Source organism: Medicago sativa, chromosome 5 (assembly GCF_051527215.1).
Source record: "Medicago sativa cultivar Bolivia chromosome 5, Bolivia_mono, whole genome shotgun sequence".
NCBI classification, from domain to species: domain Eukaryota; kingdom Viridiplantae; phylum Streptophyta; class Magnoliopsida; order Fabales; family Fabaceae; genus Medicago; species Medicago sativa.
Window position 1 is genome coordinate 58,887,229 of NC_140753.1, and position 142,467 is coordinate 59,029,695.

Genomic DNA, 142,467 nt, shown 5'->3' on the forward strand with positions numbered 1-142,467 from the left:
GTAACGCCTAATTTTTTGGCTGGAAAACAAGATTAAGTCAATATGTAAAAAAGATCTAAGGCCCAGTTAAACATAGTCAAATACGTTATATATTGTGTGATTTTCTTTTTGTACCTTCCATTCTTCTTGAACTCTCCCCACTTTCCCCATAACTGATAACACCAAGATTTTTGCCAATAAATCACATTTCATAATCCTATTGTTTATTTGTCTGACAAGCATCTGAATATAAATTAACATTTCAGTTTATATAATCTAAATTGTGTCAAACTCTCATGACACTAAATTTTAACAACATTGGACTCATTATATTTGACATTTTGGATTATATAAACTTAATGTATAAAATATATGTTTGGCACAAAGAGTAGACAATGTAAACAAAACATAATTGTAGGCATAATTGTACAACACAAGATCTCCTACGTCCTTCGTGACCAACACATGATCAAGAAAAATTTCATAAGCCTCAGACATCTGATGTCGAGTTACCAAAGGTGAAGTATAGATGGATGTATGCCTAGAAATGGTCCGAAAAAATTCGAACTACCGCAAGATGCACTTTTGGAGATATCAAACCATGCAAGGTCCATATCTAATCTAGCCATAGTAGAGGCTAATGTTCTCGAACGTGTATGATTGGTGATGAGTGATGTAGGCATAAATGACATAATCATAGGGTAGCAGTTGATCTAGGTACTCGTGGTAATGGTATGTGAAAGTGTGATCCTTAAGCGGTGTAAACATCATAACACAAGGGTGTCGATCCTCCATGTACCCTTACTCAAAATTCTTGGTCCCAACACACTGGAAATGCTGGATATCCATATTTGCATCAATATATATATATATATTAATTGGTAAACAACATAGAATAAAACATTTTTAACAATTACATAAATAACAATGTGCTTGTTTTACCTTAAGGGGTGTAAGGTAACCAGCCAGCTGTTTCATCTTATAAAGGGAGGCGACATTAAGCTCTCTCTATGAGTGGATCAGGGAATTCGTCCCCCAGGCAAAGTCATGAATCATCTCCAGATCACAAAAATACTCTAAGGGTGTGTTTGGGAAGAGGGTTTAGGAGGGGAATGGAGGGGAGGGCTTACATTCCTTTTTTAATTTAAAGACATTATAAAATGATTTTTAAAAAATTGAATTAACAACATGATAAATGATCATATAATACTTCAAAAACACTTAATTTATATTAAAAAGACATTTTACATTGTTCGTAATTTTAAAAATAAAAGTGAGCCCTCCCCTCCTTTCCCCTCCTAAACCCTCTTCCCAAACACACCCTAAGTATCTCACATCAACATAAGTGGTGGTTATGTTAGTGAAGAGAGTGGTATTTCACCAGTATAAGTATATGTACACCATTAAACTCAAGAAAATGCTCAGACTATGGTACTTGAGACGATTCAACTTTGACACGTTTCTCCTTCCTCACACGCTTCTGCCAAGCTAAGGCAATCATAACTATTTCTACGATGTTTAAATGGTATTAATGATTTATGTGTTTTGTGATTTATATAAAGAACCAGAGGGAGACATAATGAAAAAAATGTTAAAAGCTGAACTATGCGATTTTTTCTTCTTCAAATGAATGTATAAAAACCAAGCTAAGACTATCGATAAAGTGAGGGTCTTGCTCTTTAAGACTTGATATCTAACAAATACCCACGTTGTGGAGCCAAAAAATGAGTACATATTGGAGAGGTGCTTTGTAAAGCACTCTTTCTTTTGGTTGGATTCACATTTTTTTTATATTAGAATATTAAAATTTGATGATATAGAGTTTATTTTATGGATTGATTAATGTGTCTCCCGATTAAAAAATTTGATCGAGGTGTTGGATTGGAGAAATTGAATGTTTATTATGTATTATTATTAAAATATTATAAATGAATGCACATAAAATCCATTTACATACCCAAATATAGATATATTTGTGGACTGTTGAGTATCCTCTAAAAGTTCACTGACATTTACCAGAACACTATTGATCGAAGAATATTAGGGACAAGTAAGTACATTTACAAAATCATCTCAAAACCATTACTTCAAGTTCAAAGCTTTATACATCGGACAAGCACAAAACAACAACATTATTCACCTACCCAATTGCAGGCTAATAAGACATTTTAATAACATTCCCACATTTCGAATTATTAAAATGCATTACACAAAGTAAAGAAAAACAAATTAAAAGGGTATTAGTGTGAAGACTAATTAAAATGATCTTGGCTTAGCAACAATGGTTGAATGTTTGAGTATATGCAGACTAAACTGTCCTCCTTTCTCAGAAGTGTCAATCTTTGATTGTCCGGGTGGAGGCAAAAGCTCGAAATTCTGAACCAGACGCCCAATAGTGATACCAAGGATAGGTAAGGCAAGAATGATTCCGGGGCAACTTCTTCTACCAACACCGAAAGGAAGGTACCTAAAATCATTTCCATTAGCTTCAACATGAGACTCTTCCTCCAAGAACCGTTCGGGCCTGAATTCCTCCGGCTTTTTCCAGTGAGCCGGGTTGTTTGCAAGCCACCATGCATTGACCAATATCTTGCTCTCGGCTGGGATATCGAAACCATTGAGCTTTGCATCATGAAGGTTCATGTGTGGGACGAGGAGTGGGATCGCCATTCGTAGACGAAGTGTCTCTTTGATCACAGCTTGTAGGTAAGGTAGCTTGTGGAGATCTGGCTCAGTTACTTGGTGTCCTGGTCCAAGAACTCTGTCCATTTCTTCCCTTACTTTGTTTTGGATGTCTTGGTGGTTCACTAGCTCAGCAATTCCCCATTCAATTGACCATAGTGTTGTTTCAATTGCTGTTTAAGAAACATATTATTAGAATAGAAAATGGCATAAGAACTATAGGTATAATATAAAGAGCAATTTAGTTATGTTTTATTATTATTAAAGTTTAGGTTTTCAACGATATTCTTAAATATTTCATGCTTATCATTTAGGTACTATAGCACGACTATACGAAAAAGTTCAATATCCACATGATTTCTTTTCTTCTCGTAACTTCTATTCTAATCTAATCTAAACCAAAAGTCCAAAACAATCAAGTAATCAACATGTAACTTTATAGGGAGGCAGTTGCACCAACCAAATTTGGTGACCACCATTTTATTGGAAGGTAGTAGGTGCACCAATAAAATTTGGTGGCCACGATATATTTTAGAGTCATCACTTCATCAACTTGATTATTGTTTTCTCTTGAAAGGTTCATCAACTTGATTTTAAATAGAATTAGTTTGACTATAATGGGTTTGATCGAAATAATTCATATTTTTATAAATTATATATTTAATTGTTTTTACTCTAAAAACAAATCTCATGACTGCTATAAATTTTTCAATTCGACACAAATGTTATATTTTATCACTTTTAGTCAAAGTGATATTTAAAAGTAAAACCAATTTGACTTCATCAAAAACACCAATATTTTTTACTAAAATATATATTTTAAAGTTTTTTTTAAGGAATGTATTTTAAAGTTATTTCGCAAAAATAAAAAAATAGCTTAGATCAATAAATAATTTCAAACATTCTTTTACCTTTCAAAAAAATGTGAAGAATAGTTAATGAAATTTTAGAATTTGAAAATGACTTATAAATTGCAGAAAAAAAATCAAAAAAATGACAAATAAAAATGAACATAAGGATAAGATTTTACTTATAGGAAAAAAAAAAGGTAAAAATGCACTTTTATTTATATTTATATAAAAGTATTCAAAACAAGAAAACGAATTTCCCTTTTGCTCACAAGCTTATAAAAGACACAAAATGCTTAAAATTTGACCAAACTAAGTACACACGGCACGCACATACAAGTATACAACAAAAGAAATGATGGTTAGATCGAGTCCCAATATAGATCCAACCAGTACCTCAAAACTGAAGGAGTCAACATCAAAATACTATTGCAAGTTGTTAGTAAGAAGAATGAGTCCTATGGCCCCATGGCCATACTGTTTTGTTTGAGAACCAGAATGGGCTGAAATGTTATTTATCATTCACCTATTCCTCTCTCTTTATTAATGATTAATGTCTCATTGCAAAATCTACGTGTTCATTTTTCCTCCTTTAATAGTATCTACAACCTAGTATTTCCAAAACATTGTTAAAATAAGTTATGACATTCGAATGTGAGAGACTCCTTAATTTCTCTATACTTATGTAAGCCTCAATTTTATAAGTTTTTTAATCTCTCAATATTACTAGCCTCTTTATCATTTCACTTCTTAACTTTGTCGACACAACCACCAAAACAATTTACTTACATGTGAAGGGGTTCAATTTCGTGTATAAACCTAACATTCCTTTTCTTTTCTTTAATGGAAGCTGTCATTCAAATTGTTGGTGGAAAGGAAGGTCGGCGGCTATGATCACATTAAATAATGATTTAAGAAAAATGACAATTATGCCCATGACTACATTCTGACAATACATCCACCTTCTTGTCAGATTAATTATTATAATCATTATTTTAGTTCAATATATTTGACTAAAATCCGATTCTAATACCCTTTTAATTATTATTTGAAATATTAATAGAAGAAAAAGTAAACTAAAGCATAAATCATGTAACACTACCTTAAGCAAAAATAAATCATGCATAGCACTACATTTCTTTTTGTAAAGGGGTAACAAAATAAAAAACATATCTTACCAGCAACATTGATGTTCTCAACAATGTAAAGAACGTTGTCATCATTGATTTCACCCTTCTTTTGAGCATCCAAAATGTGATCAATAGCACATTTTAGTCCATCATTGCTCGTGGTACTCTTGGTGCTTTCAAGCTTCCTGGTAACATAATAATTTCCATTTAATTTAATTTATTAGCTATACTAACAATCATCCCAAGTAAGTGCTAAGTGGGTGTTTCAAATAATTATTCAGAATTTGACTCTTTCATCCACCCCTTTAAATGTTATTAAAATAATCAACGTCCTACTAATGTAAAGTCAAATGGTGAATGAACTTCACACAAGAAGAACAAATCGTTCAAAAGAATTAGAATTTCAGAATGACACACGGATTTAGATAAAAATTAAATGAAGAATTCACAATCAATCCTAATATGGATTAAATGAATTTGTATCCAAAACAAAAGATGTAAAAGAAAATTCAATTTTGTCCAAAAAAAAAAAACTTGTCATGTTAGGAATGAGACATGTGGTTGGGCACACGGCACAAACCAAAAATGCAAAAGGATAAAGTAACAAAAGATGAAGAAAAAAGATGGTATATTCACAAAAGGTAAATAATCAAAAAATTCAAAAGAAGAAAAAACTTACTTTCTTTCATCAACAAAATAGTCTTTGAAAAGCTGCAACCTACGATCTTTAACCTCTTTACAAACCTTCAAATAGCCTTTCAAAAAAGGTCTCAAAATAGGAATAAAATCACCATAATTATACTCAAAACTTTGAGCCAAACGACTCCTTTCACCATTCAAAGCTTTCAACTTCACAAATAAAGGATCTTCTTCACTCTCAAATCTTCTATCAAACATAATCCTATACATTATATTATACATCATCAACTGTAACCTCTTCCTTATAACAATCCCACCAACACTCGCTTCGGCGTTGTTCTTAACATCGTTAACAACACTCTCAGCTTCAGATTCCCACCCGTAACGATACTGTTGAACAACCTTGTTTGTGAAGAACGGAACGGTCATGATTCTGCGCATTTTACGCCAATGTTCGCCGTAGACAGTGAACACCATGTCTTGTCCTTTACCTGTGAAAATATCGAATACTACGTTACGTGTACGTGATCCGAATTCAACACCTTGTGTGTGGAGGACTTCTTTGGCGAGTTCTGGGGAAGAAACTACGACTAGGTTACGTTGTCCCATACGTAGGAGGAAGATTTCGCCGAAGCGTTTGGCGTAATCGGTGAGGTTACGGTGGTTGAGATCATCTCCGACTTGAAGCCAGTTACCGAAGATAGGGACTGGGATTGGACCTGGTGGGAGTTTGAAGCGTTTGCCACGGAGTTTTGAGATTGTGACGGCGATTGTGGCGGCAATGAAGAGGGCTAAAAGGGTCTTTTCAAGGAGGAGAAGATCCATTGTTGAGTGTGTTTTTGTGTTTTTTTTCTCTTGTTTGTGTTTTGGGGTAATTGAAATGTTAGGAGTGGTTGTTGGGTTTTTATAGAGAGGTTTTGATGATGATGATGTGTATGGGTTTTTGGTTAGGTGGAATTACTGTAGAGGGTTAGGTGGGGTTTGTGGCCTTGGTGTGTGTTGTCTTTTTTTGTGTGTAGATTAAACTAAAAATTGCATTCTCTTTTGTCATCGAGTTAATGTGGTTCATTTCATGGTTGGATGGTCTTTGTAAGAAAGTAATTAATTAATTATTGTGTTATGTTTGGCTATTTTTAAGTATAACTTTATCAGCAAAAAAAAAATGTAATTGTGAATATTCATTCAACATCTAATTTTATCTCTTTTTATTATGTTAGTGTGATCTATCACATTTTTTTGGGAAGGATTAAGTAGTCCAACTGATTTGAATGAATAGAAAAGAGTTAAATGTTTTGAATTCAAAACTCAAACAAACTAACAATTAACATTTGTCATTCAAAAATTAATAATAATAATAATAAATGGGTGGTCGTATGATTCTCGTGAAGTTTGTCATGTCCTCTCTCGCGGTCTACATTCATTCCTTCTTCATGGCTCATACATATAATCTCCTCTACTTGAAAAAGGAGTACAAAGGTTTGGGGGTCAGGAAGATGTGGGATTTTAATATTGCATTGCTAGAAAAATGATGTTGGCGAATGTTGGTGGATATGGACGAGTTGTTGTATAAAGTGTTGGTGGCGAGGTACGGTGATGAGGGAGGGAGGTTGATGGGGGAGATAGGAATGAGTCTGAGTGGTGGAATTATATGATGAAGGTAAGGGATATAATTGGTTTAGGGGTTGGAAGTTGGTTCGATGTTAATGTTTGATGGGAGATAGGTGATAGTGTCAATACATTTTTTTGACAGAGTCGCTGTTAGGTGTGGTATCTTTTAGGGACGGTTTAGACGGTTGTTTGATTTGGCCGATGTTCCTTGGATAATGGTGGCAAACATATTTTCTTTAGGTTGGGGTGATGCGGGAGAGGCTTGAAATTGACAGATGAGGTTGTTTGCTTGGGAGGAATAGTAGGTAGGGGAGCGTCGTGGTCTTCATCTCAATGTTTCTTTGCAGGTTGACGCATAAGACCAGTGGAAATGGTGGTTGGACTTGGTAACATGCTATTTAGTTAGAGAAGCTTATCAGTTTTTGACAAATATTGAACATCGTGATCGTTCTACTCTTTTGGACTTAATTTGGCATAAGAAAGTTCCTTTGAGGGTGCCCTTATTTGTTTGACGTCTTCTTCATGATCGACTTCCTGCAAATGACAACTTTTTCAAAAGGGGCATCATTCATCATTATTCCTAGCTTTGTGTGTCCAGTTGCGTTGTTATTGAATCGGTTCATCATCTGTTTCTTTTTGTTGTTGTAATTTTTCGGCACTATATAACATCATGTACGTTAATATTCAAGCATCTGATCATTATATTCAATTTGGCCAATCAGTAGATATCTCTAAATCTCAGCGTTCATTTTTTGCAGCTAATTTGATTCTTTGTTGTGTGACAATTTGAAAAGAAAGGAATAATAGACTTTTTAATAATAAGGAAGACTCGATTTATAAAAGTTTTCTTAAAAAATCCAATATAAAAGTTGTCTACATTATTAGTCCATCATAACCATTAAATTATTAAAAATTTGACTTTAATCAAATTGATTTGAAACATTACGCATCCATAATTAGTTGACGATATAAAAAAAATTATTATAATTTTGCAGCAAAATTAATTAATTTTTATTTAAAATATATTTCAATTGTTTAACTTTTGTCTTTGCACGTATTATTTTAATTACAAAGTGTATAAAATTGAAGAGCATTTCATTGAAAACTTACAAATCATTAGATACAAAATTATTTAATAATTATTCCTCATATATTTCATGCCTTTAGAAGTTTAAGATATTTGTCCTCGTGAGCTTAAAATATGCAAGGTTCGGGGTTCAAACTCCGGCCACTACCAAAAAGAAGTTTAAGATATTCGTACATAGATTTTTTTTTGGTGGTGGCTGGGGTTCGAACCCCGGACCTTGCATATTTTATGCATTGTCCATACCACCTGAGCAAAGCTCACAAGGACATATTCGTACATAGATTAAGAAAATAGCTAACACATTTTGTACTATAATTAAGAAATCATTTAATTATCATATATTTGTAGAAAAAAAAAATCTTACTTTTTCTAATAAAGTAGAACTATTTTTTGACAAGTAATAAATAAAAACTATTAAGTAAAATGTTAAATAATTTAGAGATTTAGTTTTTTAATGTAAAGAGCATAAATACAATAAGGGTATTGATAAAAAATAAAAATAATCATGTTGAAATTCATTATTTATTTATATATATATATATATATTGAATTTAGTCATTTAATGGTCAAACAAGTAGTACAATTAACTTTTTATTTTTTTTAGAGAAACTTTTTGGTTATTTTATCATGAGATTACGTAAATTTTGAGAATCCACACATGATAATTGTTTAACGTTGACGGTGAAAATTACTTTACACCGACAATGTATCAAAATTAACCTAATTATATACTCTTTACACTTATGGCCCTAGTTTTTTCTCTCTAGGCTTTCTCTTCCAGTTTCTTTATTGAGAGGTGGTTTTAGCTCAATTTTTGACCTGAAATCACCCCCCCCCCCCCCCCCCCTTCATCTTTTTCTCTCTATTTTAATCTAAATAAGTGATTTTTCACATAGATCTAGGTTTTTTCTTCGTGATTTCGTCATCCAAGTGTGGTGGTGTGTTGTTAGTCGTCTTGTATGGCGCTGTTTGATTTTCCGTCTTGTTGCGGTGTTCATTTGATTCATATTGAAAGATCGATTATTCAATCGAAGATTTGAGCGTCAACGTTGCAGATCCGAAGACATGAGGTATTCCGGTTACTTTAATTTTATCATATATTTTTGTAGGCATTATGCCGTTATATGCTATTAACTTGGATGTTGTGAGATTGTTCGCAGATTCATCTTTTACGTTTTTAGCGGTACTGAATGATGTTCTCTATCGATTTGAATGAATGAATGTCGTTTGTTTTTGTCAAAAAATACTCTATACACTTACTATGTAACTAAATCAATATTTTTAATGCTTATGAGATTACCTAGACATAAAAATGTCAAAATTAATTTAAGAAAACTAACTTAAAAGGAATAAAATCTAAAATTTTAAATTAAATAAATAAAGTAGATTATTGAAATAATTTTGTCCAACTAATTAAAGATGTGAGAACGTGGAGTTTGTGGTAGGAATAGTGACGGGTTAGATGACGTTGACTTTTTGGTGGAGAAGTGGTAATGGTAAGAGCAAAAATGAAATGAAATACAGAGAAAGGTTGTCATTTAAAAAAAAAAATGTGTTCGTGCGACGGTCCACGTTGTCCTTTTGCATGTAGTAGGTGAGAGGGGTTGGTGGCTGGCATAGCAAAATTAAAAAATGTGGCATATATTATACAGAAATGATATTTTGACAACCATTTTTTGACAACTTTCTCTCTCATACTCACATGATGTGGTTATCCTCTCTCTTTCTTTTTCTCTCTCCATTGTTTTTGACCTATAAGAAGTGAGAAAAACAGGGTTGTCAAGAAAGTTGTCATCAAATAGATGTCAAAATATCATTACTCTATATTATAAGTTCTTTTTTTTGTTTGACAGAATGTCTGTATATACTACTTACGCAAAATTAATCAATATTATAAGCTACTAGGACTGTAATGATTATTTTAAAAATTATGGTTTTAAATGTCAACATTTTACATCATCAAAGTAATATTTATAATATTTAGTCTAATGTACCCTTAAAAAAAAAATTAGTCTAATGAAGTTGTAATGCGCTGTACGTATCAAGTGGTACTCCTTGGGTTATATTTTTTTATTTTAATTTTTATAAATTTTCTTTATATATTATTGTTAACTTTTTTTTTTTGGTGTATAACAAAGAAGTGAGACATCAAATGATTGGATTCAAATGCTTAATAAGTTTTATTAAAGAATATATCGTTCAATAAAATTTGAATTTGATTCTTGAGTTAAACAATTACTAACCATCAATGAGGTTGTATATTTAGTTTTTTTGTCATTTGTTTTGAAGGAATGTTTAATTTTTTTTTTTATCATTGTTATTGTCAACATCATTGTCATCAGATCAAATATATTGTGTGGTCATTTAAGTTAAATGTTTATAACAAGTTAGTTATTTACGTTTTTTTTTTTAATGAGTTGTCCTTTAATACTTTTTTGTTAAACTTTGGTCACTTAAGTCGAAAAATATTTACACACTTGACCAATATTTCTTCCAACTTCATTAAAAAATGTTTATAGACCATTTAACATTGAGATGATTATTGGATGAGGGAGGAGGGTGAAGCTAGGAAGTGGAGGCGTAGGTTATTAGCTTGAAAGGAGGAGCATGTTAGGGAGTGTTGTGAGTTATTATCTGATATTGTTTTTCAGCCTAATATTCATGATAAGTGGTGTTGACATTTACATGCTTCGAACAAATACAATGTTAAAAGTGCTTATAATTACTTATTGTTGTCGGTTAACATTACGACAAAATGCTGAAAGTGCTTAAAATTACTTATTGTCGTCAGTTAACATTACAACAGCTGGTCACACAAATACAGTTTGAAACAAAGAGATCCCTTTAAAGGTTAGTCTTTTTGCCTGGTGTCTGCTTCGCAATCACATACCTACAACGAATTATCTAATTAGGAGACACATTCTTCATCCTAATGCTCATGCCTTAGCTTTGTACGTATGAGCGGGTGTGACACTATGGAGGATATTGATAATTTCTTTCTTTCTTGCGATTTCTTTGGGAAAGTTTGGCTAGGTATCTCTAATTGGCTTGGTTTCATTACGGTGCACTCTAAACATGAGGCAAATTATTTTCTTCAATTTGAAAATTTAGCGGGTTTCCAAAAAGCATTCACGTAACTTTTCAACTCATTTGGTTATCATGTGTGTGGGTGATTTGGTGTGAAAGAAATGCTCAAATTTTCATCAAAAAGAGGAATCTTTACAACAACTTCTCGACAAAATTAAGCTACAATTTTACTGGTGACTGAAAGCGAAACACGTTAAATTTCCTTTTAACTATCATCTATGGAGGCTTGATCCTTTAACTTTCTTGGGAATCACCTTGTAATGAGGTTGCTTTGACCTCTTTTTTTCCCTTGTTTTTATTTGACTTTGTCGTATATTGTTGTAATTTGACTTTTTCATCCTGGTTTTTTCGGCACCCCTTGTGCTTAAACTACCAGGACCTCAGTTAATATAATCAATTTTAGCCTCTTCAAAAGATTTTTTTTTTTTTTGAGATGATTATCAAACATGATTTCTTACTCACATTTTCTTCTTCTTGTGTTTTAATTCAAGAATAATTTAACAGATAAATATTTCAGTAACAATATTATAAATCAAGCAATCAATCAATTTTGTTTCAAATCAAGACAGAATAACACACCTTTGAACCCTAGTTTTGAGAATGGAGAATTTGAACATGTCTACTTAACATTAAACGTCTGCATAATCACTTTTTAATTGAATTTGATGAAAATAGGATCATGGTGTAGATATTTTATGAATTAAAGAACTAATTTGTATAAAAACTCAAAAGACTACATTGTTATAAACATATAACTTAAGAAGACCGCATATAGTGTTTGGTCTCATTATCGTCGTCATCATAATATCATTGATTAATACTAGTCCTGGTGCTCAAACCCCTCAATGTACTACACCGATCTACGTGGCTTTGGCCTCTTGCATGCCTCTCTCTTTTTTGTACAATACAATGGTATTTCTTTCGGTCTTGAATATAAGAAAATATTTATTTTTCAGGTTTATTGAAAGAATCTTAAAAAATAATATTTTATTTTATTACATTCGAAACTGGAGGGAGTATAACTCTTTAAAAACCCGTGTATAATTTACACAAACCCCTCAACTTGACCGAACATAATGGCTTAATATATGTTCTATTTTGACAACCCACATTACTTGATCCGATAGTGTAGATTTAGCGCTTTGAAGTGTGTTCTCTCCATCAAAGATTTCATAAAAAATATGTGCTATTTTGACTTTGTTATAACTTTTAACAAATTGTCTTAAGAAAATGTATGTTGAGATGATATGGTTAGGTGTGCATACACGTCATGGTAGATCGGGTTTCAATGAATATATACACTTAATATGATCAAATATTACATGTTATTTTTTTCTTTTTGTATGTAACCCTATTCAACTTAACCTAACCAAAATAGGAACGAGTTGGATGGGTTGAGTAATTGAGTATGGCCTGAAAACTCGTTTGTGTAGCATAAGATATAAAAAAAAATGAAGAAAATATACAAGAAAGGGGTTCAAACTTGTAATGATTTTGAATCCATCTTCATGATACCTTTTTTTTTTTTTTTTTTTTGCTGGTAAACCTTAAGAGCAAATTTAATATCAAGAAACAATTCTCGCAATTTTTTTTTTTTGCTTTTAGTAGTAGAAGTTCGAGAAATCAAATTGACGTAGAAAACTTTAAAGAATTCCGTCAAAAAAAGAAGAAGAAGAATTCCTTCTACAAATTTTAAACAATGCCACCATAACAATAAAAAGAAGAGACGTGCTATTTCTTGCGAGAGAAAATTCACGACATCATCACGAATGCTCACAGACCTGCAAATTCAACACATGCTAAAGCTAATAAACCACACCCACCAGCTATATATACCATTAACCACATTTACATGCACTCAACTCAATGTTTCTACAACCATATGTACCCATACAGCTTTACATCTCTATACGTGGCTCAATTACACTGAGAAAAGCCTCTTCAATAATTTAGAGTATATTATTATTTATTAAGAATTATAGTAGGTTTTATTCAAATGCCAATTGTGTTGATGTATAAAAAAGAGAAAGAGTAATCACTTACATGGCCAATTTATACAAAATGTGTATTCTTGATATTTTCATGATGTTTTTTTTCGCTAAATATAGCATTTTTCTAAAAAGAAAGGCCCAAATCATTGCATTCATTCATCTATATTGATTATGTAAGCATATATCATCAGGACTGCATGGGACCTGAATTTATTACGATTAGGAACAGGTCTAAGCATGTCCTCCAAAATGATTTGAGTTGCAATATTATGGGTTCTTATCGGGGAAAGTGTATTTATGAGAGAAAAATCATATTGATGTATCATTTGCTATCGTTAAATTCAAGTAGAGACTCCAAACATAATTGCCCAATTCCACTGATCCACGAGGTGTGGTTCCATTCTAACAATTGATGCAATATATATATATATATATATATATATATATATATATATATATATATATATATATATATATATATATATATATATATATATATATATATATATATATATATATATATATATATATGAGATTTGCTAGAACACATCAACTAGTTTTTATGTGGAAGTGTTTTAGCAAGCTACACATTAAGGTGTACTTAACTATTTTTTAGTTATCATTTGCTAAAATACTCATTCTAAAATATAAGTGGGTGTATTATAGCAAATGCCTATAGAAGTTGTTAACATACGCCCACTTATTTTTTAGGTGTGTTATAGCAACATACACCTTAAGGTGTATTTATCAACCTTTTAGTTATAACTTGCTAAAACACTCTCATATAAAAACTAGTGGGTGTGTTGTGGCAAACCCATATATATATATATACACACACACACACACACACACAAAGGAGCGAATAGACCTTCGCCTCGGGTGTGATACTAGGACCCTAATGCATTTGGTTCTTTCTACAAAAAAGTATTGCATGACCAAATAATTCAAGTAGGGGAGCACTGCAGGGAGGATCCTTTTAAATAGATGACTCATCGGGCCGTCGGAGCGGGGGAAAAATAACTTAAAAAACTTATTTTGATTTTGGTTTTCGTATCATGGATCTTGGTTCGCGCTTTGTGGCATTTCAACTATAAAAAAAAACCCAATCCCGCAAAGGATTATATATATATATATATATATATATATATATATATATATATATATATATATATATATATATATATATATATATATATATATATATATATATTATTTCTTGCAATTTTCGTGACTATACAGCGATCTTGTGTCAATCTCTCTCTTGTATTACTCCCTCTTATCCTATCTATCATTTCTGTTTCATTTTTTTCCCTGTCAAAAAACACACAAAATTAGATTAAAGACATTTTCCTTCCTTAAAGTTAAGGAATCCTAATCTCAGGGGTGGAAACAGGTCAGGTCGTCCGACAGGGGCCTATGACCTAGCTTATTTAAAGTGTAGCTTGGCCCAGCTCATTTAATAAAAGGACCAGATTCAAACTTTGTCAAGCCAGCCTATTAAACTTTTTATATATAATATATCTTCCATTATTGATATTGTTGAAGTTTTTTTTATAAACTCACGCTTTTATATGATTTGTGTAACGCCCCATTTTTATTCTATTATTTTTAGTAGATGTGTGAATATTTTTATATGACTTGATTGGTTATATATATGATTTTATGTGAAATATATGACTTTTGGGTGTGATGTGTTTTATTTAAATATATGTTGTTTTGTTATTTAATAAAATAGAAATAATATAGAAATATATTTATTTTGGTTAATGGGGATTAAGTAGTAATTATGTGAGTTTAGTGGGAGTTAAGTGAGAAAAGGAGAGGTTATAGTTTTGAGTAAAAGAAAGAACGTCAGACAAAAACTGTTTTCACGTACAATTGAGAAAAAGGTGAGTTTTTGAGAGAAGGAGGAGAAGAACCAAGAGAGCTAGGAAGGAATCAATTGTTGTAGCTTTTCGTTTCGTTTTGCTGAATTAAGGTAAGGGTGGGATTCCTTTCACTAATAATATGTATAATTCTGAAATTTGATGAATTGTTGTGTTCTTGGTTTTAGGTTAATTGAGGAAAATATGATGAATTGTGTTGTTTGATGCATGTTTCTATGTGGTTTTGGTTGTTATGTTGTATATAGAACCTGTAAACATTGTTCTAATTCATTTTGGGTGATTGGGGGATCAAAAATTGGGTTTTTGGAGTGAAAACTGGTCTTTCCCGTAAGCTGTGAATGTCCAAAATCGGGCCCCGAACTGCCGAAATCGGGCCCCAAATTCTGAGCTGATTTTTCAACTTTGGTTCGACAAAAATCGGGCCCCGAACTGCCGAAATCGGGCCCCGATTTCCTGCAGTCAAAACTGGAAAACACTCACTTTTTCGCCCGTTTCTGTTTTGAATTAGCTTTCGGTGTAAACATGAAAGTTGCAGATAATTGAGTTAGCTTTCTAATGGCTTTGAAGTGACTAGATAATTATTTGTAGATTTTGAGTTATGATGGAAATAGTCCAAGTGGGTCTTCAGAAAACTTTAAGAAAACTTAGCATAACTAATCCCAAGTTAGTCCAAAAACTTATGGTTGGTTTCCCAACTTCAAACTTAAGTGTTAGGGATTTAGTTGAGGTGTTTCATGGGTATTTGACTTATGTCCTATTGATCCAAACTTAATTGCTTTTGAAGGATGTTTTGGACTTTGAGATGAATGTAATTGATTTATATATATGCTATGTTGTTGATTTCCGTTGTTGACGTTGATGTATCGTCTAATGTCGAAGTTGGGGAGTGTGTCATAATTGTTGTAGGCACATATGTTGTTGGTATAGTCGTTGTTGAAGTTGTATGTTGATATACACAAATCGAGTCCATATGCATACTCATGTTCTGTTGGGGGCTTATGCCCTGGAATGTTTATCATTCACCTGTTGGGGGCTTATGCCCTGGGATGCTTTAACCATCCAAATTGTTGGGGGCTTATGTCCTGGAATGCTTAGCATTCAACGCGCGTAGATTGGTACCACATGCATGATGCATTAGTTGTTGTCGTTATTGCATTGTCGAGTTGTTGTTGTCGTTGTCGCATTGGCGAGTTGTCGGTGTCGTTGTTGGTCACAAAGTTGTTGCTGTTGTTGTTCATTGTTGTTGAAGATGATTATGTTGTGTTGTATGTATACGTTTATATACATTCTTAATGATGCCTGCTATGAGATGTTGTTGTTTCATTAATTTGATAAATTATATATTATTATTATTGAATGTGTTTCTCACCCCTTCTGCTTGAAAATGTTGCCCTTCGTATGGGTAACTTGCAGGTAATGATGGCTTGTAGGTTGGTTGGCTCAAGTGTCTAGGGCTCTGATACATATTAGGATGGGGATCGTCGCGAATGTTTTCTTCATTTCTTTTATGTATCATGTTTTGAAAAGACCTTGTTGATGGAGTTTATCATTGTTGAGAATAATGTTTATTATCTTGAGGCCTTTGTGCCAAGAATTACATTGATGTTGAATTTATAATTTCTAAAAGAATTATTCCGCTGCAGTTTTTAAGATATTTTAAATGTTGGTTTAAAGAAATAGTTATTTTCTATTTATGAAATTTTGAAAAGCAGTGTGGCACTCCGTTGTATGATTTACTCTGATTATTATAATTAATATTACGTTGTTGGGAGAACGGGGTGTTACAATTTGATTATTTAGTAGCAGATATGTTGATATGATTAGACTTCATAAGATTTCGTTATTCGGTAACAAACATATTTGTGTACTTTAGGTCTTCATAAGTTTTGGCATATTTAGTAGTAGGCCTATACGTGTTGTTAGGCCTTAGTGTAAAATAGACTTTTAATAGGCTTTCAAACTTGTCCTTATGGGTGTTTATCGCAGAGATGTCTTTGTTAGTGTTTGTTTTCGGGTGTTCCGCCTATATACGGTGCCTTTAGTTTGTACTTTCCGTGACACCAGTCTCTGTTTGTCTTGTGCAGAGATCGGGTTTTTAATAAAATTTTGCATATTAAAAAAAAAAAAGGCTTTCAGGCTTCATCACGGGTCAGGCCTTAAAAATGAATCTATAACGGATAATAGGTCAGGCTCAGACCTATAATTTTTGAAGGAGACTAGGCTTAGGTCTTACAAAGCCCGACTCCGCTTAGCCCATTTTCACCCCTACTAATCCCAAGTATTAGCACAAATTCTTCAAATATGTTTAACCAGCCTAATTTCATACAAAAGCTCTAAGACTTTTAAAACTCATCCCAGTTTCATTCTTTAAGCATTTCCTTTGGTCCAATGAATTTTCCTATCTGCTTTTTTACTTTTCCACTAAAAATAACGAATAAGACTCTCGACTTTCTCACAAATGCCTTAAAGAAGTATGAACCATCTCATTACATATTTCGGAAGGGCTTAGACCACAACCTTGATCGGAATGATTCTTCCTCTAGATGAAATACCTTTTTATTTACACCCCTTAATCTTGTCCAAAATTTTGGTTGTTGTGAAATTGAAATTCTGATTTCTCGATCTCCCAACATAAGGTTGGGAGACCTAGATGCTTAGAAGTTCTGATAGTAATGCTGATAGGAATTTTAGGTTTTAAATATCTCCTTGTTGATTTTAGCAGTGTTCTTGCTCCACAATATTTAATACATATCCAAGTTAATTTTTTTGACTTAGAGGCAACTTATTATTCTCTAAAGATACTAATAAGTTTCTTTGCTTCCTCTTGATCAAAACTTCAAATTAAAAGGAATACTATCATCAACAAAAAGTATGAGTGATATAGGGATGATTAATTTCTATCAATGGTGAGGCTATGGATCTTTCCTTGGTTATAACCGATAAAGGATCACCTTGTCTCCCTTATTTTAACAGTTGTGACACCGCTCAAACCATACTTAGTAACCAAAACCTCTTTCGACACACACACACACACCCCTAAACCCTCCCAAAAAAAATTATCTCTAAAGTTTCACCACCTCCCTCCAAACCTCAGCCAATTTCTTCATAAATGAAAGATAGAAAATTGAGATTGCACTTAAAACAACGTTTAACAACAAAATTCTTCCGTCAAGATTGACATAATTATTCCCCCAAAAGGCTAATATCCTCGAGAGAACATCGAACTTCGATTTTCAAATAGAAAACTTTCATAAATTTCCTCCCACAAGAAACCCTAAATACTTGAAAGAGGTTGATACAATCCTACAATTAAGGAAACAAGACGCCATAACTAGGAACTAATCCGGTAACCCCCACCAAAGTAACTTTTCATAAATTGACTTTCAAGCCTAAACCCATTTCAAGTTTCCTAAATGTCCCCTTGAGCAGCCACAAATTCTTCGATTTCCCCAGCACAATCAGCCCACTATTACTCTTATAATATTGCTATATGATTTGATGATAAAAAGTTAAAATTAAATACCTCTTAATTTAAGGGAATATTGAGTCGAAAAACTATAAGGAAATATTTTAGAAACATTCGTATACAAAATGGACATATTAAATTACATTGGTTACTCCTATCAGAATAGATCATAAGATTATTTATCCTGATGAATCAATAAAGTTATCTTTTTAATTATTCAAATATATTTCTTCTTGCAATTCTTATTGCAAAAGATTCATTCATAATAAAGATTTTAAAAAAATATGTTTTTTAAGGAAATTAAATAAAACGAGTTAAACACACACACACACACACACACACACACACACACACACACACACACACACACACATATATATAAAGGATGTATATTATGAGAATGACTATCTTATATGAGAATGGTCATCAACCATTAAATAAAAAATAAATGGTTGAGATTAAAAAATCACATATATACTTTACCTTACTATATCAATTCTCATAAACTCATTTCTCTTTTCATCTTGTGGAGAAGAAGATGAAAAGGGAAATGAGTTTATGAGAATTGATGTAGTAAGGTAAAGTACGTATGTGACTTTTTAATCTCAATCATTCATTTTTGATCTAATGGTTGATGACCATTCTCATCATTCTCATATAAGATAGTCATTCTCATAATATACATCCTCTATATATATATATAATATATATATATATATATATATATATATATATATAATCCCGACTATATATGGATTGAAGAGACTCCACCTTGTATTTCCGTAGTCTTGGCTTTTGACTCATTGCCAGAGTTTTGCTAATGAAATTTTATTTATCGTCAAAAAAAATATATATAGGGTTTTGCTAGAAGCCACTCATGAAGGTGTCTTTTAGCCACTCACACCTTAAGGTGTGAAAAATGTAAACCGTCGTCCCTCTCATTCATACTCTGGACCATCCCCCTGGCTCGATGTCTGTGAAAAATGTAAACCGAATTAAAGGGCTGGCGCTGCCGGCACACTTTACAATAGCCGCCAGTAGGATTTACGACTAAACAAATTATTTTGATACTTCCCCTCTGGGGGTTGGCAGGTGGCACCGACCGGAAACTATAGTCAAAGCATAGTAGTTGAATATTTGACTTTTTTATACGACTAAATGGCCCTTCCAAATATTCAACCTAGTTTCTCACTACTGCCATGCCAACTTCCATTTATAATTAGTCAACCAAGTTTGATTACTTTTCGTATTCTATTCCTACATGTTTCTTATAGAGGCTACTCCTACATGTTAAACAACGTGGTTGAATTATTACCAATACTGTTTAACTAATTTGATATTTAAATTCATATGCATAGTCGGTCTATCTTTCATGTAATAATGGAATGAAGAGAAATTCTAAACAAATTTCAAAAAATGTAGTTTAACTAAATCGACAAATTATTACCAAATTGTTTAACGAAATGGCCCTTCAAAATATTCAAATGTAGTTTCTCACTACTGCCAACTCCTAAGAATAATCAGTCAACCAATTTAAAAGTTTGATTCTTTTTTAATATTATATGCCTGGTTATATGTTAAACAACATATGGTTTAATATACAAAGAATCTTTATTTTATTTTTTGAATAAAAATAATCTTTATTTTAGTCCCTACATGATATATATAAATTCATAAATTATTACCAATATTGTTTAGTTTGGTCTTTAGAGATTCCTATGCATAGAACAAGTCAGTGTGTCTGCAATGGAATGAAGAGAAATTATAAACAAATTAAATTCCAAAAAAAAAACTATATTGATTCCCATAAAAAAATATAGTAATTTGGATCTATGTTTTGGTCATTTCATCAACTGAATTTTTTAATTTTAAAATTTATTTGAAATTTTATATAGTTGACATTGAAAAAGAGTTGATTGCATGATTATATTCACTAATAGAAAATATCTAATCACTTCTATATGAGTTTAACTCAATTGATAATACTTCTATAATGTCAATATTAATCACTACTGTTGGGATTCTGGTTCTAATTTATAGTGATAGTTACATGTCTCATGATCAAGGCTAACATTGCATAAAATATACAGGAGTTAGAGTTCAAACTCCAAACATCACATTTATTTACTTTAAGAGATGAATTTATAAAATTGAGGATACAATTTATAAAATTCCAATGAAACTTAGTCACTAAAGCAATAACAATAATCTATACCAATATACACCCTTTAAAAAATGTATAACCATGATTTTTCTTTAATCAGGTAAATATGACCTAAGAATAAAAAAAAAGGAGTCCAAATTTAAGACCTTGATCCAAAAAGGAGTCTGAGGCAGCAAGTTGTAACTTCTGACCTTTGATGCTGGCTCACCTACTTCCACAGAAAGAGACACAAAAACAAACCTTTTTGTTTTTAATTTTTTTACACAACACAACAAAGTGACAAACCTAACTCAAACTAAAACACCATACGGAAGTCACCCATTACTATTCATCATATGATGCCATCATTTCTCGTCACGCTTTATGTCATCAGCAGCTCAATTTATTCAATAATGGGAGACAAACTACATTGTTTGATCACATTTGTAAACAATTTTTTTTTAAGTTTATTAAATACATAATGTATTTGGTTATATATAGACCAAATATATTAGGCTTTGAATGAATCTAGAAAATATTTTTTTGCTTATAAACATGATCTAAGAGAGTATCTAATAAAACGGTGCAGAAGCCGGTGCAAAGTTGGGTGAAAATGGGAAATGGATCCGCTCAATATTTTTCTTGTCATGTTTTTTCAATTTTTCAATCTCAACCGTTAATCAACTTTTCACATTATTCCCTCGTGTTTTTTATGTATATTAGGTAGGGGTTAACTATTTTTACACTATTCCCTCGTTTTTTTTGGTCAACATGAGAGAAACTTGATGAGTGAAAATACAACTATAAAAGTTTAATAAATAACAATATATTTTAAATTCAATTGAACATCAATTTGCTTCAATAGAAATATCCCATACAAATAACATGATACGAAAATTAAAGTATTATGTTTGACATTAGCAAAACAAATATAAAATTCATTGTTATGAAAGTAAAGATAAAATTATAGTATCATGTTTAGGTATAGAGAAAATTCAGTTGAGAGAGAACTCATTTTGTATTTTCAACAAGAATTAACTACACTTGATGACAATGAAAATTATGGACCACGAAAAAAATGGTAATATTAATAACTAATTTTTTATATCAAATCTTTTAAAAAATAAATGCAAGTTGCATCAATTAGAAATACCTTTAAAATGTTCTCGTGAGCTTAGCTCAGTTGGTAGGGACATTGCATAATTTATGCAGGGGCAGGGGTTCGAACCCCTGACACCCCACTTCTCCACATTTAAAATTGTTAAAATGTGTGAGCTCTAGCCACTAGGCTACTTGACCAAAAAGAAAAGAAATACCTTTAAAATACTTTTTTTTTACAAAACCAAAAAGAAAAGAAATACCATGTGTGAGCTCTAGCCACTAGGCTACTTGACCAAAAAGAAAAGAAATACCTTTAAAATACTTTTTTTTTACAAAACCAAAAAGAAAAGAAATACCTTTAAAATACCTTTTTTTTTACAAAACCTTTAAAATACATTCTTGTTTTCTAGTTTGTTTTATAATCATAAATTCAGCAATTATAGCCTAAGGTAAGCAATATATCAAGCACCATGCCCCTAGCTCATGAACTCTTTCTGGAGTGCAATATAAGTAAAAATGGTAGTTGAAAAGTCATTATACGTGGTTAAAAATTTTGTTCACATACATCGAGTATTCATTAAAGCGAAATGTATATAGTAATGTTTAAGAAGAATTTATATTACATAGACTTGTCGCGAGCATCAATCTGCAAATACTTTAAGGACATCATTATTCATGCCAAATAATGGTGTGTTCCCTTATAGGTAAGAATTAAATCACTGTAATGTCATTTGCCTCGCATAATTCTCCAAGTTACTTCAACAACTTGTTTAAAATGGATTGATTAATGAACTAAACCGGTAACAAAAGTACATGTGATAATGCAACTAATAACCACTTGTCTCAAAGGTAATCCCGTTGTTCTAATGAATAATGGGACCCCTGTGATTGTCTCTTGAGGTAGCGTGTTTGTCCGGTTGCCCCTCGGATATTTGTGCTTCTACAGCAGATGTTTTGTCAGTGTCGACGTGCCGATTATCAGTGTCTGTGCTTCACAGTAATGAATAGCAAAGTATATTGTACAATGTTTTGTGTTAAGAAGCTGGGAAGGAAGGAGTAATTACGGTTGCTGTAAGCAAATTTATCGATTTTATTGAACTAATTTTAATGAAGTTTCAATGATTTAAGTTCAATTTTTATATTTTCTTATTCACAGTGAAATGGAATGATAACATTGAACACAAACTAACCGAAGAAGATATAATCCCATATGTTGGCATGGAGTCTGATACCGAAGATCACGCATATAGATTTTATAATATATATGTTGGCTTTGTTGGTTTTAGCATTAGAAAAGATTGGAGAAACAAAAACAAGTTAGATAATGAAACTGTGATGTCTCGAAAATTCGTGTGTTTTAAAGAAGGCCTTAAGAGGATCAAAGATGATGATGAAAAAGTGTCTCGCAAAGATATCAGAACTGGATGTTTAGCACATGTTGTCATCAGTCGGGAATCAAGTGGCAAATATGTTGTTACATCTTTCAAAAAAGATCATAATCACGAGCTTGCATCCCCCAGAAGTAAGCATAAATTACCATCACAAAAGAGGGTTTCTGCCGCTCAAGCAGCATGGCAAACTGATCTGGTATACGCCAAAAAATTGATTTTTGAGTTTATAAGTCAACACGTCCGAGGGAAGGAGAATGCTGGATGCACTTCTAAAGATATTAGCAATCATTTAACCGCCAAAAGGATGAAGGAAATGAAGGAAGGTGAAGCATATACTCTACTTCATTATTTTAAATCAAAGCAGAGAGAGAATCAATCATTCTTTTATGATATTCAATTTGATGTTGATAATCAAATAACAAACATTTTCTGGCAGATGCTAAAATAGTTTTAGATTATGTTTATTTTGGAGATGTAGTATGCTTTGATACCACATACCGCACTAATAAGAATTTACGACCATTTTCTCCTTTCGTTGGATTCAACCATCATAGAGAAAGTGTGTTATTTGGTGCAGCATTGTTATATGATGAAACTGCTGCATCATTTGAGTGGTTGTTCAAGACTTTTCTTAAGGCAATGTGTGGAAAAAAGCCAAAGACAATTTTCACAGATCAAGATGCTGCCATGGCAAAAGCGATTCCAGAGGTTTTTCCTGAAACATATCATTGTTTATGCTTGTGGCATTTATTTCAGAATGCACTTAAGAATGTTAATCATGCCTTTAAGAGATCAAATTCTTTTGCTGATGATTTGAGAAGTTGCATTTATGGTTTCGAATATGAGGATGACTTTCTTGCTGCTTGGAATTCATTACTTGACAAGCACAACCTTCACCAAAATAAATGGATGCAAGATTTCTATAAGAAAGAAGAAAAATGAGCTTTAGTATTAGGGCGAAACACGTTTTCAGCTGGTGCTACAGCAACACAATTAAGTGAGAGCTTCAATGGTCGTTTACGGCTTTACATGAAGTCTACTTATAATCTGTTAAAAAATTTCACACACTTAACTTAACTTTACTTTAAGTTGATAGAATCTTAAGCAAAAGATCTTCCACACCAACAACAAATCTTGGTGAAGTAAATAGTCATACCAATGAGAAAATAACAGATGATATTACCGCTGTATCACAAGCCATAGGTATAAAAAAGAAGGATGGTAAAGCATGGATAAAAGGCAGGCCTAAGAGTTGTGTGGAGAAAAAACACAGAAGAAGCAGAGGCACTCACAAGTGTAGTCCTGTGACACAAAATTCAACCACCATGTCAATTATGCAGGTACTACGGGATAGTAATTATCTTTCTTTGTTTGAGTCTAAATTATTTTGTTTGATACTTTATCTATTAAATATGTTTTTTTACTGTTGTATTGTATGTGCAGAACTTTTCACATTTACATACATATCAAGATCTAGTATCAACTAGTATTAATGCATCACAGGTTAGATTAGTGACCACACAATTTATTTTCCTTTGTTTGTTAGCCTTTTAATTATTGTTTCATTTTTCTTTATCAATATTATAATTGCATGTGCCCATGCCATGATATTAACGTTTGCGACCTCATTCATTGTTATTTTCCTTGACATCTTTTGATAAAATCATTGGTTATAGAGAGAGTACTTTGAACCCTTAAATAATTTCTTGCTCTGTAGTTTAATAAATAATTGAATCAACTTATTTTCCCTTTCTCTGAAGTGATGAGCAACACGCAATAATTGTTTAAGTGTTTAAAAGAAAGGATGTGCAACAACTAATTGTTTCGAGCAATAGGAGAATATATTGAGCTTTAGGTACACGAATACCGAACACGATACTCTGATAATAATTTGAGAAAATTTAATATTGAATGTAATGTAAGCACACATGTTGTTGTCGTGTCAGTGATGGACACCGACACACATTGTTTAAAAGAAAGGTTGTGCAACAACTAATTGTTTAAAAGAAAGGATTTGCAGTGCATTCTGTTTGGTGTTTTGATGCAATGTGTAACTGTGATCCAGCCTGGGAGCTTTCTCCCCTGAGTTTAGGGTCTGAAATAATGATGTGGACAACATAACTTCGATCTTTGCTGATTTGAAGAATTGTACCCATTCTTCCTTGTGGAGCATGAGTTTCATATTTTTTTTTCCATTGGTTTCAGGGGCCTCGCATCTGCTGTTGCTGCCCTTCATCATTCATCTGCATTTGAGCGAATTTGGCTTAAATGCTAGCCGAAACAGTGGGACTGAGCGACCGAAGCTACTAGACTTTGTTGGGTTGCTGAAGAATGTTTTCAACTTCGGATATCACTCGGTCTAACTGATTTGACCACAGCCATGGACCTAAGCAGTGAGTATCATCTTGACTGGAAGCGTTTAGAGGACTTTTGCAGTTGTTCTCTGCATTTCCCACCAGCCCACATTTGAAACAAAACTAGGACAGTCTTTTATACCTGAAATGTTCCAAAAAATTCCGTCTTTTGGATTTTCAACATGCAGGCCAGATTTTATGGGTTTGCTTGTATCGATATACACTTTAATCGTGATAATGAAATTCTTTTCTAGGTACTCATAGGAATTTGACACTTCCACACGTCCCATGATGGATCCGATCTACCTTCTCATTTCCTTTGTGCGATAGTGCATTGGAAGCCCCCAAAGTTGAACCCAAATGGGAACATGTTGGAAATCTAGGAGATTTCGGTGCTACGGTTTAACCACCAATCAAGAATTTCGAAAGATTTAAGGATTTCCTTGGAGAATTCTTTCTCGATCAACTTTATCATCCATGATTAATTAAAAAAATTCCCCTTCTATTTCATGGATTTTTAAACCAGGAGGATTGCACCAGACATTTGCAAGGGCACTTTGGACGGAGTTCATGTGAATGAGTTTTTTTGAAATTATTTTACCCAGAATGCTATGTTTCGATTCCTTCTTGAACTGCCTGGTCTGCATAAATGAGGTATATTCCTCATCAGTTGTTTCTTGATTATTTTCCATGTTTGCATTTGCAGGTCATGTTGACATGTTAGGAGAGGGAATAATTGGTTCATGAGACACTGTTTGTTAAAAGATCGATGCACAACTGGAGCGGTCTCACACTTTACAGCTGAGGGTTGCGGATGAGGTAATCACTCCCACCAGTAAGATCCTTCACAATGTTGTGGTGCATATTGCCAAACAAAAGACAGCAAATGAGCAAAGAAAGCTCGTAGGGGCCGATTCTGAAATTGCGATACAATGAGAAACAACACACTTCCACGGGTTAGAGAGAACCACCAAGCACACTACTAAAGGCAAAGTTACACAGCCGTGAGAGGAATCTTGAAGAATTTGACTAAATTCTTGAAGCTTTTACTTTTTACAAAACTATCATTTTATGGAAGATTATTTTCAATTAAAAAAGCAACTTTTTTTTTTTATGTGTACCCCCATACCATGTTTCTATATAGACTTTCTGGATATACATATTATCCCTGAACCCACGACCACTATCTAATGGTTTCATACATATATCCCTGAATAATTTTTTTCCTATGACTCATTCCGCTGAATAAGTTGCATAGAAAATCTTAAGTCAAAAGAAAATCTTAAGTCAAAAGAAGAGTATATATGTTGCATAAGAACAGAAAATACAGATGCAAATATTTAAACAAATAAATTAGCACCAAAATGTAACAAAATACAGATGCCAATACCTAAACAAATCAATTGGAATTTGATATTGTTGGTTAGTCAATATGAACGAACGTCTTCCATTGGCGATCAACAAATATGACAATCGATTTATTATTGATCAATAAGTATGTATTACATGAAACATCGGCAAGATTTTTTTTTACAAAACTCTATAATAGAGTGGAGACTATTGTGCTGTACAATTAAGCTGAGGGAAAATGTTGGTTTAAATTATAAGGTAGTGAATATAATTTCTCGCTTCTTGTGTCACCCTTGAATGACTTGAATATATTTGCAAGAAAACAAATAAATATATTACAAGACTCTACACATGGATGCCTTGAATTAATGGCACCAATATTTATCCTCTACCCTTTCTAATATAAAGGGATAAAAGATAAATTTATTGCACTCTTGGCAATCATGTTCAACTTTGGGAGAATCCAACTGCATCTTATCATATATGTTCTGGTATACAACTTCCTTTGGCATAGAATTTCCAGGCATGTTGAACCTGCACCAACACCAAATTAGACTCCTAATTCATTAAATTTTTCCCCACAAAAAAAAAATGCAAAGAAGATAAAATATAGAAAGCTACAAGGGGTAACCTTATGGGGAAAAAGTTATGCATTTATGAGCAGCATATTATATGAGTGACTAAAAAAATTTTGGTCACTCCACAAATTTTGGAAAATCTCAAACTTAAAAAACAAATGATGAATATTCCATTTGAAAAAGTACTACTATATTAGCATGGATTGTTTTGTAGTTAAAAAAAGCATGGATTGAAGCCATTAAAAAAACATGAAGTGAAAGTAAGCGTGAAAATGAGCCTGTTGTACCAAAGCATGACAAGAAAATTTTGCAAACGAAGTAGTATGACCTCAGCTTCATCAAAATGTCACAAAATAAAAAGAAGAGACTAACACCCATGAAGTTGTAAGAATTATTTGGTAACTGACCCTTTGGTGGATGTGGTTGTGGTTCTGCTGTATCTGGTGGAGTTCTTCCTTCTTCCATAACTAGTAACTAGTGCTGAAAAATAGAAAACAATGGAAAACAAAAAATAGTTACTAGTGTAGTGCTGAAAAATGATAGTGTGGTTAGGAAGAGTTGGTTTAAATAGAGTGAAAAAAGTGATAGATAAATAATAATAATAATAATAATAATAAGGATTTTTTTAACCTGTGCAATGTTGCACAGCTTAAGCTATAATTAATGCACCTTATTTTCCTCTCTCTCATTAATTTTTTTTATATTTTTTTCTCTGTCATATTAATTAACATTTTTTTTAGAAATTAAAGTGCAAGTACTTTTTTCAGTCCTACAAACAAATGATTTTCTCGGGAAGGTAAATTATCAATGAAATAATGGAATAAAATTACTACTGCAAGTATTTTTTTTTGTTTTAGAACTACAAATGATTTTTCTGAAAAGAATCAAAGTTTTACATCAATTAAAATCAGATTCTTCCAAAAAAATAAAATAAATAAAGTGTCATCTATAAAAAGAAAAAGAAAAAGATATATGATGTGTGGAGGTAATTTCGTCATATCCCATAAAATTGATAGGAGAAATTTGACTAAAATGGAAGGTAAATTAACCATGAAATAGTGCAAAGAAATTAGTTAGTTTTTTTTAGGAGTACAAATGAAAGTTCTACATCAATTAAAATCATATTCTAAAAAAAGATCAATTAAAATAATAGTTTAATAACAACAACAACACAAAACGGGATTTCTTCGGAAAATCAACAGAAAAAGTATCTCCGTTAAAATATATCAATTTCTATTAGCAGATCTTTTTTAAAACTTTAGTAAAAAAATAAAATAAAATCTTTTTGGACTGATTGAATATTTTGATTAGGAAGAGGAATTGTTTCCATGTGAGAGCCCACATTGCCTTGGCAAGACAAAACTCGCTTGAGAATTGTTTTTCTGACATAGAATACTTCCTTTTGACACAAGTAAATGACCAAATTACCCCCAGCGGCAGTTAACAACCGTTGGGAAATACGCTGGTAATTAACTACCGCTGAGTGCCAGCGGTTGTTAACAACCGCCGAAGCTGAAGGTAGCGGTTGTTAACTGCCGCTACGTGCTTGCCCATTTTCCATAAGCTCATTTCCATTTTCCTGAAGGTTTCCTAACCAATTTTCATTTTCATATTCATTTTCATCTAAGATTTTCATCAAATAACCACTTGGAAATTCTTCTAAAATTTTTAATATAATAACCAATTGATACCTAAACATATTCATCCAATATTTAACAGGAACATGGTAAAATTAAAACGTAAGAAATAATATAAAACGAACGTACGTATATGTCATAGAAATAGAAAAATGTCTGGAACATGTCATAATAATACATCATGATCATCATAGTCAAAAAATACATAAAAAAATGCTAATACTAATCAGCCCTGCCTACCCTGCCTCTGCTGCCCCCTGCGTTGCCTGGAAATCTGATAAGTAAGTGCAGGCTCAGTACCACTAGCTATCCGCATGACCTCCTCGACAATCTCCTCTTTGGTCATCTCGGCTTGCCTGGCCATAATATCTCGGGCTATGTGCGCCACATCCCGGACGATCGTCAGTGTGTCAGGCATCTCCCTGGCATGCTCCTCCTCAATCAGCTGCTCCACGTTCGCCGGCCTGGGAGGGGATCCCTCATCAGGTGGGAGAATGCGAGGGTGAGAGACTCTGGCATACCAAGCCATGTAGCCAGGAACATGCTGCCATGGTGTCTCACACCCATCTACCCAACCAGGTACTAACCATGTCGCAGCGTCCATCAACAAAGTAGTTAGCATCTGTGTAGGCACCGGAGGGACAGCTGAAGGATGTCTGGGAACGTCCTGGACAAAGGAGAACTGCCTCTTCACCCGCTCAGGAAAATGACGGTACACCCGATCCTTCCCGCACATGAGCCATCCCGAGTAAGTGCACAGCATCTGAAATGGGTGCACGTCTCTACGATCACCATAGGTAGAAAACCTGACGTCATCCACCTCCAAGCGATCCAGGCGTGAGCGGTAATGGTGCACACTCTTATGGCCTTTGCTAGTGAGCCATCTCCCAGCACATGGTGTCCGCGGGTCCCAATCCGGGTTACGCTTCCTTGGGTAAGGACCTGGCAAATGCTCCAAAATCCATCCCTGCAACAAAATAAATAATACACAAAAATAATTATTCGAGTTAAAACTTCAATAAATCTAAAACATTATAAAATAGTCTAACATGATAATAAAATTTATAAAATAAATTCATAAAGAAATTAAGATAAATATTATCATCAAAAGAGTCGCAGAACCAGCCATCGTTATGTTATTCAAGATAACAAAATCATCCAGATAATCGTAGAGGTAGGCTAAGGTCATCCCTCCCCATTACCACTTCCCAATCGCCCCCAAGTCTGCCATGGAATCCAGATATATCAAGTCGATGTGTCTGTTCGTTTTGTTAGTGAGCAGCGCACAACCGACGAGATATAGAAGGAAACTCCTCACACAACACGCCCTCCTCCTGGCTCTCTCCTGCATCTCCTCCCTCGACTGTGCATGCTCAAGTCGTCTAGCCTCAGTCAGGTGCTGCTCATAAACCCGCTTCAGTGCGGGATAACTGATATGACCAGGAGATTCATCCCTAACATGAGCTCTGGCATCAGCATCTGACATGCCCAACAACCTGGTCATCATATCAATAGATCGGTCCCGATCCATCGACTCATCGTGCTCCAACATGCGGCCGTAAATAGGAATGTGCAGAAGATTATGCACATCGTCCAGAGTGATCGTCATCTCCCCCACAGGTAGATGAAAACTACTCGTCTCCGTGTGCCACCTCTCGCATAGAGCACGTATCATCGCATGGGTCAAAGTCGAATACCCAACGTGTATCAAACCAAGGAGGCCAGACCCCTCCACAGGCTCCCAAAACCACCTCATAGCCTCCTCCGGCTTATCAAGATCCTTCAACCTTTTCCCCGCGTTTACGCACTTATAACCCGTTGCATCATGCCACATCTGAAATTCAAATTAAATAAGACATTGTCACTATTTTAAATAACTAAAACATTTACGCTACATTATTTTAAATAATTAAAACACTTACGCTACGTTATTTTAAATAAATAAAACACTTACGCTACTTTATATTAATTAATTAAATCACTTACGCTACGTTATTTTAATTAATTAAACAACTTACGGTACCTAATTTTAATTAATTAAACACTTACGCTACATTATATTAATTAATTAAATCACTACGTTATTTTAATTAATTAAACAACTTACGCTACCTAATTTTAATTAATTAAATCACTTACGCTACGTTATATTAATTAATTAAATCACTTACGCTATGTTATTTTAATTTATTAAACAACTTACCCTACCTAATTTTAATAAATAAAACATTTACGCTACATTATATTAATTAATTAAATCACTTACGCTACGTTATTTTAATTAATTAAACAACTTACGCTATCTAATTTTAATTAATTAAATCACTTACGCTACGTTATATTAATTAATTAAATCACTTACGCTACGTTATTTTAATTAATTAAACAACTTACGCTACCTAATTTTAATTAATTAAACACTTACGCTACGTTATACTATTAATTAATTAAATCACTTACGCTACGTTATTTTAATTAATTAAACAACTTACGCTACATTATTGTAATTAATTAAACCACTTACGCTACCTAATATAATTAATTAAAACATTTAAAGAATTTTAAATAATTTAAACACTTACATTATTATGGTTCACCCAAAGAGGGTTCGCCACGTGTCTCGCGTAGTCGGACAACAATGACGTCGTCTGAGGTCCTCCAGGAAAGGGAGCCTCTCCAGCAGGATAGGGCAGTATCCGCGGAACACGACTACCTCGTCGTGGCTGAGGCTCACGCTCAGGCTCACCCTCGAGAATAACATTTTGTGCCTCCATATAATCTGCCACAACATCCTCTCCCACCCGCTCATCCTCTGGCACCCCCTCATCCTCTGCCTCGTCCTGCGGGGCGGCTGAAAATACATCCTCTCCTCCTCCATCCGATCATAGCCAACAAAACCATCATCCGCATACCTAGCATAATCATGCGCTGGTGTTGGATCAACCACCTGGGAGGAGTCATCCACATGTGCCTGTGAGCCCTCTCCATGTATCATCGGGTCCTTGCGTCTCCGAGTCTTAGGGACATACGGGTCTTCAGCCCTCTTTTCTCTCCGAGCACTAGCGGTACTCGCCTCTTTACCTCTCCGCATCCTATCCTCTCTAATAACCCGATGTTGCTCATTCGTATCCCTAGTCATATCTGTACAAAACAAATTTTAAAAAACATAAATAAGTTGACAATGTATTTAAGAATACAATGTATCTAAGCATTTACTTAAGGCATCGAACATAGGCATGCATACAATGTATTTAAAACTTTTAAGGCATTGAACATAGCAAGTAACATGTAACATATCAAAAATGAAACATAGGCATTCATAAAATTTAATTTAACACATTCATCAAACTTTATATAACATACCACATTATGTCATGCTTCAAACTTGCCAAAAAATTTAAAAATCCAAGCTTATAATAATTATAACATATATACTTTATAAAATTGAACATATTTGAAAACAAATTACACAAAAAAAGCAAGATTTCCTCACTTATGCATTTTATCAAACATCTTATGTGCATTTTAAATTAGGAGCATAATTAGTGTGATTTGAACATACCTACATTGTACCTACATTGTTTCTAAACAACAAATACAACATAAACAATACTTTAAAACATCAAAATCATGCTTAAGTTTCAATTTTCTAACCTAATGTGAAATTAACATTTTGCTCCAAAATATGTAAAATAAAACCCTAAACAAACTACATTGCTTGTAAATATGAAGAATATAACTTACTTGTGAATTAATTGACGAAATTTGGTTGATTTTCGAGCAAATTGAAGTTTGGGTGATTTTTGGTTTGAATGGAGAAGTGAGCATGCAGCACTGTAACCAGAAAATGGAGGTTTCTGCGTTCTTAAGATCCAGAACTCAGCGGTTGTTAACAACCGCTGGCACTCAGCGGTAGTTAACTACCGACGTGTTTACCAGTGGTTGTTAACAACCGCCAGGGGAATTAAGGTCATTTCCATGTGTCAATTGGAAGTATTCTTTGTCAAAAAAACAATTTTCAACTCGCTTTACGTATAGGTCAGAGCCTTTGTGGGGTTATCTTGGCGAGACAAAGCTCGTTTTTTTAATGAATTATGAGTCTCGGAGCCTCCTATTACTCGAGCGGAAACAATCTTCTTAGTTTATTTTTATTTCAGAGATTCATTTTGATTTTATTTTTTTTAAGCAAGGAACGTAGACCGACATCAAGAGGCATCATCAACATCCCAACTAGGTTGGCACCCCGAGACACCTCCATCCTATGCCGCCACGCTCTAAAAATTTTATTAAAAAAGGGGAAAAATAATTACAAAAGGAGGGGGGGACTAGACCAGAACCCTCAAAAAACAAAAAGAAAAGAAAACAGAAAATAAACAGAAGAAACAATAAAAAGCAACCAAAAAACAGATCATGGGAATCTGTAATTTGGAAGTCCACATCTATCCCTATAGAAATCAAGCCTTAAATCAATAGGAAGAGTGTCTAACCAGACTACACCAACACTGGAGTGACCCATGGAAGTCAACCTATCTGCGCAGCTGTTTCCTTCACGGAAAAGGTGGGAAGAAATAACCTGAACCTGTAAGTGTCGGGCATATACATAAATTTTTAAAGCAATCCGAGAATCAGAGTTACCGATACCTCTAATATTCCAAAAGAGACAATTCATTGATCAGTGGATTTATTGTCACCCCGTGCACGGGATTTAGAAGGCTTCTTTGAAAGAACATGTTGGACCTTCAGTTTCTGCTTCTGATTTCTTGTAAGAACTGGCATAAAGCCTGCAGATGCGTCAGCTGCAGCTTCAGCTGCTGATCGAGCATCATACTCTCGGACTCTTTCCCACAAATCTAAACCATGCTGAATGTTCTTGCTAGGATGTACCTCTTGTCTTTGTAATGTACCAAACTCTTGTGTTTTGTCCGTAGACATACCTTGTGGACCAGCAAGAGCATCATAATTACCAATTCGAGCATCATCAGAATTTTCAGAAGTAACAATGTCCAAATTCACGTGATGGCCCTGTAGGTCAACATCTAACTCATGCATACCAACATGCTCATCAATGAATGATCTTGAAGCATTCTCACGAGCACCCGTGGGACTCTCTACCAGCTCCCGTGGGCTCACATGATCATGCTCCACATCATCCTGAAGCGGATCAGAAACATCATCGACCGTGGGTATCTCCAACTCCTCTAACGATGTTTGAGTTGTCTGTTCCACTCCGTTAGGTCGTACGTCCTCACGCCCAAGAGGGGATGAGTGTGTGACATGCTCAATGAAACCGTTGGGACTCTCCACCAGCTCCCTCGAGTTCATTTTGATGAATTCAAGGTTGTTTGTGGAATTGTTTTGCCTTAATTTGTTGATTTACTAGTGTAACATTCCGTGCCAAGCAAGGGTTACATTTTATTTAATTTTTTTAAATGGATTTTTACACAGAAATAAGTTTTTTAGATATTATTTGATTTTTTTAGTTTGATTTCATTCCAGAATTTTGATATTATGTGGTACTTTATCCTCATATTTAAAATTGAAAGAATAAATCACCATTTATTGGGAATTAAAAAGTTAAAAATTATAAAGACATAATTATTTTTGTGAGAATGATAAAATAGTGGGCAAAAGTACAATTATGCTTAAAATATAAAAACACTATGAATAATTAATATATTATGAGAGTTCTCTTTTTTCACTCATCTCTCTCAAACACAAAACCCTAGCTGCCGCCCACTACTTTCCATGTTGTGTCCTCTCCTTCAAGGTCATCATTTAGTTGTAGTGTGAGTGGTGTGGTCACTTCACAGTTGCACCACTTCACAGATGAGGATAGAGTCGATTTGGTGCCCACGTTGTCGTCAGTCGATTTGGGCTCGTTCATAGTCACTTGTGTTGCACCCCGTGATTTGTTTCACAACAAGGTCTCGTCGTTCTCACTTGGTGGTTCGAGGTCTCAGTGCGGGTCTTATGTAAAGTTATATAAAGTTTAAGACACAAGTAAATTGTAAATTGATAATATGAAAATCGAAATATATTTTCATTGAAGGGTCAATACATGGAACAATATTGATTTATTCAATTGAAAATAGTAATTCCATTGTCAATGACATGGACCTTATTTTGGTACGTTAAGACAGGCATGGAGCATTGACATAATGGACAAACAACTTGAACGCAACTAAACAAAGTAACTTGAAGTCACTATTTCTCTATCTTCACAATATTTTTAACTGGTTGAACAATTGCGTCAATTGTTCCACAATTTTCATTTGTTGGTAACATTCTCTTCTTAGGAGGTGCAAATGATTCACAATCTAATTCATTAACACCTTTCGGGTCCACATATGATGGAGTTGTAGGACTTGTTTCAGAAAATTTATCCATTAAGTCTTATAATAAAAAATATGTCAATTTAGATTAAAATAAGTATATATTATAATCACAACTGCCATTTACTTTTCTTCCAAAAAATCAAATAAAATAAACTTCAAATAGTTATTAAATACCATGACAGCATTGTCTTTCTCGAGACCAACTGTCTTCGAAGCATACCGGCTATGAATTGCAGGTTCAACCAAATCATCTTATTTGTTTAAACATGACACAAACAATAAAAATTACAATTTTGTATTACATTAAGGAAACTAATGTCCACAAAAATTGTTTCAAACAATTAGAATGTTATGATGAGTGTCTCAACTTTTTTAAACATTAAAAGCATGTTTGGATCGTTGTTAAGCTTCATAACACAATAGCTAGTCTCATACCTAGAGTTGAATCTAACACTCACGTCAATCCCCAGTTGATTTTATAGGTGGTTTCCGTAATGTTACATCACCCTTAAACAATTCAAACATGTTCTCGTGATCTTAGCTCAGTTTGTAGGGACAAGACATAATATATGCAAGGTTTGATGTTCAAACCCCGGCCACCAAAAAAAAGAAAAACAATTCAAACATATTTTAGTCCAACAATAAAATTTAAGCAACCTTTAGGAAACAAACAATTTAATAATTTTTATTTAGCCTTATTTAAGCTATTATGCACCAACATTATTCAATTTGTTTTGAGCAACCTCTAAGATATCTCCACCAAATTCCCTCAAAAAAAAAAAAGATATCTCCACCAAATATATGCTCTTAGACATGTTATAGTTTATAGTTTATGTATTTGTTGACCAACGATATTTTATTTCGTAAAATGTAAAAAAAAAAAAAAAAAAATCCTAACCTCAAACAGTTGGTCCAATGATGGTAAAAAGGTAGTCTCCTTAGAGCATATTAAGCGACTCACACAATGTCACATCACACTTATGCAACTCATATAGTTTTTGCTCCAATGATTTATAGCTCACTTGCAACTTTGAATTTGAGAAAATAAACCAACTTTTGATCCCGTAATATGATAGCTTATTTAACATATTTAGATATCTAAATAAATTCATAATTATATGAAATTTATTTAGATATCTCCTTTGGAGATATTTTTAATGATATCTACCGTACCATTCCCTTCAGAAAAAACAAAACACATTTTTCAAATGATATAAAAAAAATTACATTTTTTTTTTCTCTGATTCATAAAAAAGTACGTATCTTTAATAGTTGTATTTGCAGAGTGACATTGAAGATGATGTAGATGAGCCATGTGATTCATTCAAAGTGCCACCATTATCAGAGACCAGCCAAGCATGTGATATTGGTGAATTTAATCCACGAGTGTTAATACTCCCAGTCCTCATTTTCGTGTCCTTCATCTTTTTTGGTCAATATTTTGTTTTTGTAGCTCCTGTAATTCTTCTTATAGTATTAATCTTCTTCTATGTTGTAATTAAGTAGGTTAATATGTGTTCTAGTGCTGGCTTTTGTTTTTATGAAAATTAAATTAGACTAACATTCAAGAATAATTATTATAGTCATAATCAAAGTTTTTTGATTGTGTCTATAAACTGTTTAATGTTGAGATTAAGAATTGTTCCCATAGCCGTAGTAGTTTCTCTTTTCTTTCAGCTTATATATAGTCCCATGATTTGGTGAATAATGTTTCTTTACACTTTTTGTTTATTGTTGAATGCTTCTTCCGGACTATATACAATTGATGTATTTACTTCGAAATTGAAAGCATAAGAGTATTCATGTGTATGTAAAGCCTCTCTTAAACGACATAGGCTTTACTTTTTCAACAATGGAATAGAAAATATACATTAACAAAGGCTATAAACAAATCCAAAACTAGCTACACCAACATAAGAGATTATTTTCATTATAATATAAGAAGCCAAAATGCAATCTGAACATGAAAAACGTTGTGGAGCCATTCACATTAGACAAGACATATATGAGACCAACCCAAGCATAACTCCTTTTCTTCATAGAAAGCAAAATTTATTATATAATGGGAGACAAAGAGTAGTGGATACCCTCCTTTACATCAATATGCAGTCCTAATTTTACAATAAGATAATGATGCCTTTATCCATATCAAGCTTCTAACTTTGATCAATTTCACAACCACTTTTAAATTCCACACTAGTCATAGATTCCCCGCATTCACGGAGTCGGGACAGTCGCATTCACGAAGTCCAAATTCAATCTCGGTATTTTAAATTATATTGCATTTTTTGGACCAAGATCAAACGACCACTGATGTCCCGAATGCGTGAATGCAGGATCTATCACAGCAGGGAATCCGAATTCAAATTAAAACCATTAAAACATGGTTATCACTTCTCAGTAATCTTGACCTTGACTCAGATTATAACAACATGCATAGGACATTACAGGTACAAAACAACTAAACATAGCAAAAATATACAAGATCACATTTTAGATTTATACTAATTATTAGGCAGCCAAAATTGGAACCCTCTTATGCCCTATAAAATGTTGCTTAAGCATATGATAGTTATTTCTATAGTGCTCAAGTGAGAAGCATAGTTGCCTGATCGCCTCGCGCTTCTCTTCAGCTGCTTCTAAGATCTCTGTTTTTTGCCTCTCCACCTGTTCCTCGAGTTTCTTCGCCTTTGTTTTCATCTCTTCTACTTGTCTACATGCTTCTTCCATTGCAGAAATCAGTTGTACATGTTCCATGTGTAATTCGTTCAAATGGCAATCGAGACTTCCAATCCTACCGTCTCTTGAGTTCACCTCTTCCTTGAGTGAACCTACTTCTACATTAAGATTATCTTTCTCTAGTTTTAAGTTATCAAGGCTTACATTGAGATCCTTTATGCTGTTCTCTCTCAGTTCAATTTCTGACTTTAGCAACTCGATTCCATTTTTCAATTCTGCCTCCATCTCTATCTTTTCGGATTGAATGTTTCTGATCTGCTCTTCAAATGATCGACCGCGGCTTTCCCACTCTCTGATCAGCTCTTTCAAATGTGTCTGTTCTTCCAACAACTTTGACATTTCAGACTTCAAATTAGCTTTCTCGGGGAAGATTTTCTGCTCAGCATCAGATACGGCAGTTTTCAAGTCCCTGATCTCATGATCCCGGTCCGATAAACTAGTCTTTAACCTTGCAAGTCTTTCTTGAAGTTTCGTGCTCTCTCTTTTCTCGCTGTTGAATTTGGTTTTCCAAGTAGCAACATCCTTTTTAGCCGAGTCAAGCTGATCCTGCAGCTGCTGAATTCTATCTGAGGATTTATTTACCTCGGTTTTCAGTGAAGCAACTTGCGTTTCGGAAGCCTTAAGATTTTCTTTAGTGATTCGAAGCTCCTCCCCAAGTGAGGCTGTGTCACCACTTGGCTCGAACAATTCCTTATCCACACCATCGATGCTTCCTTCAACTTCCAACTCAACACCAACATCCATATTTCTTGAATCTAAGGATTTGTAGTTTTCAAGATCAGTCTTTAGTTTAGTGATTTCTTCTTCTGAAAGTCTTAACTTTTCATTCACAATCATCAATTCTTGTTCGTATGCATTAATTTTGGCATAAACATCGTCGGCATTCTCGTATGTCGCCCCACTAGATGAAACTGAAACCTCTGCATGTTCACCTTCCTGTGTCCAAAGTTTTTCTTTTACCTCGCGCAGTTCATTTTCCAACTCGTTTATTCTTCTGTTCATCCCTGGATCAGTACCATTCCGCGAGAAAGCTGAATAATTGTTAACCGATGAATCATCAGATTCATCCTCGGAACCCGTCATAGTAGAGGACTCATCTTCTCCGTCTTTTTGGCTTATATCAGACGCATTCCCACCAGTTCCAAGAAAGAAATCAAACCCAGCAGCCCGGTTGCTTGATTTACGATGGGTCACGTTTGGAGAGGGCAAAGTTGAGGGCGGTTCAGAGCCAGTGTCTGAAAAGCCCGAGCCTTGGGATTGGAGATCAGATTGTACATTCTTCCGCAATTCTCCAGTCACATGATCGTAACGTTCGGCCAATGATCGGTAACCACGGTAGAACTCTTCAACCAAAGCAACCAATTCTGGCCTCTTCTTGTAATACATTTCTGCTTTTTTGGCAAATGAATCTGCATCCTCTTCTATCAGCTTCAACATCCGTTTCACATTCCGATCCATCTCTGAGGTTAAAGATAATTTTGTCAAAACGGTGACCTAAATATAATTAACATTCTATTTACCAACAAAAAAGTTTTAAAGTAGATAATAATCATTTAAACCAGAATTATGAAACTCCATTGCCAATTACCGACATACAAGTTAAAGAGTTTATCATTCAAATCACAAATCTCCCCAAGAAGGCGAATAAAGTAATAATAAACATACAACTATACCAAAACTGCAGAGGCTCACCGTGATTCTGACAATCTCACAGTAAACCCAGGCATGCATTAACAAACTCAAAAATAACATTTTAAGATATAAAAAGAGCATTTGCAATTGTAGTTGCTAGCTAGCTTACCTTCAAGATTTTCAAAGAGCCACTTAGAATTCTTGGGACTGATATGACTATCCCACCACCAAGAATGTGATTTCCTTGATTCCAACCTCTTCATTTGCTTGCTAGAATTAACCTAAGATAACAAAATAACCAACCATTATTATGTGCAAGTTAATTCTAATAACATAGTAAATAACACATGCAATTACATAAACTTATCTAAAGTTCCATAACACTTACCCCAGAAGCAGCCATTTTCCAGAGCAGCTGCTACCTACCTCCTCAAACCCTCTGATATTGACAATAATAAACACAAAACAGGAAACATATAAAAACAATTAATCAACATTAAGATGCATTTATAAACTAACAATAAAAAATAAATGTTACATCAATGTGGACCACACCTACATGGGCCTGTATTCCACCGACCCAGGCCCAGAACGAAAAGTCATAAACAACAAACAAACAGTGAAATTGAACAAGACAAGAAGTGCGTGAATTTTGCCCTGACAATCTTTAAAATGCTAACAGTACATTTTTTTTAACACATATTTTTCAATGCGTTGAAATTCATATGATTGTTCATATATGAACTTCAAATGATTTAAAACACATACGAAAAAGAGAGTGCGTTAAAAAATGTTCGTTAAAAATTGCAATGCTAGCAAAGTAACCATTTTATATTATTATTATCTTTCAGAAACAACTGGGTTGTCTAAGATACAGCTATATCCACGTGTCATATCACGTAATCACCGCTCCAAAACGTGGTTGTTGACTAGTTGGTTGCATACGTATTATTTTATTTATTTTTGAAAAAAAAAAATATCCGTGACAGAAAAGAAAAAAAGTTATATATTTGTTTATCATAATACTAACTGTTTATGAATATACAGTTGACAAATTATGATATTTCAAAAAAACAAATTATGATATTTGTGTAACTTTATAGATTTTGTCTTTTTTTCTTTATGAAAGGTTCATTGATTTTGTCGAAAAATCCAAAACTGGTGTTTTCTTAGGATAGTTGATAAGATTCAGACAAAGATAAGAACCATATGACAAGGAATTTCATTTCATGAAATAAAACAAATTATTTATTAGTGTCATTTCACAAGACACATATTTCATCTAAGACAAATACAAAAACAGCTGAATTTTGGAAATAATAATAATAAGTGATTTGGAATAAGAGAAAAGAGTTTAGTTACCTGAAAGAAAGGTGTGTTTGGATGAAGTAGAAGAAGCTGAGAGGTTAAGCAATGGATCTAAGAACAGGAACAGGGAGAGATTTGAGGAGGGAGAGATTTGGTTTGGTTTGTATGTGGAATGTCAAAGTGTTTATAAAAATATGAAGATGTTGAAGGGATACTTGTATTATTATGTAGGGTGGGGACATATAGGAAAAGAAAGTGGCCGGGAAGGAAGGTCTTTGTAGTTTGTCTATTCTATTTAATGTCCATTAACATCCCATTACTCCATTCTCCCTCTCCTTTTATTTAGTCAATTCCTTCTTTTTCTTTTTTGTTGAAATTATTTGATACTTAAAATGCAATGATATTTTCCTTTCAAAAGGAAATGCAATGATATTGGAGTTTTCATGTATCTTCCTCTCAAAAAGAAAAGTTGCATGTATATTGACAATAAGATTTTTTTTAGATTATAAAGAGTGATATATTCCACCTTATAAACTTGATTTATATGGATGAATTATACTCAATATATTAACGTAATAATTTCAACACATCTTATTTTCTGTTGGGACTTATGGGTAGCCTTAACACTATGGTGAATCATCAGATTCAGTTAAGAGCAATCACACAAGTTAGTTTAGACACTAAAGTAAGTATTCATTTGGTTTCACATCAAGTAGTTGGAAGAAAAAAGATGTAGTGAGTTATTATAAATATGAAGGACTAGTTTGAGTTTTCTTCGTCAAAACAACTCTAGTGTTTTGTATGAGTGTACAAAGGGTGGGTTAGGTTGGGTTGTATGTGACTCGACCCCGGGCCTCACATTAGATTTGACCAATCTGGGAGAAAAGGAATATATATTATCAATTTCTTTTGGTGTGTAAACCAGATATCCTCTACGCGCAGCAAGCATAGCGATGACTAATCTCTCAAGTTTTTAAGAAACTCAAATGGATGACAAACTCTTTAAAAAAATCTATGTTTTGTTCTTCATTTGTTTTGTTATCTTGTATTTGAGTCGTTTGGCAAGAAAGAAACGCTCGAATCTTTCAACAAAAGGAAGCTCTTATTCATCACCTTCTTGAGAAAGTTAAGCTCCAATCTTTCTGGTGGCTGAAAGCAAATCACTCTAATTTTGCTTTTAGCTATCATATATGGTGGTTTAACCCTCTCTTATGTTTAGGAGTTACTATTTAGCGAGCAGTTTGTTGGCTCTGATTTGTGTTCCTTTCCTAGTGAACTTCATGTTGTTTTTAATCTTTCTGGATCGTTGTTGTAACTGATTTTTCTTCCTCTGTCTTTCTTAATACTTCTTGTGCAGGAATGACTAGGAAGTACAATTATATATTTCATTTTAACTTCTTCAAACAAAATTTTCCAAAAAAAATTAGCATTCTTGCATGTCAGACACGCAAGCCCAACTTTTGTTTTAGGTCGAATATATGACTCAATTTTCTTCTTAAATATTAAATCTGTTAATTTACCTTCGCATTTTCAATCTCCATATTGAAATTTGCATATCGATCGTCAAACACCACAAACCAACCCAAATGAATTATCTCCATATTGAATATTGCTTATTGCCTTTTCATATTCAGAAAAAATCTCAGTCACATACTGTATGTTATGAAAAAGAAAATACCTCAATCATTAAAAAATTGACAAAATCTCAATCATTAAAATTGTTGTTCCCATATTGCCGCGTTGAAATTCAAAATAGTAGTATAATTTAGGAACCGAGTTTAAAGAGCGTGAATGAAAAATATAAACAAATGTGCCGTCCAGACTACAAGGACATATCCATATAATGCTGTTTTTAGTTTTTTCAACACCTGTTTGGAAAGACGTTTCCAACACAAAACGTGCATATCCACCCCAACCAAAGCAAATAGAGTCTTGTTTGTTCTCCCATCCATTGTTTTTTAAAAACATATGTAAATAACAAAAAAAATCCAACGATATCTTCTTTGAAATCAGCGGTAGTTAACTACCGATAGAGGTTTTTGATCATTTCCTTGTGTTTCTTAAAACAATGGATGTGAGAACAACAACTTTCATATAAATATGTCGCGATTTCAAGAAGCTAATAAGTTGAGCTTCTACGGTACGGTAACCAGTTTTTTCATGTGATTTTGAACAAAATGTGGATTGCTAAATGCATATACAAACACATACTTAGTATATGCATGTGAGTTTTATCGTTAGACTTTTTCGAAGAAGAAAAAAAAAAGAATAAACATGATTAGAACTTTTCACACTCGCTCATTTTGATTTCCATTATAAACAACAACAAAAAATGTCACGTTAATTGAAAATGGAAGTTAATTTATTTAAGTTTTTGCTTGTGTCATAAAGGAAACTGAAATCAATGAAATTGTTTTAGGAACAATATCATTAGATATAGTAATAAAATCGGTTGACATTTACATATATTTTACATCACCAATTCTATTTTATTTTCATATATATATTTGAGAAATGTGAAATAAAAAAATGGCATGATTAATGAGTAATTCCCTAGCTGCCACGCGGATTCAATTTCAAGAGAGCTTAAATCATCTTCCAGCTAGCTTAACTTAGCTAAGTCCTACTAAATTTTTTAATCTTTTTCAAATTCCCTCCTTTAGACTTTCAAATTGTATTACGCGGTGTTTAGCTAATCAAGTGTTGCAGTTTGCAAAGACAAATTGGCCCTACAAGAAAATATATTTGTTGACACTAATATTTGACATATTTAAAAATGTTATTTATAGCATATAAGTGAAATAGGATGTCATATAAAGTACTCCCTCCGTTTCACAATACTTGTCCATTTTGAAGAAATTACACATACCAAGGAATCAAATAAATGTTGTCATTTTTGATGAAATTCTTTGTGTTTTTTCTATAATACCCTTACTCATTTATTATTTCATTCTATTATTTCTCTCTCTACAATAAATAAGTAAGGGTATTATTGATAAACCAATAATTAATGTTGCATTGAAACTTGAAAGGGACAAGTAAAATGAAACAAAATAATTCTCCAAAATGGACAAGTATTGTGAAACGGAGGGAGTAAGATTCTACAAAATTTCAAGTTAAATCTCAAAATCGAATTAAATACCATTGGTCTATAAAATGTGAACAATATTTGAAACAATTTTTTTTAATGAATATACTTGATCGTTAAAACTTGTTAGCATAGGACGATACAATCATGGAATTCCACCTCTTAATATCCGACAGAATGCTCCAAAACATGTTTCATTATGCAAAGCCTCCATTAAGTGTTCCCTTGTTTGTATCACAATTTCTTGATGCTTGATTCCATATTCTAAGCATATGCCGAAAATAACAATATTTTTCCTAGTTTTAATCTCAATAAATATTGTTCTAAAAACAAGATATAAATAAGTGTCCATTGAAAGCACAACATAGATTATGCAAACCCAACATTCATTCACAAGCACATAGTCAACTAAGTGTCCTTAATTTGATCATTCAGGGATAATGAAGAATGTAAATAGCAACTTCCTTATTTGCATTTCCTTTGGGATATTATTCTTCATGCTCTTCAACCTTGCAAATGCTGAAAGTGATGAAGAATGTAAATAGCAACTCCCTTGTGTCATAATTTTCTTTTCCTTTTGTTCCTTCTCAATGGTGTTTTTTTCTTTTTAGAGACTAAATAGTTATTGAACTACAATTTGAAGGGAAGAAAAAATCTTACATTGTTTTTTTATTTGTTTCATTTCAGATCAAAGGCAACCAAGAAGACATGTCAATCTAAGCCCTTTTGATGGTTGGAGGAGTGCTTACTATTGCATGATGAATGTAATTAGCAAATAAATTTTTGTTTGGATGAGTATTTGTTAGAAGTAGTTTTGAATGAAATTAAAGTTACAAAAATTCGGTATAAAAATTTAGGGTGAATTTTTCAAATTGATATTTGGAAACAAAAGTGAATACCTATCATCAATTTTTTTTTTTTTACTAAAAACAAATTTGAAAAACACAATAATTTGAATTTTATGTAATCACAACACTGTCTTAACTCAATCATCCACGTCAGGATCGTTTGTTCAAAGATCAAGCATTTCATTTTTCAAATTTTTTATTAAAATTTAGATTGTTCGATAATGATTTGCAATCTAAATGTTTTTAACTACATACAATCACACTACGCACAATTCAAATCCAAATAAATTATGACATTTATCTTCGTGAAACATTGTCTATGCGTGTCTCTTCTACACAAAATCATATATGTCTATGCTTTTTAAAATTTTCTCTTTGATGACAATATAATATTGCTTTTGATTATTATCAATGAACATATGTTTAATCTCTTCACTCTATACATAACAATGCTTACTTCAAAATGTATGTAGCATTCAAACACTTGCAACCTCAAATCCAATAATTACACAATCAATATAAATGGTATTCTAAACGTGCAAGACTCTGATATCCATGACTTCTGTACGGGTGGTTGCTATGATCACACACTTTTGGTCTTCAAATGCATCCAAGATGTCAAGAGAGACTTCCATTTCGCGACTAAAGCACACATCTCATTTGTCAAGAATATTACTATGAATGCTTGCAATGAAATTAAAGGTAACATCATAACAACAATACCCATAAAAAGTTACATATAAATCTACATTCATCAAAAGTTACATTTAAATCTCAAGATAACTTTTTATTTGGTACTTTTGATTATGTAGGTTTTGATTTATCAAAGCATAAGGATCCTAACAGTGCCACAAGTTTGTATGGGAGAAAATATATGCCACTTCTTTCAATACTAATGACTATGGCCTTCATTGCCACCTTCGGTGTGTGACAGTCTTCTAAGCCTTCTGCAAATGGATTACGGAGACAAAGGATGAGATGGCAGAAACATTTTAATTATTTTTGCATGGCCATGTATTTAATTAGATGTCCTTGTTGATTGCATAAAAGTATGTTTATGATGATTCCGTATGTACTCACGCAAATAAATCAACAGTGCAGTGGTAATTTGTTTTTACTATTATTCTCAACGTTTTGAAAAAACAAAAAATGTTCTTTTTGGTATTAACCCTCCTATTTCCGGAGATTTGAACTCTATTCTCTTAAACGATCTTAACCTCTTGAGTCTAATTGTTTGGTTAAAAAAACAAACGTGTTTTTTATTTCATTAAGTTCAATCTCACACCTAGGTGAATACCACTACCAAAGTTCAACCTTTTTTGTCCTTCATCTAATCAAACTCTAGATTCTTCTAAACAATTCATTCTTCGGAGTTTATTAACCATTTGAACTCTTTGGTTAAAAAAAATTGTTTGTCGTATCATATCAAAGCATTTCTATTAAATAGTTGAAAGAAAGAAAAAAAAACAAAAAACCGTTTAAGTTGCTTCATTTTCGATCTTACAATTAAAGTTCAAGCTAGGTGGATACCAACAATAATATCAAGCTTTTAAATTGTGATTGGCTTTCATGTTGCCCAACAGTAACACTATGTATATCAATTAAGTGTTTTACATTGATTTCAAAACACACCTCTTTAAAAAGATTCTTCAGATTACGAAAAATGTATCTGGAATTTCATAATTTATATAGAAAATGTAAATTTATTCACATAAATTAAAAAAATTAATTTGGTTAAAACAAGAAAACCATGAACATAACTAGTATTCATGCAGTATTTATTGTAACATATTATCATGCGTATAGATATCTGCAATGCCTACAAATTACTAGCGTCAAAAAACCACATTTTGTGGTAAAATTCATCAATAAAAGAAAGAAATAACATTGATTAATACGTGGCTTCGTTTGTTTTTGCATTGTGCGGGAAATTAAAACGATGTATGATTACAACTATATTCACATGCTCCTTACAAACCATTATAACTCATATTCCAAAATTGTTTACTCAAAAAAAAAAAAAAAAAAAACTCATTCCAAAATTGCAGTTCAATTCATTTTTCATTGAAAGAAAAATATCTGCCCCCTAAAAAGAATAACAATGCTCACCCATTAAAGGCATCCCCATAACGAACTCTTAGAAGTGAAGGGTTACACAAATATGGACTACAATTTGTGAAAAAGGTTTGTTTTGCTAATCAGTTTCAACACAAATAAAAAATAAGGCCAAATCATGCCCCGGCATTCCTTCTGCCAACACGAGCAACAAAACCAGCTTTGATTGGAGCAACTGATCTTCCTGATCCACACTGCAAGCAGTAAACCAGCGTTTTAGAATACTGAATGGTAAAACAATGGAAATGGGTAAAAGTGTAACAGAAGATTCACCTTCTCACACCGGAGAAAGAAGAGACGGTTCTCCTTTGAAAGTAATGTGTCTGGACTCTTGCATCCAATACAAATGACATATTCATCTGAGAAAGAGAATGTGTAACAGTTTAAATCAACATCCAGTACAATAACCTCAGGCTAATATGCTTACAAACTTTTTGTTCTGCTTCGCAAAATTTAAAAGAAAAAATACTGAAAAATATATGAGCAACAAAAGCACAAATAACAACAGAACTTTCATACGTACGAAACTATCCATTTCTGAAATGCAGCAGATTATTAAACGTTAAAAACAAATACTTACTGATATATCGTCGGAGAATTCCTTCAAAGTTCTTTGGTGCAAATCTTCCCTTCACGACCAATCTCTGTTGTCCATCAAGGGAACCACTAGTACCCAGTTCAGCAAGCAAGAAAGCCATAACATGGTCTGGCGGTCGATGCATCCTGAAAGATCGGGTAACAGTACAGCAACAGCACATTAACAAGAGGGGAGTATTGAGGATAAAAAATCAGTTTCTGGTATGTAGAAGAAAAATACTGGGTATTATACAAGCTCAACAAGTGAATAAAGAATAACCAAGGGTGATGAAAATCACTTGACAACATTTTAAAAACATCTCAAATCACAATTGTTATCTTGCAGATGTTAATACATTTGAACATGTATTGTTAAGTTCTAAAGATACACCAGTTTATAATATTATTTATTGGCCTCTAGTGAAAGTTCAAGATGTGTATGTGTATAGTGCCAGATAAAAAAAAATATTAACATACGATTTGCACAGGTCCATAAAATTCACAAACACAGTTTTCTTTGTGCCTTCACGGAGAACTTGGGGAGGCCTCATAACTGTCCTTCGCCGATCTCCAGCCAGATCTGGATTATGTTCACGTAGAATGTTGAACACCCTGCCAAGAAGCTGTACCAAAAATCATTTAGAATCCACAAGGAAAAAAAAAGGGGAGGATTGGAAGCAATTTCCAAGTAAAAACTGAAAAGGGTAGATTGAAAATGCTTTAGGTAATATTTTGAACACAGCTCGTGATCCAAGGGAAGTGAATTGGCTTGATCCAACAAGGATAAAATGTAGAATCCTATATAATCAAATATTCTCTAAGGCCCATGTTGATCATTAATTAACATGCTTCAATTTGAAAAATTGAAACACACGAGTCTAGACGTAAAACATCAGCCCGTCAGAAGGCCCAAAACAGTCAATTAAACTATTCTGGACACATAGACTAAGAGATCCACGAGAACCAGATAATAACTAATTTGAATCATCTTGTTCCAAAAAAACTAATTTGAATCACAGATGAGAGGTAAAATCAGCTCAGAAACACTATGGAATTAGTTGATGAAAGTGTACAAAAATTTGAAATTGACATTGAAAGAAGTAAATTAGATGTACATCAGCATAAAAAATGGCATACCTCCTCATATGTATAATCACGATCACTCCCTTCCCAAGGATAACGAGGCTGCAAAGCAACAGCTTCTTCTTCATCATCTTCAGCATGATCTAAAAGCAATAAATTTCACCATAAGTTTAGCATTCATTAGCCTTCCCTCAAGGCATTACTTGTAGTCAGAACGAAGCACAGTCCACTATCAAACACAAATTATATTCATTTATAATTTTATTTGACTGTTTACCATCCAAATCTTCAACTGCCTCTCCACTAGGACCACTCTCATCAATATCATTTAAGTTACTTATTTCAACCTGCAATCAAATAACAAACTTCCAAGTGTCAAATTGCTACCAATAAATCTAGTCTAGCCAAATAAAAAACTTCAACTCTGGAAAAAGTGTCTTACAGGCTTCTTCTTCTTCTTTTTCAAACCAGAAAATGCACTGTCAGTCCCATCAGAAACTGCAAGTGAATAGCTATTAATAATCAACATTGCCTAACCACCATTTTCAGATAACTTTAAAAACATAAACCATGCCAGGAGATTGCTAATGCTTGTTTGTTATTATAATTTATATACCTGACAGATTTTCTATCTTCTCGGCCAATTTATCCATTGATTCATCATCTGCAGGATCTATAACTGTAACTTTCTTCTTCTTCTTTTTCTTAGTAGGATCAAATGGCGCAATCTGCAATTTAGCAATTCGTGCAGCAGCAGTTAGTACAGTTACTACAAACTGAAGTACCAACCATGGTTATCATATATTAAACTGAAGTACCAACCATGGTTATCATATATTGGTATCTAACAATATATGCAACTCATGACTCGACTCAATAGTAACAATCCAATCAATACAAATCTCTGGTGTGTATCTGTTTTGAACATAAATCTCATCTTGAGTCCTGATTCATATATTAGTATCTTACAATATATGCAAGTCATATCTTACAAACTGAAGTACCAACCTTGGTTATCATATATTAGTATCTTACAATATATGCAAGTCATGTCTCGATTCAATAGTAACAATCCAATCAATACAAAAATTTCTAGTGTGTATCTGTTTTGAACATAAATCTCATCTTGACTCCTGATTCATTGTCATAAATCCCGACTCACTGCAATGCATCCCGATTCATTCTAATGAGTCACTTCCTAAACATAGTGTAGCCAACAACAACTTTTTTTTCAGTTTGTATAGCCAGACACTTTTCTTTTGTCATTTGATTTATGGCTTGAATCTTGAATCATTTTGAGGTTAGTAGATGATACAAGGGCTTATAGTTTTCTATGTCAGTTGTTTTTCCTAATTTCCTTTAAAATGTCATTTTTTTTTATTGGTAATGTAACTTACAATTGATAATAAGATTCAATTCAGGATTCAGAAAATAGGTCTTCCTATTCATAGTTTGAAATAACCATGGTACCAACTAATCAAGGAGATCCATGACCAAGATATCATGCATTATAAATCAAAAATCATCATACCAAATCACCAATTTACAAGAATGAAATACAAAAAAAACCGATTACATCGGGCACAATCAAAGGAAACACAACAGTGAAAGCATTCTTAAAACCAAGGTTGACGCAGATAGCGGAAAACAGCAGATTGTTAAAATTCTGTTACGCATTAGCAACTATTTGACAATATTTTGTATTAAATAGTGTATCACGGAACAATAGCCGATATAGCTATTGTTTAACAACATTGCTGAAAACGATAGATAACTACAGGGAAAATAAACTTACATCTGGAACCTCCTCCTTCAAACCACTTGGTGTTTCATCTGCCATGTTTGCTGCAATACAGGTAACCAAAATTAGTACATAGGAAGAGTTAAAGAAATATGCAGCCATGAAAAGTAAAGATATAGGATGATGCAGTAGAATAGTAAGGAAAGTGTTACAGTTTTTTTTTTTTTTTTTTTAATTTTGAGACTGTTGTAAGCATTCCATTATCAATCTCTAAATAAGATAACCTCTCAAATACGGTTAAAATTTCTCTCTCGTTTCTTCGAATCCCTTCCTCCCCTCCAAACCCCCATAAAACCCTAAAAAAAAAGTTCAACTAAACCATCCTTTATATAAACCCTACTATTTGAATATGAAAAATAATCGAACAGCCAATTACAAATTTTACAACCTAAATTAACATACATTGATAAAAATTAAAGAATGAAGACTCGATTCGGTCACAATTTTATCGCCCAATTCAGTCCGGGTAAAAATAAGCCCCTCTCATCAGGGACAAAATAAATCCCTCACAATTAACATACCCCATCCCAACATTTTCATAGCGCATTGGGGTTTAGAATAAGTAGTAGATTGAATCGCGGCGAGAAAACTGCGAGGAACCGAATTGGGTTTCGCTCTAATTACACTGAAAAATCAACATGTATAACTCCCCAGAAATTAAATCAATTCCAAGTAAAAATATAACAATTATCAGCTAAATTAGTGGGCAAATTATCTTATTATGAATTCAAAATAGCGCATAATCAAAAGCAAACACGGGTAAAAGCTATAAGAAACATATTCCAGAATTGAAAAAGATTAAGAAATAAATATAAAATCAAAGGCTTGGATTTCCAGATATTGAAAAGAAAAAAAAAATCAACAAAAATCGATGCAACACGAACCTTTGAAAGCAGAAGCTGAGAAAACGCGGAGAAAAACTGAGAAAAGAGAGCGAAGAAAATCGAATCTCGTTTCAAACGAAGAGTAGTGTGTGTGTGTGTTTTTTTTTGGAACCGAAACCCTTTCTTTCAGCTTTATAACGGTGTGCGTTTCACGTATTAAATGTCATGGGCTTTTGGGTCATTTCAATCAGTTTCTTGATGACCAAGTATTGGGCTTAGTGCTTTTCTTGAGCCCAAAGATATCCCATAATAACCAAGTTCGGTTCCCACCCTAGTAATTTTATACGAATAATTTGAGTTTGAATTCCAACCTATCAATAGTATATATATAAAGTAAGGTTTTTTATGCCACGTGTCGCTTCCACGTTTATTCTCAATATTTTTATATTTTTTTATATTTTATTTGACATCATATTTGACATAAAAATCTCAGCAAACTTTTGATCTTATCCACTAAGTAATTTATTTAATTTTATATTTAATTCCTAATATTTTGTGTAGCCAAAATATCTCAACAAACTATATATAATACTTTCAACACTATCCATTAAATCTTCCTTTATTTTTTTCTTTCTTTTTTTTATGAAAAGAAGTTTCAATTAGTTTTTTTCATTGAGGAAAAAAAGGCTTCGATTTGTTTTTTTTAACTATAAATTTTTTTCTTTCGTTTTTTTTAGGAAAAGAAGTTTCAATTAGTTTTTTTCATTGAGGAAAAAAAGGCTTCGATTTGTTTTTGTTTTTAACTATAAATAAAGGAGAATTTTTTAATCACGTAAACACATATTTTGAGCAGAAACTGAAACTCAAACCTTCTTTTGATCTTAACTTTTTCTTTCTTCAGGTTTGACAAACACTTATACTATTGTTTCTTTTACTCATGCTTAGATTTTTGTTTTTATATATAATATGAGAGGGAACTAACACCTACGAGTGAGTTTTCCGATTGTTTTTTTTTCTTTCAGGTCCTTGAACTATTGTTGCTGGCATCTATTACAAACACCTACGAGTTTCAGGTCCTTAACTAACACCTATACTATTGTTTCTATTTCAAGTCCTTGAACTAACACCTATACTATTTTTTTTTCTTTTCGTTTCAACAGTAGCGTTTTTATATTATAAATCACCTATACTATTATCACCTATACTATTTTTTCAGGTCCTTTTCGTTTTAATATTGTTAATCAGTAGCATTTTGATTTTAATAATAATATTTCAGGACCTAAAATATTTTTATTTAATTTTATATTTAATTCCTAATATTTTATGTAGCCAAAATGTCTCAACAAACTATATATAATACTTTCAATACTATCCATTAAATATTTCTTTTTTTAGGAAAAGAAGTTTCAATTAGTTACTATCTAATCTTTTAGCACCATATTATTCAATTAGTTTTTTTCATTGAGGAAAAAAAGGTTTCGGTTTTTTTTGTTGTTGTTAACTATAAATAAAGGAGAATTTTTTTAATCACGTAATCACATATTTTGAGCAGAAATTGAAACTCAAACCTTCTTTTGATCTAAGTTTTTTCTTTCTTCAGGTTTGACAAACACCTATACTATTGTTTCTTTTACTTATGCTTAGATTTTTATTTTTATATATAATATAAAAGGGAACTAACACCCACGAGTGAGTTTATTGATTTTTTTTTCCAGGTCCTTGAACTGTTGTTGTTGGCATCCATTACAAACACCTACGAGTTTCAGGTGCTTGAACTAATACTTATACTATTGTTTCTCTTTCACGTCCTTGAACTAACACCTATACTATTTTTTTTCTCTTTTCGATTCAACAGTAACGTTTTAATATTATTAATCACCTATACTATTATCACATATACTATTTTTCAGGTCCTTTTCGTTTCAATATTATTAATCAATAGCGTTTTGATTTTAATAATAATATTTCAGGTCCTAAAATATTATTATTTCACCAGTAGCATTTTAATATTATTAATCACCTATACTATCATTTGTATTCGTCTTTATGTAGCAGAAATATCTCAACAAACTACACATAATACTTTCAACAAAGTTTACATATACGATCTTATTTTATGATTAAAAGACTTCAATTTGTTTATTTGTTTTTAGGAAAAGAAGCTTCAATTAGTTATTACTAATCTTTCAGCACTATGTCATTCAATTAGTTTTTATGTTTGAGGAAAAAAAGGTTCGATTAGTTTTTTTTTTATAAAAAAAAGATTCGATTAGTTATTATGTTATCTTTTAACAGCATATTCTAATGCAAATGTTAACTATAAGTAAATAAATTTTTGTTAATCACATATTTACATATTTTGAGCACAAGCAGAAACCCCAAACCTTCTTTTCAACTAACATTTTTCCTTCTTCAGGTTTGCGAAACATCAATTTTATTATTTCTCATACATATACTTTGATATATATATATATATATATATATATTTCAATATATTTTTCTCTCTCATACGCATGGGCCACGAAACAAACTCATGACCACATGTTTAAGGAGACCCAAAACTCTTACCACTTGGACTAATTCATTATTGATTTTGTTACACTTTTTATTCTTACATTGGACATTCATCTCATCATTTATGTTTATTTTTATGATATTATTATAATTATAAATTTAAATAAATTCAATCTAATATACTAACACGTGTATTCGTGCACACAAACAAATAAAACTTATTTAATATCTAACCCAGGCAACGCCGGGTCTCTAAACTAGTATTACAATATAATAACCATGAGTGTCATGTAAGCTCAGTCGATAGTTGTAAAGAGAGATCTGATTGCAGGGATGTGTGTTCGAGCCTGCGAGGTTGCGACTTCCAACCTATTTACACATTGAAAAATGCTATAGATAGCGAAAAGATTCTCGCGAGTACATAGCGAACCGCATTACACAAGTGATTTTTTTTTTCTCCTTACATCTATTTCCCTATCCTCCCTTGAATTCCGCTCAACCCTTATTTGTAATTGGCTGCTTTATTGTTCGGGATGTTCTCGTGTTGAATTTCTTCGCTAGATTTAGCACTCCTCTTACACATTAGTAATCTGAGATTCTGGTTGTCGTTGGACAATGTTGCACATTGTACTTAGAAAGGAGAGTGATGGTGCAATAGAGTTAAGACTTAAATTCGAGCATGTTCAAGATTAAAAAAAATAGGTGTAATTTAACAAAAAAAAAAAAAAAAGAATCCCAGGTTGCTCATTGAATGATGTATTGGATAAATTGCTTACAATTCCTCAAAGTAAAATCTAGGTCTCGTCTTTTAAAAAAGGTGGGTGTTGCAAGTGTAAATTCTTACTACAGTGGATTCGATCCCGGATGAACCATGCTTAATTTGATAGTATTAGATTAGATAGCCTTGGATGTGATTTTCAAACTGTTAGACCTTGGATAATTGTCTCTTTGTAATGGAGTGAGTTGGCCAATAGACCAGCCTTCAATAGAATTGTTTTATAAAGAAGAATCCATTTCATTATTATAACTGTTTTCAAACAATTCATCCTCACTTTACTGATCAACTTGGAATTGAATCTTTTAAAATTTGAAACATAAAGCATAAAATTTTAATAGTTGATTGAAAGAAACAACATTAATAAATCACATTATGTACAAAATTATTGAAAAGAAATACTACTATTTATTTATACTTGAAAAGTGATTACGTGGGGAACAGTTATACAAACAGTATGATTAGTTTGCGTTCTAACTTTAATAATGTATGCATAATAATGAGATATTTCAAATATGGAAAAAGATTCATAAACACCCTTCTCCATACCACTCTTTAGGAAATCAAATCATCCAAATCTATTTTCAATAGTAATGTCATAGATCTTACTCCCTCCGGTCCTATTTACAAGAGAAAGTTGACTTTTTAGATACATTGAATAATGTATGTATTTAGTCAAGAACCTAAACCAAATACATAAATTATTTAATGTATCTAAAAAGTAAATTGTTTCTTGTAAATAGGACCGGAGGGAGTACTAATTACTATCCTTGTAGTTGGAAAATTTGGTCTCGACGGATACTGGCAAAAAGTTTAGAATGATAGACTGCATTTAATTTGTGCAACTTGTAATTATCATCATGGAAACTCATTGTCAATTTGAGAGAGTGATTTTTTTTTTTGGAATAAACTTGCATTACAATCCATTCATATTGTCGAAACTCGTGGCCATGTTGGCGGTCTTATGATTCTATGTATATTGGTTGTTCTACTCAAACTGTTCATCAAGTCTCTAGCCCGTATGCTTTCCTGCGATCGAGAGTCCCACACCATACCGTTCTTTCCACTGCCATTTCCGGGTAACCTTCCCGGCGCTGAGAGCGACTCGACCAGTTCACTTTGAATATATCAAAGTCAATGAAATCAAATTTACAACACCATCAATGAAGATAAATTGGGCACAACCTCAACCATTAACAACACCCAGACACAGTAGAGGGTGTGTTCTCCATTGGTGAAGATCAAAAGCAAATTCTCGCACCTTTGATTTGATGCATGACCATGATAAAAAAAATTGTCATGCCAATTTGATGTTGAATATTGTCATATTTTGAAGACTTGTAGCCTGTATAATAATACATGAATTCTATTAATTTTAGTTATTAAATATAGACTATAAAGATTAAGTCTAAGATACACTCACAAAGCCTTGGGTAAAAAAAAAAAGTGTCATAGACTTGAAATAGTTTCAGGGCAATATAATTCATAATATGTATTACTGATAATGCCTACTAAGAATCATTGAAGGATCCTTGAGGAAATGTGTTTCAGTTCTCTTGTATGAATACCATGCAAGATTTTTTAATCAAGACAGAATTATAAACATGGAAACCAAAAATGAATTCAAATTCTAATGCCTGTTGATGAGAAATCTCATGCTAAATTGCATGATTTTGCATTCAAATGTCTAGTACCAGGGTTAACACTCAACATACCTCAATAAGATATAGGGTTAAATACCACAAACCAACCCAAAGGGGTTCTCTCCATCAGAGCTGGATCCTAGGGGGTGCAAGCAGCGCTATAGCACCGAGCCTCCCCAGGGTATTGGGCCTCCAAAAAAAATTTATAGCACAGTACCCCCCACTAAAAAAGAAAATACTCTTTCTCTAATACATACCAACGCGCGTTCCATTCATCTCACCATCAGTGTTTCGTTTTTCTTTTACTTCCTTTCATGGAATTGGCTGATTTTTGTTGAATGTCAAAATTGCTAAATGCTGGAATAGAGATTGATAGAGATTAATTTTATGAGTTCTTCAAATAGAGATTAATTTTATGAGTTTTTCAAATTGCTAAATTGGCTGATTTATGGTTTAATTTTATGAGGCTGACAAGTTCAATTAGAGATTAACGTTTTCCCCTTTCCAAAACAACACTGACATTGTTCTTTTAAAAAAAAAATACATCTTTATTTTATTATGGGTCTCATTTCAATTCCAGCACCGAGCCTCCATATTCGTAGGAACGGCCCTGCTCTCCATATTGAATATTGTTTATTGCCTTTTCATATTGAGAAAAAAATCTCAGTCATATATATTATGAAAAAGAAAATATCTCAATGATTAAAAAATTGACAAAATCTCAATCATTAAAATTGTTGTTCCCATATTGCCGCGTTGAAATTCAAAATATAATTTAGGAACCGAGTTTAAAGAGCGTGAATGAAAATATAAACAAATGTGCCGTCCAGACTACAAGGACATATACATATAATGTTGTTTTTAGAACGTGCATATCCACACCAACCAAAGCAAATATGCCGTGATTTCGAGAAGCTAATGATTGGAGCTTATACGGTATGGTAACCAGTTTTGCCGTGATTTCAAATAAAACGTGGATCACTAATATGTGTTTTATCGTTAAGACATTTTCGTAGAAAAAAAAAAAAAGAATAAACATGATTAGAATTTTTCACAGTCACTCATTTTGATTTCCATTATAAACAACAACAACAACAATAACAACAAAAATATGTCACGTTAACTGAAAATGGAAGTTAATTTATTTAAGTTTTTGCTTGTGTCATAAAGGAAACTGAAATCAATGAAATTGTTTTAGGAACAATATCATTAGATATAGTAACAAAATCGGTTGACATTTACATATATTTTACATCACCAATTCTATTTTATCTCTATTATATATATTTGCACTATTTTTTTTTTAAAGTACACTTGGCATCCTATTAGTGAAAAGGTTCATTTAATGATTTTTCTCATGTACACACAAGGTATGATGGAGTTTATAATAGGAAAAAAACAAACAAAATTGGAATCCAAGTATGGTAACCGAAAATGTTGTGCAAAAAGTCAGAATTTTAAATTGTTGTTTAATTCACCAATGTTTTCTTTTATGTACACAATAAATATGAAAAAGTTTATAATAGAAACAACAATCATAATTTGATGAATTATCCTAAAATGTTATCTCTATTTTATAAGAGTATTTAATGCACATGATTTCAATCAAAAGTTAATTCTATTTGAAAAAAGAGGATTATTGTTAATTCCTTAACAGAATTTTATAGGAGTTTGTTATGCATATAGTATCAATTTTTTCGTATTTCCTTAATTTTTTCCTATTACGGAAATAATGAAGGATTATTGTTATTTCCTGCGGATTTCCTAATTTGATGATGTTAATGGGCATGAATATTTCACTAGAACATTTCCCGTGCAAGAAGATTATGGAAGATTAAGGATTAAAATATTTTTGCCTTTTGTGTAGCTGTTTTTAAATCAATAGAACTGATATAATCCTTATTCTCTATACTATTTTATGCATATAGTGCTTTTTTCTCTAAAAAAAAAAACCTCTGTCACAAAATAGAATTATTAAAATTAATTCATTTCATTTGTAAATATTCGTCCAATATTACATTGACATGTGTCAATGTCATTCTTTTAAACCAATCATTGCAACTATTTGATCTTATTTTTTATTTTCACATTGCTTCCATTAATATTTTGTTTGTGCAATTAGCCTATTTATACCAATGTTTTCTTCTGTTAAATCATCTGTCTACTTCTCTTCCCTCTCAACCTAGAAAAAAAGGTAAATTCAAATGGCTCCAAGATCAGATATAATATATGAGATCAGTCCGGTGAAGGAATCTTGGACCATAGTTGTACGAATTGTCCGTGCTTGGTTTGTTCGTGATGTCAATCGGGATGCTCATCCGTTTTCTCTCGACATGGTTCTCATGGATGCATCTGTGAGCATATTACGTTGCTTTTTTTATTATTAATGTTTTGTTTTGTTTTGTTTTGTGTTGTGTTATTGATTATATATTGATTGTTTTATTCCTTGCGTTTTCAGGGAAACAAGATTCACGCCACTGTACGAAGAACTCTGATCTACAAATTTGAGAAGGACCTGCAAGAGGGAAAAGGTCTACTCTATGAGTGGTTTTGGTGTGGCTGCAAATCTTGGATCTTGATTATTCAATGATTTTTCTCTCTCTTTATACCGACACTTTGTTTTTCATTATTTTCATGTGTCTCTTCCCCCCATAATTTTTTTTTTTGTAAAAACAAGTATTTTATGTGTTTTAAAAGCATATTAGTTTAATCACTTGGTTGTAGACTATGAGGTTGAATTTATTTTTTATTTGTATCTAATTGTTTATTGCTAATGCTACTTTCTCAGGGTTCCATTGGAGAGCATGTGTCTACGTTCTACAACTTCAAGATGTTCAGCATCAACAATATAATTTTTAGTCAAGGCAATGTTTTGTATTTGATATAGAATCAAGATGTTAGAGTTTAGATACGTTAGGTTAATTTTTAATGAATTGTTATGTCGAAAAGCTAATCTCAATAAATTGATTTAGCCTTTATCTATATTTATTTTATGAATATTTGTCTTGCACAATGGGTATATTACACATTAAATCTTATTTGATGAATCTTAATTGATGCTTTTAAGCACATCTTCGGACATGTTAAACGTCACCGTAAAAGTTGCATACAATTGGTTCACATCATCTAAGTTGGACAAACCATTTCTAATAAGAAGACATCTTAACATCATCATGTTTTACAATGACTGTTTTTCACTTATCATAATTTCTTCAATATAATGAATGTATCAAAATCTTCAATCAGCCATTGAGCATTAATCATGGTTTCTATTTTATTTCTTTTGACCGGATAAAACACAATCCTTTAAGTGTCATTTTATCTTATTTATTTGACAATCAATATATGACTTTTTCTACTTTAATTTGTCAATGAGATAGTTACTATTAAATAAATATATACCGTTTATTATAAATAGCTTCCATTTGTAAGCAATTTCATGCACCATTTCAATCAAAAATTGTATTTTTTAAATCTTTTGTATCAATGTCATGTCTTTTTTTTTTGTCTTTCTAAATTTCACGTATTTGGTATTTTTAACAAGGCAAAATGAATTATGCTAACACGAAAGTTTCAAGTATTTGTATAATTAACATAATTCTCAAATATTAGTTTTTTTTCTTTTTATTAAGGATAATAATGACAAAGAAACTTAAAAGTAATTATTGTCATTTAAATTAAAATGATTTTATAAAGGTTAAAATGTGTCATGTAATTATTTAGAATGAAAAGGCCTTGATCGATGGATCAGACGGATAAAGAAAAAAATGATAGTGTTAGTTTTAACCCCTAATTAAAGGAAACAACTAAACCAAAAAAATATGGAAACAAACAAATATTGAAGTATATTATAACAAATAAATCAAAGACATTTAAAATTCCAATAGTTCATGTTTCTATCCGTATAAAAAAAAGTGAATTATTTGAATCTATTAACCTTTTCTATTAATGTTTTATATTCAATTCTTTTAAGAGAATATTTAATTTACAAAAAAGTTTTTGACAAATTTGTTGTTTAACCTTTTCTTTTATATTAGACTTTGTTGTTTAATAGGTCAAAAAAAATATAAAACGTTCTTTAAATAAGATCCTTAATTGTAACCCTTAATTAAACGAAATAAAAAATATTAAATTATATTGCAAAAAAAAATGATGTGCTGTCGAAATTTAAATAATTGAGGTTACTTAGAAAAAACCTATTGAATATTTTATTTTTTTAATAAACTAAAAAAAAATTAAGTTTTTTATTATTGTTTCACATCCATTCTTTAAAAAGGAATATTTCATGTACTTAAAAAAATTATCGCTAAATTTTCAAAAAAAAAATTATTAAATTTCGAATACTTCAATTTGAATAATTTAATATTTTTCTTTTTTTTTTTGTGATTTTTTTCAGTTATTAAGTATAATCATGATAAAATAAATTAAGAGTCATTAATGTGACCATTTAAATTAAAATGATTCTATTAAATGTCTCATTTATTGGGTCAGATGAAAAAAATGTTATTTAAATGATACCATTATATTTTTTTTGGTGGTGGTCGGGGTTCGAACCCCAGACCTTACATATTTTATGCATTGTTCATACCAACTGAGCTAAGCTCACGAGGACAAATGATACCATTTTATGATATCATGTTTTGAATCACTATTTTTGCTATTAATACTAATAATAGCATTCCTAATCAAGGTTAACTCGGCTAATAACAAGTTGATTCAACCTCAAGGGCGTGGATTCAATCCCCACTATTAGCGTGAGGATCTCTTTGATCGGGAGTAACTTTGTAAGTGCTCATTGAGTCATGAGACATATCTTGATCTTGATGTATCCTCCAGAGCCTAACTCACCTAAATTTTTTATAATAAAAAAACAATTTTTTTTTTAAATTGTAGATTATGATAGTAGTCTTTGAAATGCCTCAATTTACTTTATGAAAAATTAATGATGTGTTTGTTTCAAGGCAAAAAATTACATTCCTTGAAACGACATTCCTACCCATTTGTTTGGTAAAAATTTAGATTTCCTGGAATATTTTATAAATTAATTAATTAAAAAAATAAAAATGGAAATAAATGCTAATGGTAGTGAGAATTTATGGCAAGTTGAGTTTTATTACCATGGGAATTTTATATTCACATCCTTCAAGCATGAGAATAACAATAGAAGAAAACATGTAAATAACATTCCTCATAATATAATATTCAAGGGAACAAATTTTCAAAACTTGAAACAAACATGGGAATGTTGCATATTTCTAATCTCATGTTCCTAGGAATCATATTATAAACCTTGAAATAAACACACCCTAAGGCCTAAAGTCTCTTTGACATATTCTAAAGGAACTTTTTTATGAAAAGAAATGATAATAACAATCAAAATTTAAAAGGAGAATTGAATGATATCCAAAATTAAATTTTAGCAACAACTCAGTGATTTGTAAATTTCAATTTTACAAATTTTCAACAATTTATTTTATAAAATTTATTTTGGGGTCCCTCACAAAAGTGAAGAGAGATAGGGTGCTTCTATAGCCACCCTTCTTTGCAAGCACCTTATTTATTTGCTTCAAAATGGGGGTGTTTATTTATTATGGTGCTAAATAGGTGAAACACTCACCATTGTGGATAGTCTTAGAGACAAAAGAGCACTTATAAATATATTTATGTTTACTTTTCTCAAAGGATACAAGCTGAGTTCGAAACTCAAAATCTCGAAATTCAAAGTTTGTCCTTCTACTACTAGATTAAACTCTTAAGTTGGAAAACCGCATTGAACAACAAAATGAATTTTTATTTCAAATTAATAATGACAAATGAAATATCCCTTATACCCAAACCATCTACCATCTTGATTTTTTACTAAAAGAGTTTGTTGGTTTAATTGTTCATGCTAATTGGGATTTCTCGGTCAAACATATTGTCCAAAAGTTGTTGGTAATTTTATGGATTTTTTTAAAGGAGTTGAAAAAATGACACCACAAAATAAACCAAAACCTTAAGTCATCAGGTATATTGGTTATCTAACTTATACGTAACATCTACTTTAGCATCCAATATAAAACTTTAACTCACACTTGACACGTTGACATCTCTCCTTTAAGTTTGAGACTCTTTGTGACTGGGATATAGAGACATAATAAAATAAAGTTAGACGGATGCACACCATGCTAAAAAGGCGGGTTGATGGTGGCTTTATACAAAGAGTTTTTATCCCTTTCTTTCATGATAAATATAATGAATTAAGAAAATGAAATCCAAAATAGAAGAAAACATTTCATCATAACGTTAGGACTTTCGCGGGAGCGTAAACTGGGTTGGATAAACACATTAGACTAAGAGCAACTACTCAAATGATATTAACATCACATCTTCATCCAAATCCTAAAGGCATTGGATTTATGGGTCATCTCACTTATATGTTTGTCACTATATTCTCTTGCAACCAATCTAAAACTTTAACTCATATAAGACATGTTAACATCTCTCTCTTTAAGTGTGAGACTCTCCACATCTGTGATTTGGTAACAAAGCCAAATAAAATTAGATGAAGACATATCATGGTAAAAATGGTGAGTTGGTGGTGATTTAATGGAGGGAGTTTTATGTTCCTTTCTTTCATGAGAAGCTACGAAATAAATTAGAAAAGGAAAGAAAATAAAAAAATAATTTGAACATGAGAGAAATGATAAGGAAAAAAAGGAGTGTGTGCTTTTATGGAGCGTATAAGGAATAGAGTGAATTGTCGATAATTTTACTGGTTCGATTCAGGAGTTGGACATTTTTTAGTAAATATTTAACCAACACACATATTTAACCAACATTCAGGAGTTGGTTCTAATAAGTATTTATTTTTATCAAATTAACAAAACACATATGCGTTTTCTTCCGTTGTCAAATTTTACCAAAGAATAAAAGTGAAGGAGTTTGAAGTAGTTGAGGTTGAATAACAAAAAAAAAATATATAGCATGAAAGAGAATGACATCCAATAACTAAAGTTTAAGATAAATAAATAAACAATTGACAACTGAAAACTAGCAAAATAAATTATCAAAATGTTAGGATTTTTGGGTGAGTCTTCACCGGGTTGGATGATTGTATTACGTCAGTAACAACCATACAAGTGAGATTGACACCACATCTTTACATAAAACCTTAAGACATTTATGTATTTCGGTCATCTCATTTATATGTTGTTCAAAATCTACTCTCCCATCCAATGTATAACGTTAACTCAAATTTGACACAATAACATATCTTAATCAATAATGTAACTATATGCGTCCATAATTATGTAATGTAGTCAAATAAGGTCAAAATTAGGTACAACATGTTCAAAAAGATTGATTGGTGGTGATTTCATGAAGGGATGTTTATATTCCTTTCATCCATGAGAATAGAGAAAGGAAACTAGATACAAAAATAAAATAAATATGAAGAAGTAAAAAATTGAACATGGGAGAAACATTAAGGTGAAAAATATATAGTGTGTGTTTTGTTCATGAGATTATAAAAAATAATTGAATTATCAGTAATTATGTGGTTTTGTTGAAAGAGTTGAAGATTTTTGGGTAATTATTACAAAAAAAAATAGACTTAATTAAAAAAACGTTGTACCATTTTAAAATTTCTAATAAACATCTATTTTGTAAATTCATCATGACACATGTACATTTTCCATTGTCACACCCCATCATAGATCATATGCAAATGAATTTGAAAAAATAGAGTTTGAATACAAAAATAGAATGAAAGTGAATGACATCCAAAAACAAAGTTTTACGGTAAAAATGATTAATTAAGTAAATGTTTCCCATAAATATTAAGATTTTTTTTTCAGTCCCTTGATTTTTTTTTTGTATATCCGAATTTTTTGTTAAACATGAAGATCTTGGATTTTTTCCAAGAGTGAGGGATACTTTCTCCCACACTGGACGTAGTTGAGCACGTAAACAAATTCCTTCTTTCATTGGTTTCAGGAGACGAAAAGGAATATATCAGTTCTGATTCGGTTTGCAAATCAGATGAGAATAATGAGGTACAAAGCGTCAAGTTGTGGATTTGATAAAGAGAGCGACAAAGCTGCTATGTTCAAAATTAATAATATGGGATGAGGCACCGATAATACATCATTATTGTTTTGAGGCATTTGACCAAACCATGCGCGATATAATGTCTTATGATGGTCGATATAACCATTTGGGGGTGTTTCTGTGGTTTTGGGCGGTGATTTCAGACATATTTTGCCAGTGATAAGAAAAGGATGTAGACAAGATATACTTGCTTCATCCATCAACTCATCAAAGTTGTGGAGTCACTGTAAGGTTCTCACACTTACAACAAATATGTGTTTAAGTGGTTCAACCGTTCGTGCCGAGTAAGATGAGATAAGAAAGTTTGTCGATTGGATGCTTTCAATTGGAAATGGAATAGGATCCGCCAACGAGAGTGCAGAAATTAACGTACTCATTCCTGATGAGTTGTTGATAAAAGATTCCTCTGATCCGTTGCGTTCTCTGGTTGATTTTGTTTATCCAGATTTTTTGCAAAACATGAAGATCTCGGATTTTTTCCAAGAGTGGGGGATACTTGGTTCCAAGAGACGAAAAGGAATATATCAGTTTTGATTTGGTTTTCAAATCAGACGAGAATAATGAGGTACAAAGCGAATGGTTTACCACCGAATTCTTAAACAATATCAAGTTTTCCGATATTCCAAACCACAAGTTGAGATTTAAAGTTGGATGTCCAGTTATGTTGATGAGGAACATTGACCAAGCAACTGTGTTGTGCAATGGGACTAGGTTGATCGTAGACAATCTTTGGATGAACTTTATCGGTGCAACTGTTATTACCGAAAAAAATGCTGTTGAAAAAGTAATTATTCCAAGAATGAACTTAGTTCCGAGTGATCCTAAACTGCCTTTCAAATTTACTACGAGACAGATCCAGTTGGCTTTGTGTTTTGCAATGACAATAAATAAAAGTCAGGGTCAGTCGTTGTCTCATGTTGGAATCTATCTTTCTGAACCGGTTTTTACTCATGGACAGTTGTACGTCGCTGTGTCGAGAGTCACTTCCAAAAAAGGGATTGAAAATGCTTATACTGGATGAAGAAAATCGCGTGTGTACTGAGACCACTAATGTTGTGTACCGTGATGTTTTTCGGAACATTTAACCGGTCGTTCCTAATGACGCAGGTGGGTATGAGTTTTTTTTTCTCTTTTGAACTTCGTTGTGTGTGTGTGTGTGTGTGTGTGTTATTTGGATATGAATTGGTTGTTGCTACTTGCAACCATTCTAATAGTTGCGTAAATAAAGATTAATGGATTGGTCATGTAGATAAACTACAATTCTGCAACTAACAATTGAGATCACACTTCTTATTTCATTGTATAAAATCCAATGACATTTATTGTTGTTCAAAGAACATGTTGAGTGATCGATTTGTTACAGGGACTAATATGTTATATGGAGTAATATTTTTGATCCTTTTTTGATAATATTTTTGGTATCATGTACCTTCAGGTGTTGGTTTTGTGCTTCAGGTGACGTGATATCATTTAGATGTACACAGGCTCACGTTAATGGAATTTCTATGGCATTGAAATATCATTGACCAATTGCAATAGGTGCAATACCTTCTTTTCAACAACGAACTTAACACTGCCTGATACATTAATGTGTTTATCTACTGAGACTTCAGTTTTTCTATTATCTGATAGAGCAACTCCAATATTCTCATACTCAGTTTAATTTTATTTATAATGTCAGTATCCTTCTGATCTTTCTCATTTTTCCTAATGTAAGCCGTACTCTTCCAGTGACCATATTATCAGCTATATGTTCTGCTTCATTTTTTTTATACAATCAGCTATATATCCATCTTTTTTTTCTTTGTTCTTTGGAGTGCCTATGTTTATGTGCATGCACAGGAGAATTTTGTAGTCCCTTTTTCAAGCATTTTTTGTTGTGTTTTTGTTGATGAGTTATTTTATAATATGCTTAGTTAAAAAAAGTGATAGATAATTGGTGTCTTTGTCGTTGTTTGTTATACTTATTTGTTACACGATTGAATAATTACAAATTCGTGTTGGATGTTAAGATGAATCAAGTGTATGCACGATATTAACATTGCATATTTAAGGGTATCTGCTATAGAAATTATGGAATTTGAAAGAAACTGTATATAAGGGCATTTGGTAGAAACTATATATGCAGTGGTAGGCCTCGAGACTCCAACACCCCCAGTTATATGCATAATAGCCAAAAAAAAAACAAGACTCATGATGTCTCCGTGATTACTTTTAGTCATCCGTGTAAAATATTCCGACATTAAATACTAATATTTCGACGTTACATCCATTATATCATTCCTGTTTATCGATACGAAAATCCAAATAACTATATACGCATTGATATTTGTATATAATATGCAATCGAAAATACGATAACGATGCGTTTTATTAATATATTGTGTATAAAATAATGAATTTGCCATTTAATTAGATTTTATATAAAAAAATAGTCGTAATTCTAGCCCGTGCTTGGCACGGGTTTCCAAGCTAGTATTCATATATTTGAACAATGTGAAATAAAAAAAAATGGCATGATGAATGAGTACTAAATTTTTTAATCCTTTACAAATTCCCTCCTTTAGACTTTCAAAATGTACTAGTTACAAACCCGTGCTTCGCATGGGGTTGAATAACGTATCTTTTAAAAAAAATTATTCGAAAGAAAAAATGAGCAAATTAAGGAATATTGCACAAATATTAGAAATATTTATCAAAGCCTAACCAAGTTTTGATTCATGAAAAGAGCATATATTTTGTTCATGAGACCAGAAAAACAACATAATAATTAAGATGAAATTACTAATTGGAACCAATAAAGAAACACCCAAACCCGTGCTTCGCACGGATTGAATAACGTATCTTGTAAAAAAAATTGTTCCAAAAGAAAAATAGCAAATTAAGGAATATTGCACAAACATTATAAATATTTATCAAAGTCTTACCAACTCTTGATTCATGAAAAGGGCATATATTTTGTTCGTGAGAACAAAAAAAAAACATAATAATTAAGATTAAACTAATTGAAACCAATGAAGGAACCAATGATGTGCAAATTACAATTACATATTAGCTAAAATTATAAAAGCGAGCGCTACTGTCATAAAGTTACCAAAAAGGGGTTAACACCAATATTCACATCCTACAAAATGAACCAAAGAAACAACATCCCCAAATGAAGATAATTTAGGATTATAGTTAAGGTGATTTGTCAAAAGATTAATATGGACATATCAAAAGATTATACCATAATGTATTATACCACTATATTACAGGTACAGAGAAAGTATTATACCATCAAAATAAAAGATTAATATGAACGTTAAAATTTAAAAATAAATCTCACATAAGTTATATGTGTTTCACTTAATAAAAATATAAATGTTTTTTTGACAGACAAAAAACAACGAACTCAGCCCTACCATTTTTTTTTTCTTCCTTAGCATCCCATATCTTAGCGTAAATCAATTTGCATAATGGTCCCAGATCCAGCTTGCATTTCATTCTATATTCAACGTCCACGTCATTCCCTTGTCTTCCTTTCATTCCTCACATCGTACTATTTCTCTATTTTTTTATTTACTTACAGGGCAAAATCAATTATAAAATGCCAAGTTTTAACTATACCGATGAGAATGATTTAGTCTACTTTTAAAATAAAAATAAAAAAAAGATTAAGCATACATCAAAGGCTATAACACTTATAACTTTTATAACTTTTTAATGATAAATTTTATATGGCATTTTTATAAGAAATATATTGTACACCTAAGAAAAGAAATATATTGTAATTAACGTTTAAATATATTGGAACTCTTTGTAAATTACGTTTCTTTGGCATACATCAATTATTGCATTGAACTAAAAACAATCACGAAAATAATTTCCCCTAAAAAAATTACGTAAATAATTTGGGTATTATACATTTTATTAGGCTTAAAATCTTTAAGATGACACAAGAAATGGTCTAAAACTCTTTTGTAGAGCATTCTCTTTTCTGTCTTTGATATAACTCAATGTTACACAAGTGATGACCCTAACTTGTCAACAACATTCATGTATATCTCTTGGAAGAGAATACATATGGTATTGGTGACATTTTTTTTATGACTTTATAAAGTTTCAATGAAAGAATCTGTAAAGACTTCCAATACAAATTGTGAACGTAACAATTACAAATACAGAAAAAGTATTATACCACTATATTACAGGTACAGAGATGGACATTGGTACTGAAACATCCCCTGCAGCAAAGCTTGAATCCCTAGTTTGAGCTGAATTGCTAGCCAATGCATAGCCTACACCTAATCCACCATAATGTAGAGATGCATTTTCACATCTCTGAAACACTCTAGCAAGTGAAGCGGCTTTACATCTAGATCGCTTTGTCCCTGTAAATAGTAAGGTTTGAAGTAATCCGGCAATAGTTGGTGCCTTAACCACCCTTTCAATTGCAGCTGAACCTCCACTCCGGCATAACCCGGGCAATGCTGCAACTGCATTCTCCTTACCCGTCGGTGTTCCACAATGCATCATTCCTATCAATCCAAACAAAGCAAACAAAAAGATGTAAATACAATGATATAAAATTACGTTATTCAACCCGACTCAATAGTCCTGAACAAAGAAAAAAAATTGAAGGTTCTAGTTAATAACACATTTATAAGAAGCACAAAAAGTTTATCACTGCAAATTAGGAATTGTCTAATTAAGCAATAAGTTAGTTAAGTCCTAATACTGCACTAATGGAACATGTTTTAGTTCATATCACTTCAGAAGAGTATTTTGAAAAGGTAAAGCATGTATTGTGAAACTCACTTGACAGCATTTGTTATAACTTCATAAGGATCTGATCCAGCCCCAATAAACACCAAATGAGTCCCATCAAATTCCTCCACATCAGGACATCCTACAATCATACATAACATACATTAGTCTCGGCATTGTGGTCCTACCCAACTCCGGGGATTTGTTTCTACCATTGTGAGCAGAGAATACACGATTTACACAGACAAAAAATACTAACAAATTTATGATTGTTTGTTGTGTTGTTCGAAGAGTACATACCACTTTCGACACAAATCTCAATTTCATTTTGATCATTCCCCTGAAGAACAGCCCTGAAATCTCCTTCCAAAAGTGGTAACAAAACCACATAGGTAGAACCATCTTGCCATTAAAATAATGTAGAAGAAAATGAGAACATGCTAGACAAAAAACAAACAACAGATGAAGAAGTTATTTGCTAAAGGAGTATTCAAATATAAAACTGTTAAGATATATGAACACGTAAAGATTACCTTGTAAGAGAACCGTTGCCCGTCGAATGCTACTTTTGGTTTTTTCCTCAGACTCTCAAAAACATCTTTGTTAGCCTCATATCAACATAGCATAATTTATTTGCTCTGGTGTAAAAGCTTGCCGTGTCTATCAGCAAACCAAAACACCAAATCAATATGGTTTTGACGAATCAATTCCTAATTGTGGACTTTCATTGGTAAGCTATCTTAAGTAACATGGCTAATTTGCAAACAATAAAAAAACGTTTTTGCTTCTTAAATGAAGTTCTCGATATGCTTGGCTGGGCGGTGAGTTTCACGAAATCACAATGCGTAAAAGCAAATTCAGCACGTTGAAGCTTCCACAAAATCACAGGTCCACAGTGATTCCGCCTAACTCAATGTTCAGCCAAACATATTAGTTTCAATTTGCAATTGGTGACTTTTAAGCTATAATGGCTAAATTAACCTCAAAATTCTTTTAAGCTAGGCTTCTCATAGAATATGTAAAATGAGTGTATACAGTAATAAAATTCTTTTTTTCCCTCATCTCATGCATCAAAATCACTACAATAAAACCGCCAGTCACTAACAATAATTAAAAAAACAAACAACGAAATCGAATTGAATGCGAAAGCCAAAATTACCTCAAGCAATAGATCAATAAAACGCTTCATCTGAGCACCAACGGGGGCTTTACGTATATTATTAATCTGCTGAAGCCTCTCAGTATCATTTGAGAATTTAACACCAGTTTTTGAATTTCTTCCATTTGATGAAGCATTTGCAGCCACCACCGGAGTATTAGGTTTTCTACTACCAACTTTGCTCGACGCAATTCTCAAGTGTCGATTGACACTTCTCTTTCTGTTTCTTGAACCTATCTAGCTTTTCCGCCGCAAACATTTCAAATGTGCTTCTCCACCATGACACAATGTGCGGCTCGACACTATATCAGAAGTTCGTCGCAATTATCATCAACACAAAAACTAACGCTGCATATAGTGATGAATCAATTCAATATAATTCATTCCACTGAAATAACTCATTAAACCTAAATCTATTAGTCCTTCAGAGAAAGTACAAACTTTTTGGGAAAAGATTACTGAAGTATTCAAAATTTCAAACATTTGTACCCGTTTCTGTCTCCTTAAGATTATTGTGCTGCTGTAGTACCAGTTTATATCCTTTCTTAATGTTCCATACATGATATCACCATGTATCTTCTTCAGCGCTACCCAAAGTTGGCAACAATTTCTGATTCAAATGGAAGCATTATACTTAATGTTCTGTCAAAATTGCCATCCTTCTAAATATGCACAAAGGAAGAAAAAAATCAAATCTTAAAAACACAATTTTGAAGAGTAAAGAAAAGTTCACATTGCATGTATTTTACAGAGAAATAAACAAATGTTTTTCACATGAAAAAAAAATGAAACATTGGTACAGACCTGCACTTTTATATCATAGTTCCAATCTCACTGAACCATCAATCCTACAAACTTCAAAACCCTTATTCAGTAAAATATTAATCCATTATATTGGGCACTTTAGTCCACTAACTAAAAATTCAAATATGATATCATGATATAGCGTAGTTCATCCAAATAAATTGTGCATTTGAACAAAATATGACTGTGAGTGGTTTCAAAAATTCCAAATCATGGTTCATCATCAAGATTAATTCAGTTTAATGAACCATGTAACATGCCATTGAACATGTTTATCAAAGGTCTAGAAAAGTTACAAACCAATTGTTTAGCATACTTTAATTTCAGGAATCAAACTTGAAGTCTGAAAGTAAAGCAATGCAAAGCCTAAAATTCAAAACTTAATGTCGTTGCACATGGGAATCCCAATTTGGAATCACAACCAAATGAATGTCAACCAATTTTTAACACAATGAAACAATCATCAATGGAAGTAACCAAGCAAAGGCTAACAAACAATGTAACAAAGCACAAACCTTCTTGTTCCACTTTAATTTCAAACAGGACAACAAAGCTACAAAATTGAACAAAAATTTTGATATCCATCAAAGGAGTTTTAAGTATGAAGTTCAGGGTTTGATATATCTATCCAAAAAAAGAAAGAGTTAACTACTCACGTTGTTTTTCCATATGCTTTGCCTATCTCACTTGAGACTGTGTCACTCAACTTGGTACAAAAACTTGCAACAAACCCAAGTCTCCAAAGCTGAGAAAAAGCCGCTCCTCCAACTCCAAAAATTGTGAGGAAAGCACAAACGCAACCGGCAGCACTGTATCCAATTACACTCCCTGGACCCCTTCTTCCTTTTCTTTTCTCAGCAACCCCTTTTGTTGCAGCTGTACCCTAAACAAACACCAAACCAATCAACTCTAAAGTATAAAAAGCATCAACCCTAGAACCAAAAACAATGAAAATTTTCATATCCATTATCATAATTGCATAGACAACACATATTGTGTGTCCTTGTAGAACTTGAATTTCCCAAACTCAAATCCAAATTGTGATCTGCAGCATTACCTGATGATATGATTCTGTCATTTAATAATGCAATTAATTATTAATTAGCTATAAGTGAATTTGAATAATTAAAATGTAAACAAACACTTCCAATTAAAAGTGCTAGCCAGAATTAAGTTCATTATCATATATGCTGGGATCAAAATTGGTGACAGCCTCTTTGCCATTGCATTTAATTGATGCTTTATCATATGCCCTTAAACAAAATGAGCCACAAAAACTTAAAACCCTAGCATGCACTCTATTGATTTTGGCTACAATCTTTAAATTGAAAGCGGAAAACAACATTATAAAAAAACCCTTTTTAAAATTTCAGCTACAATCCAAAACAAAACAAAAAAATACATAAATAAAAACATGCAAAGATGATACCTTCAACAATTTATCTATCACAACTCATCCTTCATGAATAGAGATTTCTCACCAGCAGCTTCTCCTATCACTTTACTTCTGCAGATAAAAACCAAAATCAAAAACATCAAACCTAAAATTATCAATTTCAGTAAAACAAATCAAAAGGTAGGAGAATTTAATTAAACCCTAATTATCTGGAATGAATGAATTGAAAGATTGAAGGATGGGGTTAGGGTTCAGTTTGGACAGAACAGGAAGAGGAGAAGAGGATTGAGTCTTGATTGATGATTAATCCATCATGAGGGTTTCAAAAATGAGTTTGCATGATGATTTTCATGGGATTTGGGTGAGGATTGTAGAATTTTGGGGTTGAGAGTGAGAGGGCCGAGAGAGAGATGGGAGGAAGAAGGAAGAAAACGTGAGAGAGAGAGATGGGACGATGGGTTTTGAGAGAGAAGGGGAAAAAAATTCTGAAGTTTAGAGAGAGAAGGGAAAAATTTTCTGTATATATAACCCAAATGTTAGTAACAATGAGATTACTAAAATGCCCACTTCTCAAATAATTACATTACCAAAATGCCCTCAGAAGGGCAAAATGGTAAAAAAAAACAGCCATTTATTTTCCTATCTAGTTTAGTAGAGTAGATAATAACGCGGTGTTTAGCTAATCAAGTGTTGCAGTTTGCAAAGACAAATTGGCCCTACAAGAAAATATATTAGTTGACACTAATTTTTGACATATTTAAAAATGTTATTATAACATATAAGTGAAATAAGATACCATATAAAGTAAGATTCTACAAAATTTCAAGTTAAATCTCAAAATCGAATTAAATACCATTGGTCTATAAAATGTGAACAATATTTGAAACATATTTTTTTGTTTCAAAAAAAAAAATTAATGAATATACTTGATCGTACGTTAAAACTTGTTAGCATAGGACGATGCAATCATGGAATTCCACCTCTTAATTTCCGACAGAATGCTCCAAAACATGCTTGATGCTCCAAACTTGTTATACAAAGCCTCCATTAAGTGTTCCCTAGTTTGTATCACAAATGCTTGATGCTTGAATCCATATTCTAAGCATATACCGAAAATGACAATATTTTTAATCTCAACAAATGTTGTTCTAAAACAATACATATAATAAGTGTCCATTGAAAGCACAACATAGATAATGCAAACCAAACATTCATTCACAAGCAAATAGTCAACTAAGTGTCCTTAATTTGATCATTAAGGAATAATGAAGAATGCAAATAGCAACTTCCTTATTTGCATTTCTTTTGGGATATTATTCTTCATGCTCTTCAACCTTGCCCATGCTGAAAGTGATGAAGAATGTAAATAGCAACTCCCTTGTGTCATAATTTTCTTTTCCCTTTGTTCCTTCTCAATGGTGTTTTTTTCTTTTTAGAGACTAAATAGTTATTGAACTACAATTTGAAGGGAAAAAAATCTTACGTTTTTTGTATTTGTTTCATTTCAGATCAAAAGCAACCAAGAAGACATGTCAATCTAAGCCCTTTTGATTGTTGGAGGAGTGCTTACTTCTGCATGATGAATGTAATTAGCAAATAAATGTGTTTTTGGATGAATATTTGTTAGGAGTTTTAAATTAAATTTGCAAAAGTTTGGTATAAAATTTAGTGTGAATTTTTCAACTGAAAGAAAAAGTTATTTTTTATCACTTTTAATCAAATTGATATTTGGAAATAAAAATAAAAATACCTATTATCAAACTTTTATCTTTTACTAAAAACAAGTTTGACAAACACAAAATAATTTGGATTTTATGTAGTCACAGCCCTATGTCTACATACAGTCATCCACATCAGGATCGTTTGTTCAAAGATCAAGTTATTCATTTTTCAAATAATTTTATTAAAAAATTTAGATTGTTCGATAATGATTTGCAATCTAAAGGTTTTTAACTACATACAATCACACTACGCACGGTTCAAATCCAAATAAATTATGATATTTATCTCCGTGAAAAATTATCTATACGTGTCTCTTCTACACACAATCATATATGTATGCTTTTTAAAATTTTCTTTTCGATGACAATATAATATTGCTTTTGATTATTATCAATGAACATATGTTTAATCTCTTCACCCCATCTATAACAATGCTTATTTCAAAATGTATGTAGCATTCAAACGCTGGTTTGTTTTCCTAATCAATTTCAACACAAATAAAAAGTAAGGCCAAATCATGCCTCGGCATTCCTTCTGCCGCCAACACGAGCAACAAAACCAGCTTTGATTGGAGCAACTGATCTTCCTGATCCACACTGCAAGCAATAAACCAGCGTTTTAGAATACTGAATGGTAAAACAATGGAAACGGGTAAAAGTGTAATAGAAAATTCACCTTCTCACACCGGAGAAAGAAGAGACGGTTCTCCTTTGAAAGTAATGTGTCCAGACTCTTGCATCCAATACAAATGACATATTCATCTGAGAAAAAGAATGTGTAAACAATTTAAATCGATATCCAGTGGCGGAGCCCTTCATGGGCTGAGGTGGGCCACGGCCCACCCCCAAAAATTAAAAAATCAACGATTATAGGTCTATTTTGCGATATTTTATACAATTTTGTGTCGGTTTTAGATTTCAGTTGATCCAAATTTCCGCAAAGTGATGTAGTGGCCCACCCGAAAAATTTAAATAATTCAATTATAGGTATATTTTGCGAGCCTTTATACAATTTTATGTCGGTTTTAGGTTTCGGTGGATCCAAATTCCCGCAAAGTGATGTAGTGGTCCATCCGAAAATTTTAAATAATTCAATTATAGGTATATTTTGCGAGCCTTTATACAATTTTATGTCGGTTTTAGGTTTCGGTTGATCCAAATTCCCGCAAAGTGATGTAGTAGCCCACCCGAAAAATTCAAATAATTCAATTATAGGTCTATTTTGCGAGGCTTTAAACAATTTTTCAACGGTTAATTTTATGGCCCACCCTAGCTTTTTTTTCTAGCTCCGCCACTGTCGATATCCATGGCAATAACCTTAGATTAAGAGTCTTGCAAACTTTTTTGTTCAGCTTTGATGAATTTTAAAAAAAAAAAAATTACTGGAAAATATATAAGCAACAAAAGCACAAATAACAACAGAACTTTCATATGTGCAGAACTATCCATTTCTGAAATTCAGCTGATTATTAAACGTTAAAAACAAATACTTACTGATATATCGTCGGAGAATTCCTGCAAAACTCTTTGGTCCAAATCTTCCCTTCACAACCAATCTTTGCTGTCCATCTATATAACCACTAGTACATAGTTCAGCAAGCAAGAAAGCCATAACATGGTCTGGCGGTCGATGCATCCTGAAAGATCAGGTAACAGTACAGCAACAGCACATTAACAAGAGGGGAAGTATTGAGGATAAAAATTCAGTTTCTGATTTGTAGAAGAAAAATACGGGGTATTATACAAGCTCAACAGGTGAATAAAGAATAACCAAGGGTGATGATAATCACTCGACAAATAAAATCGCTAGGTTTTTCATTTTAAAAACATCTCAAATCACAATTGCTATCTTGCAGACGTTCATACATTTGGACATGTATTGTTACACCAATTTATAATATAATTTATTGGCCTCTAGTGAAAGTTCAAGATGTGTATGTGTATAGTGCCAGATAAAAAAAATATCAACATACGATGAGTATAGTGCCATAAAATTCACAAACACAGTTTTCTTGGTGCCTTCACGGCGAACTCGAGGAGGCCTCATAACTGTTCTTCGCCGATCTCCAGCAAGATCTGGATTATGTTCACGTAGTATGTTGAACACCCTGCCAAGAAGCTGTACCAAAAATTGTTAGAATCCACAAGAAAAAAAAAACAAAAAAGCAGGGAGGATTGGAAGCAATTTCCAAGTAATAACTGAAAAGGGTAGATTGAAAATGCTTTAGGTAATATTTTGAACTAGGCTCGTGATCCAATGGAAGAGAATTGGCTTGATCCAACAAGGATAAAATGAAGAATCCTATATAATCAAGGGTTAATAGGTTTTTACCCCCTGTAATATAGGTGACTTTTGGTTTTGCCTCCTAGGAAAATTTTTTTTTTAGATTCCGTCCTTGTAAAATTGAGATTCTTCAGTTTTGCCCCCTGAGCCAGTTGAGTCAGCAGAATCTCCTACGTGGCACGCTAGGTCAGCAGATTCTGCTGACGTGGCGTGCTGACTGTATAATTATTTTTATTTTTTATTTTTTTATTGGGGTACACGTGGCATTTTTGATTTTTTTTTTAAAAAATATTAAAAAATTCAAGAAAATTGAAAAATTAATAAAAAAATTTAAAAAAATTCTGGAAAAATGAAAAATTAATAAAAAAATATTAAAAAATTCTGGAAAATTAAAAAATTAATAAAAATGAAAAAAATTTAAAAAAACGGAAAAAATTTAAAAAATCTGGAAAAATTAATAAAAAAAAATCTGAAAAAATTTAAAAATTCTGGAAAAATTAATAAAAATAAAAAACGATTAAAAAAATAAAATAATCTAATAAAATGAAAAGTAATGAAAAAATTCTGAAAAAAATTAAAAAATTCTGGAAAAAATAAAATTTCGAAATTTTCTAAAAAAATTAAAATTATGGAAAAATGAAATTTTCGAAATTTTAAATTCCAATGAAATTCTGGAAATTCTCGAAAATAAAAATTCTGGAAAATAAATTTTAATGAAATTTTAAATTTTCGAAAATAAAAATGAAATTCTGGAAAATTCTAGAAAAATGAAACTTTAATGAAAAAATTTCGAATTTTTGAAATTTTCATTAGTATTTCTCAAAAAATTTCCGGAAATTTTTGTGTATTTATAAACCGAGAATAAGGGAAAAAATATGTGTATTTATAAACCGAGCTTAGGTTTTTTCGAAATTTTCATTAGTATTTTTTCCGGGAATTTTTGGGTATTTATAAACCGGGAACTTTTGTGTATTTATAAACCGAGAATAAGGGAAAAAATACACTGAAAAAACCTAGGCTCGACATATATACTAATCAAAATTTCGAAAAATGCGAATGAAAATTTCAAAAATTTCATTTTTTTAAAAATGATTAATCTTTTTAATATTTTTTGAAAATTTCGAATTTTTTTTAAATATTTTCCAGATTTTTTTCCAGAATATTTTAATTTTTTTATTTTTTTCAGAATTTTTTCATTTTTTTTATTTTTATTAATTTTTCCAGAATTTTTAAATTTTTTCAGATTTTTTTTATTTTTATTAATTTTTTCTGTTTTTTTAAATTTTTCATTTTTATTAATTTTTCAATTTTCCAGAATTTTTTAATATTTTTTTCAATTTTTTATTAATTTTTCATTTTTTTAATTTTTCAATTTTTTTTTCAATTTTTTTATTAATTTTTTATTTTTCCAGAATTTTTTAATATTTTTTAAAAAAAAAAAATCAAAAATGCCACGTGTACCCCAATCAAAAAATAAAAATAATTATACAGTCAGCGCGCCACGTCAGCATAATCTGCTGACCTCGCGTGCCACGTAGGAGATTCTGCTGACTCAACTGGCTCAGGGGGCAAAACTGAAGAATCTCAATTTTACAAGGACGGAATCTAAAAAAAAAAATTCCTAAGGGGGCAAAACCAAAAGTCACCTATATTACAAGGGGGTAAAAGCCTATTAACCCTATAATCAAATATTCTCTAAGGCACATATTTTGATCAATAATTAACATGCTTCAATTTGAAAAATTGAAACACACGAGTCTTAGACGTAAAACATCTGCCCGTCAGAAGGCCCAAAACAGTCAATTAAACTATTCTGGACACATAGACTAAGAGATCCACAAGAACCTGATAATAACTGAACCGTCATAAATATTCCTAAAGGCTTAGAAGCCCTCCAGAAAGGCTCTAAGACCTCCAGAAGGGCTTATGCGCCCTCCAAAAGGGCTCCTGAGACTCCGGCGTGCTCGCCTTAAGGCATCGCCCATCTAAGCTTCTAGAAACCTCTAGGAACCGCCTAAAATACACAAATACCCCTGTTGCTTGGGAACCAAGCAACCGAAACCCAAGCCCATAGCAGGCTATAAATACTACTCTTGAGAGCATTCTCGAGGCATCCAATAATCAGTCTAAACCCTAGAATCCTAGTATTCCTTACCGTACTTTTTGCAAGTACAGTTGGCGCCGTCTGTGGGAAACGGTAAAACTAACCTATACCACACTCACAAACCCTAAAAACCTTCCCGGCGATCTCGAACAAGATGACCGGCGAAGACCAAACCAACATCCATCGATATGCTATGACAGTCATAAAAACTGAGATTCCTCTCAACCTCGTCATGATTCCTCTGTCCTCTTCCCAAGAATACGACAAAGGCAGCTGTCAAAACTCCGAGCGTCGGTTGCGGAGGGACGATGATATCGTATCAGGTTGTGTCTTTTTAACTTTGTTATCGGTCAATCCCTATCCTTATATCTAAAAGAGATTCACGCACGTTCTCTATGTCAATTTGATAAACACGTAATATGATCTTTACAATTATGGGCGATTTGCGGTGGGCGATCTACAGTGTTAGCCTTTTAATTACTTTGCGTCCCCAGGTTTTGTTTGGTACTTCTATATAATCGTTCTGTTTGTTTTATTTTTTAAGGAGATATGAATCATATAAATTGGATTGATTGTGGTTTTGTATCTATTACACGTATGCTATCTTTTGTTTTACATCATCATTGGCTATTTTATGTTATTGAAGTGATTAGCTAATGGATACATATACTGTATATTCATAATTGATAAATAATATAAAGTGTGTTATTGTTTGAACTTGATTATATTGTAGATAATATGCCTTACATGAATTCCTATTATAGTATAAATATATGCTTTATGTAGATGGCTGATCATAACTAATTACTTCGAGAATAATGTGTTTCAATCTTATAATTATGTATATTGCATCCTATGGTCAATCGATTAGGGACTTAGCTTTACAGCTTTTCAATTTAACTAGTAATATATGTTGTGGTTTGGCCTCATGCTTCGTGAACCTAATTGAGTTTGTTAGTTTGAGAGGTGTTTTTGTGCAGCTCTTTGATGCCACATGCTGCTATTTCTTATTTCCCTCGGCCTACAGCTTCTGCCAGCGATTTAGGATCACACGAAAAAGAGGATACACATACTTTGGACCTATTTAGCGATGGAATCATCTCTTGACACCGTAACCGCTCTCTAAAGGACCTCAAGATGCAATAAATAAACTCAATTTCTCATCTCCATCATCCTGGTTATCAGTGAATAAAGAGAAATGCGTTGTTGTTCTCTCAACCGCCAACAACGTCCGGAAAGAATGGTTTTATTTTACATATCTCTCTTTTGTCTTTGCTATGCTTTGACGTGTTTTGCTTTCGATTTTGATCGGTGTCATAACTTATCCAATAATTCAAACCGATTTCAAATTATTATTGTTGTGTTCAGAGTTCATATACGTATATAAAATCATGGCTGCTAGTTAAATAAAAATCACGTGACTCCTTTCAAAGATTGGATATATACTACATAAACATGTTCTCGTTTGAACCAATTCTTTTAACTATTTGAACATTGTTTACGGATCATATTATCTCTCATACTTACTACGCAGCGGTGGCGGTTTCTATTTGTCTCTTGTATACCACTGTGTTATGTTTTACATCTATTATTTATGATTGTGCTATATCTGTTCGTGTATGGAGAGCTCAAATTATGTGGTCCGGATATTGATTGGATTAAAACGTTCCTATTGCTGAATTCTAACAAAGTTCCTATTACCTGCTAGTAGTTTAGCTGCATATCATTAGTTTTAAATTAATGGCAACCAGCATATGATGAATACAAGTGATGTTATAACTAAAGAAAGTACCAAGTTGAGCATAGTGCAGGAACTACACAAGAGCATGACGAATTTGGATAATCAATGATAAAGCAAGTAGAGATGAGTTTGTTGTTTTTTTTTTCTCTCAAGGCCAACAACCCCAGACAAGGATCAGCGCATAAGAAGAAATCAAATGGAACGTGGCATGCCTCCTCAATTTTCGACATTAATCAATAAATCTTACAAAAGATAAAAGCCATTCCTGGCCAATTTATCCTGTAGATCAACATTCTGGTGGGATCGATTTTCTTCTACAAACTAATGACAATTTCATTTCGAGTGTCGTAAATTCCGGTGGCTACCCCATGTGATTGAATTTGTTTGTATGTAGATTTTCGGCGTGAGGCATGGTTGTCTAGGGTTCAGGCTTTGTTTTGGATTGTGTCCTTTGTCTTTATCGAAGAATCCAGCGTGTTTGTACGTCATTTTCCTCCTCTATATTCTCATGTTTTGTTTTGTTGTGGATGTACTTGATCTGTGTGTGTCGGGTTTTTCGTCGTTTTGTTCCGTAGTTGTTGAACTCTGTCTTGCGGTGAAATCTCTATACTACCCCATGCCCTTTCAATATATATACGTGTTGTTTAGTTGCTGTGATCAGTTTGCAGTTCCGACTTTCGTTCTTCACATCTCTCATATGTGTGTGTGGAATTTTTGTTTCTGAGATCCACTTCCATTTTCTGTGATGGAGAACTCCTTTGATTCGTTGTCTGAGGTGATGCCCGGAAGGGAAAGTTGGCGTTTTAAGGTTAGGTTTCATCGCGGACTGGTTGCTGTGTTCATTGTTGGTTTCATGTTAATTGAGTTTTTAGGTTCATTCTGTGATGGAGAAATCAGTTTTGAGTGTGATGGAGAAATCAGTTGATTGGTGGATTGAATTTCTCTGCTCAAGTATCAAAACCTCACTGATATCACTTTGGGTCTGATTTTGAATTTGAGATGGAAAAATCCATTGATTGTTTGTCGAAACTCTGATGTGGTTCATGGTAGAGAGACATGGAGGATTAAGTCCCAACCTTTTTGAAACCTGATCAACCAAAATCTGTTCAAGTTTTGCTGATTGATGAGAAGGTAATTACTTTCATTTTGTTATTCATACTTGGTAGTGATTTTCCTCTTTGAATTATGTTGAATTATGTAATTGTGAATCGTACCCTCTGTTATTGTTATAGGATGCCACAACTAGGAAACAATTGCTGTATGTTTTTTAGAAGAATTGGGACCTAAATATGGAAAGTAATCTAAATACAGTATTGTATACTAATGGAACTACTGTATTGCAGGTAAGTTTCTTGCCTTCAGAGAAGGTGGGTTTAGGCATTGGGTTTGTTCAAGTCATTATCATTTTTTGTATTTGATTTTATGCTCATAACATGTTTGTGAAATTGACTCAGGATAAGAAACTAATGTTGAATCTACACATGATTTTTGCAAATTTTTCATTTCTCTAGATTATCATATAAGTGCTGATCTTCTTACAATGGACTGTCATTTGCATTGCCGAATCCTTTGTTTTTATTTGGTTAGTATTTTTAAGCTCCTCAAACTTTACATATGACAGGTGGAGCGGTTCCTAAAAGCATTCAAGTTGAAGAGTTTTTGTTTTAGTGTGATTTTGTCAACTTATGAATTTATAGCTACATATGAAAAATGGAGAATAATTTATGCAATTCGAGAAGGCAGGTTTGAGTTATTATGCCATAGAACCTCTTATTATTTGTTTAAGTCATTGTTTTGAAGCAGACAACCAAACTCAAGAGCTTTGCAAACAAGTGTGATGAAGTATTATAACTAGCTTATTTGATAAACACTTTAAAGTGATTTCTCTAAAGTGATGACTTCAGCTTATTTGATTTATCTATTTATTTATAATTTATAACTAGCATTGAATTTCATGGAGACTTATTATATCTTTGTTTTCATTTTCTACCTTATAGATAATGAGTTTGAATAACATGAGATAGAAATCGAGGTTGGGATTAGTAAAAATCAAAGGGAATTCACAGATTTTGTTCTCTGTCCGTTTGTGTTGAGAGATTTCATTTTGGCAAATCTAATCCACGTCATGTATTTTGAATTTCGTATGTTAGTGTAGATAAGTGATAAAATAATGTTGCTTTTCATATTTTGAATTTCAATAACTCTTTCAAAAGAGAATAGCCAAATTGTTAACCGTTGAAACACCAATTTAGTGAGTTCAGTTTTCACTCAATTGTTTAACTTGGTTTTGTCAGATTCAATTGCCTTTTTCTGCAAAAATCTGTTGTACTTCTGCTGTTGCATTTTGTCAGAATGATAACAATTTGATTTTGTTGTTTTTTATTGTCTAAGTTGCAGATAAAGCATTTGTTATTGTTGTTAATTACTATAAATATTTGCATCTGGGATGGATCTGCTCAAGTATCAAAACCTCGCTGATATTACTTTTGTTTTGTGTTTGTTATTGTCTGAGTTGCATATAAGGCATTTGTGCAGAATGTGATGAATATAACTAGGCTCTTGATCAATCCTGACATTCCAGAGGCTCTTCAATTGAAGAATGGGTATGCTTTTTTTTTTATTATATATCTATATAACTTTGGAATTTTCTGATGTAGATGTTATTGTATATCAATTGTTGTGACGCGTGTGGTATATTTCTGGGTGGGCTTTGATGGAGTTGAGACATCCAAGACTGTTCCCATACTTGCTCCCTGTGTAAGGTCGTCTTTTGATGAAGTGTTTTAGCGATTTTATGCAAAGAAAACCATTGCTCAGCTGACTGATATACCTGACGATGGAACTTTTATTGTAAGTGCAACTGTTACTGGATTGGTTGAAGGAATTTAGTAGGAATGAGAGTTATGAATATGACTGTGGTTGGGTGGTTGATTGAATTGCAGGGTAATTTGGAATGGGAAGTGATTGTGTACAACTAAAGGGAGATGGGATTATTGTGGTAGTATGAATTGTTGAGGTTGTTGTCATTGTCTATTCTTTTTACTCTGAAGCCATTTCCTGTGTGTGTAGATTCAGTTGAGTTTTTTTGGTACAAGTAGATTCAGGAAAGCTTTTTGAAAAGGAAAACAGTTTTTACCAAATATTCTTTTTTTTGGCGTCAAATTCTTCCTTCTTTTGTTATGAACTTATTACTTGATTTTTTCTTTATATTTATTTTTTATTTTTTTGGGTTTTGTTGGGTATCATTCATCTCACATGTTATTTCTATTTGGCCTTTTTTTGTTGCAGAGGAGTTTCATGTCGAGCCTATTTGTCCACACCAGATTTGTTTTGCTTAATAATCATTCACTTTCACGATTGTTGTCCTGAACAAAGGTATAGGCAATGAGAAACAAACAACTGCATTCATGCTACATTCTTATGAGTATAGCCACAATTGATATTCAATAATGAGAAACATGTTTAGTTGACAATGCAAGACATCTATTGGACGATATTATGCTTTTGGTTATTTTGTTTTATTTCACTGCTTTTTGCATTTCAGTGATTGTGAATTGGTTTGTAATTAAAATAGCTTCTATACTTGCAGCTTCGTTTACAATCAATGGTCAACTACACTCTACAAGTTATAATGTATTTTGAGCACCATCATCATTATCATATATCAGACAGTGTTTGTTTTCCAGCTTGGTGTTTGTTTCCCAGCTTAGGATTTTCAGTAAAAAGTACAAAGGTATACCAACTCATTTCTTCATCTTATATCTTTCATTCTAGGGAAGTTTTTTTAGCTTTTAGAACTTTAAAATCTGACTTTTTTTGAGTTATAAAGCTTTATAATCTTAAAAGCAGGTTACCTTAAAGTATTACTTTGTTAAAAGCAGGTTACTTTTTCAATAGGATTTTAAAGAAGTTTTTGAACTTACATATCTGACCTTTTTGAATCTATGAAGCTGTATTAGTTAGTTTAAATCTCCATGCCTTTTTACAACTTCGAAAACTGAACTCTTTTAACCGTGTAAAGTCTTACTTGGTTTAAAGCTTCATTTATTTTTAAAGAGGGTTTTAAAGAGAATAAGAAACTAGCTAATATAGAAGATGAGGTTAAATTTGACACAAGTTTAAAGATTGATGAGACATTTACGTGTAATAGCTGCAATCAAGAAACATCTATGGAGAAGCACCTTATGCTTGATAAAGCAACTTCAGCTACAACATTTAATTTTAAATTGTTTACCAGAGGTGGATATACTGTCAAATAAATTTACAGTCATGTTAGTTTCTCTTAGGATTTGGATTTTGACTCATTCTTTATGTAACACCTACTTCTCATACATTATCTATATGCAGTTATTGAGCATATATGATATACACCTAATTCATGACATTACTTTTGCTCTGTACATTCTACTCTAGAAATGACATTTGATGGATGATGACTCTTTGGTAAAATATAATGGAAAATTCTTTTTATAGCTTAGCTTAACCCCATTTCATAATTATATTTATATAGGTTATGTTTGAAAATTTAAAGTTATGGTATATCCAGTATTGATTCTTTCATATACCCATGGATTGTTTGATTAATGCACGTGCTTTTTGCAAAAATGTAAGCGGATAGCACTAATGAGTTATAATACTTTGTAAATGATATATACATACATGTATCATTCTTTCTTGACTCTGTAGAAATGTTCAACAAGCCGTTCATGATAGTCTATTTGCTTCACCAACAAAAGCATTGAATAGCAAGCTTTCAATTATATTTAATTGATATTCGTAATTTAGCTTTGTTTTCGTGGATCGATTGACATTTTAGATTAAACTGGACAGTGCAATGTCTCAATATAAAAGAAGAAAAAAAAAATTGTTGTGTCATCCATTTCTAAGGACAAATGTATTGTGTAAATGTTGGCATTCTTTTTTTGACCATTGGACATATTTGCAGTAGCACACCTAAAGGATATAAAAAAAGAAAGAAAAAGAGAAATTTTGGGTAGCCGTGTTAAACCAAATTATTTGACCCTATTGTATGAGTACTTATTTTCTTGTGTTTTGATCATGAACGGCTATTAAGAAACATTAAATAATCATCATAAAGATTAAATTGATTTACTCACTTACTAATAGGACCAAACATATTATTTAACTAATAAAAATGAGCATGAATTTTTTTTTGGTGTATACGTATGAAATAGAGAATCGATGCAAGAATATTTTGTAGATGATTTTAAAGTTTTAGTGTTCTTAGCTTTTATGTTCGTGTGGTGTGCACATCGTTTGGTATGTGTTGTGTCGTCGGCTGTAACGCGCGTAATATTTAGTTCTATACAAATTATCGTGTAGATTGTCGACGACGTGTAGTCGAATGTCAACCGTTTTCCACCCGTGCGTCGCACGGGCACAACACTAGTATTCTCACAATCCAGGTGACATTGTTACAATTCAATATACTAGAATGCTATATACACAAATTTGTGGAAAAATTTGGTAGTAGAAATTAATGAATATCTTTTATCTTTCGACTAGTTTTTGATGCATATATACACAACATGTAAACAATCAGTTTTACCAATTTAAGTTTGCAAGACAATGGCAAAGTTACGACCACGACAACAACAACAGGCAACGATCAATCTAATAAGAAGTAGGCGAGTTAGTAATTTGATAAGAAGTACGCGAGCTAGTCCTAATTTGATAGGAAAATAAATAGAATAATAAACTATGATTATATTATATTATAAAACAAGTTCTCATTAGGAAAATTGTTTAAACTACTTTAGGTACCCCGTGGCAGAAAGTGAAGTGTAGTATTGTTAAAAGGTCACATAAAGGGATTCTGTCAAGGAAAACCTTGGTATTTAAGTGGTCCAGGTGACCCACCTCTCTTTCCTGGGAACCCCTTTTATGCACCATTTACTTTGCAAACTGAACTAACTGTTTAGTAAAACATAAGTATTAGACTAATAGCCACATGTTAGGATAAAGACAAAATGGGCCCGAATAGAAGAGTAAAATAGAGCAGAAGACTTTGTTTCTAACTTCATAGGAGGGGGTAGAGACATAGAAAATAAAATACCAAGCAAGTAAAAATTCAAGTTAGTAGGGAAAATAGAGGGAGTATAAAATAAATAGAACGAAGTGGGCAAGTTAGTATGAATCTAATAAGGAAATAGCGAATTTCGATTTAGGAAAAGTAGTAGGAAGACTTAATTTTCAATCTAATAGAAGAAAGAAAAGGATTAAAAGCACAAGATAATCAAATAAGAAGGTTAGCAAGAGAATGAAGATGAAAAGGAAGAGGAGTACAAAATATAGGCAAACTAAATAGGAGGTAGACAGAGATAAAATAGTTCCCTTTGAATATGATTAAAACTCTTTTATTTATTTACTTTGGAAGTTCGGAAGTAACGTTATATTTCAGATGAATAAAGTTTGGAAGGCAAACAAGCCCGCCAAGGGCGAGATTAAACAAACAAGAAGAAATCGCCAAATAAACACACCAAAATGAAATAAGCAATGATCCCACCATTTAGAGCTTGAAGATGAAACACAGAGTTATTCTAACCTTTCTCAACCTTTGAGATTTGTTTTGCAGGTTTCTAACAAGGCACACTACTTTCTAAAAAATACTTTGCTATTTTCTGTCTGTTTTGTCCAGGTGCTACTACTACGACATCAACGGAATCTACAAATTATGTGACCACCCTGTAGAGGGTTCGACTAAATAAGACGCCAGCAACAAATAGGCGGCCACCCTAAAAGGGTTCGACTAAATAAGCCGCCGAAAGAAATAAAGATTATGCGACCACCCTGTAGAGGGTTCGACTAAATAAGTCGCCAGCAACAAATAGGCGGCCACCCTAAAAGGGTTCGACTAAATAAGCCGCCGAAAGAAATAAAGATTATGCGACCACCCTGTAGAGGGTTCGACTAAATAAGTCGCCAGCAACAAATAGGCGGCCACCCTAAAAAGGTTCGACTAAATAAGCCGCCGAAAGAAATAAAGATTATGCGACCACCCTGTAGAGGGTTCGACTAAATAAGTCGCCAGCAACAAATAGGCGGCCACCCTAAAAGGGTTCGACTAAATAAGCCGCCGAAAGAAATAAAGATTATGCGACCACCCTGTAGAGGGTTCGACTAAATAAGTCGCCAGCAACAAATAGGCGGCCACCCTAAAAGGGTTCGACTAAATAAGCCGCCGAAAGAAATAAAGTTATGCGACCTCCCTAAACGAGTTCGACTAAATAAGTCGCTGATTGTCCGGCAAAATAAATGTTAAAGGCGCCACAACCTCAAAAGTCGCCGGAATATCAACGCTAAATGCTGAGAATCTGAGCTGACACAGTCACCGGAGCATATAAGAAAATAAGCTCGACAATTCAAATCGTCAAAAATCGCCAAAGCATCAAAAGTAATAAAATCGTTTATGTAAATCTCCAAAACGAACTCAGCAAACAAAACCGGTGCAAATTTAATGAGGAATCACCATAAAGAATTCAACTCGTCACGACGATACAAACCACTTCGCCTTGTCCCAAGACTCGTGCTTGGGGGGCTGTGAGTGGTCGACCTATAAAGCAATTTGAATACATACTCCATGGGGGTCTTCGAAGAAAACGTAAAATCACCCTAGGGGGTTTCTCCAAGTTCGGACGACAGCGCCCAAAGGCACATACATACTATAAACAGAGCATTGAGCAATTCAAACACTTCGCCTTGTCCCAAGACTCGTGCTTGGGAGGCTGTGAACCACCAAAACCTTCCTAAAGACTTAATGACTTCCAGAAAAGTCCAATCCCATGTTGTCATCACTTCGCCTTGTCCCAAGACTCGTGCTTGGGGGGCTGTGAACCGTCATAAATATTCCTAAAGGCTTAGAAGCCCTCCAGAAAGGCTCTAAGACCTCCAGAAGGGCTCATGCGCCCTCCAAAAGGGCTCCTGAGACTCCGGCGTGCTCGCCTTAAGGCATCACCCATCTAAGCTTCTAGAAACCTCTAGGAACCGCCTAAAATACACAAATACCCCTGTTGCTTGGGAACCAAGCAACCGAAACCCAAGCCCATAGCAGGCTATAAATACTACTCTTGAGAGCATTCTCGAGGCATCTAATAATCAGTCTAAACCCTAGAATCCTAGTATTCCTTACCGTACTTTTTGCAAGTACAATAACTAATTTGAATCATCTTGTTCCAAAAAAACTAATTTGAATCACAGATTGGAGGTAAAATCAGCTCAGAAACACTATGTAATTAGTTGTTGAAAGTGTACAGAAATTTGAAATTGACATTGAAAGAAGTTAATTAGATGTACATCAGCATAAAAAATGGCATACCTCCTCATATGTATAATCACGGTCACTCCCTTCCCAAGGATAACGAGGCTGCAAAGCAACAGCTTCTTCATCATCAACTTCAGCATGATCTAAAAGCAATAAATTTCACCATAAGTTTAGCATTCATTAGCCTTCCCTAAAGGCATTACTTGTAGTCAGAACAAAGAAATCTTATTCATTTATAATTTTATTTGACTGTCTACCATCCAAATCTTCAACTGCCTCTCCACTAGGACCACTCTCATCAATATCATTTAAGTTACTAATTTCAACCTACAATCAAATAACAAACTTCAAGTGTCAAATTGCTACCAATAAATCTAGTCTAGCCAAATAAAAAACTTTAACTCTGGAAAAAGTGTCTTACAGGCTTCTTCTTCTTCTTCTTCTTTTTCAAACCAGAAAATGCATTGTCAGTCCCATCAGAAACTGCAAGTGAATAGCTATTAATAATCAACATTGCCTAACCACTATTTTCAGATAACTTTAAAAACATAAACCATGCCAGGAGATTGCTAATGCTTGTTTGTTATTATAATTTACATACCTGACAGATTTTCTATCTTCTCGGCCAATTTATCCACTGATTCATCATCTGCAGTATCTATAACAATAACTTTCTTCTTCTTCTTTTTCTTAGTAGGATCAAATGGTGCAATCTGCAATTGAGTAATTCGTGCAGCAGCAGTTAGTACAGTTACTACAAACTAAAGTACCAACCATGGTTATCATATATTAGTATCTAACAATATAAGCAAGTCATGACTCAATTCAATAGTAACAATCCAATCAATACAAATCTCTGGTGTGTATCTGTTTTTTGAACATAAATCTCATCTTGAGTCCTGATTCATATATTAGTATCTTACAATATATGCAAGTCATATCTTAAAAACTGAAGTACCAACCTTGGTTATCATATATTAGTATCTTACAATATATGCAAGTCATGTCTCGATTCAATAGTAACAATCCAATCAATACAAATCTCTAATGTGTATCTGTTTTGAACGTAAATCTCATCTTGAGTCCTGATTCATTGTCATGAATCCCGACTCACTACAATGCATCCCGATTCATTCTAATAGTCACTTCCAAAACATAGTGTAGCCAACAACTTCTTCTTTTTCAGTTTGTATAGCCAGACACTTTTCTTTTGTCATTTGATTTATGACTTGAATCTTGAATCATTTTGAGGTTAGTAGATGATACAAGGGCTTATAGTTTTCTATGTCAGTTGTTTTTCCTAATTTCCTTTAAAATGTAATTTTTTTCATTGGTAATGTATCTTAAAATTGATAATAAGATTCAATTCAGGATTCAGAAAATAGGTCTTCCTATTCATAGTTTGGAATAACCATGGTACCAACTACTCAAGATATCATGCATTATAAATCAAAAATCATCATACCAAATCACCAATTTACAACAATGAAATTCAAAAAAAAAAACTGATTACAGAACATCGGGCACAATCAAAGGAAACACATCAGTGAAAGCATTCTTAAAACCAAGGTTGACAAGCGCAGATAGCGGAAAACAGCAGATTGTTAAAATTCTGTTACGCATTAGCAACTATTTGATAATATAAATAGTGTATCGCGGAACATTATAGCAGTAAAGTGCCGCTATAGCTATTGTTTAACAACATTGCTTAAAACAATAGATAACTATGGGGAAAACAAACTTACGTCTGGAACTTCCTCCTTCAAACCACTTGGTGTTTCATCTGCCATGTTTGCTGCAATACAGGTAACCAAAATTAGTACATAGGAAGAGTTAAAGAAATATGCAGCCATGAAAAGTAAAGATATAGGATGATGCAGTAGAATAGTAAGGAAAGTATTACTAATTTTTTTTTTTTTTTTTTAATTTTGAGACAATTGTAAGCATTCCATTATCAATCTCTAAATAAGATAACCTCTCAAATACGGTTAAAATTTCTCTCTCACTTCTTGGAATCCCTTCCTCCCCTCCAAACCCCCATACAACCCTAAGGCTTTGTTTGCGAGTTGGGTTTTGGAGGGGAAGGGAGGGGAAGGAAAGGCTTATGGAGAGGTAAACCCTTGTTTGCGAGTTTTAAAAAACAAGGGAAAGGTTTTGGGGGGTTTAGAAGAGCTTCATTTGTTCAATTTTAAAGTTCCCCCAAATTGGGGGTTTTGGGGGTTAAGCATACAAATTGACAATTTTGCCCTCATAATAATTCAAATTGACAATTTTAGATATAACCTAATTATTACGATCTCTTTTCAAAACAACTTTTTCTAAACAATTTATTTATCAAAAACAGCTTGTTACAACCTCTTTTCAAAAAACAACTTATTTATGCAAATTAGCTTTTAACGACCTCTTTTTCAAAATCAGCTTATTCAAAACAGCTTATTCATCAAAAACAGCTTATTACGATCTCTTTTTCAAAAACAACTTATTGAAAACAGCTTATTCATCCAAAACAGCTTATTACAATCTCTTTTTTAAAAAACAACTTATTCAAAACAACTTATTTATGCAAAGTAGCTTATTGGATGAATAAGCTGTTTTCAATAAGCTATTTTTGAAAAAGAGGTCGTATTAAGCTGTTTTGTAAAAATAAGCTGATTTGAATAAGTTGTTTTTGAAAAAGAGCTCGTATTAAGCTGTTTTGTATAAATAAGTTGTTTTGAATAAGTTGTTTTTGAAAAAGAGATTGTAATAAGGTGTTTTGGAAGAATAATCTGTTTTCAATAAGCTATTTTTGAAAAAGAGGTCGTAATAAGCTGTTTTGGATGAATAAGCTGATTTTAAAAAAAACGTGGTAATAAGCTGTTTTGTATAAATAAGCTGTTTTGAATAAATTGTTTTTGAAAAAGAGATCGTAATAAGCTGTTTTGCATAAATAAGCTGTTTTGAATAAGCAGTTTTTTGAAAAGAGGTTGTAATAAGCTGTTTTGGATAAATAAGCTGTTTTGAATAAGCTGTTTTGAATAAGCTGTTTTTGATAAAGATGTGGTAATAAGTTGTTTTGCATAAATAAATTGTTTTGAATAAACTGTTTTTTGAAAAGAGGTTGTAATAAGCTGTTTTGGATAAATAAGCTGTTTTGAATAAGTTGTTTTTGAAAAAGAGATCGTATTAAGCAGTTTTGTATAAATAAGCTGTTTTGAATAAGTTGTTTTTGAAAAAGAGATCGTATTAAGTTGATTTGGATAAATAAGCTGTTTTAAATAAGTTGTTTTAAAAAAAGAGATCGTAATAAATTGTTTTGGAAAAATAAGTTGTTTTGAATAATTTGTTTTTTGAAAAAAGATATAGTAATAAATTGTTTTGTATAAATAAGTTGTTTTGAATAATCTGTTTTTTAAAAAAGAGATCGTAATAAGCTTTTTTTTATAAATAAGCTGTTTATTAAAAATAGATCATAATAATTTACTTTTTATGAGATAAGTTGTTTTGAATAAATTTCAAGATAAATTACAAAGTATAACACAATGTGTGGAAAAAAAAGGATAAAATAATAAAATTATAACATAAGCCCTTCATTTCCTTTCCTTGTTGGTTTTTTTAACTCCCAAACAAGGGGAAGGTTTTCCCTCCTTTCTCCCTTCCCTCCCTTTCCTTCCCTTCCTCTCCTAAGCCTTTCCTTTTCTTCCCCTCAAAACTCGCAAACAAAGCCTAAAAAAAAGTTCAACTAAACCATCCTTTATGTAAACCCTACTAATTGAATATGAAAAATAATCGAACAGCCAATTACAAATTTTACAACCTAAATTAACATACATTGAGCTAAAATAAAGAATGAAGACTCAATTCAGTCTCTCACAATTTTATCGCGGCCCAATTCAATCCTGATAAAAATAATCCCCTCAAAATAAGTCCCTTACGATTAACATACCCCACTAATGCCGGAAATTTTCATAGCGCATTGGGTTTCAAAACAAGTAGTAGATTAAATTGGGGAGCGAGAAAATTGCGAGAAACCCACTCTAATTACACTGAAAAATCAACATGTATAACTCAGAGAAATTAAACCAATTCCAAAGTAAAAATATACTCCCTCCATTTCAAAATGAGTGTCGTTCCAATTAATACTCTGCACATTACTTTCAAAGTATTACTTATAAAACTAACCAATAGTTAATAATGATAATTTAGTAAAATAATCATTCTCTTTCTTTTAATCATTGCATTTCTTAATATGTGTGTAAACACCTAAAACGACATTCATTTTGAAACGGAGGGAGTAGTAATTATCAGCTAAATTTGTAGTCAAATTATCTTATTATGAATTCAAAATAGTGCATAATCAAAAGCAAACACGAGTAAAAGCTATGAGAAACATATTCCAGAATTGAAAAAGATTAAGAAATAAATATAAAATCAAAGGCTTGGATTTCCAGATATTGAAAAGAAAAAAAATCAACAAAAATCGATGCAACACGAACCTTTGAAAGCAGAAGCTGAGAAAACGCGGAGAAAAACTGAGAAAAGAGAGCGAAGGTTGGATATGGTTACTGCCTGCTGGTGTGTGTGAGAGAGAAAAAGAGAAAAAGCAAAGAAGAAGATTGACTTGGTGATGGCTTAGATTTAGTGTAGATTGAGCATGATAAGGTTTGGTGGATAGTCTAATCTAAACATTAAAAAGGCAAAATGGCTCATATACAACATTATTGAAAAGAAATACTACTACTTATTTATTTATTTATACTTGAAAAGTGATTATGTGGGGAACAGTTATATAAACAGCATGATTTTTTTTTTTTTTAAACAGCATATATCATTAATAACCCAGCACAAGAAGTGCTAAGGGCAGAGAGTTACAAAGAGCCAATACACCATAACACAGGCGACAAAGGCACTAAAAATAGAAAATACAACCAAACCAATACACCAAAACACAGGCGACAGAGACACTAGAAAAAAACAGCAGCTGAAACCTAAAACAACCCAAACCAATACACCAAGAAGCACGTGACAAAGGCGAAAAGACAGAGGGAAAAACCAGCAACTGCTGAAAGCACTATGCAGTGAAACACAGCAGCAGCTCTCATTCGCAAAAACAGCGAAAAAACAGTCCCAAAAGGCCACCCAGCTGCTGCCAATAAACTCCAAACCAATAGGCACCCACTTAACATCTCCGAAGCACGCAATCCCTTGGATTCCAACACCACTCATAGAATAGGCAAGATGCAATCCAGAGTCTATTTAACGCCCAACACCAAGATTATGTCTTAACCTCATCCACCAATTCATCCACACACTTGAATTGGTTTTTGAAAATCCTCGCATTTCTCTCCCTCCAAATCGTCCAAAGCACGGCATGCCAAATCATCCTAAAGGCTATCCTAATCCTTCTCGAACTAGCCTCATCATTCCAACAAGTAAAATGCATATACAAATTTTGCGGAGTGATAAAATTAACACCTAACCAATCGAACACCAAACGCCAAAACAACCAAGCCATATCACAATGCATAAATAAATGGGTTGTTGTTTCCTCGCTATGTCCACACATGACACAATTCCGATGATCCACTTGGGATAAAATTCCGCGCCTCTCTAAATTTGCTCGAGTTGGGATACGATCAAGAAGCGCCATCCAAGAGAACGCAATCACCTTAGATGGAGCCGGACTCTTCCAAATACCTCCGAACACACTCTCCTCAAGCACACCTACACCATCTTCCAATAACACAATAACCTCTAGCACTATATAAGAGGAACTAACCGAGAAAAAACCACCATCATCCGGCGTCCACCACCATTTGTCGTCTACCGTCCCCAAAGTGAACCCATTTAAGAGAGCCAAAACATTATCAATTAGATTTTGCTCCCAAAGAAAAGGGTCTCTCCTCCAACCAAAATTCCAAGTGATCACTCCGTCAATTGAATTACACAAATCACCAATCGTAGCATCCTTGCGCGATGAAAGGTTATAAAGCCTAGGGAAGCTAGAAGCTAAAGGTTGATCACCAATCCACTTCTCTTTCCAAAAACTTGTACCTCTACCATTTGAAACCCTCCGCACCACTCTATCCGTAAACCAATTACCACCAACACCTTCTAACGTCGACAAGTCCTTCCACCAAATGGAGGAGAACCTCGGCCATCTAGATCCTTCCGACGGGGGAGCACCGGTAATAAAAACCCCATACTTCTCTCTCAACACCACTTTCCAAAGAGGCAAATCGTCTTGAATGAGGCGCCACTTCCATTTAGCCATAAGGCTCAAATTCACCAATCTAACATCTCGCACCCCCAATCCTCCCTTACTTCTAGGAAGGCAAACTTTCCTCCATTTTACCCAACAAATCTAGCGACCTCCCCCTACTCCTCCCCAAAGAAAATTTCGTTGAATACGAATCACCTCTTTCACTACCTTTTCCGGAATTTTTAAATAAGACAAGTAGAAAATTGGGATGGCGTTCAAGACCGAATTAAGGAGGACGATTCTACCACCAAGACTCACATACTTATTGCCCCAAGAATTGAGCCTATTCCGGAGTTTTACCAACATAGGCTCCCATGTGGAAAGCTTTTTAGGATTGGCTCCCACCGGCAAGCGCAAGTAAGTAAACGGAGTGCTTCCCTCTTTACAATGCAAAAACCGACCCGCCGCCTCCATAAATTCTCTCGATACATTAACACCTATCAAAGAGCTCTTATGGAAATTCACCTTCAATCCGGACGTCATTTCAAACCCTTTAAGCATCGCCTTAAGAGTCCAAAGATTCTCCACTGTAGGTACCCCAATACAAAGAGTATCGTCGGCATATTGAAGATGAGAAATAACCGTCCCTCCCCTTTTAATTTCGAAGCCTTGGAAAAGATTCCTATTAACCGCATTAGTCATCAAACCACTAAAGCCTTCGACCACCAAAAGGAACAAAAAAGGAGCAAGAGGGTCACCTTGTTTTAAACCTCTTCGGACACTAATCTCCTCCGTTGGACTCCCATTCACTAGTATAGACATATTACCCCCAAACACACACGCCTTCATCCACCTCACCCATTTATCACAAAGACCCACTCTTCCCATTAGTGTGCAACTTTAATAATGCATGCATAATAATGAGATATTTCAATTATTGAACTCTGGAAAGTTTGTTTACATATTTATCAAATAATCCAAATCTATTTTCAATAATAATGTCATAGATCTTACTAATTACTATCTCTCCCTGTAGTTGGAAAAATTGGTCTCAACGGATACTGGCAAAAAGTTTAGTATGAAGGACTGCATTTAATTTGTGCATCTTATGAATGTTATTATGATTATGGAAACTCATTGAAAATTTGAGAGTAATTTTTTTTTTTTTGAATAACTTGCATTGCAATCCATTCATATTGTCAAAACTCGTGGCCATGCTGGCGGTCTTGGGGTTCTATGTATATTGGTTGTTCTGCTCAAACTGTTCATCAGGTCTCTAGCCCTTGTTCTTTCCTGCTATCGAGAGTCCCACACCGAGAGCAACATGACCGGTTCACTTTTAGTTATATCAAAGTCAATGAAGTCAAACTTACAACACCGTGAAGATAAATTGGGCACAACTTCAATCATTAACAACACCCAAACACAATAGAGTGTGTGCTCCAATGGTGAAGATCAAAAGCAAACTCTGGCACCTTAGATTTGATGCATGACCATGATAAAAAAAAAATTGTCATATGCCAATTTAGTGTCGAATATTGTCATATTTTGAAGACTTGTAGCCCGTATAATATTACATGAATTCTATTAATTTTAAAGATGGGTTATGATAGAAGACACCTTTTGTGAAGGTGTCTTTTATCAAGTTACTCTATGAGCATTTGCGAAAACACACCAACTTACTTTTATGAAGGTGTCTTTTAGCAAAGTTATAACTAAAAACTGAAAATCACACCTTAAGGTGTGACTTGATAAAAGACACCACCAAAGGGTGGCTTGTAACAAAACCCTTTAAAGATTAATTCTAAGATGAACTCACAAAGCCTTGGGTAAAAAAAAAAGTATCAGAGACTTGAAACAGTTTCAGGGCGATATAATTCATATAATATGTATTACTGATAATGCCTACTAAGAATCATTGAAGGATCCTTGAGGAAATGTGTTTCAGTTCTCTTGTATGAATACCATGCAAGATTTTTTAATCAAGACAGAATTATAAACATGGAAACCAAAAATGAATTCAAATTCTAATGCCTGTTGATGAGAAATCTCATGCTAAATTGCATGATTTTGCATTCAAATGTCTTGTACCAGTGTTAACACTCAACATACCTCATAAGATATAGGATTCAAACTGTTAGAAATTTAATTCACAAGTTTCAATGTGCTAAGCTCACAAGGATATGATGGTGATAATGTTAAACTCCAAAAAATTGTACAAGAGAAGCCCGTTATTCACAAAGCTCAATTTTTGCTTTCAAATTTGAAGGGCATTAGCAATTGACCCTGCTAGACTCAATACTTCAAAAGGAGCTTGATTCGCCAGAGCTTTGACTGTAACTGGGCAAGAATCTGTGATCCAAAAGTAGGCAAATGCCTTCTCTGAGGCTTCTGCAAGTTACAAGATAAAATCACAATAACATTCAAATATATGAAAATATAGCAATGTAGAAGTTGATGAGATTAAGCTAGGACTAACCATCTTTGTGAGTGAATCGCAACCATGATTGGTTAGGGAACACGCCATGTGTGACATAGGCACTCACTTTTGCTGCACCATTGGCTGCCAAAACTTTCTGAGGGAAAAAAGAGAGAAATGTTAACTTGTATTTAGATGCAGACATATGCATTGAAAATAGGCATAAGCTGATGTGCATATAGAGATTAAGGGTCTGTTTAGTTTGAGAATATGCTCTATTTTCATTTTCACTTGCACTTTTAATTAATCAATTACCATTTTATTTTCATTCTATTTACGATTTTAAAAATTTGTACCGTTATCAGTGAAACAAAATTCATTATTTCCAATGTTTCTTGTACAAATATTTGAAGAGAAAAAAATGAAAGCAATGCAAAAAATTTGTAATTAAAAATGAAAACGGGCAGCCCGGTGCACTAAAGCGTGCACTAAAGCTCCTGCATACATAGGGTTCGGGAAGGGGTCCCACCATATGGTCATTGTATGCAGCCTTACCCTGTTTCTTTACACAAGAGGCTGTTTCCAAGTCGTAATTAAAAATGGTAAAAAAAAAATCTCAAACGAGTCTCAAGTGCTGCTTATTTTCGGTTGGCACACACAACTGTGATAATCTTCAAAGACACAAAAATTTGAACAAGTATACATCTTTTACGAATAAGAAATTAATAGTTTACCTGACACTCAATTAGGGTGCCCCCAGATTGGACTAAATCATCAACAATCACAACATGATGACCAGAGACATGACCTTCCTTGAGCCGAACTATCCTCTTGTCACCTTCACGTACCTTTGTGCATACAACCTGCCACTCCCAAAAATTAGACAACTATAAACAAATTAAATACAAATTAAATACATAGATCCTTATGGGAGACCGACCACTGAATAATTGTCGAACAACTTGTGGAATCGCTTCCATGCACCATCATCTGGAAATGCAATGACTACCTGATCATAAAAATAATAAATTAAGGCTGCAGGTAAGTAAAATTTGCAATGAGATATTGAAAGTACTTTTTTTTTTTTGAAGCAACAAATATTATTCTCGACGAGTTTGTGCAAGCCACACAATAAAACTAGCGGATGGAAAAAAAAAAAAAAAAAAAAACAAGGCAAGACCCCAAAACCCAAAACCATCACAAATAAAAAACCGGACAGTCTACCAGAATTAACAGCAACTCAGCAAAAACAAATAGTGAGGCTGTAGTATACATAAGAAATGACTGCTACAGGGAAGCCACCTAACAATCTGCTCCCTAAGCACAAACCCAATCATGCATACCCTTGCCTCACTACCAGCGCTGAACAGGATTAACAGAGGGGTATATTTTGGTAAAACACACCTAGATAAAAACCAAGAGGTAGGCAGACAATAAAAATCCCAACAAGTAAATGAAACGCCCATAAAAGATTCCAAGGTTCCTAAAGCAATCCGCTGGCACAAAAATAAAACATGTTCTTCTGCTAACACCAGCCGAACCAAAACAGAAGCCACACCAACAGCAGCAAAAACCAGTAGAGAAAAACGCCCAGAAGCTACAGCAATAGTACGCACAGCCCCCACCCCCCACAACCTTCCTCTTGCTAGCCAATGACACCCTATAGGCACTCCCTTGGATTCCAACACCAGTCGTAGTACAGGCAAGGTGGAATATTAAGTCTACTCATACTCCATCGCCACGACAACACCTTGATATCCTCTACTATCTCATCCACCTCTTTCACCACATTTCTGAAAACTCAATGGTTTCTAGCATTCCAAATTAACCAAATTAGCCTGAATCCGGAGACGGATTTTTTCAAATACTCTCAAAGACTCACTTTGCCAAACCACTTCTCTCTTCTTCCAACACTAATAACCGTTCAAGTTTCAAATAGCTAGACTTGACCGTGAAAACTCCCCCTCTTCCAAATTCCAACTCCACCCATCCTCCCCCAACGACCCCGAGAAACCACCCAAAAAGTACATTGTTTTAAATTTTAAGAAAGGTGACTGAAACGATGCAAAATACTCACATTATCAGCATCAGGAAGTTGTAGCAGACGTTGCTTTAGGAGAGGAATACCAGTCTCAAACAATGGCAAAACCTCGTCTCCGAAATAAAACCTCTCCTGCATAATTTCAAATCATTAGCACTAATAAAAACTATAGTACATTGTACACTGTTAAAATATCAAGTACATAGCTTAACCATACCCCTAAAACTCAATAAGTTTCTACAAAGAAGCAAAGATCTCTTAAAAGTTTAAGAGAGAATGTTATCGAGAAAATTTCACAAGTTTTATCATGTTGCTACTTAGCCTATGTATGATGTGCAAGTCAAATTAAATGAGAGCAATACTAATATATTCAATAGCAATTCATGAGGAAATTATATTATACAAGTGAAGCATAGAATACAATTAATAGAACTTCCTTTGAATGCATTAAAACACAAACCTGCAGGGCATGAATGTCATATATGACTAAACTAGTTGGGCCACCTCTTGAAATTGGAATATTTGACAACATCCGTGCAAGGGTGAAGGCAGTTGCTACATCCCCTTCTTCTTCCATTCGCTCAAATGATCCAGTTGGGAAGAAAGGCAAAACCAATGTGAAAGAAGCAACAAATAGACGAGGGAGTGCATATATGACAGAAAGTTGTTCAAACACTTGAGCTGGAGAGCTGAATGATGCCAAAAAGGCAACGTGTTGACCTCTGAGCTCTTCTGCGTTATTTATAAATATATTTGGAAACCCATCGGCAAAAGACCTGGATAAGCATAAAAAAGGCCGTTATCAATTTGGTCAAAAACAAAAAAACTACATTTATCATTCAGTTTGTTTGTTTGTAATGTTATACGTACAGATGGAATTTCATTTGAGAAGTAAAGATCCCCAAACTGTGGAGGATATGAAAAAAATGACATAACTTAAGAAATTGGTATGACCAAGATAACTAAGATTGCTACTTAAGTAATTAACATAACTAAAAATCATGAGAATACAATTCGGACAGATGTCATGGAAAACATCAAAATTAAACAAACAACCAGATGAAGATGGTGTAGGCAGTATTTTTAAATGGCTACCATGGCACCGCCATGGAAGAATGGCATGGCGGATTTTTTTACAACCGTCACCGGCAATTTGCCAGCTCCATAGGCTGCAATGGCGTGTTTATATGGAAGATTCTAGGCCTTCCTCGATATTCTGTCATCCATCATTGACAACACTGATTGTAGGCAGGCTCTCACCTTGCAAATCCTATGATTATTTAAAGCAGTGTTCACCACTGACATACATTGCATCATTATCATCATTAATGTGTTCATCAGCTCCTACACTACTGAATTTAAGCTCATTTCTTCCTATTTTATGAATGCCTCGTGATTTAGTTTGAATCTATTGAAATCAACCTTTATATTGCATGTTGCAAATTACATGTTCTCATCTCTGATCTCTCTAGTTCCATAAAGAGTGTCATCACTAAAGACTTGGCATCATTTAAAAAACACATCTCTAAAATGAATCGCTCACTACTTTATCACAACCAATATATAAGGTCCCTTGAAGAACTATTTTAGAAAACAAAATAGAAAAATTTTGCATTAGAATGAGCATTTTTTATTCTTTAACTGTTTGGTATCAATTCTATAGTGTACAAGTAAATAGTATTGTACTGTGCCATGTTTGGTACTAATGGATCAAATAAGTTCTACCATATGTCTCACTATGCACCATAAAACCAGTAAGAAAAGTGTACTTAATTGAGCTATATTTATGTTACAGCTTGTGGAATACAACAAGATGATATACTTGGACGGAGACATTCAAGTTTATGAAAACATAGACCATCTCTAATAATAACAAGTCAACTAGGTCAATAATAATAACAACATGCTTAATTCAACCAAACATGTATAAAAATATAATCTTTTCCACAAGGGCAAGAGAAGAAATTGAGGTACCTCCATTTGATATTCTGAAGAGTGATGTTAGTTTGTGAGTGAGAAGCAACTTTATTTGCAAGTTCTTCACAATCAAGGGAGTAAAAGAGATTGACATGCTTTTGTGGAGACTTCACCATTGCCATTCTTCTCTTTTCTCTCTCTCTCTCTCTGTTTCTTACAGAAGAATCACAGTGGAAGAAGAAGAAGAAGAAGAAGACTAGGTTAAGTTCATACAGAAGAAAAGAGAAGACTAATTATTATGGGCCTTATGGGTTATGGCCCAATCTGAGAAAGAAAAGAAAAAAAAAACTACATTTTTTTTACAAAAGGGGAAAAAAATTAGATTAATCAAATATTCATTTATTTCATTTTTTAAATGGAAAAAAATTGAAAGTTAGTTTGACATATTTTCTTTTCTTTATTGATGTATACGTGATAAAAAGAAAAGAAAATGTGGTAAGTACAACATATTTGCTCTAAAATGGTTGTTCAGATATCATTTTTTTTTTTGTGGTGTCCGAGGTTCGAACCCCGAATGTAACATCCCGATATTTTTATACATTATATATATGTCAGTCGTAATATTTTTCTTGATTTATAATTTATTCTACAACTTATTATATGTGTAAAGAACTTAAGAAAAAGTCTTATAACCTAAAGCCTATTTATTTTACTTGTACAATACAACCTATGAGCCTTTGATTAATTAAGTAGAAACCCTAGTCTAATTTATTTTAAACAATTATTAGTAGTGTATTGTCTACTTGCCGTGAGTTCAGTAGCTATTAGAGATTGTGGTTGCCAGATTATTTATATGCACTAGTAGCAATGCTCTATATGTTTGGACTTGATCTCATTCTATTATCACGTGGGTTATTGTTGTGCTAAATTGTTTCCTATCTTTACTCAACTCATTCAAGTAATTTGACCATATGCTTCCCTTTTGTTTGCTGAGTCAAAGACACGTCTCCCTCATTAGTCATGTTTACTCTTGTTAATTAGCCTATTAGCCATGTCTTGCTTGATAGTAGCAATAACCACCACGCACATATGTGTGTCATGTCCTTCCTTAATTTTCTCCTCAACAATAACGGTTATTTGGCACATGTCTTGCACTTTTATCTGCACATGATCAACACATACTCCTACTGATTTTTCTCCCTCTCTTATCGAAGCTTATATTATATAATATATATGTTGGGTTCTAATTTATATCGAAAATTCACACTTCGTTTAACTCCATTCTTCTATTCTTGTAACCATGTCCATATTAATTTCAATATTAGCTAGCAGCATAGTGACCTTTTCTCTCCCTCGTAATGACCTTTTCACTAGTTCCAAATTCAATTGATGCCGATCAATCCTTCACAACTTCCCCTGATACATTCACACGTAAAAACAGTACACACACCACTATCTCCCAACTTTCCATCCTATGTCTCTAAACACATATATAACAGTATAATACGCCATATTCTCTCCCTCAAATTCTTTCATTTTAATTTTATACCCTTTTGGAGAAAACACTTGTTTGAGATATACTCGCATTTCTTCACTTCATGTTGGCGCTGCCCCTCACTTATATATGTATATAACATCTATCTCTCTAACTTCAGTCTCCTTTAATATTCCCTCAATGACTCACTTGCTCATTGAAAATAAATTCACAAGTTTTATTCTCCTTCAATTTGCGTGTAAATCCAAGGTAAGACCTTCTCATTATTTTTTTTCTCTCTTGTTCCTCTTGTCTCCACTTTGATCCTAATACTAGACCCTAATACTAGGTCTCCTTTTTGAAGTTTCGAGTCTTTACTCTCTTGCAAGCTCTTTCGTTGAACTAGAAGCCTCGTTAGGATGTGTGCAACTAGAAGCCTCAGTAAGGAATAAAGCGATAAGGTAAGGGCTTTTTCCCCATACGTCCATACTAAGTGCTAGGGCTGTGTTATTGAATAGTGGTAGCAATTCTTGTCATTTAAAAAGAAAAATAATTAAAATGTATTTTACGGTAAAAATTAATCTTTACTAAATGTGATTATTTTTAATTATGAGTGCTTATTCTTAATTGTGTTTTATATGAAAGTTGTGTATGATAATGTGGTGTGAATTGATATGTTTAATATTATTATGCTGTATATGTTTTGTGGTGTTGGAAAAGAAGTGATACATTTTTTTTATGAATTAAAGAAGAAAAAGATGAAAATGTGAGTTTGTGAAACGATTGACTTTTGGTTTGTGTACTTGATGATGCACTAATACTTGTAATTGCCTTAGTGGCGGGCTAATATCATATTTCTTAGTGGTGCCTAAGTGGCGGGATTTAGGTTGCATTTCTTAGTGGTGCCTAAGTGGCGGGATTGAGTTTTCATTATCATTATCATGCATGTCATATGCATCTGTGTGGTGCCTGTGTGGCGGGAATTGCAATTATATTCTGTGTGGATGCCTGTGTGGCGGGAATTGCAATTATATTCTGTGTGGATGCCTTAGTGGCGGGAATTATATCCGGATCATATAGTTATAAGAGCATGCATTTTGCACATCATTGCATTGCATTGGGTCTATTATACATATGTGTGTTGATAAGTGATTAAACTGTTATATATACAAAAGAAATGTGTATGTACCTTACCTTAAAGACTTGAATGTATTTTTCTAAATTCTTTTTGATTGATAAGTTTTGATATTATCTATTTTATGACATTGTTTCTTGTGCTTTGAGTATGAACCAATTTGGATAAGGAAATTGACCCTTACATTAATATAATGTTGTAGGTACCAAAGATGATATATGAAGTTTGATGTGTGATGAAAGCGTACGCGGGGATAAAAATTGGGTTTTTGATTAAATTGTAACTTTGGAAGATATTTTTGAAGGATATTTATTTTAAGAATTTTGTATAGGTTTAGCTAAGAACTTATTATTGATGAAGTAAAAAAAAAATAGTAGTGTTTTTAGAAAAATGAAAATGAATTAGGCGTAATGTCTTGGATCAAAATCCGGGGCGTTACACCGAACCTTTCATATATTAATTATGCATTGTCGCTACCAGCTTAGCTAAGCTCACGGGACTTCAGATATCATTTCTTCATAGCAAAAGAATCACCAAAGAAGTTGAATGGTGAAAAAAGAGAAAATATAGGTGTAAATAGTTGTACATAGCAAATAAATGTTCTCTAATTCTTAAAGCTTTTTTTAATTTAAAGAAAAACAAATATTTTTTTGTGGTCTGGCCACATTTCACCACATTAAATGTTTTAATGGTCCATGATTAATTGCATGTTTTGTGATGTTGTTTAGATGTATTTCAAAATTGGCTTGTTGTATATGCAATTGAGAGAAACACCATCTAGTTGAGTGCATATGATTGTGAGGATTGTGGTTCTGGTTAAATGAATACTGGTATGGAAACTAAAAATATTAGTGTGAATAAGCAATTAATTCACATTCATGCTTAGATTTATTGATACTCATGGGATTTAATTGTGCACCTGTTTCATGAATCATGGAAACTTGAAATGATTGATTCAGAGTTTTTTTTATTGGTCACAAACCTTGAAAGCTTGCACTATAGATGTTTGAACTTGTTTTGAAACCATTTTTTGGTCGACTTTTGTTTGAAGACAAAAAAAAAAAATTAGGTTGGAAAAGTTGGTAAGTGGCGAATCTACTTGATTTCACCTATTGACTTATTTTGGAACCAATCCATTAGAAATTTTACAATTTACTGTAAATATTTAATGGTTAGATTTCAAGTATGAGAATCAATATTATGACTTAATTTTCCTTATTTTGATAGGTTTTAATGAACAAGATATGCTAGGTAGCAAAACATCAAATAAGCCATGCAAACATACGTACATTGACTCATCAAACCCACAACGAACCTGGAGCGAGCAAGTCAAAGAGTTTGGAAAGTGAAACTAGACAATTTAGCTTACCCAACAAGTCCTCTCTCTAAGAGAATATTAAGGAGGTTTATAGACTTAGAGCCGAGCTGGAAGAAACCACCTGTGGAAAAATATCAATTCGCTTAGCAAGCCATATTGGTGTGAAGGTCAGACGACCGCTTGATTTGTTGGAGGGATCATATTGGCTATGAGCGCCTTATTTCGTGCATCGCGACTCTTTGATAGCGCATATGAGTTGTAGATGCCTTTGGACATCTTTTAGAGACATAGCTTCGTTGGTGGACTTTAGGTCCAAGAAATGGGTTTCGACCTAGTTCGAAAAAGTTCCTTAACTATATAGTCATTCATAAATGCAGATTGCTTGTTTATTTTATAATTTGAATTTAGTCTAACTCAACTCTATAAATTCAATTTGTAAGGTGAGATTAGTCTACCATTTATAAAAACATATTTATGTTATGTCATTCAACGTGAGACTCTTAACATCTTATTTATGTTAAAAATATGACATCTCAATCATAGCCCGAATGACGTAAAATGTGACTCTAATATCAACTTAGAGCAACCACATCCATGCCACCCAAATGGGTGGTATAAATGGGACTCACATAATATATTATATTACTTCACACTTTCCAATTATTTAAACCACTCAACTACATTTTCTAAATATTCATACCACTCCTCTAAAACTCTAAAATGGGTCCCACTAAACCCCACAATATATCAAAATAGTCTTTGGTTGCTTTGTAAATACTCCTTTTAATTTATTTTTTAATGAACAAAAAGCATAAGCAACCGTGGTAATGCAGAGGAACGGTAGCAAAAATTGGAACTGGCTTCAAAGCAAATTATCAATGATACTCTGACATTGTTCCTTGGTTTTGGTGTAGGAGTGGTAGAAAAACCACCGATAATCATGCTCTTAGAGTTCCAGATGTTTCCACTCAACCCTGTAAAATTGGTACTATGTTATATAAAAATGAGCTTGAAAAAGCTTTAGTTGTACAAGTCAAATGTTAAAGGTTGACTAGGTTCAATTCTTTTACACTGTAGGTGAATCTATCAGTATCACCAATCGGTAATAAACAATGTTATTAAATCAAAAAAGGATGAAGAACTTGTATGAGGTCTCAATGGACCCACAAAGGCCAAAGGAACGATAATCACCAACATAAGAAATATAATAAAATATCACAAACCTAGGTTAATTGGTATAATGAAATTAAATATATTTTTTAAGTGAAATGAAAGATTTTAAATGATTCAAAGATTATATGACGATTAAAAGTGTAAAAAATATCAGTGCGTATTAATTAAATACTACTAGTATGCATTTTTATAAAGTATATGTTATAAATAAAAAGAAAAAAAAAGTTGAGTTAGAAAAGCAACAAAATTGGTGATTGGGGTTTATATTTTATTTTATTTAGTCAAATGAGTATTTGGTAATGTTTTGTGGATTGTGAAAGAGGAGGACATGTGCTTGACTACTATGAAGAAAATTCAAAACATATTTCAGGTTCGGCTCCCTCTTCCTCCCCCTGTCTCATTCATTCCCATCGACCAAATATATGTCTCATTCAAGCCAAATTATGATTATGTAACATATTCAACACTTATTTTTACTTAGTCAACTTAAACACTTTCTTATTGAGATTAATTTGACTAATGTACCTAACAAAAAGATTAATTTGACTAATGTACCTAACAAAAACTGTGCATTCAAATGCCCTCAACAGGGAAACAAAACTAATGAAATGAAATTAGGACACAACATTGAAAGACATTGTGTCATACATCAATAAGGACAAAAAGTTTGGGAGATTTCTTGCAATCTACAACATTGCCAATGAATGAATCTTAATTCTATTATTTTCTTTGTTTTTATGCACTTTATTAGTTAATCACATTTCCCAGCTGTTTCCTCTTATCATAACACAGTGATGGCTTTAATTCACTGCAATTGACTAGTAATTTGTTTATAAATTATAACCACTACTTTTGGAAACTGAGGAGCTACATGAACTTTGGAATTTTTCTACTTAGCCATCTTGTACTTTTGGAAATTTTGTCTTTGTTGCATGAATAATATTTAATGAAATTAAGTTAGATTTAAGGTCTGCTGGATGGAGCCACTGTTTTATTACTGCTACCATTTTATATGTCCCTTCGAGCCTTAAAAAAGTAGATCTTATCTTTTACGTTCTGAAATAGTCTTATTGAGTTGATAAATATCACAATCCCCAGCCAATCTATCTAAAAGTCTGGAATACCACATACTGTATAGCATTTTGCATTTGTATTTGGGTTAAATATGTTGTTAGTTCTTATAAATGCATTAACTTTTCGTTTTAATCATTCTAATTTTTTTTTCAACTTTTAATTCTTATAAAAAATTTCTATCACCATTTTTTGTACCTATTTTTAAGTCAACTCATGTATATCTTTTGTATTTTTTAATGAAATTGTGCAAACATTTGTAGAATATTATAAAAATCCCTCCCAAAAAATTAAGTTTTTTTTTAATAAAATATGAATTTTTAACTACCAAATATATAAAAATTAAAATTTAATTCATCTTTTGTTAAAAAATTTGATTGTTTTTGGGTTAGTTTCTTATAATATTATAAACTTTTATGCAAAATTTTATTAAAAAATATGAATTCTACATGCAAATTTACTTGAAAGGAGGGACCAAAAGTAAAGATTGAAAACTTTTGAGGGACTAAAAATCAAAGAAATTTTTTAAAGAGATTAAAACGAAAAAGTTGGTATACTTATAAGAACCAAAAACATATTTAACCCTTATACGTTAAACCAAAATCAAAACCAATTTCCAAATATATCGAGAGTTTATTTTCTCACCTCAGAAGTCATTTCTGAAGTTTATTTAGAAATAAAATAGGTTTTTTATAAGAAGTATTTTCAACACCATGTGTAGTGTAACAAATGTATTCTGAAAGTATAGTTCAAATAGTAAAATATTACTCCCTCCGTCCCGGAATATCTGAGCCAGTTTGGTTTTTCACACAGATTAAGAAAAATGTACAAATAAAGGGGAAAGTGAAATATATTGAATTGAGAATGATGAAAGTAGTATTAATTATAGTTATATTGTATTGGGAATGATGAAAGTTGTATTGAAAATTGAAATGACTCAGTTATTTTGGGACACTTTAAATGGGTCAGATATTCTGGGACGGAGGGAGTACTTGAACATTTTTTTTGGGTGTGAGATTTTCTACATCTTTGATCAAACTATTAGAGTATAGTGAGAAGATAACTTGGAGAGCAAATTATCTAGATAGCTTGGAGAGCAAGCAAGTTAGTTAGGGAGTTAGTTACTCCACATCACTATAAATAAGCTTCACCTATGTACTATTTCATATCTTTTATTCAATTATGTCTTGGTAATGACTCCTAGAGAGAATTACACAATCTATCTTTCCATTGCATTTGACCTAGAACCATGGAATCCTCTGATTCATAACATGGTATCAGAGCGCTATGGAGATAGCGATTTTGATCCAGTTTCTGATGAAGAAGATGATTCTGATGGTGATGAAGAAGAAGATCTTGAAGCTTCCGCATCAGTAACCTCGTGTTTTTCCGCTTCGCAAGTTTCAGTTGTTTTCGGTAGCTTTGGCGGTTCCGTTTTCACTCATGTTTCTTCACCATGGATCGCACCAGAAACTGATGGATTCACCATCAAGATCGGTGACGTTCCTTGTTTTCTCGGTGATTCACGTTGCAGCGATCGCAACTCTGCTTTTGACGCGTCGAAAGAAAACTAGAAAACACCGGTTCTTGATTCGGAGTTGACCGTTTCTGCCAAATCAACGAATTCAAACAATCGTGAATCTGAGTTCACAGTTTCTGAAGCCGCAATCAAGAATTCGAAGCATCTCATCATCCACACCGTTGTCTCATGCTCTGGACCTGTTTACGACGCTTCTGTCTTCGTCGGAAAACAGGACCACGCTGTAATCACCGTCAAGAACAATTTCCAGTGCTTCGATCTACATGACGAACAAATCGTCAATTTCGATCTCGGTGGAAGAATTAGTTCGTGTTTGATGTTCTCCATTTTCACAGTTCTCCGACAACTTCAATTCCGTTTATGGTGGATACCTTGGGATCGAGGGAGGCACAATTTGATTCCGGTGAAACTTTCTCTTCACAATCTGTTTGTAAACCACATATCTCTTTCTTGCAATCAGTGTATGCATAAGAAGAATTTCAGAAGCAGTACGTTTTGGTAAAGCAACTTTGAACGATTGTGTCTCTTGTTCAACAATCGCGTTTGATAAAGTGCTTTTTGGAGAAGCAGTTACGGTTCCGTTTTTGGATGCAAGATCATGTTTCTGGCTGTTTTTCGTGTTTGGATCGTCATGATTGCAAAATCGTTTCTTTTCAGAATCAGAAGTATGCTTGCAGATTTTGGCGAAGGATGTTCAGAATCAGAAGCTGCTTTGGTTCAGTTATGCTTTGGTTCAGAAGCTGTTTTGTTAGTTCAGAAGTTGTTTTGTTGGTTCAGAAGTTGGGCATCATTCAGTTGTGCTTTGGTTCAGAAGCTGTTTTGTTGGTTCAGAAGTTGTTTTGTTCACAAGATTCTGGATTCCTCATGTGAGGCCTGGGCATCATCAGCTTTGTTGGGCTACAATTTGGGCCATCTATGTTTTCTTTTCATTTTTTGTCATTTACTAGTTTTACCCCCATCTTACTTAGTTTCTTCAGTTTGAATAATCATCGTACTTTCCTTGTATTTCAAACTTGAATTGGTGAATTTCCCCATTTTGAGTTTGAGGGGGACTATTAGAGTATTGTGAGAAGATAACTTGGAGAGCAAGTTATCTAGATAGCTTGGAGAGCAAGCAAGTTAGTTAGGGAGTTAGTTACTCCACATCACTATAAATAAGCTTCACCTATGTACTATTTCATATCTTTTATTCAATTGTTTCTTGGTAATGACTCCTAGAGAGAATTACACAATCTATCTTTCCATTGCATTTGACCTAGAACCATGGAATCCTCTGCCAAGTCCAAACGAGACTCTAATATATCACCTTTAGGATTCTTGGGCAATAAAACACTATCGTGGATCACCATATTAGTAAAACCATACAAGTGAGTCTTTGACATCACATTTTCATCTAAAAGATTGTTGCATTAGTTAGATGGATTCTCTAACTCATATTTGACATATCAATATCATTAGTGTCGCTTTTCATAAGAAAACTAGCAACAGACCCGTGCTAAGCACGGGGCCCGTGCTCCGCACAGGTTGATCCTTAAATTGCGATTTATGCCTCAAAACGCGTTTACGATATTATTTACATTGAGAAATAAGAAAAAATTTAATGATAAAGATGAAGATAATAATAAAAACATTGAAATAGTTGTTATTAAATATTAAAAAGTGGTAGACTAAAAATATGTGAAAATATTATAAATAATAAAATCACAATAATGATAACGGGGACGTTAATAAGCCCTGTGATTTTTCTTCAAAAAAAAAATAAGCCCCGTGATTTTTATATATCATTGAAAAATATTTGTAATGTTTTTAGCATTTTTTTTATTTTATATGAATTTATAAATAATAAATAAGTATATATCATGTGAGATTCTTATATCATATTATAATTAGTATGGCAATGGCAATGGGGGCGGGTGGGGACAAGTTTTACCTTCCCCATCCCCATTCCCTACTACCATATACATACCCGCTACACTACCCATACCCAACGGGGATAAGAAATTGAATCTCATCCACGTCTCCGACGGGCTAGGGTATTCCCGTCCCATCACAGCAATGGATAATTTTTTTAATAAAATATAACTATTTTTCTACCTCAAACGCAATGTAGCAATGCATTATCCTGCAAATAAATGACGACGATTGATCATGACTATGGTGATGGAGAATAGAGAGAACTCTGAGAAATGAGTGTCATCTGATAGACTGAGACTCTGATTGTGTGACTGAAATGATTTATGCTTTGAGTTTGTGTTTCTTTTTATATAAAAGGGGGCAATAAAATGATTTTCTACATTCAGGACGAGTTTGTCTATGGGTTCGGGGTGGGTATACCTATATTCCTGTTACTCATCCCGTATCCGTATTTTGAAATCGGGGAAAACCCAAACAGAATCAAAGCGGGAAAAACCCGTCAATTTGATTTTGGTGCGGATGGGTACTGATGAAGTAGTTTTGCATCAAACAAGATAAGTATTTGTGTATCGTCTCCACAGGGAATAGTGCGCTATCAAGGACATTTCAACATCAATTATCATTCCAAGTATTAAGAGTACTTGTTTGTTTGAATTGTAACTAGCTAAACTAAATTGCAAAAAGTAAAAGTTGAGTTAAATAAGGATTGAAACTTGTTAGGAGTAGAGTTCCTTAACCAAGCGTCACACATAACCTAATGATCCATACGAATTCTAGCTTTATAAACAACATTACCACAATCATTTCTACAAGATCCTTCGTGTCCAAAGCGATATCATTATCTCTAAGGTATCGTTTAAACATTCGTGTCCAAATCTCTTAAACGATCACAAAGACGATCGGATAACTTAATCGACCGTGTCCATCCTGATTAAGTGTCTGAAAGCATTAAACTCTTGATTAAAAGTGATTATCAAAGATTAATAAAGATGTCAATTAAGTTAACCTAAGATAGATTGCTACTCTGGCTCTAGATTCAAGAGTTCGTGTCCAAATCATCTTGAATCTCATTGAAAGCATTAACAACAAGAACAACAACAATATTGAATATAAATTGCTAGAACCATATATTGCAAGATCAAAAGATTACATGTTAGCAAGGATCAAGTACCTCTCATCCCAACAAAGGGTATTTAGCTACACATCATCATGGAAGCCTTGCAAGGATGGATTGAAAAGGAAAGATTCATTACCCTTGTGATGTCTCAACAAAGGATCAAGAATCCAACTTCCAAAATCACTCTCACTCTATATGATCTACCCTATTTCTCTCCCTAAAATATGCAAAAGCTATGAAGAACTAAGAGAAAACTAATATCTAAGAAATTTCCTAAGATAATAATACAAGGAATAGCAAGTGGGCTATTTAAAGACTTCTGTTCTGCCTGAACTCGCAGCTGCGAGCTACATCACTCGCGATTGCGAGTTGCTTCTCTGGACCAATGAGCTGCTGCCACGTCATAAATGAGGAGGTCAAACCGCCCTAACTAGCAACTGCGAGCTAAGGAACTCGCAACTGCGAGTTACTCGCAACTGCTACTCGCAATTGCGAGTTTAGTGCGAGCACACACTGCCTCCTGGATCAGCTTCTGCCCAATTGCACTTTTTCATGATTTTTGGTCTTTGATCAGTGTCTTGGGGTAAATTCCTGCATAAAAGGATAGAGTAAGATATATAAAGCGTAATAAGGCATTTCACACTTATTTCTCGGCTTTTCCTTCAATAGCTTGCAAAACAAGTAACAAAAAGTGCATAAAATACAACATGAAATTAACACTTCTTGGCATTTATCAAACTCTCCCCAACTTAACTCTTTGTTTGTCCTCAAACAAAAGATTGAAAATCAAACAAGTAAATGACAAGACACAAGTACAAAAGGCTTTGAAAACTTTTTCAGACGAATGATTTAAAAGTGAATGCGCGGGCAAGTCTAAGTTTCCAACTAATCTAAAATTCTACTACCAACATGGGATGAGTCCTAAGTACAAAGTTCATGTCAAATATTTCAAGACAATAATACATTTATTTACGAATCACACCTAACACACTTCTTTGAAAGTAGATAAACAATTGAAAACATATAAATGAGGGTTATGAACACACATCCGGAAATCAAGTTAACATTCCAATCAAGTTATGTGTCCATCCAAATATCATTTCAAAAGGCATAAAAACATGGATCAAAAGGTCTTTGAGGGTTATAACTTGGCTTGGCTACAAAAAAAATGTCATATGTGGGGCAATTGAAATCAAAAAGCCTATCAAAGAGGAACATTCTTTGTATCAACCATTAAATTCCACAATCTTTCCTACCAGTCATTACAAACCCTTGGTGTTTACACATGAAGCACTTTGATCTTGACAACTTATTCTATTTTTGGATTTTTCTTTCTTTTTCTTTTCATGTACACATTGTTTTCTTTTCTTTTTCTTTTTGTATTTACAACACCATGTTGTCTTGATCAAAGTATGAATTACACCATTGTACTTGACAAAAGATTTACATCTACCTTCTCTCCCCAACTTGAATCAAAATACCCTATTTGAATGTTCCTCTACTCTAAGGCAAATAAACAATGAAATTTTAGGGTTCAACAATTAAAAACATATCAGAGTCCTAAAGTGCGTCAAAAATGAACTGAATTTTGAAAAATTTAAAGGCAACTTCATCAAGCATTGTGCTTATGAGTTGACAGTTCATAATTGATGACTCCGATTTATTTGGCTCAAGTGGGTTAGCAAGTACTCGCTCTTCGCACAAGGTAGGCTATTTGTGGTCAAGTATGTTTCTCTCATTAACAAAAATGTGCCTTGATCACTTCCATGCCTTAACACAATTTAAAACAATTATTGGATTTAAAATAACACAATCGAGTTAAACAATGAATACTGGTCTCTTTGCATATGTACAAACACTTGAGGTTTCCTCACTTTTAGGCTAGAACTAAGTGGTTCACAAACAAATATATTATTGCGAAGAACTAAATGAAATGAAATTTGCACAAAGTACTCATTCCATATTCGAGTAAAAACCTAGAAAAACTGGAAACTTGTACCTTGGCTTTGCGCTTTAATCACAACTATGAATCATTATCAATCATCTGAGATTTGAAATTAAGCAAGAGTGATACAAAAGAAACTTCCACAATAAAATGAAGTACTAATTTAAACCAAAAGTGCTAACACATAACTAAAATATTAATTAAACGATACTAATTAAAATACGAACATCACAATATTAATTAAAAACAAATGTCACCATACAACAATATCCAAAATACTTAAACAAAGTACTGATAACATAAAATAAAATATGAGTCCATGTGCTAAAATGAAATAACCAAAACAAAATACTGTCAAAGTAGCAAAAGAGAAAGCAAAATAAAAATAAGGAAGACAGCAAGAACTGATTGAAAGCTTGATAAAATATCACTCCAAAAGGACGGGCTTTCAAATCTTTTCTACCTCCTCAAGACTGCATATCATCATCTGAGCCATCATGAGTTGATGTAGCACTCGGAACTCTATCCGGATGATCTCGATCATCATCATCACCAACATCCTCCTCCATGTTTGCATCCTCCTGACCTGCAAAGAAACTGCCCCCTCCATAGGGACCTGGCATGCCCTCAGGCCAATTCACGTAACTCTGAAAAGCGGGAGGGGTCATAAACTGATCCATAATCTCCTGAGGGTACCCAGATTGCTGCTGCATCAGATACTGTGACTGCTGGAAGTACATATTTGCACGGTTGGAAGCTTCCAGCATTTTCCAAGTGTGCATGTTGCTCTGATGTTGCCACTGAGCGTAGCTAGCAAAGTCAAAATTAGTTGTGGGTTGCTCGGAGTGTGAGGGAGGTGCCCTAAAAGATGAAGCTTGCTTACCCTTACCCTTATCCTTCTTAGATTCACCCATGATGTAACGGGTGATGAAAGTATCATTGATGGGGTTTTTGATCTCTTCATGAAAATCAGAGGGCATCCGCATGTGGGTGTCTTTGATCAGATCCATGATTAAACCAGGAAAGGAGAGGCGGGTTTTTGGCTCACCATGGCCTTGAAGCACAACCAACTTTAGTTCCCAAGCAATAGTTCGGGCAATGTCCACCTTAATGCCCTTGAGTATGTAATAAATTAGGGGACACACATCAATAGTACAATCAGCCATATGGCTATTAGGTTTGACATTGTGGAGGATGAACCGAAAGATAAGTTTGGCCAGTGGTTTCATGAGTTTATATTGGGCAATATGCTCTCTCCCCGCATCACTTTGGTCATAGCTTTCCCCCTCTAACATTATGAATTTTTTTATCTCATCGTGGTGCTCATCAAGGAGAAAGTGACCTAAGTTCTGCTTTTTATGGAAGTCATCAATCCCATCCTCAGCCTCAACATCCAGTTCGAAAGGATTTCCTAGGAATGTGTTTATGACATCACGATCAAACTTGAGTTTCCGACCTCTCACAAAGGTTTCAAAAGTGAATGGGTCGGTTTGGGGATTCTCTGGAAGGGCATTGGCATAGAATTCTCGCACCAATTCTAGGTTGATTTTGGTTATTGGGTTTAGAAGTATGGTCCACCCTTGCTCAAGGAAAAGTTTGTGAAATTGGCCATATGGTCCATCCGGTTTGATTTGAAATACCCTCTCAGTCCACAAGGACTGTTTGAGCAATGCATTGTACCTATTCTGGTGGTACCTAGACCAAAATCTCTCCCTATCAAAGGACTGGTTACTTTGTGGGGGTTGGGTTGCGGATGTTTCGCCTTGCTTACGTTTACCCATGTTAACTCTTTTTGGTGCCATACCTGCAAAACAACCAGAAAAATGCCATACAAAAATAGAATATACAATTAAAAACCAGTATGGAACAATATAAATCAAATGCAGGCTTAACAGTTGAAAACCACATAAACATGCAGCAGGTTCTGCTGCAACTCGCAGTTGCGAGCAGATGCACTCGCAGTTGCGAGTTATGATGATACTCGCAGATGCGAGTTGATTCACTCGCAGTTGCGAGTTGCCCAGAAATTGGCAAAACGCAACCTTTTCCAAAACTATGTTCAGTACCAATGTGTTCTAACCCTAAACAAAACATTTACGACCCTTGTTTGACAATTAGATGAAATGAATCATGCATTGGTTCAGAAAATCGAATTTGTGCCACAAAACCCTAATTTTATTTTATTTTCAAAATTTACAAAAGAGTTATTAACAGATGTGGCTTAGAGTGAAAAACATTACAAACTATGCAAGATTTTATTTCATCACCATCATATGGGTAACATTTCTACAGATTCAGAATCCCCAAAACAATCTTCTACCCTAGGGTTTATATGCATTCATGTATTACAGTTAAAAGGTCCAAGCAACAAACCTGAAATTGAAAAGAATACCAGTGCAGAAATGAATTGGAAGATGAAATTTGACTTGGATTGACTTGAATGAATCTTTGAAGCTTAGGGTTTGTGTTTCACGTAAGGCACACCAAGGTTTAAGAGAAAATTTTTGAAATTTTTGAATGAGAGAGAAACAAAACCGAAAATGAGATAAAAATGTTGGTAATGGGTGATTAATGAGAGTTAATGGGAGTTGGTGGCCTTGGCTTCCGTAACTGCCCAAAACTGCTGCTACTCGCAGATGCGAGCAGATTTACTCGCAGTTGCGAGTGAATTGGCAGTCAACATGGTCAAAATCCACTCTGCTCGCAGTTGCGAGCTGTTTTACTCGCAATTGCGAGTAATTATAGTTCAGAATTTTGCTCTCTGTTTGGCTTCTGGTTTTGGATGTTTTGATGCATGCACATGACTCTAATATCTACTTATGCATTAAAACAATAAATGGACTTACAAAATTGGGTTGCCTCCCAACAAGCGCTTGTTTAACGTCGTTAGCTCGACGCCTTTTTCGTTAGGGTGGCCAAAATGACACATTCAACACATCATCTTTTGAAACCCCACGTTATGGTAGGAATTCCATGAACTTTAGGAACAAATAACTTGGAGTCCATAACCTCCCTAATTTTGGTTTATTGAACAAGGTGCAAATTTCATCAATTACCTGATCGATTTCTACCTTGTTCACTTTCTTCCCTCTTGCTTCCATTAAATCTTCCTTGATTAGTAACCGTTCCTTTTTCTCAACCACCCTTACTTCTTCAATATCAACAGTTTTGACCACTTCAATATTTGACCTTTCTTGAGGAAGCTCTTCTTTGTGTGGTGCACCACATTCTTCTAATGTTGTAACTTCCTCATTTTGAACAACAACTTCTTCAACAATCTCTCTGACTCTCTCAAACATATTTGGATTATTTTCTTGTTCTCCAAGAGTGGATTGATTGTTGGCTTGGTTATCCATGATTTGTGCTTGAATCAACTCAATTTGAAGTGATAAATTCTTCAATCTTTGGTTGGTATCTTGCATGTTTATCATGGATTGTTGCATGAAGACATTCAAAGTATTTTCTATCACCGAATATCTTTCATCTTCATAAGAATGTTGCTGATACTGTTGATATGATTCATACTCGAATGGAGTGTAGAAGTTGCTATAACCACGATCAGCCATGATTGTGGCTAGGTGATGGTCCTAAAACGGAAACAACTAACAAGAAACTTTTCTTTGTTTATCAACAAGGGGTTAGTACAAACAACTATCAAGTAAAGAAAACTATTTACTGATTATGTACGAATGCTTAAAATGATAAATCAATCGTTCTATCTATGATAACTAAACACCATTCCCCGGCAACGACGCCATTTTGATGAAGTAGTTTTGCATCAAACAAGATAAGTATTTGTGTATCGTCTCCACAGGGAATAGTGCGCTATCAAGGACATTTCAACATCAATTATCATTCCAAGTATTAAGAGTACTTGTTTGTTTGAATTGTAACTAGCTAAACTAAATTGCAAAAAGTAAAAGTTGAGATAAATAAGGTTTGAAACTTGTTAGGAGTAGAGTTCCTTAACCAAGCGTCACACATAACCTAATGATCCATACGAATTCTAGTTTTATAAACAACATTACCACAATCATTTCTACAACATCCTTCGTGTCCAAAGCGATATCATTATCTCTAAGGTATCATTTAAACATTCGTGTCCAAATCCCTTAAACGATCACAAAGACGATCGGATAACTTAATCGACCGTAGCCAGCCTGATTAAGTGTCTGGAAGCATTAAACTCTTGATTAAAAGTGATTATCAAAGATTAACAAAGATGTCAATTAAGTTAACCTAAGATAGATTGCTACTCTAGCTCTAGATTCAAGAGTTCGTGTCCAAATCATCTTGAATCTCATTGAAAGCATTAACAACAAGAACAACAACAATATTGAATATAAATTGCTAGAACCATATATTGCAAGATCAAAAGATTACATGTTAGCAAGGATCAAGTACCTCTCATCCCAACAAAGGGTATTTAGCTACACATCATCATGGAAGCCTTGCAAGGATGGATTGAAAAGGAAAGATTCATTACCCTTGTGATGTCTCAACAAAGGATCAAGAATCCAACTTCCAAAATCACTCTCACTCTATATGATCTACCCTATTTCTCTCCCTAAAATATGCAAAAGCTATGAAGAACTAAGAGAAAACTAATATCTAAGATATTTCCTAAGATAATAATACAAGGAATAGCAAGTGGGCTATTTAAAGACTTCTGCACTGCCTGAACTCGCAGCTGCGAGCTACATCACTCGCAATTGCGAGTTGCTTCTCTGGACCAATGAGCTGATGCCACGTCATAAATGAGGAGGTCAAACCGCCCTAACTCGCAAATGCGAGCTAAGGAACTCGCAACTGTGAGTTACTCGCAATTGCGAGTTGAGTGCGAGCACACACTGCCTCCTAGATCAGCTTCTGCCCAATTGCACTTTTTCATGATTTTTGGTCTTTGATCAGTGTCTTGGGGTAAATTCCTGCATAAAAGGATAGAGTAAGATATATAAAGCGTAATAAGGCATTTCACACTTATTTCTCGGCTTTTCCTTCAATAACTTGCAAAACAAGTAACAAAAAGTGCATAAAATACAACATGAAATTAACACTTCTTGGCATTTATCAGGTACTCGCATGTATGAATTTTGTTGCCATACGTAGATACAATACATAAAAAAAAAACAATTTAACTAATTAATATGTGACTGATTGTTGTCCCATGTATGATTTGTACAACAATATTAGTTAGTGTCTAATTAATCAGAGAGTAACGTTTGTCTTGTATTTTTTTATAGTCATTCCTTGAAAGGATTTTTTTTTTAGGGAAGTCATTGTTTGAAAGGATATAATGACTAATAATGAATAACGATTAAAAATAATAATTTTATAATATGACATTAAGATAAACCAAAAAACGCATGAAAATTATTTATACAAAAGAAGTAATCTTGAAAATGTGTAATTTTATGTAGAGTTGTTGTATTTCTCATAATAATTACTAACCTCGTGTATAATTTATAGGCTTATTTGATCCAATGGTCCCTCAAATAATTTCAAGTTTTCATTTTAGTCCTACAATTAATAAAACGTACCTTTTGGTCCCTCACTTTTTCCTCCGTTTGCCAAATAAATCCTAACGGTTAAGTTTAACCCCAAATGATGTCTATGGTGGACCAACCTTAAGAGTGGTCCACCATAGACTTTATTAATTTTTTAATTTAAACCGTTTGATCTATTTTTTAAAAAGATGACCATTGAATTATGTGTGTCTATTGTAACTTACGGTGTACCAACAACAACTCTTTCTTCATCATCTTCTTCTTCCTCTTCTTTATCTTAATCAATCAAATTCATTTCTTAATAAAAATCTTGAAACTTACCCAGAAAAAACCAGAAAAAGTAAATAAAAATCCAAAAAATTATTTCCTCCTTCTCTCAATCCAGATCTACAATCTCCCCTCAAACCCCTTTTTTCACAAATTTTTCCTTACTTCTCATGCTCTCTCTTCTCCATCGGATATCATTCCCCCTTCTATCATCTTCATTGCATTCTCCTCCTTCTCTTTCACTTTTGCCTTCTTAATCAAAAAATCAATCCCAAACAGGTTTAAATATCCTTAAATATGAAGATGTTGATGAAATGTCCCAAACAGGTTTAAAATCAATCCCGTGACGGAAGCGGACGAAGAAAATCCGATGCGACGGTGGAAGAGATTTGGATTCGATCTGGAAGAGAAACAGAATCGTGTACCTTCGTCGGAGGTGGAAGACGATATAGATTCGATTCCGGCGGAGACGTATTGTTTGTGGACACTAAAACCATTTCTGATTGCTTCTCCGACGGCTTCTCCGATGAATCCAGAAAATACCGGTGATATCCACCTCAATCAAATTCTTAAGTGAGGTCCACCATAGACATTTGAGGTTAAAGTTAACGGTCGGGATTTATTTGACAAACGGAGGAAAAAGTGAGGGACTTAAAGGTACGTTTTATTAATTGTGGGACTAAAATGAAAACATGAAATTATTTAAGGGACCAATGAATCAAATAAGCCTTTATATATGAGAAAGATTTTGAAACTCTCCCAACGTTATGTTATTTGTGATCATTCAATTGGATATAATTGAATAAATTTAGACGTAAAAATATGTATCAGTGAGAAATAGTCCTATGCTTTTTATGTCAAAAAAAAGTCCTATGCTTTTTTCTTTTTTATTTACTCTTTTTTTCCCCGTGTTTTTTTAAGTATCGGTATAAAATGTTTCTCCTATATTTTTTTTATATTATTCATAAGTGAAATGTAATTATTATTGTTTTTTATTAGAAACACACGATGAGATAAAATCACATGTACGTCATAAAGTTTATTTTTAGTAAATGTAAATTAAATATATGACAAATTTGTTACGAATTAAAAAAAACGACATTTAATAATTTATAAATTTTTTATCATGATAAAAACCACCTCCTTAAAAAAAACAATTCAGGATCCGTTTTGTTACAAATTAAAACAAAAGTGATTTGGATATCTATTAATTAAGAGAATTTATAAAACTTTGTTCAAAAAAGAGAATTTATAAAACAAATCACGATTTATTTTGTTTGGTTATTGTAATTAAAATCACATATTTTAAATAATTTAATTTATTTGGATACAACTATAAAAAATGGATTTTTTGTTACAAAATTACATCAACTTTAATAATTAGAGAAATATTAACTTTAATAATTAGAGAAAGATTAACTTTAATAATTAGAGAAAGATAATAGATTGTAAATTATTTTTAACTCTTTAGATATTTAGAAGTTGAATTATAGAAAATATTATTTTGATTGGGATTAAGATTGAGTTTGTTTGTTCTTTCAAAAAAGATTAAGTTAGAGTGTTTTATCAAATAATTAGAGAAAGATAATAGATTGTAAATTGTTTTTAACTCTTTAGATATTTAGAAGTTGAATTATAGAAAAAATTATTTTGATTGGGATTAAGAATGAGTTTGTTTGTTCTTTCAAAAAAGATTAAGTTAGAGTGTTTTATCAAGTAATTTTGTTTTAATTTGTTTTTAAGAGCGAAAATATAGAAGGAGGTTGAAACAAAAGACACAAAAAGATATAATTTTGATGACGAATCAAAAAATTAAGAAGGGGTAAGATTGTATTTTTGGTACACGTTAAGTTTAATAATTAGAGAATAGATAATTAGAAAATAAAAGATTAAGTTTGTTTGTTATTTAAAAAAAGATTAAGTTAGTGTGTTTTATGGAATGAGTTTGTTTTAATTTGTTTTTAAAAGAGAAAAAATAGAGGGGGGTTGAAGCAAAAGACACAAAATGATATGATTTTGATGATGTGTCAAAAAATTAAGAAGGGGTAAGATTGTAATTTTGGTAGACATTAAGTTTCATAATTAGAGAATAGAAGTTCATGTTGATGTGTAATTTTAATTTTTCATCTTCCACGATAGAAGTGATATTGATAAAGATATGTTTTGAAAAATAATAATAAAAACACTTAGTATTTTGTATAAGAGCTTTTATTTAGGGACGATAAATGTTTTCAAACAAAAATTATAATTGGGAACCGATAAAGTATGTTGGAACAAAATGTGTTTAACAATGAACCTTAAAGAGTTTTGATGATAACAAGGTATTAAAAATTGTAAATTGGACTAGTTAATATTTGTTCAAGTGTACAGGACCATAGTTAAATTTTTTGCATCATTAATTGGTACTGAAGAACAAATAAAGAGCAAAAGGAATCAACAAAATTGAAGCTTAGATGCTCCTGAAGGCAATATGCTCCTGAAGACAAAAAGCGCTCCTGAAGTCAAGCTGCTCCTGAAGAGAGTAAAGTGCTCCTGAAGACTAAAGCGCTCCTGAAGAAAAACGCTCCTGAAGACTAGTGCTTCTGAAGACTGCAAGTCCTGAAGTGCCACGTCATCATCAGAAGCTACAACATCAGAAGCTGCCTCATCAGAAGCCATTTCACCAGAAGCTGAAGATCAACTGGATTTGCAAAATTCAAGGATTCAAGAGTTGTTTCATGGATCGAAATTCATCAAAGGACAGCAGAAGATTAGTGGAACTTTGCAACGGTCATTTCAAAGGTGTTTGAAGGCATGTGCTTGCAATTTGGACGAAAGCATTGACATTGTACTATTGTACGAACTGTACAACCATCTTCTCCACTACTCTGTTTTGTGTCCACACTACAAGACAAGAAAACAGCTCCAGAATACGGCTTCGCCTGCAAAGATGTTCCTTTGGATAAGGAATGGATTTCAAATTTGTTCTTCATAGGACAACAACCAAATCAGGCAATAAATCATTGGTGAAAGATCAAGCTTCAACAACGACTCTTTGATGTGCTGGCAATTTCACAACGTCTCTTTCACACCTCTATATAAAGGACTGAAGACTTAGAGATTTGGTAATGCTGAACGAAAGACTCACAACATTTTTACAAGTGTCAAACCTCTGCTGAAATTATTCTGCATTCACTTAGAATTTCTGTTCCTCAAGTTTCATCTTAGAAATTCTTAAGTTATTGAATCTGTATCTGATTTGTACTGTGAGCACCTCTGATTGTATATCAAGTGTTCAACCCCAAACAATTTTCTGTGTAATCTTGTTTGTCTAGAAGTCTCTTGCAGTTGTGCTTGAGCATAGAAGTCTCTTGATTGTGTTCTTGAGCATAGGAAGACTCTTGCAGTGTGTGCTTGAGCAAAGGAAGTCTCTTGATGTGTGCTTGAGCAATTGTAATCAGATATTACATTCTAGTGAAATCTCCTTGGAAGTGCAAGGGGGACTGAACTACTTCTGGATTGTGGAAGGAACCAGTATAATTGCTTTGTGTCTTTCTTCTTCTCTCTCTCTGTTTTATTCCGTTGCGTTCAGATTCTGTTTATCACTTCAGAAGCTGTTTCACTTAGCTTCTGATCAGTGTGTTCAGTTTTTAGGAGAAACGAAGAATTTACCAAAAACACAATTCAACCCCCCTTCTTGTGATTTTCTCACCTTCAAAGTATCACCCAAGTCATTTTTATCTTAACAAAGTGGTTTTGAGTTTAAATCTAGTCACAAAAATGCAACTCGTAAAATGATGGAGAATTTTATTGTCTTTATAATCCTACCTAATTAGAGTCATTTTTTTCACTCTCTAAAACTAGGGTCATTATTAATCTTCACAATTACGTGCAAAGATATACTACAATTTATGATATAAAAAAATCGAAAACAAATTTTAACTACGATAAAAGAGACTTGCTAAACATAGACATCGCAAAGGGAAAATGTAATATTGATTTTATAAAATGTCATGTTAGTCGCTTACTTAGCAGAAAGTTAGTCAAGTTTTTTTTTTAAAAAAAGTTAGTCAAGTTGGTCTCTTTTTTTTAGAGTTTTAAGTTGGTCTAAATTTAGTGTATTTTGGTCGATGAATTTACATATTTAGTATCAATGAATTTCTTGTACATGAAGAATAGACTAACTTGACAAACCTTCTACAAAGTGAGGAACTAAATTGACATTTTATAAAATAAGGCACCAGTTAAATTGACAATCCCTAGTAAAGTGAGGACTAAGTTGATCATTTACTCAATAACTATTTATTCTAAATTCTTCAACAAAAAAAAAATATTTATTCTAAATGCCATGGTTGAAAATGTTGTTATTAAATCAAATGATTGTGTTCAAGTTATTAATGAATTTTAATAAAGAACAAAATGTTCACAAAATAAAAAGTTTAGTTCAATTTTTTATTATTTTAATTTCAAAATGGAAGGGTTAAGAGAAACATACACAAAATGTTTATGGTAAAAAGAACAGATGCAAAATCCATCGGTATAAGTAGGAAGGTAAAAAAATTTAGGGTAAAAAAATCAGTGGGGTTTTCTAGCCACCCTTTAGCATCACACAGTCAAGTGAATTGCAATTATAACCATGTGAAATGTGACTGACTATATGTCACATGATGGCTAATCCATCAATATGTTCCTAACTTTAATATGCAAAATTACAGCTATGTTTCATCATTTTAGCACTCCTTCATTGCCTTGTGTGGTTCTTCTATTCAATTCAACAATTGCACATTGCAACTTCACTTCTCTGCCCCATAAGAAATGTTTTGGCACCCTTCTAGTAAGACATTAAGATTGCTAAATCTAAGGGTGGCCTTTCCTCAAAGCAGTTCATAAAAAAATTTACTACTCCCTCCCTCCCAGTTTAGTGTGTGTTTGGTTCAGCTTTGAATATAATTGATTCTGACAGAATTGATTCTGATAGAATTGATTCTGACAGAATTGATTCTGAGAGAATTGATTTATGTTTGGATACAATTATGTAGAATTGATTAAACAAACTGATTTATGTTTGGATACAATTATGTAGAATTGCTTTTGAATGTATAATTACTAAAATAGACATAGCTAAAGGAGAATTGATAAAGAAGGAGAATTGATAAAGGGCAATAAAGGAAAATAATAGGTTGTAATAATAAAATATAATATTTACTGTTTATAATTGATTCTAGAAAAGCTAGAAGCTAGGATTTGTATCTTCATGGAGAATTGCTTTTGGAGGATAAAAGCAATTCTGAAAAGCCAAATCAAACACGTTGTTTTTGGCTAGAATTGCTTTTGGCACTGTAGAGAATTGCTTTTGGCTGGGCAGAAGCTGAACCAAACAGGCCCTAATTGACCTACTTTGGTTTTTCACACAGATTAAGAAAAGTGTATAAATAAAGGGGAAAGTGGAATATATTGTATTGGGAATGATAAAAGTAGTATTATTTAGTGTTATATTGTATTGGGAATGATGAAAGTTGTATTGAAAATTGAAATGGATCAGTTATTTTGGGACAGTTTTTTTTAAAAAATGGGTCAGTTATTCCGGGACGGAGGGAGTATTTGCCTATTTAGTTGGGTCTTCACTCACCGATAGTACTGAAAAAAACATGGAAAAATATCACTACAAGGGTAATTATGTCACGGAAAAAACTTCTGTGACATACTAGTTGTGTGACATTGTGACATAAGACCAATAAAATTTTGACACATATCAAAATCTTTTAAAACCAGTTCTTACAAAAACCGACTTTAAATGGTTAAAAATAAAAGAAAAATAGTAACATGGATTAAAAATCCTAAAGGAAAAATCGTTCGTGTTCCTTTCATTTTAAATCCTAATTACCAAGAAATTTATTTGGTGAAAGCACAAATTAAATGGTGCGATGAAACAGCCACCTATTATCTAAGAGAAAATTTTGATTATCATCTATTTTCAAGATATGTAGTTAAAGCTGAAAAACTCAGAAATAATCTTAAAAAATTAGCAAGATAATGGAAGGTCTTATAAATCCATTTGGAAAAATAATACCTCAACCATTTATATTAGAACCTAATTATAATAATATAATTAGAATAAGAAACCAAATTAATTGGTTAAGGGAAACAACATATTGGTTTCTAATCTTTGAAGATAATTACACTACATACTGGGAATATGAAAATTTTGCAAATCTTTTAAGCCTTAAAATACAAAAGTTTATACATGGCTAGTAAAGGTGTAAGTGAAAATATACAAGATATTTTTGAAAACCTAACAGTACTTCATAAACAGTTAGATAAAATAGTAGAAGTTCTACTAGAAAAAGAGTTTGAAGAAAAACTCAATGAAAAATTATCTAACTTAGAAGAAAACCAAAAATTGTTAGATGAAAAACTTTGTGTTAAAATAGATGATTTGATCGATCTATTAAAACTCTTACCTATAAGAGATAAATGTCTAACCCTAGAAGAATTACAAACTTTTGTCAAAAAAGAAGGGGGAGACATGATAGAAATTTCAGAGAATATTGAAAAATCAGAAAAAGAAATTAACTTTTTCGCGCCGTTACCTTAATATGGACGAAACAGAAGAAGAAATAGCAAACCAGCTAAATGAATTACAAACATTAATGGCTTCTCTAGACATTAATAGGAAAAACCAAATAACTGAAGAATCTGATGACGAAAACAAGTTTGTTTACGACTTAGGTTCAGAAAGTTCTTTTAGTATGGAAGAAGAACCACAAGTAGGACTTGTAAAAACTAATGAGTATCCAGAATCATCAGAAATGGGACGTAAAAGAGGACGCCAAGAAGATAGTGAAAAATTTATTGATCAACAAATCATTCAAAATAAAATGGATGAAAGAAAATTTAAACAAATACCACCTAGATATATACCAACAATAAATCGCCACAAAGAAGATGATGTTTTAAACATTGACTGTAGTGAGGATGTTAAAAGAGAGTTAAGAAGTTGGTATCATGATCACATGGTAACAATCCAATTAGACCCTACGCTTGGGAAATTAAGTCCAAAGAGTATTTTTAACTACTTAAAAACAAAAACTATAGGAAATGCTTGGAGTTTTATGTCTGAAAAATCAGACTCAGAACTTCCATCAACAACTGAGGAAGTAATAAATCATGTTTATTCAATTTTGAAAAAAGAATTTGTAGGTTTTGATGCGCCAGAAGCAGAGTCAGACCTAGAAAGCACAAACATTCATAGAATCTTTAATCTAAGAATATGTGATATGTGTTATGTTGAACCATTTATATGTGAGTTTAGCAAATATTATTATGCAATATCTCCACAGAAGAGATTACAATATAATCTTTTAGGATTATTCTACAATAAACTTCCATCATCTGTAGGAACAATAATGGAAAAAGTAATCCAAGAACATCTAGAAGTGATCGTAGGATTAGAGGATACTCTAGGAACAAGGATAACTGCATTAAGGAAATGGATATCCGAAAAATGCATGGAAAAAACTGCTAAAAGAGAAGCAAAAATAAATGTATGTTGTGATAAAATTCGAGACAAAATAGGAAACTACGGTTGTAGTAAACCTAGAAGAAGGAAAAAGAAAAAAGTTTTTAGGAAAATAGATCGTTCTGAATATAAGAGAAAAAAGAAATTTCCTAAAAAATTCAATAAACAAAAATACTTTAGGAGGAATAAAAAATATCCTAAAAAGAATTCATGTCCTAAAGGAAAGAAAACTTGCACATGTTGGTTGTGTAATGAAGAAGGATATTATGCAAATGAATGTCCTAAAAAGAAAGATTCTAAAAAAGAAACCTTGAAATTAATTTGGGAAGTAGGTTTCGAACCAATAGAATCAGATATAGATTCTGACGAAAGTAGTATTTTTGAATATACTACTGAAGAAGAAATTGAAGAATGAGTAGGAAAATTCTAAAAAATGGAAATCCTAATGCAACATTTATCCAGGTAACACTGAATAAAAAGAAAATCATGGGTTACATAGATACCGGTGCTACTTTATGTTTTGGTAGAAAATCCATAATTAAGGAAGGATGGATTAGACTACAAAAACCAAAAGAAATTATCTTTGCTGATAAGAAAAAACACCAAATATGGTTTGTTCTAAAACATGTTTTTATAAAAATTGAACATAGATACTTCTATGTAAAATCAATCTATGAACATGATTCTGGAATAGATCTGATAATAGGAAATAACTTTTTAAAGTTATATAATCCTTTTATTCAAAAAGCTGACACCATAACATTAAATTGGTTTGATGTCAATAACCCAGAAGAAAGTGAATTTGTTACTACAAACATTATAACAAAAAATGAAATTTTAAAAGCAATTTCAGAAAATCTTAATATACTTAGATGCATGTGGGATAAGAGAAAGTTTTATTTAACGACTGAACAAAATCTAGGATATCATCTAGATCAAGTTTGTTCTGAAAATCCATTAGATACTATAATAAATAAGATACAAGATTTAATTGTTGTAAAACTTAAAGATCCTAAAAAGGAAGTCAAAGCCCTATACAAAATCCCTTATTCAGGAGAAGATAAGGAAGAATTTAAAAAAGAAATAGCAGAACTATTAGAGAAAGGATTAATAAGCCCTTCAATTAGTCCACATTCAGCGCCAGCTTTTTATGTCAGGAAACATAATGAGATAAAAAGAGGGAAAGCACGAATGGTGATTAATTATAAAAAACTTAATGAGGCAACTGTAAGTGACTCATATAAGTTACCAAGAAAAGATTACATTTTTGAAAAAATAAGAGGATGTAATTGGTTTTCATCTTTAGATGCAAAATCTGGATACTGGCAGTTAAGGTTATCAGAAGAAACTAAACCTTTAACAGCTTTCAGTTGTCCAGAAGGACATTTTGAATGGAATGTTTTACCATTTGGTTTAAAACAAGCACCATCAATATATCAAAGATTTATGGACAATACTCTTAAAGGTCTTGATCATATTTGTTTTGTATATATCGATGACATATTAATTTTTACTAAGGGAAGTAAAGAACAACATATCAAAGATGTCACTACTGTTTTAAATAGAATAAAAGATAGAGGAATTGTTCTATCTAGAAAAAAATCAGTACTTTTGAAACAAGAAATCGAATTCCTTGGTCTTATCATAAGGGAAGGAGGAAAACTCGATTTATCACCGCATGTCCAAGAAATTTTTTTACTTTTTCCTGATCAATTAGCAGATAGAAAACAGATCCAAAGATTTTTGGGATGTTTAAATTATATTGCTAATGAAGGATTTCTTCAAGATTTAGCAAATGATAGAAAAGTTTTACAGAAGAAGATATCCGAAAAAGTGCCATGGTCATGGACACAGAAAGATACTGAGGCTGTAAAATCTTTAAAAGAAAAACTAAAAGTTTTACCACAACTATACAACCCAACAGAAAATGATTTCTTGGTTGTAAATGTTGATGCAAATCAGTTTACTTAGGCTGGAGTTATGAGAGCTCTTCCTAATGGTAAACAAAAATTGGGATTAAATCTCAATGGATATGTTGAGGATGAAACCCCACAACAATCCTATACCACTATGGGCGCAACCCCACAGTTAAAATCAGATATCCCTAATGGGCGATCAGATAAAACATCAGTTTCAACTGATTTAAAACTTGATTATTCAAGTAATAACATCCGAATTAAGGATAAAGATCTTGTTTTATGCAAGTATGTTTCAGGCTCTTTTAAAGATGCTGAAACAAGATATCATATCAATGAGAAAGAAACTCTTTCTTGTTTAAATGTTTTAGAAAAATGGAGAATGGATTTAATTCCATCAAGATTTTTATTACGAACTGATTCAACTTATGCTAGCGGATTTTGGCGCTACAATTTAAAAGTTGATCATAAACAAGGAAGACTTGTTAGATGGCAAATGCGCATCCAACAATTCTATCCTTATATTCAACTAATAAAATCAGAAAACAATTGTTTTGCAGATACTCTGACAAGAGAATGGAGCAAGCTCTAAAAGTTCTCTACAATAGCTTGAAGCAAAAAGATGAACAGATTGAAATTCATAGCCAAAAGCTAAAACAACTCTCTTCGGAGAGGGGGGAGATGATTAAAATGATCGAAAGTCTAACCAAGATCATAAATGTTGAAACTCCAACAACAACAGAAGAACCAACAAAAAAGACTTTGAATGAACAACAAAGTTTTTCATCAACATCTTCAGCAGGTTCTATGCCAGAAGAAGATATGAAAAAGTCATGGGCTGAAAAAGTTGAACAAGAAGATGAAGAGTCAAAAAATGGCTTAGACCAACCAAGCGACGCTGTCGATCTACAACCAGAAAAGAAGGTGTATGTCATCTTTGATGGTCCAATGAAAGGAATTTACAACAATTGGGCAATTGCAAGTCTTCACATTAATGGCAAAAATGTCAGACACAAAGCTTATCCAACAATGGAAAAGGCGAAAGAAGCTTACAAAGCCTCCTATAAAGAAATGATCATTGCTAAAGAAATTGGCCAACCATCAAAAATGGAGTCAAAGAAAAAGATCTCAGTGGGATCCATAATAAACCTCCAGAAGGAAAAAAATAAGCCAAAAACCCTTGATGATTTCATGGGAAAGTGGAGATGGCTAGCCAACTTCAAAGAAGAGCTAGCTCTTGAATGTTTTTATCCAGTCAATACTACACATGGGGTAAAAGCTAATACAGTTCCAGGAATATCCAAGGAATTGATTAAAGAATTTTATGACTACGGAATGCTTAAGACCGTGTATCTTGAAGAAGGAGAAGGTCGAAGATTCCAAGAACTCGCTGATCTTCCAAAAGAGATTGGTGATACAGCAAAGAGATTTAATGATTTCCTTGCTAAAGGAAGGGAAATTTATCTCCAGTTCGAACAAACCTACCCATGGTTTTTTGAAGAAAATAATTTTATGGCTGTAAAACCAAGAACAGTCATCAAAATAGGAATCTCAAATAAAACTTATCTACCTCCAAATTCAGAAAGTGTTGGATGGACAGTAGATTCGTTCATTTATCAAATGAAACGTTTTTATGATAACCTTATTAGATATGGTTCTACCATTATTAATTATAAGGTCCTCTACACTACAGAAACCTGTCTCATGGTCTGTGATTCAAAAAAGAAGGTTTCAGAGGAACACCTCAAGCAAACACTTTTTTATGAAGAACTATTCTCAAGATTCGAGAATGCTCTTGACAAAGTCCCAGATGAAGTTCAACAAGAGTGTTGTCAACACTTCTCGAAATACAAAGGGCATATCTGTAAATGGTGTGCAAAAAAGAAAGTGTCGGTAGAAGAAGACAAAGTACCGACAATCATGGACAAGGCAAAAGAAAAAGCTTAACCACGCGTCATGTAGGTGGCCGTAGGAAAAAAGTTGTAATAATGGAACCTTATCATCTGAGTCAGATGGGGTCCATTTAGTTGAAAATCTTATCACCTTATGTGATAATGCTTTTACTTTTTCCTTTGCGTGTTTTGTTTGTTTTTCTTTTTAGCTGGCAAGACAGAGACATGTGACCAACTTGTGAGTCTCATCTGCCTATAAATAAGAGCCTCGATGCTCACTTGTAAACTACAACAAAAATCAATGAAGTAAGTACCTTAGTTTGTGAAAAACGTTGTTGGGAAAGGACTTCGCAGGATTTGAGGTTGTCATTACCAAATCGAAAGATTTATAGTTTTCAATATCAATAATCGAAAGATTATTTCAAATTTCAAAGGATCGAAAGATCAGAATCATCAAAGATCCAAGACAGAGTCAGGTATGATTTTAAATATTTTATAATTTTTACATTTTATAATGGAATATAGCATGATAAAAAAAAATTCATCTGGTTTTATGGCAGATGTATTAACAGATCATATAGAAAAGGTAGATTTTACTTTAAAACCAGAAGAAAATTTTAAACAGAAAAATATTTTTTCTTTAATAAAAGAAAAACTATCTAGAGAAAATATTCTAAAATATGGAATGATGGTAGGAGAAGTTGCCATACCAATGGAATCAACAGATGGATCTGTTGTAATATCATTGATTGATAATGAACAAATTAATAATAGATTAAAACATCTACCGTTAGAAAAGAGACAGAAGATAGGGTATATTCATATATCAACTATCCAAATAATCATAAAAAGTACTTTTATGAAAGGAATAGATGCAGAACTAGAACTTCTTATTGAAGATGCTAGGATGAATGAAAAACATTCACTAATAACCCAAGGTGAGGGAAATCTAAAGTGTGGAAAATTAAAATTTGACATAAATCTACAGATAGGTTTAAGTCTAAATGATATAGATCTAGACAGATCTCTAGTAATTCATTATAAACTTAAAGACCAAACCCTCATGAGACCAGGAAATTATCCTTTTAGTATAAGTTATAAAATGAATTATGCATTAAGTAATTCTCATTATAGTATAGAATTCAGTGGAAAAGAAAAAATACAAATAGATGAACTATTTGCCCCACTAATAAAATTAGAATCACCAATTTTAAAATCATTAAAAAGGTCAAAATCAATTATGACTATAGAAAGAACACCTCTTCTAAAACAAGAAGAAAATACTAGTGAACCAAAGTTTCTACCAGCTAGAACTTCATTAGATAGTTATGAAAAAAGAAAGCTTAATAAAGCTTTATCAGAAATAAAAACTGAACTTTCAGGTATTAATAGAAAATTATAATGCCAGGAATAACAATAAAAAATGAACTAAAATTATTCAGAATAAAACTAGATGCACTAGTTAACAAAATAGAAGAAAATTTCTTTAGAATAGAAATGAAGAACGCAATTTGGGGAATCCATGATTTAATGATTTTACAAATTTCATATATAGATGAAATGATAAAAGAATTAGAAGAAACAGAAAATATTTCTGTTACACAAAAAGAAAGAGTCACAACCCTGTTATGGCCATCTCAAAAACTAACTGAATTTGAACAATCTTTAGAAAAAAATTATATAATGTCTGGGTTAGGTCTTATAACAGAAGTAAAACTCTTTAAAGAAAGATTAGAGAACATAGTCTCTGATATAGAGTTCTATCATAGAAGAATTGTTTTAAGGCAAATTCTTTTTCATTCCAAAGAATTTGTACAATACCATATAGAATATATTGAAGACTTTCTAAGAGAAATAGAAGATTTAGAAGATCTTACAAACACACAAAAAGAAAGAGCTAAAACACTCTTAAAACCATTTCAAGGTTTAATTAAAATCGAACAAATGTTAAATCAAGTTCGAGAAAATTCCGCTGGCGACTCTGCCCCAACCTGGTATCAGAGCCAGTAATACAATCCTAAGGGATAAATGGTGAAAACAAAAATAAAAAAGAAAATAAAAATATCTTTTTTCCAAAAACAAAAGCTTTTTAAAATCGCTTTTCCAAATAACCGATTTAAAAGGTTATATGGACAAAATCCACGTGGCACACACCGATTGACTATGTCATGTGACATAGCCCGCCATAATGTTATGCAAGTCCAGTCCTTATGTCACATACTCTAATATGATTTTGGGTCTAGATGCTTCATCCTAGATAGTAATAATGAATGCATAATGATATAGAGTGAGGGTGAAAAGTCTCCTTATTGAAGGGTCAATTTATGCTTAGTATAAATTGATTAAGATGAAAAGGACAGAAGTGATAGAAAATTATTGGCCTTAAGATTAACCGTGTCCTTTTTTTGGGTCCCCTAGAGTAAAAAGTCTAAGAAGTGAAACCAGAAAATGAAAGTTACTTGTGTGATTTTTATTTTTATTTTGGTACAAACTTATGTGATTTATTTATTCAGAAACAAAAAGAAATTTATGTGATTTAGTAAGAGGTCGTGAAATTGATGGATACATCGTAAACAAAAGCTGCCACATAATCATCAAAAGAAAATTCAGCCCCTTGAAATGTTCATAAAGTTTAAACTTTCCGGTCATTTTGTCTTGCGGCATTGAATGAATTCAACCAAGAAACAGGAAAACAAAAGTACCTTAGAATTTTATGTTTACAGTTAAGTTTGATTTTTAGACCTAAATTTAATTTAAACAAATTATTCGATTAAGATCTTGCTAATATGATATTTAAGTCAAAAATATATTTTATAATTGATAGTGAGAACCATAGTAGTGTGTGTGAGCCACCCACAATGGATGGGTCAAAATCAATAGTGATGATGATAGTGTGACTTGTGTTGAAGTTGTTCGTAGTGCTCGTTTGTTTCCACGTTGAAATAATTGCCAAACACACGACTGGAATGAAGTTAGAAATCTTAGAGTTATAAAATCACTGCAATATTGCCTTGGGACGTGAGAAAAAAGAAAGAAACGTGTATCCAAACACACACATAATCCAAACTACAATTTCATTTTTAGGTTTTCTTCGTGCTTGCTCCATCGTTTTGACACGGCTTTGGACAATTCACATAGCTTTAGATTACACTTTTAAGACGTAATTGTTGAATAAGATTCGCAAGAAACAATTTGGCAAATAGTTAAAGGGGTGGTAGAGGGCATCCTTTCTCTCAAATAGTTTCTCATACTTTTGTTTGGTTGTTGATCTTAACGACTTACAAATTTCAACATGTCTATGGTGAGGTCAACAAAAGTTGAAACTTGTAACTCATAAGTTTTCATTAACAAAAGATGTAATTCAAACTGGTTTTTCATACACTATATTTTGACAAGTTTATAAATGGTAAATAAAAACTTATTTATTGGCGAAAAATGCTAAAATTTATGGAAGAATTGATGGAAGAAAGCGGAGAAAATGAGGTGGCATTTTGTGATTGGGTAAAACTATTTGATAAACACACACCCATATATTGTTATCAATCCCCGACTGTACAGCTCGTGCTCAATACATACATTCTTGTTTTTCTTGAAAGTTTCTTTCGTAAAGAATAGTAACACTCTTTATTTACATAAATTGTTTTATATAAGTTCAAAATTAAGCTAGTTCAAACGGACCGGCCTTATGATTTTCTCAGTGTTCCTTAATTTGCCTATTGGCTATGTTAGTTAAGAGTTATGCCACCCATTTAAGGTTTTCTACTTTAATTTCTTATTTCTTTTGTCTCGTTGGTGTCACTCCTTTTCTTTTTTGGTACAACATGATCTTTTCTTTTTGTTGAATAAATGACCTAAAAATTTATCAAGTCTTATTTTTTGTTTTTGAGAGCAATTTATCAAGTCTTATTATAACCATAAAAATTCCATTTAATTATTTTATTAATGAACAGACAAAATAATCGAGCCTAGGTGTCATATCATCCAAAGTTTGGCAGCAAAGGAATGGTACTCTAACTCTTTGTCTTTGAAGTATCTTCTTATCTCCAAGAAACTGCATCTTCAAAAAATGAATATTCACAAGACTAGAAACAGTATGTAAGCATTTATTAATATGAAATAATTGTATGCAAAATTGTAATCTAGTAGTACTATGATATGGTTCCCCTTCCTACGTTAAGGTCACAGAATAAGTACACATTTTAATTTTATAATGTTGAATATTAAGATAGTGGAAGGCGGCCATACCATATAGAGGGCGGTGGGTTGGTTTTCAATTTCGTATCTGTTTTGGTCACCAACTGTGGGACACACCAAATCCCCTCATTTCATGCCCTTTCAACATCTTTAACGCATTAAATTGAGGGATATTTCTCTCCCTATTGGTTGATTGATTGATTTACTTAGACCATTTACAATGGTTAACCCCATTCAACACCCTTCAACACCCACTTTTTCAATTCCCAACACTCCACATCATTTTCTCTCTCTTAATTCAACACTCATTCAACTTTAATCTCTCCAATGGTTTTTTTCATTCAACACTCTACCCCACCACCTTTTATTTCTTATTCTTATTTAATTTTATATTTTTGTTTTTATAATTACATAAAATTACAATTATCAATTATAATTAAATTAAATAAAGAAAAACTGAAAAATATTTGAAATTTTTTTATTTAAATAATTTATTTTTATTTTCACTAAAAAGAAGGTTAAAACTTCACTTAGTTTACTAATAGAAATATATAATAAGAAGAAGATAGTGAAAAACTTGGTATTTTTTTTTTGTCCAAATGAAATGAACCAAGTCTCTATTTATAGAGAAAAAAAAATCATGAATTTTGATATATATATTTTTTTTTTTTAAATTATTTTTCAACAAAATAATTGATGTACAATTATTAAAAAAAATTAAAAACGGACAGCCAATAAAAGACCAACACATGTCCCCCATCATTCCACAATTCTGCTTCTCTCTCCTTCCTGTCTGCAGCTCACACGACTTGGTCTGCGCGTGTTCTACACGCGCCCGTTTGGTCCAATGCAAGCGCGCCACGTGGCATCGGATGGCAGGTTCAATTTTGTTTAATCGGTTCATCATCTCTCTCATCCAACAGCTCCTTCAACACAGGTTCAACACACCATTGGAGTGGTTTTTCTTGTTTAATGTCAGCTTCAACAAGCCCATTGCACATAGTCTTAAAGAAAATACTAATCAATAAGCAGCTCCATATGAAATAGTAGTCACTGTTACATTGTAAAAAGTAAGTATGGGTTGTCTTGTTTATTGGACATTTGATGAGTCTAGTCGAGTGCATCCATGTGAAATATATAAGGCTTAAATACGAATACGTGTCGAATACTGATACTCGTAGATTATTTATAGATATGTATTTTAGAAATATGTAGTTATTTTTATGTGAAATAAAGTTTTTTTTATTTGCATATATATGAAATGATAGTAGTAATTAAAAACTCTGATCACGACGTTCGATCAAACAATTTTAACATTTTCTATTGGGTTGAGTTATAACTTAACGGACAATTGAAAGTTGTTTTACTCTTGCACATGCAATCATGCATGGGCAGGTTAAGTTGTATGGTCTATGTAATTTTAGACACTGAAATGGTAAATTACTCAAGCTTTTTTTTACATCAATGATCTGTTTGTTTCATATCTATAGTGTGAACCTAAGATGTAAATGCAAATAATGTTGGTGAAGTTAGAAGCTGGCTAAAATTTTAAGTGACACAAGAGTAAGTTCTTGCTTCAAAACAAGAGTAAGTTCTTCTTCACCTTTTGAAATTTCTAGTGTGTACTGTAGTGAGGTATCAGCCGCCATTAACCACAATTTATTTGGTGGGGTCCAAGCTCATTCTAAATCTAATGGCCATTAAGAAAGTGTAGAGGCATGAAGCAGCTTGGTGGGCCCAAACATTATTATTGTAATTAACAAAGTAGGCTGCTGTGTGTGGGCTCGTGGGTCCCACTTTGTTCCTTGTCTTAAAGCTGTGGTCAACCAAACTTAGATTTGGTCTCATCTTCACACATGTAAGATGGAAAGGGGGACAAGAGAGCCAAGTGTCCTCACAAATTGCAGTTAAAATAATGGAAAAGTAAGTTGTAACGTGATCTTGCTGAAGTGGCCCAATCAAGATGTCAAGATTGAGATATCTTACCAAAGACAAAAAGCCAATCAATGGTAAATAAAAATGGGTTAATTATGTTTCTAGTCCCTATAAAATAGCGACTTTGTAAGTTTAGTCCTTACTTAATTTTAATAGCATTTTTAGTCCCTATAAAAAAAATTTACTTATAATTTTAGTCCCTGCTAAAACAAAGTTTGATTAATTATCCTTAAACTCTTAAATTTTTGAACGATTTTTTTGAGACAAGATTAGAACACTATGAAAGGTTCGTTTACTAAAATTTAGAATTTTCAGACATAAAATGAATTAAATATAAATTTTTTAAAACGACAAAAGTTAAAGATAAAAAGTAATAAAATCTGGATGTAGAAATCAAATTTTGCGATAATTTTTTGCGGAGGAACTTTTAGTAATGTTCTAAACATGTCTGCAAAAAATTGTTCAAAAATTTAAGAGTTTAAGCATAAATTAAACAAATTTGAATTGAGTAGGGACTAATACTCAGGGCAAAAAAACAAAATTAGGGACTAAAAATGCTATTAAAATTAAGTAAGGACTAAACTTACAAGGTCGCTATTTTATAGGGACTAGAAACATAATTAACCCAATAAAAATTGACTAAAATGTCTTTGAGATATTTTATCTTTTACTACTTCAAATTATTTTTTTTTGAACAAATCAAAATGAGATATTTCAGATCATAAGTCATCATGCTTTGCCACCAACACCACTCGAGAGAGTTGGCTTATAGATAGTGGTTGCACAAACCACATGACTTATGATCGTGAGCTCTTTAATGATCTGGACGAGACAACTATTTCCAAAGTCAGAATTGGAAATGGCGCACTTATCGAAGTAAAAGGCAAGGGAACGGTTGCAATTGAAAGCCTTTCAGGTTTGAAACTAATTTCTGATGTCTTATATGTTCCTAAAATTAATCAAAACCTTTTGAGTGTTACTCAACTGCTAGAGAATGGTTATAAGGTGTTGTTTGAGGATAAAAAATGTGTGATTAAAGATGCAAACAACATAGAAATGGTCAATGTTCAAATGAAAGGCAAGAGCTTTGCCTTGGATTTGATAAATGAGGAACAACATGTTGCAGTAAACAAGGAAGGAAGGATTCAGGTTGGTGTTGCGTTCCTCCACCATCCATCTATCGTGAACTCTGCGGGAGTGATGAGTTCCGTCGATACAATCAATGGAAACTCTGCAAAATTTGTCAAAGAACCTGTTCCAGGGGAAAGCCTGGAACCAAAACAGGATGTTACTGAAGTAAAAGCACAAGTTGATGCCATATGGGAACAAATGAATAAAGGAGTGTCCAATAACGTTATTAGCAGTTTTAAAAGCAAGCCTAACTCTACTGCAAAAACTACGACAAAGAAGAGATCTTTAAACTTGGATGTTGTCCTTGAACAAATCAAGAAGAAAGCAAAACCTGAAATTTTTGTAGGCTATAGCTCATCTTCAAAAGTCTATAGAATCTATCTTCCACAAAGCAACAAAGTAATTGTTAGCAGAGATGTCAAATTTCTTGAGTCAAATAGTTGGAATTGGGAAGATTGTGAGAAGTTTGAATTTCAGGAGGAGAATGAAGATGTTGATGATGAAACTGTTAGAGGAACTAGATCACTTTCAGACATCTACCAAAGGTGCAACGTTGCTGTCATGGAACCAGAAGGATATGACAAAGTTAGATATGATTTCTTGACACAAATGCTTGGTGTATGCAGTTTCAGAGTCAAGGAGGAGTGTTGACTGGATGACTATGAAACTACTGTTTTAAGATCCTAATTTTTAGGATCCATTATCTTTTTATGTTATTGTTAGGAACTCTCTGATATGCTCTATTTGTTACCAGTTTTTAGGCATTTAGTTTTCAAATAGTAGTTTCTTTATGCATTATTTTAGGCTTATCTTTATGTATAAATATGATGGTTATCATTCAATAAAAATATCTCCTTTCATGCTGTTCACATAACAAATTATTTTAGGCTTTACTTCAAATTATTTTTGGTCATTTATATACCACATAAAATATTTGATATAAGATGCATGACATACATGTGAGATTTTTGATAATGATGTGTAACAGCTCAGACGACAACAATAAGTATTGTCGACTGATCCTACAAATAAACATTAGTTTTTTCAATGTGTTTTGTCTTTATTCATACGTTTTTTAGAAAACTTTTTAGAATATCATCAATCTCGAAATTGTTTCAACTCAAGCACGTTAAATGAAAGAGTTTTTAAGGAATGGACTATTAAAGAAGATACATCTTGTTGATACAAATAATACCAAACAATTTTTATAAATCTTTTTTTAACCTTGTAATCCATACTTGTACAGTCTTAAGATCTCTCTTATTTCGATGTGATTTTGTTTGTCTTGAAATTGTCGGAAGCAGCTCGTTGTCATGATTTGTGCACTGACAACCACTCTCCATCCTCTTCAATCCGGGCGCTACAAGATGAATCTGCAAACACTCAATTGTTAAATTAAATTCAAAATGTGGAAAATTTAGTTGAGGATGTAAGCAAATGTTTGTATCTCGCCATGATGTGCATATTAAGGTGTAATTTTGATCACATAGTCGTTGATCCTCATAGAAATGTTATGTGTATGATGATGAGTCTTAAGTGTGGAACACCAGCTAACTGGATTTTAACCCAACTCAGAACAATGCTAATTTTGAATTGACCAAAAAAAAATATAGTTTCTACTTGGACTTATTTTCTGTTTTGATCCCTCCCTTTTTAAATTTATGATTTTCTTCCCCTAACTTCAATGATGTAAATAGAGAGATAATTATGTAACTATTTAATTGATTACATGGAAATGAATCATAAAGAGAGAATCCTCACGTATAATATTTTGTGTAAAATTTAGATGCTTTTGTGGTATAGTTTAATTTATAATTTGATGAAAAGAAAATTAATTGTTGAATAAGAATCTACATACACAACCTCTTAAAAAAATCTACATACACAATATCACAATATCGTTTTTTTTTTTTGAAAGAGTGTCACAATATCGTATCATCAACAAAGTTGTCACATAAATATCTCATTTGCCACGTCAATAAAATTCAACCCTTAAAAAAAATCAGATTTTAAATGGATAAGTCGATATTTTTAAAAGTTGATAGACCAAAATAGAGAATAAAATAAAATAGAAGGATCAAAGTAATATCTAAACCTTTTGGTTTTTATCTTTGCAAATGCAACAAAATTATTATTTTACCTACAACTACAACAAATATAAGCTCAATTTATATCTTTCTTTCAGTATATTTGCATCAAAAAGAAGGAACAATAGCAACAGTAAATTTTGAAAGAAGAAGAGGAGAACCACATGAGGTGTTTTACAATCATCATTTCCATTTTCCAAACCAATGGAGAAGAATAAAACTGTGTAAGGGATCTTAGATGGACATGTTGACATGTCACAAGCCAGTTGAGATAGTTCGTGGTTTGCTTTCTCACAATGACAACACATTTAATGGAGATGAGTAAATAGATTGATTTCAGTAAAGTTATAAAGATAAGTGACTAAAATGATTTTTTTTTTACGAAACCAAATTGATTATTTTATCGATGAAAAAAAATATTCAAACCAATTAAAAAGGATCGGTTTGGTTGGGTTCAGTTTTTATAAAATAAAATTCATAAAATCCGAGCCAAACTAAATTGTTGAAGAACAAATTGAATGAGTTGTTTTTGATTTAATTGATTAACTTTATTTATTAAATTTAATAAACTTATTATGAAAAATAAAATATAAAATCAACTTATTAAATATGAACTCCTTGAAAATTGTTCTTCTCATTTTATATGTCGTTTTTAAAATTTCAACTGCATTTGCTATTTCTTTATTAAAATATCTCAAATTATTTTCCATCTTTTTAGTTCTTTATTAAAATATCTTTTTTAAATATGACCTCCTTGAAAATTGTTCTTCTCATTCATTCTGTTTCTTCTATTTAGTGTCGATAGTGATAAAAAAAAATATAACACCGAACTAAATCCTAGATAAAGGCAAATGTGAGTTCCCTAACGGAAAAAAAAAAAAAAACAAATGTGAGTTTTCAATAAGCTAAAACTTCTTCTTTTTTTTTTTGTGGTGGTCGGGGTTTGAACCCCGGACCTGACATATACTCCTCTGAGATAAGTATTATGCATTGTCTTTACCATCTGACCTAAGTTCACGAGGACAATAAGCTAAACTTCAAAATTACTATGGATAATGTTGACTTTCATTTTATTAAAGTTTTTATTGCAAATTCACTCATTACTAGGTACCGTGGTGAAGAAACCAATTTTGTTTTCCTCATTGCCTAATATATAGAGTACGAATTGGGACATTGTTTTTGTTTATCTTTTTTTTTATATATATATAGAAAATGCATATATTTTTATTGAAAGGATTTGTCAAAAACTCAAAACTGACTTCATATTTTACCAAAGTCAAAATTTACAGACCAGTCAATCTTTTTTTTTTTTTTGAGAGCCCAGTCAATTATTATTACTAGATTAATAACAACCCTGTTTTTATTGGACAAAATTAACAACCTTGTTGAAATGACTTGATGAGGAAATATGAATTATATAGGGTAGTTTGGATGTCAACGGACAATTTGATTGCTAAAGCTAAATAGAGCTATGATGCGACACGGTTGAATGTCAATGTGCTAACCTAGGTTCTCATTGTGAATATAGATACATCCTAATTTTTGGATTGAATCAGTATTGTCTAAGTGTATGTTTGGATAAGCGGCCAAAGTAGAAATACCGCGTCCCGAGGCTGTTTTGCCGTGAAAATATCAAAGCCACAAAAGGTAGCTTCTATGCAAACAGAGTTTTTATTGATCCTACCGCTACAACAAACACAGCTTAAGTTCGATTGAAGAGATTATCTAACCAATAGATATGACACTAATTATTTAAAAAAAAAATGACACTAATAAAAGATGAAGATACCTCTCAAAAGGGGTATTAAAGTATTGATATTTGTACAACTAATTCTAACAATTTTTGTGATAATTTTATTTATCTGAATTTTTATTGGTAAAAAAACAATAGAGAGAAAACTGAAGAGAAAGAATAAGAACGCAATATAAGTATGAAAGAGAATTGTAAAAAACTTTCATAAAATAGTTGTATAAATATCATTTCTCAAATTAATATTGATGTATTTCGGAGATTGAGTTCAAATTCACTATCTTTGATTAATATTAATAAGATTTTTTTATCATCGTTCTTTGGTAGGACATCCTAAATGGAATATGCAAAGATTGTAATAAAAAATTCAATAAAAATAATAATAGCAAAACTGATACACTTTTTTTACTCTAAAGAGTAGCAGACACAAAAAAACAGGTTAGGTAAGAGATTGAATTTACTGTCTTAGGGATGGGA

At 32.8% G+C, this 142,467-nt stretch overlaps 6 protein-coding genes, 4 long non-coding RNA genes and 2 pseudogenes across 37 annotated transcripts; 5 read left to right on the plus strand and 7 right to left on the minus strand.

The window, feature by feature from the left end:
* Positions 1 to 2,038: 2,038 nt before the first annotated feature.
* C4H (cinnamate-4-hydroxylase) lies at positions 2,039 to 6,155 on the minus strand. The gene is made up of 3 exons (XM_085708697.1): positions 5,319 to 6,155; positions 4,688 to 4,824; positions 2,039 to 2,834 (listed from the first exon to the last, which is right to left on the minus strand). The coding sequence occupies exons 1-3, from the start codon at positions 6,101 to 6,103 to the stop codon at positions 2,236 to 2,238; spliced, it is 1,521 nt and encodes a 506-aa protein (XP_085564823.1). The 5' UTR covers positions 6,104 to 6,155; the 3' UTR covers positions 2,039 to 2,235.
* An 8,523-nt stretch (positions 6,156 to 14,678) lies between these two features.
* On the plus strand, positions 14,679 to 16,588 carry LOC146923533 (uncharacterized). The gene is made up of 2 exons (XR_015010913.1): positions 14,679 to 15,029; positions 16,351 to 16,588. It is a non-coding gene; the product is annotated as an uncharacterized LOC146923533 (long non-coding RNA).
* A 5,942-nt stretch (positions 16,589 to 22,530) lies between these two features.
* Positions 22,531 to 24,372, plus strand: LOC146923534 (protein FAR1-RELATED SEQUENCE 5 pseudogene; annotated as a pseudogene).
* Positions 24,373 to 37,322: 12,950 nt separating this feature from the next.
* On the minus strand, positions 37,323 to 41,159 carry NET4A (Kinase interacting (KIP1-like) family protein). The gene is made up of 4 exons (XM_085708698.1): positions 41,026 to 41,159; positions 40,052 to 40,102; positions 39,833 to 39,944; positions 37,323 to 39,491 (listed from the first exon to the last, which is right to left on the minus strand). Exons 2-4 carry the CDS (start codon positions 40,064 to 40,066, stop codon positions 37,804 to 37,806), a joined length of 1,815 nt encoding a protein of 604 aa, XP_085564824.1. The 5' UTR covers positions 40,067 to 40,102; positions 41,026 to 41,159; the 3' UTR covers positions 37,323 to 37,803.
* A 2,637-nt stretch (positions 41,160 to 43,796) lies between these two features.
* Positions 43,797 to 45,916, plus strand: LOC146923536 (uncharacterized). Its single transcript, XM_085708699.1, has 3 exons — positions 43,797 to 44,584; positions 44,747 to 44,823; positions 45,381 to 45,916. The coding sequence occupies exons 1-3, from the start codon at positions 44,500 to 44,502 to the stop codon at positions 45,648 to 45,650; spliced, it is 432 nt and encodes a 143-aa protein (XP_085564825.1). The 5' UTR covers positions 43,797 to 44,499; the 3' UTR covers positions 45,651 to 45,916.
* An 878-nt stretch (positions 45,917 to 46,794) lies between these two features.
* LOC146923537 (eukaryotic translation initiation factor 2 subunit beta-like) lies at positions 46,795 to 51,470 on the minus strand. The gene is made up of 10 exons (XM_085708702.1): positions 51,367 to 51,470; positions 50,477 to 50,526; positions 49,298 to 49,409; positions 49,124 to 49,179; positions 48,959 to 49,028; positions 48,736 to 48,824; positions 48,076 to 48,221; positions 47,603 to 47,745; positions 47,296 to 47,381; positions 46,795 to 47,216 (listed from the first exon to the last, which is right to left on the minus strand). Exons 2-10 carry the CDS (start codon positions 50,519 to 50,521, stop codon positions 47,139 to 47,141), a joined length of 825 nt encoding a protein of 274 aa, XP_085564828.1. The 5' UTR covers positions 50,522 to 50,526; positions 51,367 to 51,470; the 3' UTR covers positions 46,795 to 47,138.
* Positions 51,471 to 68,274: 16,804 nt separating this feature from the next.
* Positions 68,275 to 72,931, minus strand: LOC146923538 (uncharacterized). Of its 7 annotated transcripts, none has more exons than XR_015009774.1 (10): positions 72,638 to 72,914; positions 72,471 to 72,548; positions 71,698 to 71,924; positions 71,042 to 71,085; positions 70,727 to 70,899; positions 70,238 to 70,585; positions 69,612 to 69,738; positions 69,379 to 69,518; positions 69,130 to 69,220; positions 68,275 to 68,849 (listed from the first exon to the last, which is right to left on the minus strand). It is a non-coding gene; the product is annotated as an uncharacterized LOC146923538 (long non-coding RNA). The 7 variants fall into 7 exon arrangements; XR_015009775.1 differs by having other exon boundaries at positions 71,042 to 71,092; XR_015009780.1 differs by having other exon boundaries at positions 70,238 to 70,539; positions 70,727 to 70,847; positions 72,638 to 72,913.
* Positions 72,932 to 74,508: 1,577 nt separating this feature from the next.
* Positions 74,509 to 93,152, minus strand: LOC146923539 (eukaryotic translation initiation factor 2 subunit beta-like). Its single transcript, XM_085708701.1, has 10 exons — positions 93,044 to 93,152; positions 90,314 to 90,363; positions 89,170 to 89,281; positions 88,990 to 89,051; positions 88,826 to 88,895; positions 88,623 to 88,711; positions 76,132 to 76,277; positions 75,653 to 75,795; positions 74,835 to 74,920; positions 74,509 to 74,755 (listed from the first exon to the last, which is right to left on the minus strand). The coding sequence occupies exons 2-10, from the start codon at positions 90,356 to 90,358 to the stop codon at positions 74,675 to 74,677; spliced, it is 834 nt and encodes a 277-aa protein (XP_085564827.1). The 5' UTR covers positions 90,359 to 90,363; positions 93,044 to 93,152; the 3' UTR covers positions 74,509 to 74,674.
* LOC146923540 (uncharacterized) lies at positions 78,760 to 80,032 on the plus strand. The gene is made up of 2 exons (XR_015009781.1): positions 78,760 to 79,040; positions 79,527 to 80,032. It is a non-coding gene; the product is annotated as an uncharacterized LOC146923540 (long non-coding RNA).
* On the plus strand, positions 80,520 to 84,764 carry LOC146923541 (uncharacterized). 22 transcript variants are annotated; one of them, XR_015009767.1, is made up of 7 exons: positions 80,520 to 81,418; positions 81,520 to 82,030; positions 82,811 to 82,890; positions 82,945 to 83,137; positions 83,230 to 83,303; positions 83,576 to 83,662; positions 83,877 to 84,764. It is a non-coding gene; the product is annotated as an uncharacterized LOC146923541 (long non-coding RNA). The 22 variants fall into 22 exon arrangements; XR_015009769.1 differs by having other exon boundaries at positions 83,007 to 83,137; XR_015009770.1 differs by having other exon boundaries at positions 82,823 to 82,890; positions 83,007 to 83,137.
* A 3,634-nt stretch (positions 93,153 to 96,786) lies between the features above and the next one.
* LOC146923542 (ribose-phosphate pyrophosphokinase 4-like) lies at positions 96,787 to 101,358 on the minus strand. Its single transcript, XM_085708700.1, has 7 exons — positions 101,184 to 101,358; positions 99,670 to 99,985; positions 99,246 to 99,341; positions 98,109 to 98,177; positions 97,903 to 98,031; positions 97,229 to 97,325; positions 96,787 to 97,140 (listed from the first exon to the last, which is right to left on the minus strand). Exons 1-7 carry the CDS (start codon positions 101,306 to 101,308, stop codon positions 97,007 to 97,009), a joined length of 966 nt encoding a protein of 321 aa, XP_085564826.1. The 5' UTR covers positions 101,309 to 101,358; the 3' UTR covers positions 96,787 to 97,006.
* A 15,361-nt stretch (positions 101,359 to 116,719) lies between these two features.
* Positions 116,720 to 117,310, minus strand: LOC146923543 (uncharacterized; annotated as a pseudogene).
* Positions 117,311 to 142,467: the final 25,157 nt, after the last annotated feature.

Excerpts from the sequence above, each read along its gene's own strand:
- C4H (XM_085708697.1), bottom strand. The coding sequence starts at position 6,103 with ATGGATCTTCTCCTCCTTGAAAAGACCCTTTTAGCCCTCTTCATTGCC. Across the intron at positions 4,825-5,318 it reads TATTTTGTTGATGAAAGAAA|GAAGCTTGAAAGCACCAAGA; the intron begins GTAAGTTTTTTC and ends TTATGTTACCAG. Across the intron at positions 2,835-4,687 it reads TGAGAACATCAATGTTGCTG|CAATTGAAACAACACTATGG; the intron begins GTAAGATATGTT and ends TTTCTTAAACAG.
- LOC146923536 (XM_085708699.1), top strand. The coding sequence starts at position 44,500 with ATGAAGAATGTAAATAGCAACTTCCTTATTTGCATTTCCTTTGGGATA. Across the intron at positions 44,585-44,746 it reads CAACCTTGCAAATGCTGAAA|ATCAAAGGCAACCAAGAAGA; the intron begins GTGATGAAGAAT and ends GTTTCATTTCAG. Across the intron at positions 44,824-45,380 it reads CTTACTATTGCATGATGAAT|CATTCAAACACTTGCAACCT; the intron begins GTAATTAGCAAA and ends AAATGTATGTAG.
- LOC146923537 (XM_085708702.1), bottom strand. The coding sequence starts at position 50,521 with ATGGCAGATGAAACACCAAGTGGTTTGAAGGAGGAGGTTCCAGAT. Across the intron at positions 49,180-49,297 it reads GAAGATAGAAAATCTGTCAG|TTTCTGATGGGACTGACAGT; the intron begins GTATATAAATTA and ends ATTCACTTGCAG. Across the intron at positions 48,222-48,735 it reads GTGATTATACATATGAGGAG|CTTCTTGGCAGGGTGTTCAA; the intron begins GTATGCCATTTT and ends TTTTTGGTACAG.
- LOC146923542 (XM_085708700.1), bottom strand. The coding sequence starts at position 101,308 with ATGGCAATGGTGAAGTCTCCACAAAAGCATGTCAATCTCTTTTACTCC. Across the intron at positions 99,986-101,183 it reads CTTCAGAATATCAAATGGAG|GTCTTTTGCCGATGGGTTTC; the intron begins GTACCTCAATTT and ends ATGCTTATCCAG. Across the intron at positions 97,141-97,228 it reads GCGATTCACTCACAAAGATG|AAGCCTCAGAGAAGGCATTT; the intron begins GTTAGTCCTAGC and ends TGTAACTTGCAG.
- LOC146923539 (XM_085708701.1), bottom strand. The coding sequence starts at position 90,358 with ATGGCAGATGAAACACCAAGTGGTTTGAAGGAGGAAGTTCCAGAC. Across the intron at positions 89,052-89,169 it reads GAAGATAGAAAATCTGTCAG|TTTCTGATGGGACTGACAAT; the intron begins GTATGTAAATTA and ends ATTCACTTGCAG. Across the intron at positions 74,756-74,834 it reads TCTTTCTCCGGTGTGAGAAG|TGTGGATCAGGAAGATCAGT; the intron begins GTGAATTTTCTA and ends TATTGCTTGCAG.
- NET4A (XM_085708698.1), bottom strand. Across the intron at positions 39,492-39,832 it reads GCTCTTTGAAAATCTTGAAG|AGATGGATCGGAATGTGAAA; the intron begins GTAAGCTAGCTA and ends CTTTAACCTCAG.